The 130,531-nt window shown below is 35.2% G+C and overlaps 1 protein-coding gene across 1 annotated transcript; it reads right to left on the bottom strand.

The window, feature by feature from the left end:
* Nucleotides 1-14,898: 14,898 nt before the first annotated feature.
* On the bottom strand, nucleotides 14,899-103,858 carry KCNJ6 (potassium voltage-gated channel subfamily J member 6). The gene is made up of 3 exons (XM_027875638.1): nucleotides 103,840-103,858; nucleotides 97,414-98,334; nucleotides 14,899-15,221 (listed from the first exon to the last, which is right to left on the bottom strand). Exons 1-3 carry the CDS (start codon nucleotides 103,853-103,855, stop codon nucleotides 14,899-14,901), a joined length of 1,260 nt encoding a protein of 419 aa, XP_027731439.1. The 5' UTR covers nucleotides 103,856-103,858.
* Nucleotides 103,859-130,531: the final 26,673 nt, after the last annotated feature.

The following is a 130,531-nucleotide window of genomic DNA, read 5'->3' as shown; positions in this document are numbered from 1 at the left end:
CTTTCACAGTTGATCATTGTTAAAATATTGTTCATGTGTACAGTGTTTTCTTAGTTCTGATCACTTCATTCATCAATTCATATAGGTCTTCTCAATTTTTCTGGAACCATCCCCTTCATCTTTTTTTTTTTTAGCGCAATAATATTTCATCATAATAATATGTCACAACTTGTTCAGCCATTCCCCAGTTGATGGGTATCCCCTCAATTTCTAATTCTTTGCCATCACATAAAGAATTGCTATAAATATTTTTGTATATATAGACCCTTTTCCTTTTTCCTTGATCTCTTAGAAACAGACCTAGTAGTGGTATTGCTGGGTTAAAGTTGTATCCACAATTTTACAGTCTTTGGACATAGTTCCAAATTGTCCTTCTGAATGGTTAGACCAGTTCCCAACTCCACCAACAGTTCATTGGTGTACCTATTTTCTCACATCTCTTCTAGCATTTTTCATTGTTCATGTTAAACAATATGATGGCTGTGAGATGATACCTGAGTTATTTTGATTTACATTTCTCTAGTTAGTAGTGATTTAGAGCCTTTTTTCATATAAAAATAGCTTTGATTTCTTCTTCTGGAAATTATCTATTCATATCCTTGACCGTTTATCAATTGGAGAATGGCTCTTTTTTTTTTTTTAGGCAATTGGGGTTAAGTGACTTGCCCAGGGTCACACAGCTAGTAAGTGTCAAGTGTTTGGTCTGAGGCCGGATTTGAACTCAGGACCTCCTGACTTCAGGGCCAGTGCTCTATCCACTGCATTGTTTTTGTTTTAATAAATTTGACTTGGTTCCCTATATATATGAGAAATGAGGCCTTTATCCGAGCAACTTGCTATAAATTTTTTTCTCCCTGTTTCTTGCTTTCTTTCTAATTTTGGCTGCATTGGTTTTATTATTGCAAAAACTTTTAAAATGAAATTATTGATTGTTTCAATTAATTTGTAATTTTTTTTGTGGTTTTCTAAACATACCATCATATCATATGCAAAATGTGATAATTTTGGCTCTTCTTTACTAATGCTTATTCTCTTAATTTATTTTTCTTGTTTTATTGATGTAGCTAGGATATCTAGCACTATGTCAAATAGGAGTGGTGACAATAGACTTCCTAGCTTTACCCCTGATCTTATTAGAAAGTATTCTAGTTTATTCTTATTCTATAATGCTGACTCTTGATTTTAGATAAAATTTAGCATGTTAAGCTAAGATTCATTTATTCCTATATTTACTATTGTTATTTACAGAAATGAGTGTCAAAGCTTTTTCTGCATCTATTAATATCATCATATAGTTTTTGTTGTTCATGTTGTTAATATATACCTAATTAAACATTTATAGTTTTAATATTATAATATAATATAGTTTAATATTAAACTAACCCTGGATTCTTGTTATAAATCCAGTCTGGTCATAATTTATAAGCTTTTTCAAGTGTTGCTATAGGCTGTTTGCTAACATTTTATTTAAAAATTCTTTTTTGATAAATGTTCTTTAAGGATATTGGTCCTTGGTTTTCTTTTTCTATTTTGACTCTCTTTCTCTCTTTCTCTCTCTCAATAAGGGCAGCTACGTGGTGCAATAGATAGAGCACCGGGCCTAGAGTCAGGAGGACCTGAGTTAAAATATGGCCTCAGACATTCACTAACTGTGAGACCCTGGGCAAGTCATTTAACCCTGTTTGCCTCAGTTTCTTCATCTATAAAGTGAACTGGAAAAGCAAATGGCAAACCACTCCAGTATCTTTGCCAAGAAAACCCCCAATGGGGTCATGGAATGTCAGACATGACTGAAATGACTGAACAATAGATTCTAATAATAATTTCTCCCTACTATACTACTAGTATTATACTAATCATGTTACTATAATTATAGTATTAATCTCTCCCCATTATGTAAAACAGTAACAGTTCCTCACATATAATTTTATTTTTGGCTTCTCTTTGTAACTCATTTAGCTATTTATTTAAGTAGTTAGGTGCCATGCCATTTGGTGCCTAAATGTTTAAATATGAAGACAATATTTCTGTCATAGGAAGAACTCAGTAGGATCCCTCATTTTATTATTTTTAAATAGTTTGGACATTATTGAAATTAAGATTTTTTCTTTTTGGAATTAATCAATTATCATTTATTAACACCAATTATATGCTAAACAGGCCCAAATATATGCTAAATGGGGTAGTGAGGTGGCAGAGTGGATAGAGTACTGGGCTGGAGTCTGGAAGACCTGAGATCAAATTTGGCCTCAGACATTTACTACCCTTGTGACCCTTGCCAGTCACTTTGCTCTGCTTGCTTCAGTTTCCTCATCTGTAAAATGAGCTAGAGAAGGAAAGGGCAAACTACTCTAATATCTTTGCCAAGGAAACTCCAAATGAGATCACAAAAAGTCAGACACTTCTGAAGCAACTGAACCACAAAAACAAATATGCCAAACACTGTACTAAGTGCTGGGACTACAAAAAAAGTTTGATAGAATTCACTTGTAAATCCAACTAGCTCTGGGTTCCCCCTCCCCCTTTGGGATTTCATTGGTGGCTAGTTCAATTTCTTTTTCTAAGACTGGGTTGTTTAAATTCTCCATTTTCCATTCTCTTAATCAGGGTATTTTATATTTGTGTCAAAATTCATTTATTTCTTTTAAGTTGTCAGTTTTATTGCCATGTAGTTGAACAAAACAATTTCAAATGATATCTTTTCTTTCATTTAAAATTTTTGCAAATTCTTTTTCATTTTTGCTACTGGTAATTTGGTTTTCCTCTCCTTTTAAACATATCAGCAAATAGTTTAACTCTCATAATTTTTTTCAAATTATCACCTAGTTTGATTTGTTAATTAAATGGTTTTTTTCTTTCAATTTTGTTAATCTCTTCTTTGATTTTTAGGATTTCTGTTTTGCTATTTAATTGTTTTTAAACAAAGATTTGCAGGTTTTCTAGATTTATTTTTTGTTAGTAACATGTCCAATTCATTGATTTGTTTTCTCTCTCTCTCTCTCTCTTTCTCTCTCTCTCTCTCTCTCTCTGTTTCACTCTCTCTCTCTCTTAATGAAAGCATTTAGAGATATTAAATTTCCCCAAAGACTACTTTTTCTTAATTCCTAAAATTTTGGCATATTATCTCATTGTTATCATTATCTTTAATGTCACTGTCTATTGTTTCTATAATTTGTTCTTTGACCAAATATTCTTTAGTATTAAATTACTTAGTCTCCAATTGATTTTTAATAGTTTGCAAATGACCCTTTATTTAGCATAATTCTTAATGCATTGTTGTTAGTGAAAGATGTGCTTAGTATTACTATTTTCCTGTATTTTTGCCACAGGTTTTAAAAAACCATCATAATTGCTAGCCCCCCCCTTTTGTGAGTTCAGCAGAAGGCATAATAGATTTTACTCCAATTGCATGTTTGAAGTATGTCTGATACTTTGTTTCTTTCCTGTTTTTGATATGTCACCTCTTTTTTTAACATCTAAGAAACTGTGCAAAAAGTCATATGCATGAATTAAAAAGTGTTTAGGAAAATTTAAAAAAATATATAAAATAAATTTATGAGACAATTTGTACTTTTGTGTTGCTGAAGATGTATTTATGTAAATATACTATATAGTCTATTGATAAGGAATGTAGCACAAGACTTTCCAGGAATTACCTATCTAATTTATTAGAAGATCATTTTCGGTACCACTGAATTTAGAATGAACTTTTTTGTGACATTAACTCACCAGCCCCAGGTAAACAAATATACACATGTGGGCATGGGACAAGTTTCTGTGGGGTATTACAGTAAAGAAATTATTGATTAGCAGTTCAACAACATCAATATTTGACATTTCACTGTTAAAGCTTTCTCAGGGAAATTTCACTGTTACAGCTTTCCCTTCCTTTTGAATAGCCCTGCCACAATAAGGCTTTTCACATTTCATCAAAATAATTATAACAGTGACAGGACTTGCTTTTCACTCTCCTTCTTCAGATTCTTCATCAGAACCTGCTTTAGGTTCAGGTAAGGAATAAAACTGCCCATCTGAGAGACCACTCAGAAGCTGTATGAATGCTGCTTTCTTGCAAGCATGCTGAACTAGTAGAAATCTGTCTTCTTCTGCTGCTTCTTGCAACAACACTTTGAAATCCAGGAACCAGATATCAAACCATGCACTGATAAATGAAATGATGAAAAGCACATATCCAAAAGTCCTCTGTGAGAAGAGCTTTGAAAGGACTTTTGCTTATAAAAAGGCATTTATCACAGCTGCTATCAATGCTACTGCCCATCAGTGGTTCAACTTGCATATTGCATATATGAGGATGAAAACTTTGAATAAAGAAAACTAGAAATATACAGAAATAAGAATGGTAGTCATATTGCATCAACTCTTTCTCTAAAGTGGTTTTAATATGCTCATTTACCTCATTAGGTTGGTATCTGGCCTATCTCCCTGGAGCAAGGCCAGACCAGGGATCAGCTCAGGGTAGATGGACAGTATGAAGCCTCTCCCTTCAGTGCAGGTGGCCCCAAGTCTGGAACTCAGTCTTTACATTTGAAGTGTTTCTTGTGAACAGCATATTGTTGGATTCTGCTTTCTGTTCCATTATGGTATCCTATTCTATTTTATCAAATGAGTTCATACTATTCACTTTCACAATTATGATCATTAGCTGTGTATTTCTTTTCATTTATTCCTTATACTTTATCCTCTCTTTATTCTCTGTCCTTTCTTTACTACAAGTCCTTTCCCTTTAAATTTTTTTTCATTTAACCCTTTCTTTATGATTCAAGTTCAAGGTTTTGTTTTGTTTCTTGCTTTCTTATTTAGATAGGAATCCCTCCTTGAATCATCCTTCATTTCCCCCTCTTTCCACTCTTCCTGTTCCTTATCTGTACCATTGGTTTGAAAGTATTTCTACACCTAACTTTTTATGTATACAATTGGCTCTCTTTTGAATAATTTAGATGAAAGTGAAGTTCAAGTGATGCCTGCTCTCCACATTCTTTCCATCCTTTATAGACTTTTACTTAAACACCCTAATTATGTGAGATGTTTCCCCATTCTCCCTTCCCCCTTTCCCCCTACTGTATCCTTCCTCTCTCCCTTGTCTTCGTTCAGCATCATCAATACATAACAAAACTGTTCTGAGGCTCTCTGTTTCATTTGACTACCTATATAATACCTGATGAAAAACTGAATTGGTTTTCCTGGAACTGACACTGTACAGGGACTGTTTTGCTTTTCTATTTGTATCACCCAACACATAGCACAATGATTTGTGCATAGTAAGTGATTAATAAATGCTTTATCTATTCATTCACAGGTGGTGGGAGAAAAAATTCCCTTTGACAATATAAATGGGCTATTATTACTTTAAACTCCATGTATATATGTGTACATGCATATGCACAAGGGGTGTTGAAATGACAAGGATTTTAAGCATTGTGGTGAGTGTGGTGTGGCTGTGTAGATTCATGTTTTTAAATCTTTTTTTCTAATTAATAAAAATACATCTTCCTTCTCTCACATTTAATTGAGAAATAAAGAAAAACAAAACCCTTGTGACAAACATGTACAGGTAAGCAAAAAAAAAAATATTGATTTGGTCACATACAAGAAAAATTTTCAATTTGCACTCTGAGTCCATCATTCCTATATCAGGAGGTATGGGTTTTGACATGAATATTCTCAAACAGTGGTTAGTCATTGTATTGATCATTGTTTCTAAGTATTTCAAAATTGTTTGTCTATGATATTATTGTCACTATATAAACTATTCCTGACCACACTGCATCAATTCATCTAAATCTTCCCAGGTCTCTTAGAAATTGTTCAGAGCCCCTCATTGTTTCTTATAGCACAATATTTTCCCATCACATTTGTATACCATTCCCTAATTGGTGAGTAGCTTCTCAATTTCCATTTCTTTGCCACTGCAAAAAGAATTGCTGTAAATGTTTTTGTACATCCTTAGTTAGAGTTTATTTTGCTTCGGATCAATCCCTCCTTCCCTTCTCCCCTTTCTCTTCTTTTTATCTATTGAAGGAAATGTATGTTTGTATCCAACTGTGTGTGCACATGTCTTCCCGTACTTTACAAGTTCAGATGAAAGAGAGGTTCAAGTATCAACCACTCTCCCCACCTCTTCTTCCTTAGTTTTATAGACTTCTACTTGCATACCCTGATTATGTGAGATTACTTTCCCTATCTTTTCTCTTCCTTTTTCTCCTCTAGCATATTTCTCTTCCCTTTTCTGTTGGTTTTTTTTTTTTTAAAGATTATCAAAACCTAATGGAACCACTCTCAGGCCCTTTATCTAATTAGACAGCCTCTATAAACCCTGATGATGATATGATTCTGAGGCGACTCATGTATCATATCTCCATATTAGAATATAAATATGAATGTATCTTTTTTAGCCACTTATGATTGTTCACTCATATTTATCTTTTTTCTTTTTCTTGATTTGTGTTTATATTTCAAAAGCTTTTATTGAAATCCAGTCTTTTCATGAAGCATGTTTAGAAATTCTCCATTTCATTAAAAATCCATTTCCCCCTGTAGAATTATACTCAGTTTTTCTGGGTAAGTTATTTTTGGTTATAAGCTGTTGTAATCTTCTGCCTTTTGGAATATCATATTCCAAATTCTCCACATTTTTATATTGGAGACTGCTTAATCTTGTGAGAATTTGACTGTGGCTCCTTGTTAGATAAATTCTTTTTTCCTAGATGCTTTTCGGAAATTTTGTTCTTAGACTTGTAACTTCTAGATTTTGACTACAGTGTTCCTGGGAGTTTTCATTTTGAGTTTTCTTTCAGGAGATGACTGATGAATTCTTTCTATTTTTACTTTACTTTCTTGTTCTAAGAGATCTGGGTAGTTATCTTTTAAGATTTCTTGAAATATCATGTCTATGTCCTTTTATTTTTGTTGCAGATTTCAGATAGTCCAATGATTCTTGAATTATCTCTCTTCAGTATATTTTCAGATTAGTTTTTTTTTGGGGGGCTAGGCAATGGGGTTGAGTGACTTGCCCAGGGTCACACAGCTAGTAAGTGTTATGTGTCTGAGGCTGGATTTGAACTCAGGTCCTCCTAAATCGAGGGTCGGTACTCTATCCACTGTGCCGCCTACCTGCCCCATCAGATTAGTTTTTTTTTTAAATGAGATACCTTTTAGTTTTTCTGCCTTTTGATTTTGTTTTAATATGTCTTCTTGTCTCATGGAGTCATTATCTTGTATTTGGTCCTTTCTCATTTTCAGGGAGATTGGAGTTGGGTAAGATTTGGTACCACTTGTACAGAGCTGTTAATTCTCTTTTCAATTTTTTTTGCTTTCATTTCCATTTTTTTCTCTCTTTAATTTATAAAATAATTTTTAGCTCTTAAAAAACACTCTTCGTATTTTTTTCCAGGAATTCTAATTGAACTTGTGCCAAAGGTGTTTTTCTTTCAGGCTCTGCTTGTAAATGTTTTGGAGTTAGTTCTTCTCTTCTGGGTTTGTGTTTGGAGCATTCCTATCACCATAATAGCCTTTTATGGTGGGATTGTTATTTTTTGATAATTCATTCTTCTAGCTTACTTCCTGACTCCAGACTTTGTTGGGGTCTGCCTCTGTAGACTTCAGGAAGCAATGTCTGGGCTGGTACTGCTATCGCTTTCTTGGGATATTGAGTATTGTGTCATTCCAGGATCTCAGGAATAGGTTAAGATGGGGACATGTGATTTTTTAGTGCACCCAAACTGGTCTGACCAATAATAGCCCCAATCCAAGCCTCTGTGGCTTATTGTTTAGTTTTGATGACTTAGAATAAGTATAAATAGCACTTGTTTTCTGTTCTGGCCAGAAACTCTGAGGGTCTTCTCCTCCCAGATTGATATCTTTGTGATGGTAAATTGAGCCAACTCTTACCCAGCCCTCAGTCATTGGATAGGCATGGCCTCAGACAAAATGAGACCTGGGAAAGACCTTAATTTAGAAAGGCCAAAGTAGCCTACTGCATCCTGGACCATCAACAGTCATCTTGACCTTTGTCTTGCCACTGGAATTTGATGACTTTGGAGGAGAGAGTGAGGCTGACTGATGGCATGACTGAATCCCAGCTAAAGACCATGTCTTTGGCAGTAACCCATGAATGGGCCCCAGTGAGGAAAACTATGCCTTCCTGCTACAGTAGCTAGCTGACCCTGTAGAACTCCCTTGAAAAGACAACTATCCTGTACTGACTCCCACAGTTACTGTACACAATCCAGTGGTCAAGTTATAGACATCAAGTCTCGAGGCTATCTTGTATGAACAGGATGGCCATGACCACTAGTTGATTTACTGACATAGCAGACCTAAAAACATACCCCCTTAGAAAACACCCCCACCCTTCCAGTAGTGATTTCTGGGTATGACACATGTGCCCAAGGTACAGAAACTATATGGTCCTTTAAGAACTGATCACTCCTTGATTCTGCCCTGCAACACCTAATTAGCATAGTTGGCACACCATGCTCTGAACTTTCCCTGTAAAAGCTTTTGCTTAACCTCCACTAGGTTGTGAGCTCACTAAGGAGCTCAGCCTGCTTTATAGAATCACAATGAAGTTTTGCCATTTGACTTGAAGACAGGTTGAATCCACGAATTCTTTCCAGATGACACTGCCCCACATCCCAATATTTTCAGGGGTTCCCACACTCCAACACTGATGACTTTTATGCAGCTCTACCTCACTTATATTCAATTCATATATAAGTGAAGATGTCACCCTTGTGATGACATTGATCCTCTTCAAGAAAAGGATGAACAACAAGAACAGCTCCAGTGTTTAGAAGCTATTTTCCTGTTTTAACTGATACAGATCTTTCCCTTCTGCCATCTGTTCTTTGGATTGTAAATTGTCATCTTTGAAATTCCATTGTGCCTATTTTGTTTATGTAACCAAAAGCTATATCAGGTTGCTTAAACTGCTGCTCAGGTCTCACTGATTTTTGTTCACAATTCTTTGAGTATAGTAAACTTTTTTTTTCTTTTCAAAAATCATATCTCTGTATTGTTGATTCTACAATTGGCAGCACTACCAATCAATGGACCCCTGGACAAATTTTGTCACTCTCTTCTCAAGGATCTCAGAATTGGAAAGAGTTCTTATGAGGATGAAATGAGATCATATAAATGATTTTGTATATCATAAAGCACTATCTAAATGTCAGCTATTTATTAAAAATAAATGTAGTAATTAAGTGAAACAGTCTATATCTTCCTTTTTTTTTGCAAAAGATAAGGTATCCAGAGATTACATGATCATGTTTGTATCTTAACTGCTAATTCTTAAGTAGATTCAATTCCATCTCTCTAAATAAGTACCACAGTTCAAAACACTGCCTCAAACACTTGCTGAGTGTAACCCTGGGCAAATCACTTGCCTTTCCAGTGACTCAGTTATCTGTTAAGTGGGGATTATGACAGTATTTACTTCACAGGGCTGTTGTAAGGACTAAATGAAATGAAATGTGTAAAGGACTTTGCAAACCTTAAAGTTTTATGTGTTAGCTATTAACACATTATTGCCTCACTAAAACATGACAAAGAAATATTCTTGGTTAACTTTAAGTAACTTGTTCTCCTTTCAATTTCTTTGCATGCTTCTTGTTTCTAGGACTTTATGAGAGAAGATGAGTGATTTCAGCAACCACTTCAGGTTGCTGAAGGGAGGAAAAGACTGTAAAGAAGCTGACATGAGAGGAGCTAGCAGTGCCCGTTATATCCTTATTTTCAGCTTCCTACTCTAGAGACTTCAGGGATTTCCCTTTTGGGTGAGATTTGAAACTTTTCTTTTATTGGTTGAGCTGAGTTGTCTCACTCCTAAAGGGAGAGCTCCTTCACTCTGTATTTTTTTGGTATTTATGCTTACACATATGTTTTCTTAGATTTCTGTTTTGCTATTGACTTGGATAAGTGCATTTCTTTCCTATTTGCCATGTGTGTTCATTGTAGAATTAGTATTTGGTGGGAAGGGAATAAGGCCTTGGATATAGAGCTTGGGGTCCCTCCATCCTTAAGAAATAGTAATCAGGGGGCAGCTAGGTAGTGCAGTGGATAAAGCACTGGTCCTGAAATCAGGAGTACTTGAGTTCATATCCGGCCTCAGACCAAACACTTGACACTTACTAGCTGTGTGACCCTTGGCAAGTCACTTAACCCCAATTGCCTAAAACTATTAAAAAAAAAAGAAATAGTAAAAAGAAGTTTAGTTAACTTGAAAACTACATCCCTTAGGCTTGAATGGACAGCCTTGTTTTAGTAGTAATAGTCTCAAGGAAAGATTTATTCTTTCTACAAGTTTAAATATAAAGAAAATCTGGATCTACAAATCTGCCTAATATTTAATGTCATTTACATGAATTATACATATATATGTATATTCACATTCATATATTTGTGTGTATAAATATATAAATGTATCTGTGCTCATGTATGTGTGCATATATATATATATATTTGTATATATTTATATAAAACATGCACATTGTACTTGTCAAATGTACTAATCTACATTGTTCTGACCCCTTAGATGAAATTCTTGGTTATACCAATGTGAGGTTATATTAGGGACAAAGGAGCTTTCCTTCATTTTTCATTTAAAATGTAATTCATCAATGTATTTGGTACAATTTAGCTTCTAGGGCAACATATGGATATTCCCAATCATCAAGAAGCAGAAATGCTCCTATGTAAGGTAAGGGTGATATTCCACCTCCATCTCAATTAATATTGTTAAGTTGTTAAGTATAGAGATGGCCCTGGTGATGAAATTTTAAATGTGTGAACAAGATGATTCGTGTCCTTTGATCCCTTGATGAGAAGTGAATCTCTTTGACTGCGTCAAGCATGATTAGCTAATCAAATAGATGACCTCATGGGGTGGGCAGCTTTGAAGAGTGAAAGAATTTCTACAGTTAGTCAAGTGGTAGAGAATTCTAGTTTGAGGACCCCTACTTGATTTCTTTGCTGATAGATGGAATAACTGCTGAAAAGGAGCCCATGGGGAATAGTACTACCCCTGCTCCCTGTCCCCCACCTCTACATCCCCAAACTATGTTATGAGTAGCAGACAATGTGTCTAGAAAACATACTAAGGACAAATAAACACAGATACAAAAAGATATCCATCTAAGAGATGAAGCTACTCCAAGGAGTGACATTTCCTTACACATGAGAAGAACACGAGCTGTGGATTCAAGATAGGACTTCCAGTAACTAGGACCTATGAAGGGGTGACCCTTTGCAACATATTCTCTGTATACATGTATGCTTAAGTGTGTGTGGGAGATTGTGTCCCAGATTTTTTTGGTAGGGAGAATGTTTTATACCTACTATTTTAGTAAATATCCTTTTCTGAAAGTTTAAATGAACTGTATTTTTAATTAACAACGGGAAACATAATTGTAGGGACTCATATGATACTAGAAACCTCAGTCACTTTGGGGTTATCCCTAGATTCCAGAGAAGAGTCATAGTTCATCACCCTCTGAGGACCTGACCCACTAATTTAAGAGGGAGCTGGAGTAGCCCAGATTGGGTGCTACATTAATGCAAATGTTGAAAGCACAACTTGACTTTACAGTGATTTGAAGAATTTAAAAAATGAAACAGAGCAATTCTCTCAGAGGACAACAAAAAACATTTTTATTAGTTACATAAAGTCAATTTAAAAATGAACATATTTTGCTTCTAATTGTGAAGCATATTGTGGGGGGTATGAGAATATGAGGATTTTAGCAGGTATCTTGAGGGAAATCTAATCCAAAAACCCCTGCCCTGTTAGGATCATCAGCTTGGAAGGAGACACTCATTCAGAGCCATGTTCTGTCAGAACGTGAGCAGACACTCTGTGGTATTTTAGCCTAGTCTCCTACTTCTCCATAAATTCCTTAAAAAACTAACCTAAATGAATCAACAAAACCAAAATATTAATTTGGGAGCAACCCTTGTTTGTAGTGAAGTTACATTAAATCAAGTGTATTTTTTTATATTGGGTAAAGAATAGAATGGATAGCAATTGCAGCATAAATAGTAATGAAAAATACCATTCAATACTTGCCACTTGGAAAATTCAGTCTTATTAACATTTAGTTCTGAAATTTTGATACTGAAGTTGAAGTAATTGACACAAAATACATTGTTAAACTGCTTAATAATTGTAGAAAAATAGAGGCTGTTTGATAGGGACATTCTAGTACAAAGTTTCTGTGAAGCTTCCCCTTTTAAAGCCTAGAAAGCTCATGTTACAAAAAAAAAAAAAGAGAGATTTGGTAAACTTTCTGTCTCATACTACATTGATACCAAAGACGTTTAGAGGGAGAGACATTAAGTTTTAAGTACCACAGTCACAAAAATAGAAGTTACACATGCACATGCCCTCAATGGCATAAAGTTTTTCTCTTTTTCATTTGTGCTAAAGGGCATGTAAAAGTTTAGTAGGGCCCTGAGCTGCTCTTTCAACTCAGCCAACTAGGAAGGTGTTTGAGAATTAAAAGTTAGAGTTGGGGTGGACTCATCATCACAGCTTCCTTTGCTTTGCCCTAAAACCCAAGGCTGACGCAGAGATATTGAGCCTTATGGGCACAGTTGGTTATTTCCCTCACTATGAGGCACTCTGTTTATAAGGCTACCACTGATACAAGGTTATCATTCTCCACCCTGAAATTGGTGAGGGTGGTTTTCCCTCTGAGAAGCATATAAACTGTTTTAGCACAGGAAATAGTGAATTTTCTCTTCCCAGAAAACAGCCTTACATTTACAGTGTGAAGTATGAAGAGAAATACTCAATAGACAGATATTCAGTGCCTTGGCATTCCCACCAAAGGGAAATAGCCAACGGCAAACACAGCTTTGTTTCACTTAAGTAAAGGGCAAGAAAAAAGTTATCTTGGAGCAGACCCACCAGACAAGGTGAAGACAGACCCTAGTCTGCCTCCAGAATTGTCATTTACTTTGGGGGAACCACATCCTGCTTCTCTGTGAAGTCTTTTATAATAGACAAAACCTCCACTCCGACCCCGATATAGCAAAGAAATGTACATCTCCGCCGGGGAGGAGAGAGGAAACAGAAACAGTTTTGATCTCTTTTGACCTAGATGATACAAAATCTCAAACAGCACAGCTGTAAAAGCTGAAAATAAACATATCCACTGAATGAATAAGTATGATGGGCCACTGTGTTTAGGGACAGATAGTTTATAGATGTGAAATTAATGTGAAAGATCTGTCACAGTGCAAAATTTCCACCTGCCCACTATGTTTCTCCTGAGGTTTTTTTTTTCTTTTTGTGTGTGTCTGTATTTGTTACTTTATAATTCAAATATTCTGTACAAAAAATATTTTAAAAAAAAGTGAATCCTTCTTTTTCAGACTAGGCAGATAAGATATATACATGCAATTTTAAAAATTAAGGCTGTAGTTCTTTTGTTTTGATTGAGGGAGACTTTGGGGTCAGATTTGTAACCTTCTACCCGATTTCAGAAATATTTTCACAAAGGTGATGCAGATTGATAATCTAGGTCTTGATTTGTGAATCTTTCAGGGGAAAAAAATGTCCAGATGCAAAACCTTTGTGACTGCCATATTCTTTTATGTTGGTTCTACGTGAATAGTGATAGAAAAACATCTGGAAGTTGAAGAAGAAGTATGTGTGAGGCAAAGATACAGATTTATTTTTTTAGCATTCAAAAACCAATAAAATGATTAATGAATTTAATAAATGTCATTCATTGAATCCTTTCGTGAAATCCTATAACTTTAGGTCTGAAATGCCCACAGCTAGAATATAAATTTTCAAAATTTTCCAGTGGTTGTGATGGAACCACTTGGACACAAACAGTTTTGAAAAATTTTTTCTCCAAGCTATTATGCTTCAAAGGAAAAGGCTGATGTGACGATGTATTAATAGTTATGTGGGAGATAACCTTATTCCCAAGAAGCTACCACAGATCAGATTGGTAGATGAAGACTATCTGAGAATGATAGCTTTGTCCTAATAAAAAAGATTCATTTAGTAAACATTTCACAATATATCTGTAAATTTGTGGTGGTTTCTTCACTTCCTAATCCCAGCTCCCCTCAGACCTATGGCTTTTTAGAAAGGATCAGTAAAGAAACATTGAGGTGACCTAAATAGCTGCCAGTGTGGTACACTGAAGAGAGGGCCATGCACCAAATGGCCAGATAATAGAGAGGGATTAAAATAATTTGAGAAATACAAATGTTAGAACAGAAGTGCCAACTATACAGTAGGTTTTTTTTTCATATAGTTACTTCTAAAGTTAGGTGTCTAAATCTACATAAGTTGCACAACTATGTACATTATTTAGAAGGTCTTTACTACAGTACCTGTGTACATGCTGGGTTTTATTACTAAGTGTAAAGAGAAAAAAATTACATAAGGCATATGTACAGTGTCTTGTTAAATTGTCGGTCTTTTAACATAACAGCTTTAGAAAGGCAATGCCCATTTTGGCAAGCTTATCACCCCATCTATGAAATTTACTGGAATATATACAATTTAGAGCTACTTTCTTCTCACTAAAAGAATGATTAGGCACCAGAGATGGCTTCTCATGTTCCAGGTATTAAATATGACCCTCTTTTTTTTTTAAGCAACCTGGTATCACAGATCTCATGCACATCTCTAGCTGAAATCTATAAGAGTTTGAAAGTATGACAGTCTGAGAGGAGACCACTAACAGAGGCCATTGCCACTATGTCTTTGACTGCTTTGTGAAGCTCTATATTTGAGAATGGGCAGGCAGATATTTCACACCTTGAAGATTTCTTTTTTTAACACATTAAAATGAGGGAAAAAGAAAGAAATAAACAAAGGTTGTATGAGGACAAGGGGATGCTCCACCCAAGATTTTAAACTTTGGATTCATTCTCTAGTTTTGTCACATCACCATTCCTCTCTGTTTGGTCTTCATGGTTTTTTTCCTCTTCAGTTTCCAGTTCAGCATGATGGTTGAGTTTGCTGGACACAGACCAACTCAGAGGCAGTTCAGCCCGGTTGGACAATTCTGCCAGCTCTTTGGCACTGAGAGATGGTGTGCTGGTCTCATATGTCTCATGAAAGCTGTTGTAATCTACTTCATAGAAACCATCCTCTAGTGTCAGAACAGGAGTAAAACGATAACCCCATAGGATCTCACTGGTCACATAAGAACTCCGGGCTTGACATGTCATTCCTGTGAAGAGAAGAAGGGAAGCTTTAATGCTTGTGAATGAGGGCTTTTCAGGAGAAAGTTAATTTTGGTGAATGAAATTCTGGGTGTTTTTTTTTCAAGTAAGAAACCTCAGAAAAAGAGAAGTCTAAAAATTTTGGGACACTGTGATGCTGGCCAAATGGAATATTTCTGTTTTTGTGGGAAAATTACATTGTTCACGTTTCCTCTAAAGAGTGAACTTTATGATGTTTTTCAGAAAAGTATATATATTAATAGCAAGTTAACATCATTTGCCACTGTGTGAGAATCATGGAAAGGAGAGTGGAGGGAAAGGGGGAAAAAGAAGACACTTTTCATGCCTTAAATAAGATTGCCTTTTATAATAGTTTTAAAAAAACTAATAAAACATGACTATTTTAAAATTCATAACATGTCAGTTTTGTTTTCATAAATAGTAAGCTTTCCATTAAATGTTAAATTTAATTTCATTGTGGCCTGAGACAGAAGTATGTCCTTTTATACAAATTATATTTGGGACAAATCTTTTAATTGAATGTGTTTTTAATTAGGAAAAATGACTTGTGGTATTTCGTAGGATTTAGATGTTAGAGATAATCTTGTCCAGCTCTCTTATTTTGCAATGAGGAAATTGACCCAGTGAAGTTAAGTGATTTGACTCATGCATGCAACTAGTAAGTAGAGAGGCAGGATTAGAACTTGACCATTTAATTCTAAATCCCATTTTCTTTCAATTAACCAATTAGTATTTTTTTTTTTTAAAAAGCATCTTATGTTAGGTTACATCCCAGTGCACATTCCCTGGGTTTTGAACAGGGTTTGTGGCTCAAAATTAAATCACTAGAATGTGGAGTAGTTAGGATCATAAACTTCATGGAAATTATGTGATGTGGCTAACCAATAGCTCCTGTCACGTACACAATTAGAACAAAAATGTTTCTTTGTTTATGAATAAGAAAAGGCTTTGCAGTGGTAACTTAGTCCCTGGCACACCCTTACCCCATCAAGGCAGCTTCCTGCCTTCTTAGACCTGGCAGATTCTCCATGCTGGCTGTGTTTGCTACACTCAAGCATGGTCTCCGTGGAGAAAAAGAGAGACAAGGGAAGGTCTTGGCTCTCAATTCAACTAAACTGAACCAGAATCAGCACCACCAACAGGGCAAGAACCCCATGTCTGACAGCTGTAAAACTAAGTCAACCTATTCTTTTGCAAATCCAGTGCTTGTTTTGGGTCAGTTATTTATAAAACTTTGATATTTAAAGTTAGAATGACTGCCAGCCCATTACATTTGGCACTGTGAGGAGAAGGATGAAAATGATTTCCTGGTTCAAACAAGGACAATGGGAAGACAAGAAATTGATTCTCTGACTTAAGAGAGGGGCGATACTAGCACAAGTTCTTGTGGTGGCACAAGAACTGTGGGTAATTTGGAGAAATTCCACCAACGGGATAGTACGGGATACCTTGACAAACCTCTGAGAGCAGTGTGGAAGATGTAGAAAAAAGAGAAAGGGAAGTGGAAACGGCAAGGCAGGGTCTCTAGGAGGGAGAACAACCTTCTGCCTCTCTGAAACATGAGTTTAACCCCTTTAATCCTAGGAGAAATTCAAGCTGATGCTCTGTGTTTCTTGTAAGAAAGAAGTTTTTGATTTTATGTTTGTTCATTGTTGTGTATAGTGAACATATGTTGTCAGCAATGCCTCTATTCTGCAACTGGTTTTCTGGAAAGACTTCCTTTTCTTGTGGTTTGATCTGCCAAAGGAGAAAGGGTGGTGGAGTGAGAGTTTTTCAGCTCAAAGTTTCTAAACATTCATCCTCTCTTTGAAATCTAATTCTGATCAGTTTGGAATGCAGAGATAAAAGATAGATAAAAGTTAAGGAAAGGGAAGCACTCACCTTCCCCCACCGATGGGGATTTATGGCAGTAGAAAACTATGGCACAGAGACAATCTAGTGATTCAGGAATAATTTTTCAAATGTAGATCTCCAAACTGGGACGGAAGTGAATTTTTACTGTTTTTATATGCTAAAATATCCTAGTGAGAATTTTTAAGGTGCACCTTTCTGGGATAGTTAAAAAGTAGAGATTTTATGGAATTTATATACAATACACCTAGACTTCCCTCTTTTACTCTTCCCTGGAGATTCAGGAATGTTTATTGCTTTATTGTGTCTTGGGAAGAAAGTGATTTACAATTCTAAGTGTGTTTTTTTGAACCACCTCTCACATGGAAATTGAATACCCTAGCCCAGACCCAGACTTCAATCAGAGATTTGGGGAGTTCTATTGCTCACAGATATTGCAAAGTTTTTAACCCACTGTGGATAAAAACTTAAGGTGTTCTTTGGGAAAAGGACAAAAGACTTTGGAAAGTGTCACTATCTGGGTGAAGTTCTGTGAGAATTTGTCAGCCCCTCTGAAATTTAGGCCTTGGATGGGTCATAAAGCCTTATTAATTTTGTGAAAGGAACAACTTCAAAAATGTGTGTGGAAAGAAGGAAAGCCTTGGCGAATGTTTAACCTGGGAAATGTATACTATAATAATGAGGAAACTGGCTTTTTGATTTTTAAAGATTCATCTGTTTTTTACTTGCTCCATCTGCTGGTTATAAAATGTTGAAAAATAGGGCAAACTAATGAAACAACAGGTGGTTACCTTCAGACCAGTAGGAAGATGATGAAGGTTTTTAAGTTTCTGAGAGACAATGACATTATATGTAAAGGACTTCATTCCCAGACCTAGACTTTCTGCTTCCGCACACTGAGAAGAGAAGTAGCTCTGAAATCTGCTGAGGAAAGGAACTCAGTAGAGACCATAATTTTCCCAATATCCAGGATGAAGGATGGGAGATCAAGACCGTTTAGAATCTTAAATAAATGAGTTCTTGAGTCTATTTCTGTAATAGCAGTTTTTATAATTAGCTTTGTAGTTTGCTTTTTATAATTTGTTGTAAATGTTGTATCCAGCAACGAACCCATTAAATATTATTTTGAACTAAAATAAATTTTTAACATGGTTGGGATTATGGGATGACTGCCTATTACCCCCATTAAGGGGTGAGATGTAGTAGGCCAAAGACAGGACTGTGTATATTATCTGGTTATAAGCAAACCCTGTGACCCAGAAAGAAGTTTAAGGGGGATGCCTTTGGGTTGTGGAGCAAATAGCATTATAGACCATTTTTACAGTACATTGCTGATCACTATTCCCTATCACATAGGCAATTATAAGAGAAGGATTTCTTTGTTTTATATGTAATAGAAAGCTAATTGCCTTTTCTCAGTCCTCATCCTCCTCAACATCTGTGTAGCCTTTGACACTGTGTATCTCCCTGTTCTTCTCGATATTCTCTTCTCTACAGGTTTTTGGAATACTGTTCTCTCTTCGTTATTCTTCCTATCCGATTACTTTTTCTTAGTTTTCTTTTCTGGATACTCGTTCTAGTTACTGCAAGCGTATGCTACAAACTGTCAGAAGAAGAGCACTATCAACTGGGGTAATCAGAAAAGGCCCTTTGAGAAAGTGTCACTTGTACTGAACATTGAAGGAACATAAGAGTTCCAAGTGGTGATTCCTGACATGGAATACAGCTCGTCCAAAGGTATAGAAATCAGAGATGAAATGTCTTTAAAGGGAACAACTGGCATGTGTGTATTGTTGGGGAAGGGATAGGTAATGTATAACCATCCTGGCTGGAACCCTATTGTGAAAGATTTTAAATACCTGAGGATTATTTATTTTATTCCTTCAGCAATAAGGAGCTAGTAAAGCTTCTTGAATAAAGTTGTGCTTTAAGCATATCAATTTGATGACTATGTGGAAGACCAATGAGACAGGGGAGACATAAATGGCAGAGAAACCAGTTAGAAGGACCTATTGCAATAGACTGGGGGAGAGGTATTGATTTCTTGAGTTAAAGTGGCTATGAGGGAAAGAATGGATACAGGAGATGTGGAAACAAAAACTTGGCAACTGACTTGATTTTAGGACAGGAATGAGAAGGAAAAGCTGGGGATGTTTTCAGATTTTTTGTGACTGAAAGAATGGAGATACTGTCAATAGTGCTTGGAAAAGATTAGGGAGAATTAATAGGAGTTAGATTCATGCTGAGTTTAAGATGCCTGGAGAATATCCTTGGGGAGATGTCTAGCAAGCATTTGGAGATGTGTCTGATACTCAGGGAATATATGAGAGTTCGTTGTATATATTTGGGATATGATTAAAACCCTGGAAACCAATGAAATCAGCTGGAAAGAGAAAAGGAGAGAGCATAGGATAGCTGGGGATACACTTATGTATAAGGGAAGGAACATAGATGATCCTTCAAGGGTGACCGAGAAGGATCATTCAGGTAGATGGGAGTACAGTTCAGACAAAAAGCCCAGGAGAGGATGGTCAACGGTGTTAAATGTTGAAATATCAAGAAGAATAGGACCAAGAAAAGGCCATTTGAATTGATAATCATTGCTGGAGAATAGTTTCAGGCAAGTGATTGGAGTGGAAGACAAATTGAAGCCCAAGAATAATTGGGTGGGAGGTGACAAAGTGGCAGCAGTGATTGTCAACAACATTTTCTAGGAGTCTGTGAAAGGGATGAAAGTAACAAAGCAATAGCTTGAGGGGATGGTAAGGTTTTTAAAGATGGGGGAGATCTATTCAAGCTTCTAGGCATCAGGAAAGATGCCAGTGAATAGAGAGGTTGAAAATTAGTGAGAGAGGTGTGATTAAAGAAGCAAGTTAACAGAGGAAATGAAAACATTGGATTATTCGTAGGATCTACCTTTCCAGTTTCAAATCTACCAAATTCTCTAGCCCCATGTCTCTATGTTATTTATGAAGAATGGCACAAGAGACTTTGCAAAATATTTTGTTAACTTGTAGGTAAACTACCATATTTCCCTGATCTGCCAATCTAGTAAAAAGGAAATGAACTTAAACTGTAATGACCTGTCCTTGATCTTATCACTGCTTCTTTCCCTTTCCACTATCCCTTACCCCAACCCCTTTTCCCTTTTCCCCTTACTTATTCTTCCTTCCCCTTTCCTTCTCTTGTTCTCTTTCCTTTTCTTTTTAACTAAGTGATTTATATTTTCCATTTTATCAAACATTGTGCTATTGAATTTCATTGTTTCTCTCTATATTTTTAAACTAATACCAGATGATTTTGATGACTGCTGCTTTGTAATATACTTTGAGATCTAGAAATGCTATTCTCCCTTTATCCCTATTTCTTTTCACATATCCCTTGATATTCTGGCCATTTTGTTTTTTCAAATGAATTATTATTATTTTATCAACTTATATAAATTATCCTATTGGTAATTGATTGATATAGCATTAAAGTGCATTATCATTTTATCATATAGGCATGACCTAGCCATGAACACTGATTATTCTTCCAGCTATTTAAATTGCTCTTTATTCCTTCAAGGACCTTTATTCCTTTAGGGAGATTCAGTTCCCAAATTGAATTTATACAAGTCTGTTGTGTGCTTTGGTAACTTGACCTCCAGCTATTTTATGAATTTTATAGTTATTTGGAATGAAGTTTTCCTTTCTATTTTTGCTTCTTGAGTTTTATTATTATATATGCTAATGGTTTTGAGGACTTATTTTGTAGCCTCTAACTTTCCTGAAGCTATTAATTGTTTCAATTAGTATCTCTGCTGCTTCTCTGAGATGTTTGAGACTATGTGGGGAGTTAAGAAAATGTTTAGTCCTCTATCTTAGTGGTCATGTGACCCAGATGTTCTTCTATTTCTTTTTTTTTTCTAGTTATCACTAATTGCTTTAATACTATATTCTAGAGTTTTGCTAGTCATAGATGTCAGTCTCACTGGTCTATATTTTTCATGTGACCCAGATGTCCTTCTATTGCTTTTCTTTTTCTAGTTGTCACTAATTGCTTTAATACTATATTCTAGAGTTTTGCCAGTCATAGATGTCAGTCTCACTGGTCTATATTTTTCATATTCTACTTTTCCCCCCATTTTTTTTAATGGGGACAACATGTTCCCTTCTTTAATCCTCTGGCACCTCTCTTAGTTTCATACTTTCCAAAGATCACTGACAGTGGCTAAGCTATCATATCTGCCAATTCTTTTCATATGTAAATCATTTGGGAATACGCTGATGGAGGCTTGTGAACTACAGTGATCCACCAAAATGCCTCTAGAACCTAAGGTAGAGTATGGGGACCCAGTCTCCCAGTTCTGACTGGAATTGGGGGAATGAGGCCAGTGAGACTGACATCTATGACTGGCAAAACTCTAGAATATAGTATTAAAGTGATTAGTGACAACTAGAAAAATGTGCCTTTTCTAATAATTGATTTTTACACCAGGATATGTTTAAACTAGAAAAGAAAAGAAGAATCTTGAATGGATGTTTTTGGAAAAACTTTGTGTGTACTTAATAAGTACCAAAGGTGAATGTTTTTTTATTTATTGTTAATTGTTATTGCAAAAACAAGAAAAACAATTGTATCCTGCCTTAAGCTGTAACTAGCGAGACTTACTGTGTGAGGTGAAATGTCTTGGGATTGTAATTTTATTTTGTTCTGAGTTTTTAATTCATGTATAATTATTTTGAATTATTATGCCAGTACTCTACCATTCAAGGGACATTCCAAGAGCTACTGAAAGGAAGATCCATCTGGAATATGCTATAGGTGGATGCATATACCTGAGCAGGTTGAGAAGACAGCCTTACAAAGGTAACAGCAAGAGTCTCTTTTCTCAGTTTCCCTCCTGTGCTATTTCTATTTTGGACTGGAATATTTCCCACCTAGTAGATTCTGAGTCTAGCTATGATACCCTGTGAATAATGTAGAAATCTTTTGCATGATTGGCTCTTCCAAAAGGTATTTATGACTTTTACCTGAAATCAAACAGAGCTAAGGCAATTTTATCCTAGTATACCTATGATAGATTAGTCTGTAACTTTAAATGTAGGCCTGAGAGAATAGTCCTAATACTGTTACAGCCACATCCTTCTTCTTTTAAAATTCTAATGTTTTACAATGGATATTTAAAAAAAATAACTTATTCACTCAAAGTCATTCTTTTTTAAAAGTTTTTTTTTTCTTTTTGGTGAGGCAATCGGGGTTAAGTGACTTGCCCAGGGTCACACAGCTAGTTAAGTGTCAAGTGTCTGAGGCCAGATTTGAACTCAGGTTCTCCTGACTCCAGGGCTGGAGCTGTACGCACTGCACCACCTAGCTGCCCCAAAGTCATTATTTTTTTTCAAAAAATTTTTGGAGGCAATTGGGGTTAAGTGCCCCAGATCACACAGCTAGTTAGTGTCTGAGGCTGGATTTGAACTCAGATCCTCCTGACTCCAAGGCTGGAGCTCTATCTACTTTGTAACCTAGCTAATCCTATAATGGATATTTTTATTACAATAATGAAGCATCTCTGAAACTGCTATAATAGGATGAAAATATGAAGGACTATATTGCTCTGATTTTACTGTCCTGAAATTTATGACCAGTTAATTGTCAACTTCCTAGCCTAGGCAGCTAAGACCAATCAGTTTTTAGGTTGGTTATATCCTTGCTTATACAATTCATGTAAAAGATTATGTCTGTACAGTATTACATGTCAATTTAATGAAATGAGGATAACATATATCCTCAAAGGGATGGTAGAATAAAGATATGATATGGTATGGATGAAAAGATTTTAATTTTTAGTGAATTTGTAAATATCACTTTGACAAGATTAGACTAGTTTCACTTGAAAACTAAGAGATTTGTGACTGGCTTTCAAATGTTTCTTTTTGGGTAAAAGAATATGCCTTTAAGTATATTGTGATAGCTGTAATTGTTTCAGCAGCTTTAGCATTTCTGCTGTTGTGCCAGTTAAGTACAACAGAAAAGGCCAAGTAAAAATAATGGTATTAAATAATATATTTTAAATTTATTCCAAGGGAATAGGGTACTACCAAATTTCTTTCAAGTTTATTTGAATATTCACAAATGCTTATACATATAAATGCCTAAATAAACAGGCTTTCTATATTTTTTTATTAATTGTCTTTAGTGATTGTTTATAAGGTCTCAAGTTGGATTAAGAATTTCACATATAGAATTGTTTTAATTAGTGACCAAATAACTTTTAAGTCATGATTTTTTTCAAATAAAAAGAGAAAGAAGAAACAATTCTCCTTCACAAAACAACTTAACTACTGTACCTGTAATTGTACATATGCTACATGTATATATATTAGGAAAAAAGAAGGAAAATATTTGTGGTTTTCAGCATGACCAGAAATAGAGCCCCTTGTCAAACCACCTTCTCAAGTCTGGAAGCATTCAATGAGATTTTTAAAATATTGACTTGACACCATGGAAAACAAAAGCTATAAAATACTAAAATACATTCTCTATAAGCAATATATTTTTATGGTTTTAAAATAAAAACTAACAATCCAGTAGCTTACCAGTCCAAGCAGATACATGGACAATGATTATAGAATTCTGTATTCTCTGTTACTCCTCTAGTAGAAACTGGTGCTTGCAAATGGCCAAAGATCACTTCCTCTCTTTCCTTTGGTATATCATGCTATATACATCATAAAAAGTAGTTGGATATAGGCTCATTAAATGCATAGGTCTTTACAATCACAGAATCCTAAAGCAGTTAACTTTAGGAAAAGATTTGTCTCAGTTTGATAAAGCTCATACATTAAATTGACTGGTTGTCCAAAGCATTTCAGTATGTAAAAGTATGCTTAGGTGGATATAAAATTAAGTTTGCAGGGTGGTCTAATTACGTGGTTAAAAAGCCAGTTTTCAAATTAGGACAATACTGGATAGTTACTAAAAATAAAGAATGGGTTTTAATATTATAGCTAATTTTTTTACTAAAATACCAAAACATTAAAAAATTTTTGTATCTTGTTTCATGATTTTTTGTTTCAATATTAAATAGAAGATTGATTTTTTCCCCCTTTCTGGTTAAGCCCTCTCTATCTCTGATGTTTTTCCTTCATTTTGAAGAGGATCAATGACATCACAGGGTCATGTCTTGACTCATGCATGAGTTGGATTTAGGTGAGGCAGTTACATAAAGTTGTCAGCCTCACTCTCTCTTCCAGAGACTTCAAAGTCCAGTAGCAAGACAAAAGTCAAGATGACTGGCTGTGGCATGGGCTGCAGTGGATGACCTTGGCATCTTTGATATCTGACTAGTCTTTACGCACTCTGTAGAACCTGCTTTAGCTGCCTTCAGGGCAGTTGGAACAAATTATTCTCATCCACCCATTCTGCCAGGGGAAATCTTCATATGTTTGGGGTAGACACCCCACCAACTCACCAATGTGTTTGAGACCTGTCAATTACCTTCAACCTGGTTTAGCCTGTCTGCCGAGATAGTTTACCAGGGTGTGGCCACTGCACATGCCCCAGGTTCTTGGAGCCACAGATGACAGTTGAGTGCCAGGTAGAACCCAGAAAAAGGCTAACCCTCACACCAGAGGTGCTATCTTCCTTGAATACCCCATACACCCCTATCTCTGATAAAGGAAAGAGAAAGGAAGAATTATTTTTTACAAAGTCAGGTCTTCAGGGAGCTTTTAAAAGATTCTTCCTCTAATCTATAGATAGCTTTATCCATATCATATACACCTGAATATAGAAAGAACAAATGATATGTGCAAGCTGAAACTCTCCAAACTTTTAGATGTTATAAGCAGCTGAATTTGGTGTTCTTCTTATAGCTCTGAGGTTTATAAGGTTACAAATTAACTGGAAGACCAATGGTTTGTGGTAGAACCAGGAATAAAAGACAAGTTTTCTAACTTCCTGGTCAGCGTTTTTCTCATTATAGCAAATACCTATGTGAGTTTGCTCAGGCACACCTAGATTTTTTTTCTCCTTTAAGATCTCCCCTTCCATAATTCTTTCTATGGTTATCTCAAAAATTTGTCATTCTATGACATTATCTTTTCATCTTACCTGCAGACTAAGTGATTTTGAAAGTTTCTTCTGGTACAAAAATCTATGATGCTCTGGCTCTCACAAACCTCTACATCAACAACATAGTGATGATAATATTAACATGATTATAGGGGAAAGGGCATGCTAAATATGCTGTTCTGAAATCCACATAAAATAAATGTTTGTTGTTATTTGTTGTTGTTCAGTCATGTCCAACTCTTCATGATCCCATTTGCATTTCCTTGGCGAAGATACTGGAGTAGTTTGCCATTTCCTTTGTCAGCTCATTTTGCAGATGAGGAAACTGAGGCAAACAGGATTAACTGGACTTGCCCCAGTCACACAGCTAGCAAGTATTTGATGCTGGATTTGAACACAAGTCTTTCTTATTCCAGATCTGGCATTCTATCTGCTGTATCACCTAGCTGTCCCTAAAAATGAATATTTACTAACACTTTTAATGGAAGACTTGTTTTTCTGAACTTTTAAGAAATGATTCATAAAGATATCTGTGATTGCGTAAGAATTATTTATTTGGAGGTTTATTATAGATTTTTATGTGTGTGTCTTTATGAGTAAGGAATAATTAGAAAAGAAGAAAGACAATTATGCTTTATCTGTTAATCTTAGCAGATAAAACATAATTTGCCTAGTGAAAATTTGAGAATAAATTACCAATTAATTACTCCTTTATCTGAAAAATCCATTGTTATTTATTTATTTTTTACAAAATGCCCTTAATCCTAATCCATTTGTGATAGAAGAGAGGAAATCAGGGCAGCTAGGTGGCGCAGTAGATAGAGCACTGGCCCTGAAGTCAGAAGGACCTGAGTTCAAATATGGCCTCAGATCAAACACTTGACACTTACTAGCTGTGTGACCCTGGGCAAGTCACTTAACCTAGTTGCCTTAACAAAAAAAAAAAACCAAAAAACACAAAAACAAAAACCAAAACAAAAAACCAAAACAAAAAAAAAAAAAAAAAAAAAAGAAGAGAGGAAATCTGCGCATAGACTCACATGCACCAAATATTTTGGAAAAGCAAATTTCAAAGAGCTCAGGGGACAGGGGAAGCCAGCTCAGGAGGGATAGAAGATGCTTAAGACTGAAATTCTGAAGACATAGAAGAAACAAGTTACAATGAGGAGGAAAAATAGGATTTGTCTAAGAGACAAACATAAAAGTACTGGGAATTCACCAACCAATATTTTAACAAGGAAGTCATAGAAAATGGAAACAAGTACATCTAAGTGAAGACACCACCAAACATCAAAAATACTAATGATCAGAATGAGCTTTGTCTGGTAAAAGAAGCTAAGGACCACAAAAAGAGGAGTTCTTCCTTGCCCTCCCCCCATATTGTCAGAAAAAAGAGAATCAAAGAAGGGACAGGACTTGGGGTGGACAGGACAATGAAAATAGACAACAAATAAAAAGCAGTACTATTCAATTATTTTTTTCCTTCTTTTTCTCTGAGTATTTACTTTAAAAATGGTATGAGCTAGTATCATAAAAAATGACTACAATTTAACAGTTAGGAAAATATTTATTATTGATATGGAAATTATCCCTGAGTGGGCTGTCTGTACAGTCAGACCATCAATTTGTCAGAGCTAAGATAAGAATTTGCATGAAAAAAGAAGAGAAATGAGAAATGATAAAGAATATGACATACAATTAAGAAGATTTAACCCTGAGTTACTTAAGCTATTGAAACTTTTAAAAAATCAAAAGTGGAGAATAGAAATTATATCAATGCTGATTATAACAATTCTGTACAGAGAAGTTAAACCAATATAAATTAATTGCTACAACAAAGTGACTGGAAGAGTCCCCAAAGTATCTTAGCACATTTAATTTACTTACCAATTGGAGAGAGATAGCTGATAAAGGTAACACCATACTAGAGTGTAAACTTATCTATAAAATCTTATAAAGAAGGATGAATAACACTTATGAACAGTTTTATCCAGGGAGAAACAAATAGAGAGTAAAACCAGTTTAAAGAAAGCTTATCAAAATATCCAACTAAGCAGGGTCATTCCAAGGACATTCAAGGATAAAAATTTTAAAAGTCCTGGAAAAAAAGAAAAAAAAAGATGTGTAAAAAACATTTCTACAAACTATTTCCCCATCAAGGATAACAGAACCACTATACTTGGAATATAATGTCACAATCTCTGAAGTGCTTATAGATGAGGTAGAAATGGCATTGAGAATAAAAATGTGAAAAGCAGTCAAATTGGGTCAAATATATATAGAGTGGTGATCTATGCCAGAGACAAAATAAATGTGAAAGCACTGAGGGACTGATTCAAGGTAAAGAGAGGGAAGATATAAAAGGCATGGGAAAATTTTTTTTTTGAAACTTGTTAATACCTAAAAATGTTTGACCAAGAGAACATTAAAATCTACCAACCTATATACCTGCTCTCCCATCTATACAAAATCTTTTTGAGGGTCATCTATACACCAAGGACTGTATAAGAGAAAGATAAGATGGTGTGATCATGTAGTGAAAGTAAGAGATTATATGGGTGCCAGGCTCCTCTAGTATCCTTGCAATTTCAGGAAATAGAGAAGATGGCCTCCATCATGTTGGGTGGACCTGCCACCCCCCTCCCCCCAACCCCCAGTGAACTTTCAGAAGGATATTGATGAGTATTTCACAGGATGAGCAGGCATTGCAATCAGCATTGTTGGAGAGAATTTGTAAATTGTGGTCACAGAACCATTTGAATATTTGAGTATTCTTTTGCTTAAATGAATGAACCTTTTTTTTTTGTTACTGGAAATGATAGGACAAAAATGATTAATGTAAATAAAGAGATAGAGAGTAACTAGTTGCTCTTGATGAATTCAAAACACTTGTCCCATATGTCCCATCCTTGGATTCTGAAATACCTGACAGATTTAATTGTTGAAACACTGTCAGTGATATTTGAAACGTCATCAGAAATGTGAAAGTTCTTACAATATTAAAGAAGTGCAAATGTCCCAGTTTGTTTTAAAGGAAGAAAACATTTTGCAAACTATAATACAATAAACCTGATTTTGATTCCTGGGAAAATTTTGGAATGGATCATTAAAGAAATGGTTAATGGACATCTAGAAGGGGAAGTGGTGATCACAAGGAGTCAGTGTCAATTCATCAATTACAGGTCATTCCAGACTAACTTTCTTTCTTCTTTTTTTTTTTTTACAAGATTACTAAAGTGATAGATAAGGAGGATGCTATGGATATAATTTACCTACATTTTAGTGAAGTTTTTGATAAAGTATTTCATACTATTCTTGAAGAGAAGATGGAAAGATATAGACCAGACAATAGTATAACTAGGTTCAGAATGAAATGGATGGCTGGACTCACGGATTATAAGGATCATGGATTTAGATCTGGATAGAACTTTAGAGGTTATTGATTCTAATCCTCTCATTTTACAGATAAGGAATCAGGCTGATAGAGATTAAGTGTCTTCCCTGGGATCACGCAACTTGTGTCTATGGTAGGTTTTGTATTCCAATCTTCAGTCAGTCAGTAGCTGGTTAACTGGGTAACCAGCACTTACTAAGCACTTACTACATGCCAGGAACTGTGTTGGGGATACAAGAAAGGAAAAAAAAGAATATCTGCTCCCAAGGAACTCACAGTCTAAAGGGGAAGACAACATGCAAACATCTATATACAAACTAAATATATAAAGAATAAATTGGGGACATAGTCTCCAGAGGAAGGCACTAGGAAGACTACGAAAGGCTTCTTGCAAAAGGTGAGATTTTGCCTGAGAACTGAAGGAATACAGGGAAGCCAAGAGGCAGAGATGAGAAAGAAAGAGCTTTTTAGGCATGGACAGCCAATGAAAATAGAGTCAGGAGATGGAGTGTTATGTGTAAGGAACAGCAAAGAAACCATCTGTCACTGGATCACAGAATACGTAGAGGGGAATAAGGTGCAAGCAGACTAGAAAGGTCAGAAGGGCTTCCTGACTCCAAGTCCAGAAATATACCACCTGTCTTCCTAGGTCTTCATAGTTAATGTGGTAGAAAGTGTCCAGTGGGATACTCCAGGGGCCTGTGATTGATCCTGTGATGTTTAATTTTTTTTATCAATGACTTGGATAAAGACATGCTTATCAAGTTTGTAGATAACACAAAATTTCAAGGGATTACTAATAAGCTAGATAATAAAGTCAGGATACAAAAAGATCCTGACAGTCCAAGGCGGTGGTGTTAAACTCAAGTGGAAATTGGGCCACTAAACCATACATAAAGACCCCTGCTGGCAATATATTGACTTAGAAAATCACATTTTATTTAACATTATCTATGTTCTATTGGATTTTTATTTTCTTAAATATTTCCCAACTATGTTTTAATCTGGTTGGGCTATACTTGGAAGTATTGCCATCTTTGGTCCTTGGACTGTGGGTTTGACACTCCTGGTCTAGAGCATTGGGTGAATGTAATAAGATGCAATTAAATAGGGATTAATATAAAGACTGTCCCTTGGGTACACACAAAATCATCTTCACAAGTAAAAGCTAGAGGAAGCTTGGTTAGAAAGCACTTTGTCTAAAAAAGATGCCAGAATGTATCTGAACTAGAAAAACAAAGTAACAAGTAAATATTTTTGGAAGGACCTTGTGTGTACTCAAAAAGTACTGCCTATGAATGTTTTTTAAAAAATTAATTGTTACTTATTGTTAACCAACTGTTATTGTAACATGTAAAACAATTGTATCATGCTCTAAACTGTAAGCAATGGAACTTCTTATGTGAGATTGAATTGTAATTTAATTTGCTTTGTTTTGAAGTCAAGTATAACTGTTTTTCTTAAGTCAGTACTCTACCATTCAGAAGAAATGTTAAAAGCTGCCCAGAGAAATGCCTTCTGGAAACCACTGCTAGTGAATGTTAATGACTGGGAAGGTTGAAAAGATGGCCTTACAAAGGTAATCACAGTATACGCTTGACTCAGTTTTCATATTGTGCTGTTTCCTTTCAGGACAAGAATTTTTCCCATCTAGTTGATTCTGAGCCTGGCTAGGTACACTGTGAACCATGTAGAACTCTGTTGTATGATTGGCTGTTCCAACAGGCATTTATGACTTCTATCTGAAATAAATAGAGCTAAGGGAATTTTGTCCTGGTATACCTATGATAGATCAGTCTGTGACTTTAAGCTTAGGTCTGAAGAAAGAGTCTTGATTTAGTTATGGCAGTGTTCTTTTCATAGCACTTTCTCTGGCTGGGTCAGGGGAACTGAAAATGTTTTATAAAGAACCTTTTTGTTATAAATAGCAAGCATCTCTGACTTGGCATACTGGGGTGGAAGTGTGAAAGTCCCTGTTGCTTTGCTTGTACTCTTCTAAATTTGTGACCATTTTTTTCTCAATTTTTTACTCTGGGTGACTGTGAATAATCAATTCTTAGACTTTTTCAATTTCCTTGCTCATTGGCTTAATAATTATGTATTAATGTATAAAATTAGATCTGTAAAATATTACATCTTTTCTGTATGATGTGAAGATGGGATATATATGTATATGCGCATGTGTATGTGTGTGTCTATATCTATATCAGTCCTCAAAAGGGGATAGGATAAAGATGGGATGGGATGTAAAGATAAAGTTTTAAGAAGTTTTACTTTTAATGGAGTAGTAAACTTCTCTTTGGAGAAAGCAACATAATTAGATTGCTTCTACCTGAGAACTAGGAAATACCTGATTAGCTTTTAAATGTTTCCTTTCAACCGATTCATTATATCTATGAAAAAGTATGAAAAAGGCCAACTAATGATGATGGTCCTAGATAATATATTTTACATTTTGTCTTGGATGTAATAGGGAACTACTAAATTTCTTTGAGGTCAATTTGAGTATGCACAGATAGATGTCTATCCATACAGATGCCTAAACACACAGGCTTTGGTTGTTTTCGTAATAGTTTTTTAATATGTTCTAGTAGGATTTAGATTTTTATGGTACCTATACTTCGATATGTTTTATTGATCATTGATAAAGTCTAAGTTGGATTGAGGCTCTCACATGGAGCATTGGTTTTAATTGTCAAGAAACTTTTTCATTACTATGATTGAATGTATATACATTTAGAAAACAGAAGGAAAATACCAGGATGACTGGAAATAGGACCCCTCATCAAATCATACAATGGGTCTTCATTTTAACAAATTTCATTTTAGGAAAAAGGTTTGTCTCAATTTGTTGAAGTTCGTACATTAAATAGACTTTCATAGCATTTCAATATGTGCAAGATGGTTAAATGGATGTTAAAAAATTGAGGTCTGTAGTGTGGTCTCATTGCTTGATTAAAAGGCCAGTTTTCAAATTAGAACAACACTAGAGAGTTACTAATTATAATACTATACCTTTTTTTAAAAAAAAAACCTAAAGCTTTATATCATTAAAAACTTTTATTTTGTGAGCTATTCTTGAGTGATAGATTTTTTTCTCTTTGCAGTCTCTCACTCTGATAATATCAAGAGATAAAAAGACTTATTTTGCCAAGTCTGATTCTTCCTCTAGCCTATGGATAACATTATTCATCTCATGTACGAGGTTCATAGATAGAACAAGAGGTATGCGAAGACCAAAATTTTCTAAACTTTTAGATAAACTCTAGGTAGCCTAATTTGATGTTCTTCATATAGATATACTATTTATGACGTCAACTTTATAAGGTTTGAACTGGCTTGTATCACATGAACTAATTACTGGAAGACAAATGTGATTAAAAGGTGCTATTGAATTATACTAACCTGCTGTTACTAACAGGTTTAAGTAGCATTACTTTGGGAACCTCTACAAGTGACCTGAAACCTTGGAAAGAGATCTTCTGGGAGGAACACCTTTCCAATAAGGAATGAGGCCTATTTTAGCTATTGTTAACAATAATGTCACAATTAAGGATGTTGATTCAGAGATGCATGTCTCTCTCTGAATTAGAGTGAACTGAACTGTAAACAGTGGTCAAGGATAGACCCTTTTTGACACAGAATTTCCAAGGAAAATGTTCCCTAAAAGCAGGTGACTTTATGAGGTAGACAGCTAAACCTAAGATGACAGGATAAGAAATATGTTATTTAAATGGACATTAACTAAATGTTGCTCAGATGCGTTTGACCAAACCTATAATATTTCTTCAGCACCTCACTAGCTTTGGGGATTTAGGGAAGCGTATGGAGAATATTAAACATCAAGGGAATCTGACTGGCACATTTGGGGTCAGTTGCCAATAAAGGGCTAAATCAAAAGAAATTTTGAAAACTCTGTATACTAATAACTGTTATCATTTTGTTTTTACTTTACTGTTGACTTCTATGTTTCTTAATGTTGCCTGTGGATGTGCTTGTCATGAACTTGTATTAAGGCATTCGGAGAGGAGGTCAATAGGATGTACATGTATATGGTCAAAATGCACATATATTATGTGTGTCTATGACCACAAGCAGGAAATGTCATAAGAGAATCTTAGTATTGCCATTTGCTTGAGACCATGAGTCACATCACTAGGTACAACTTGGAATTCAAGTAATTAATTAGTTAGTGATAGAAGAATTTCTGATTTAGTTTTATTACCCCATTTACTTAAGCTGCGATATCAACTATAGTCCTGGTGCTACTTGTGTAGTTCCTGTTCTGTCTGTCTGCAAATTCCAGTTAAATCCCCTATATTTGCTGATAAGTTTATTTTATTTTACCTGATATAGCTCTTCCCCTTTTGGTATCAGTTCTTTAATGTGTAAATCTTTGCCTTCTCCTTTGCCCTCTATAAAATTCCAATATAGCTATACTGCTGATATAACTAAGGACTATTTAAAGTTGCTGAAAATGTTATTTGGGACCCTTTGGTTTTTGTGTGCCATAAGATTGTGCTCTTGAATATGTAAAAACAGGTTATTAAAATGTTTTTGCATATTCATAAGTATGATTGACAACAGTACCTAAACCAGTCAATGAATCCTTGGACAATTTTGTGTTAATTATCTATCTATCTATTTATCTATCTATCTATCATGTTTTAAGGTTTACAAAATATTTTCCTCAAAACGCTACTGTGAAATATATAGTTCAAGTATTTATGTATGTATTTATTTATTGGGGTGGAGAGGGATGTAGATCTGTGATTTCACCTACCTATTCAGAACAATAGGTTGTTTGTTCCTTTAAGTCTTACAGAGTTGTTTGGGGGACCAGAGAGTTTAGGTGATTTGTCAGGGGTCACTTAGTCCATACATGCCAGAAACAGGACGTGGTTCTGGGTATTGTTGGTTCTCTATGCACGATACCATGCTGCTTGTATTATCATCTCCACTTTATAGATAAATAAATTAAGGCACAGAGGAATTAAGCAACCTTTCTAAGGTCATACAGCTAGTAAATGGCAAAATTGAACCTTGAATTCAGGTATTCTTAACTTCAAATCCAGTGCTCTTTCCATTATACTATGCCCCTTTCTTATATTTGCTGAATAGAACCTACTTTATTTAGCTTATGATAATCTCTTATTTAGTTTATGTAATCTCCAGGAAACATGAAATAAATAGATGATCTCTCTTGTAAAATTAACATTTATAGTCAATAACAATTGCCCCAGATATTGGATGTTTTGTTATTAGCAGATTTTAAAAAATTGAATAACAACCCTTAGAGAGGTCTTGACATTGTATGTGTCTGAATTCAATCACTGGGTTTATTCCTTGCACATTTCATGTAAGATTCATAGATGAATGAAAGGCCTTAAATTACAGATGAGGAAATTTAGGTCCACTGGGATCAAGTGATTTACCCAAGGTAACACAAACCCTCTTCCCAGCACCCCCCCCCCCCTTTTTAAAGAGGATTAGTGGTCAATGAGGAAGAGTAAGATGTAAAGATTTCCAAAGAGATAGCTCGAATATATTTAAAGGAACATATGATAAAACTGTGGGAAATATCTGGAGAGGAACAAAGACTGGAGATTGTTCATTGCTTTGTTATGGCTTTGATTCAGCTTGGGTCAAATGTGATTATTTTGAATTATTCTAATATCTTAGAAGAGAAAAGATTTAAACAAACTATTGAAAACTATATGACAGTGATCTATTGTTCCCAGTTCTGCTTGTAAAGCAGTGTTGGGGGTGGTGTGTCACCCAATTGCTTTTTGTTTTACATGCTATCTCTCTTAGAGACAATTGGGGAACAGCTGAAATGCAATGGCTAATCCCCCTTTTGCTGATGTGGACCTATCCAAATTGCCTTTATCTCCTTATGAAAGTTATCAATAAAAGCTGGCTCCATCTTGAATCCTTTGCTGATCTCTAGTCAACATCCTGTCAACGTGTTGCTACCTTGAAGCTTTTTTAAAATAAATTGTTTTTCCCAAGTTTTGCCTTGTTAATCAGGGCAAAAGCCTGAACAAAGAATTTTCCTTTTAACAAATGGTAAGCCACCAGTGACTTTTGGGGCCTTTAACCCCAGATAATTACTATGGGTGGATTGGTTCCACCTCTGTAAGCTAGTGATCAAACTGGAGTGGATGGACCCCTCTCCTCTAGTGGTTAATTAAACCATGAAGTACCTGAGAATTTAGCTCCCCCAAACTCAGGATATGCCCCCAAATCCAAGTTTTGATTTTTTTTTTCATTTGTGCTTGGAGAAGGAAAGGCAAAAGTTGTGAGCAGGAGAGGCAGGTAAGGTCTAGCATGGATTTGCATGGGAATGTTGGTATATATAAAGAAAGCAGGAGGGCTGAGCCACCTGGAACCTCCCAGGTAGAAAAACTGTAATAGCTTGGGAGAAATCCTGCTGCATATGTCTACAACTGAGTGGTGAGACTCAGTAATGTTAGGACCTCCTGCCCCAATCCCACTCCTCTCCTTTTTTATTATTAGGAGACTCCTTGTTTTCCAGAGCTAAGGCCCAGAAAGCAGGTTGTGCCCTGAGCTTGGCATAACAACAGTCCTTTGCATGCACCCTCTGGATGAACTCTGCCGCAGCTAAATCACAGAATTGGCTCAAACCAGCCCCAGGTAGTCCCTCAGCTTGGGCAAAAACCTTCAGGAACCACATATTCTGATCATGAAACTCTGCTTTGAATAGACTTTTTGTCCCTAGGCAAACTTGCCACATTGTTGCTGTTGCATCTCACTGCTTCATTCTTTGTCTTGCCACATCTGTATGTAACAAGTCTTAGTCTTACTGCCTTGGATCTCCTCAGTCCTAGACCAGACCCTGGTACATGTGACGAGTGTTACCTCCTCCAATGGAATAAAGAAAACTTTTTGCATACAACTTCTGAGAATTGTCTGGTACTTTATTTTTGAGAGTTAACAGTGGGAACTGGTAAAATTATGTGAAAAAAAATATTTTAGCCAGATTAAGGATGGGACCTTAGGAATTGTACTCAGTCAGATGTACATTCTAAACATAAACAGAAGATCTATATTCTAGGCAAACTTAGGATTTTCAGTAGTGTTGAGAGAGGCTTTGAAATAGCAATTGTCCTCTATTATAAGAAAAGGGCATCTAGATGGTACAGTGGATAGAGTGTGGGGCCTAAAGTTAGGAAGACTCATATTCCAGAGTTCAAATCTGGCCTCAGCCTGGTTGTATGACCCTGGGCAAGTCACTTAACCCTGTTTGCTTCAGTTCCTCATCTATAAAATGAACTAGAGAAGGAAATGGCAAACCACTCCATTATCTTTGCTAAGAAAACCCCAAATGGAGTCATGAAGAGTCAGATATGACTGAAGAACTACTGAAAAACAAAATTATAAGAAAAAGACCAGAAAACCCTCAAAGGAAAAAGACTAAGGGAAGAGATTAAGGAATAGAAAGGAAAATTCAGAGAGGCAGAGAGGAAGCACCAACCTACCAACCCCATCCCCAGCCATCACCTGGTCTCAGACCCTATTGTGGATATATTCAAAATGACAGGAATGGTGGTGGTAGTGGTGGTGATTAGGAAGTAGGAATACCTTTTGGGAAGGCTCATAAAAAAGTCTCTTGGGGCAGGTAGGTGGCGCAGTAGATAGAGCTCCAGCTTTGGACTCAGGAGGAACTGAGTTCAAATCCAGCCTCAGACACTTAAAGCTTTTTAGCTGTGTGACCCTGGGCAAGTCATTTGACCCCGATTGCCTCACCAAAAAAAAAAAAAAGCAAAAAAAAAAAGTCTCTCTCCCTTTCTGACTATGGCCGAGTTGAAGGGTCAGACCAGAGAAAGAAAAAAAAAATCAGTGGAGTGAGGATTAGTTCTATAGATAGTTTGGGATATGATTGGTAACGGAAGTGTTGGATTAGAACATGAATAAACCAAAACAGGTGCAGTTTTGAAGGACTTTAATCTAAGTTAAAAAGAAAGGGAAAAGATGCATTTTAACCAAGTTAAGGATAAAGGAAATGGGTAGAACATTAGGAAAAGTGGTAGTATGTTTTGTGGGGCTTGAATAGAGAGGGCTTGAAAGTAAAGGGTTTTGGAGATTTGGAAAGAGAAGTGAGAGGGGTTTGATTTCATTCAGGTATGAAGGATGTGGGAAATTTTTGTGGTTATTCTTCAGAATATGCAGCTTAAAATTATTGGGCTCTGAAGGGTATGGGGATAGGAATGGGAAGATGCTATTTAAGATCACTTCTGATCTGGAAAGCCTTGAGGACAGGTAAAAGATGGTTGGGACTATTTCATGGACACAAAAGGAATTGATCAGGCTCTTTGGGTGGTTTGAAAAGAAATAGGGGAAAAGCCACAGGAGCTGGGAGTGCCACCATATGTCTTTAAAAATGAGTTTATTGGTAATAATGGGCTCTACTTTTTGAAGTGCTAATAGTAAACGGTCCTTGGATATACTGGGATTTCATTGTTGCCATTAGCTATTACAAATTGGGATTTGATTTGGTCCTGAAACTAAATCATACTGTGGTCTCATTTATAGTGAATTGCAATCTCCTATGGATAATTGTGATAAATCAGAACTTAATGCAAAATATTTTTATTGTTTGGCATTTTAGGCAGAGAAAAAAAAGAAAAAATGCTAGAAAAATACATAGATCAGGGAAACCTGAGTTACACTCTGGTCTCAGAGAATGTATTAGCTGTATGATCTTAAAACAAGTTATTTTATTTCAGTTTATTAATCTGTAAAGTGGATAAAGTTAGTGCCTACCTCAAGGATTGTTGGGACAACCAAAAGATGTAATGATTGTGAAGTGCCTAACATAAATTTGGCAATTTATTATATTAGAAACACTGTTAGAAAGGTAAATTCTCTTTTAATCTGGATTCTTTTGGGTTATAGATTCAGTTGTTAAAAGAATGATGTAAAATGTTTGGAAACTTTATTTAGAAATACAACAGATATTGAAAATATTTTTACTGTAAATTTGATATAGCAAAGATCTCTTTAATATGTCATCATCTGTGAAATGCAGTCCTAAGAACCTACTGGCCCTGTTAATTGCTTAAAGTGATTAAATTTGAGGAATAGTTCTGTACTCTTGCATTAGACTGGCAACTGGGAAAAACTTTAATACTTTACCATTTTGTTGGTTGGGTCTTTAATGAAATGTGTTTTGCATTAGTGTCTTTCAAAACTATGAGGACTGGAAATTTAAAAGCCACTTATGATAGAATGGATGCTTTTCTATGTAAGATGATTTAACTAAAATAAGATAAAAAACTAACATAATTTGTCATCTGAGTAGTAATGTTTTGTTTCTTGTTTTAAATTGATGATATTGTTAATGTCATTATTGTGTTTCTCAATTTTCTTGTATTGTAAATTCTAAGAAATCATTGTTTAGGAGATGCTATTTAGGGAATGATAAAATTGTGTCATTGGAGAATTTAACCCCTTTTGATTTAGATGTTGTAAAGTTACTAATTAAGTTATTAGAGGCTATTGTCATAATATTAGAACCTATCAAGTATTTATTTGGGTATATTTTAAAAGTGAAAATTGATAATTACTGTGTGGAAAAAGGTACAAGGAAAAGACTTTGTAAAATCTCTTTATTTGTAAGCTTACAGGGTTTCTTGAGACCATCTGCTTGGGCAAGGACATAAAGCCCTATGAAATTTCTAAACAATGAATTGGTTTACTGAGAAAATGGGATCCCCATTTCCACCTTTTGCAAATATGGGAGTGAAATTTTAAAGCCTGCTTATAGTAAAGAGTTTCATCTAAGATTATTTGCCTAATAGTAAATATTAAAGTTCTATCTTGACCCAACTTAGTTTTAACAAACTCCAGGCTTAAAAATTTATTTTTGCCTTAAGGGGGGAGTATATAATACCTTAAGAGATGGATATCTGTTAGTCTGTAGGTAGATAGCAATTGGCCAATGTTTTCCTTGGTTTTTGATTTAACTATCATATATTAACTATGTGGAATTCCAAAATGTGATTATTTTCTTGATTCCTAATGATTGATTTTTGTACCAGGATGAGTTTAACCTTGTGGAGAATAAAAAAAAGAAAAGGAAAGAAAGGATGTCGAGTCAATGTTTAAAGGCCTGGTAAATTTTTGTTATTGCAACACTGTGAGAGTTTGTATCTAGTTCTATATTGCGATTAGTGAAAATTGCTATTTGAAATAAAATCTTGTGGGACTGTAATCTGATATTATTCTAAGTAGTGATTTTAGATGTGATTGTCTACATTGTTAAAAAGCCAATAGTCCAACATTCAAAAGGAATGCCCAAAGGAAGTCTGGGAACTGCTATAGGTGGATATCTGTCTTTAGGAAAGCTTGAAGGGATAACATTGGTGTGGTTGAAGGTAGGATCTTCTTGACTCAGTTTCCCCATGGTGCATCACATACAAAGTCACTCCCTATCTTTTTGAATAGCAGTGTTTCCCACTTGGTTAATCCTGAGCCTATGATATCCTGTGAATGAGGTGGACCTTTGTTCTATAATTGACGGTTATAAAAACTTAACTATAACTTTTGCCTGAAATAAAAACAGAACTAAGGATACTTTATCCTGGTATACCTATGTTGTATCATTCTGTACCCTTAGGGTTAGGCCTGGAGGACCAGTTCTGATGCTGTTATAACCATCTCCCTCCTTATTCCTTTCACAGAAAATTTCTATTATCAGGGCCGGCAGGCAATGGAAGTTTGTCATTGCAATACTAAATCTATTCATTATTAGATTAACACAAAAATATCTGCTTTGCTGTAATAAATTGCAAGTGGGAAAGATCCCACTGTTTTCAATCTGAATTTGTAGTCATTCCATATCCTAAACAAGAATTGAATTAGTGTTTGAACTTCTCATATGTATAAGATTAAGTTTCTAAAATATCTCATTCTTTCAGAATAATATGGGAATAATTAGACAAAGATAAATATTAAATTTACATTAAATTTCTCGGGGCTACTTAGAATTTTTAGACTTTCACAAAAAGAAAGAAAAACTTTTAAACTCTCTGCATAATTTTTCCCCTTTGGTTTTGTCAAAGCAGATGGGGATCATAGCTCACTTTATAAGTGTTTGGGGGGGGCGGTGTAAAGAAAGCTCTACACATTACCTGGGACAATGTCTTTAAAAAGCCTAAAGCTGCAATTTCTCCATTTCATCTCTCAGTTGCAGTGTTAAGCTTTCATTTCCTCACTTAAGTGACTAATAGACTAATTTCTTGGACTAGGGAGGATTTACCAAAGTAGGAGTTTCTCAGAGTTACCCCATCCAAGGTGCCATAGCCCTTCCATTACTTTTCTCTCAAAAAAAGAAAAGATTCCTCTTCAGAAGTCAATCAGCACCAAATAAAACAGAACTGCAAATAAAACAGAACTTCCTTCCAACTTGGAAAGTCCCTAATTTTTCATAAAACAGAATTACATAGGAATCTCTACAAGTAAACTGGAACAAGGGAAAAAAATCCACTGGAAGGAGATCTCTTCAGAGTTATCCTAAGAATGAGGCTCATTCTGGAATATCCAGAGAAAGATGATTCCAGGGACCAGACAATTACATGGGACAGGGCAGCTAGGTGGTGCAATGGAGAGAGCGCTGGCCCTGGATTCAGGAGGACCTGAGTTCAAATCCAGCCTCAGACACATAACATTTACTAGCTGTGTGACCCTGAGCAAGTCACTTAACCCTATTGCCTAGCCAAAAACAAAAACAAAAAGCAAACAAATAAAAAAAAAAAACCCAATTACATGGGGCATCTGGGACTCAAGAGGAAATGTGCTGTTTGACTGAACACTGGTTTACTAGGTTACAAGGAGAATTGATATTATTTAATATTGATGATCATTATTGTATTACTTTGTTTTTTTGTTTCATGGTATTAATGTTTACTGAATTTTCTGATGACTTTGCTGATATGTAAATCTCCCCTCTAAAATTAGTGCATGGTGAGCCCTCTAAATGGTTTGATCTGAAATCTGCCTTAGTTCACATATAGAACTTATTTAACAAGGTTTGTCTCTTTGGGGGATATATGAGATTATGACTTTGTTTATCTATGCTTATTTGATTTTATGGCAATGATGGAAACATGGGATTATGGTTTGTGATACTTCTGGCTTCAGTATACATGTTTCCTGCTAAGTTTCCTAGCTTATAGTCACTAATGCTTGCTCAAATTGATTTGCCATGAGCAATAGAGATTAGGATGATATAGTTGAGGATAAAGGAGTGATATAAAACCGAATATGGTTCTGCACTGTATATGTTTTGTTTTTGCCATATATATGGTTAACACCAAATGGGGGAAATATGGAAAGTTATGCTGACTCAGTGACCCATTGGTTCCAGTCCTGCTTGTAAATCAGTATTAGGGGAGGCTCTGTAGCTTTTGTATTATCTGTTGTCTTCATGTACCAGGTCATGCCCTACCTGTTAAACATCACATATAGGCGATTGGGGAGGATCTGAGATTGCAATGGCTAATCCTCTTTTTCTGATATGGATCTATTCAAATTATCTTTATATCATTATGGAAGTTATCAATAAAACCTGGCTCCATCTTGAATCTCTTGCTGATCTTCAATGTGTTGCTACCTTGATGAAATTTTAAAAACTCTTTTAATTTGTTTCCCCTGAGCTTTGCCTCATTAATCAAAGTGAAAGCCAGAACAAAGAATTTTCCTTTCAACAATACCTTCAATTGGAATGCAAATACACAGAAGTTAATAATTTCTAGTATGGTAGTTTTTGCCATTGACATGGTTAGAGGATCTCCAAAATCTCTTCCATCTTCAATACTGTGATTCCATGATCCTGGGCACTTTAAATTATGTATTATCTATGGTGGCCTCTTTCTTTTACTTGTAAAGGTATGTTCAGTTCAGAAATTTTATGTTCTAGTGGTACAGAATCATATATGCATTCTCAGGACTAATGTGTTAATTTGTTTTGCTTGAGTATACATGTTTGTTTCAAGAACAGCTTTTATGGGGCAGCTAGGTGGCGCAGTGGATAGAGCACCGGCCCTGAAGTCAGGAGGACCTGAGTTCAAATCCGGCCTCAGACCAAACACTTGACACGTACTAGCTGTGTGACCTTGGCCAAGTCACTTAACCCCAATTGCCTTACCAAAAAAAAAAAAAAGAGAGAAGAACAGCTTTTACACAGGGTGGGGGAGAGGAAGAGGTGGGTTAATGTGTAGAGATAGATGTTTTAAAAAAAGAGCATAGAATTTATGGTGAAGAACCATGGACTGCTGCTTTTTAAGCTCTGGGTCCTCATTAAAGGTAATGTAAAAAAAAATCTCTATTTGGTGCATTTTAATTGGATTTGAACATGAACTCTATATGTATTTCTGAAGCATTGATTTTTCCCCAACCCCCAAAAAGAACAGCAAGAACTTATATTTCGGTTTTTATTTAATTAAGTTTTTATTTTGGCCTGGCAGTTCTGTTTTATTTGGTGCTGATTGACTTCTGAAGAGGAATCTTTTCTTTTTTTGAGAGAAAAGTAATGGAAGGGCTATGGCACCTTGGATGGGGTAACTCTGAGAAACTCCTACTTTGGTAAATCCTCCCTAGTCCAAGAAATTAGTCTATTAGTCACTTAAGTGAGGAAACGAAAGCTTAACACTGCAACTGAGAGATGAAATGGAGAAATTGCAGCTTTAGGCTTTTTAAAGACATTGTCCCAGGTAATGTGTAGAGCTTTCTTTACACCGCCCCCCCCCAAACACTTATAAAGTGAGCTATGATCCCCATCTGCTTTGACAAAACCAAAGGGGAAAAATTATGCAGAGAGTTTAAAAGTTTTTCTTTCTTTTTGTGAAAGTCTAAAAATTCTAAGTAGCCCCGAGAAAAAACGTTCCAGAGCTGATTGGATTGCATGAGGAAAGGTAGTATCTCAAAATCTGCCACAAATCCCAGGAAAAATGTTTTTCTGTGTAAATGTGACTGCCACCAGAAGTAGACATACATTTATCTCTGCCAGCAGGAGTGGGAAAAAGTGTCTAGTCCTTCAGACAGCTAGAGTGGTGCAGTGGATAGAATGCTAGCTCTGGAGTCAGGAAGACCTGAGTTCAAATCTATTCTCAGACACTTACTAGCTATGTGACCCTGGGCAAGTTAACCTGTGTTTGCTTCAGTTTCCTCAACTGTAAAATAGTGATAATAACAGTACTTGTCATGAGAAACAAATGAGATAATATCTATAAAGTACTTGGCACAGTTTCTGACACATAGTATATACAACATAAATGCTTATACCCTTCTCTTATCCCTCTACTGTGTCTGAAAACTGGACCCATACTGATTAATCAGTTATTGTTTACATGTTCCTTGGGGTGAGGGGGGAGAGGGACACCTCTTTTTCTGAAATCAAGGAATTGTATTTGCTTACTTTATTCCTTCCAACTTGGAAAGTCCCTAATTTTTCATCTAATTAGAAATCAGATCACCCAATCTTGTATTGTTTCCTTTCAATTAATTGGCATGACTTAATTAATTATTTTTAATGTATACAAGTCTGTCTTCCAATATTTTCAGGGTCCAAGACTAAGCTGAGGAAGGGATCTGGTCCTGATTTGTTGGGCAATTACCATGCACTGCTTAATAAATCTATCTGCTCAGCAGATTGAACCTTTGTTTTCTGAGTCATTTCATTTTTCATCTGCCACAGTCTTACAACCTGCAAGTTGCTGAAACAGCTATAGTCAGTTTTGAAGAATTATTTGTTTGCCTTGTAAACTGAACTTCATAATGATCTTACTATAGATTGTTAGACTAGAAATTAAGAATATGAATGCTTGTAATAGGTTCTAGAGTAATATTAACTCTGGTAAAGAAATCTTAAAAAAGGACCCTTATTATTTTATTTCTTACTGATTACTGATTACTCTCTAAGTGAAAGATCATTTTGTTTTGCTATGGTGTGTATGTTCTTTGAACTAACATTTTTCTAATGTTGCCAAAGCATGTTTTGTGTTTAGAAAAGTTATATCTTGTCGGTAAAAGATGTATGTGTAAGAAAGCAAATTGCACATGTGATTTGTCAAGCAAATTCAAGATAATATGGCTGTTCATTTCCAATAGAGAAACTTGAATGAATTGAAGGCTTCATGAAGTCCTTTCATAAGCTTTGGGAGATACCATCAAACATTGAAAATTTAGTTTCCTCAAATAATACATATATAGGGTGTCCTATATCTCTTAAGACAGCAATTGAATCAATACTTATTATCACTTTGTTTTCTATCCCAAGAGGTATTTCAGAAATAGAAACTCTGTCTTTAAGTTATGAGACAAACACTACCAGAAAATTCAGGACAGGTATGCAGTTAGATTTTTTTTGGAAATAATTGTTTAAAAAATTAAAATAAGATGAATTTGGAACATGATGTCTTCTCTGAAATTGATTGTCTAAACATTCAAATTGTATCCTAGTATGGTACAGTTAATTTAGCTGTGGGGGAAACAAGAAAGCTTTTATGAATTTTGTACTGAGGAATATAGACTATGGCAATTAGAAAATAGGTTTCAAATTATACATTTTCTATTAAATGCTACATAGCTTTTGAAAATTTATTTATTTAGATATAAGCTCGTCTGAACAATTTCTAAGTATGTATGGAAATCATAATATCTGAGCCACCATAATGTGGAGACTATTTGAAACATATTGAAAATAATATAGTTCACAAGGACCATGAATATTTTGAATAGAATTAAATTTTGAAAAGGTTGCTTATATATTATGTAGCCCAGAGGGCACAACTCTGATCAGATGATTTCTCCTCAGCCCAGCAAATGAAATTGTAGAGGAGACAGATAACAGAGGTAACATGTTTGGAATTAAAAAGTCTTAAATAAAGTATAAAAAAGAGTGTATCAGGAAGTTTTCAATCAAAATTGACGGAATCAAGGGGTAGTTAGAGAGGATTCTGGGAGGATGGCAGAGTAGGTCAGAAATTCCAAGCTCTCAAGATTTTCACCCATAAAAGAGATAAAATAGTGCCTCAGAGAAAACATAGAGCAGGTAAAAATAAACAAGAGTAGGGGAAGAACAGGGGTCCTCCTGGGACAATTGGAGAAGATTTGAAGAAAAATCCCAGGACAAAGTTTAGTCCCTGTGAAGAGTAAATACCTCCAGGCTAAGTCCACTTCAACAACAAGCAGCAAGCCCTGAGGTTAGTTGGGAGACTACTTTGGTCCCAGCCACAGGAACTTTTACCTCCAGAGGGGAGTTTGACATCTGAGCCAGGGAAGATTGAGGGATTCCAGAACCAGCTGTACTGCAGAGATGCAGCCCAGGGTGAGAAAGAACCAGCTCACAGAGGTGAGTGCAGAATGAGTGAGGCAGGGACACTGCTGGCTGTGGGCACTGACAGACCACTGGAGGTCTTGGTTTCAGTTCCAACCTGCTCTTCTGATAATTCTCAGTTCATATATTCCTGAAGCCTAGCTTGCAGAATGTTAAGCAAAACCTTGGTGGTATGTAAAATGGGAGCAATTGCTCAGTAATTTGAACATTCCTTGGCATTGCCCTTTAGCATTGGGACATAAACTAATTTTTCCAATCCAATGCACATGGTTGTGTTTTCCAAATTTTCTGGCATATTGACTATTGCACTTTAACAGCATTGGGCATATCCTAATGGATGGAGTCAGGCCATATAAGTGTCAATCTAACAGCTCAGGCCGGCAGCCACATTGTCCCAGCATAGGGCAGAAAAGCTCAGGCCACTATGCCTTTGCTACCCCCAGCTCATGGGTTAACAGTTAAGCCTGGTAAAGTGGTCAGTGGGCACACACATGGGCCCCAGTAGTTATGGCTAGGGGGATAAGAGGTCAGAAAAAAAATACCTCAGTTTGTCCTCAGAGTTTCTAAGTTCTCTCTTTGGATAGCATTTTTCATTATAATTCTTTCAGAATTGTTTTGAATAGTTGTATTGATCAGAGTAGCTAAGCCTTTAACAGTTATTTGATCATTGCTACAATATTGTTATGACTTTGCATGATATTCTCCTGGTTCTGCTCACTTCACTTTGCATCAGTTTCATATAAATCTTCTCAGGTTTTTCTGAAATCATTCCCCCCTTGCCTTTTCTTATGGTGCAATATTATTCCTTCACAATCCTATACCGTAATGTGTTCAGCCATTCCCCTATTGCTTGGCAATTCCGTAATTCTTTGTCACCACAAAAAGGATTGCTTTAAATATTTTTGTACATATAGGTCCTTTTCTTTTTCTTTGGGATGCAGGTCTGGGTCAAAGGGTATGCATAGATTTATAGCCCTTTGGGCATAATTTCAAATTGCTCTCCAGGATAGTTGGATCAGTTCATAACTCCACCAACAGTGCATTAATGTCCCTATTTTTCCATATCCCCTCCAGCATTTGTCATTTTCTTTTTCTGTCATGTTAGACAATCTGATAGGTGTAAGGTCGTAGCTCAGAATTATTTTAATTTGCATTTCTCTAATCAATAGTGATTCTTCTACAAAAAAAAAAAACTGTTTATTTATAACCCTGGACCATTTATCAAATAGGGAATGGCTCTTATTTTTATAAAGTTGACTCAGTTCCTTATATATTTCAGAAATGAGGCCTTTATGAAAGCAATGTTATAAATTTCCCCTCTATCCCAGTTCCTTGCTTTCCTTTTAATTTTGGCTGCATTCATTTTATTTGTATAAAACCTTTTTAATTTCATGTAATCAAAATTATCCATTATATTTCCCATGATCCTATCTCTTATTTGGTCATAAACTTTTTTCTGACAGGTAAAATTGACAGATATGTAAATTGACAGACAGGTAAATTTTTCCTTGTTCTCCTAATTTGTTAGTGATATTACCTTTTATGTCTAAATCATGTACCCATTTTGACCTTATCTTGGTATATAATGTGAGATGTTGGTCTATGCCTAGTTTCTGCTAAACTGATTTCTTGTTTTCCCAGCAATTTTTGCCAAATGGTGAGTTCTTGCCCCTAAAGGCTGTATCTTTGAGTTATCAAACTCTAGATTACTATGGTCATTTACCATATGTTGTGTGCCTAATCCATTCCACTAATCCTACATTCTATCTCTTAGCCAGTACCAGAATATCTTATGAATTCCACTTTATAATATAGCTTGAAATCTGTTACAGCTTGGCTGCATTCCTTTTCATTTCCCGGCCTACCCCTGTTGATTCCCTTGAAATTCTTCACCTTTTGTTCTTCAAGATGAATTTTGTTATTATTTTTTCTAGATCTGTAAAATAATTCTTTGGTAGTTTGATTGGTATGGCAATGAATAAGTAAATTAATTTAGGTAGAATTGCCATTTTTTCTTACATTGGATCAGACTACCCATGAGCAATTAAAATGTATTCAATTGTTTTAATCTGTATTTATTTGGGTAAATGTGTTTTGTAATTATGTTAATATAATTTTTGTCTTTTTCTTGGCAAGAACACTCTCAAGTATTTTATATTGTGTTCAGTTATTTTATTTTACTTTATTATTAATTTATTTATTTAATTTCTTGAATAATATTTTATTTTTTCCCAATTATGTGTAAAAACCATTTTAAACATTTTTTTTTTAAAGTTTTGAGTTCCAAATTCTATCCCTTCCTTTTTCTCTTCCTCCTTCCCTGGGACAGTAAGCAGTTTGAAATAGGTTACACATGTGCAATCACATAAAACATAATTCCATTTATTTTTAGTCATTTAGTGGTAGAAAATTTGAACCAAAAGGAAGAAAGAAAGAAAGAGAAAAATAGCATACTTTGGTTTGTATTCAAACACCATCAATTCTTTCTCTGGAGGTAGATAGCATGTTTCATTATGAGTTCTTTGGGATTGTCTTGGATCATTGTATTGCTGAGAATAGCTAAGTCATTCACAGTGGTTCATTGTATAATATTGCTATTACTGCGTACAATATTCTGGTTCTGCTCACTTCACTCTCCGCAGTTATTTTAAATGGAATTTCTCTTTCTATATCTTTCCGCTGGATTTGGTTGATATTACATAGAAATTCTGGGTTTATTTTTTATCATGTACTTTGCTAAAGTTGTTAATTTTTCTAACCAGTTTTTTTTAGTTGATTCTCTAGGGTTCTCTAAGTATATCATCATATAATCTGTGAAAGGTGATAGTTTTGTTTCCTGATTGCCTATTCTTATCTCACATAGCTCACATTTCTAGTATGATGTTGAATAATACTGGTGATAATGAACATCCTCACTTTACCCCTGATTTTATTGGGAATGCTTCCAGTTTATGCCCATTACAGATAATGCTGGCTCTTGGTTTTAGATAGATACTATGTATCATTTTTAAGAACAATCATTTATTGCTATGCTTTCCTCTCTCCCTCCCTCTCTCTCTGTCTCTCTCTCTTTCTCTGTGTTTAAAAATAGGAATGGGTATTATGTTACGTTAAAAGTTTTTACTGCATCTAATGAGATAATTATGTATTTTTTTGTAGTTTTTGTTATTTATATAGTTTTTTTATATATATATTTTTTAATATTGAACCAACCCTGCATTCCTGGTATAAATCCTACTTGGTCATAGTGTATGATCTTTGTGATATATTGGTGTAAACTCCTTCCTTGTATTTTATTTAAACATTTTTGCATCAATATTCATTAGGGAAATTGGTCTATAGTTTTTCTCTCCACCTGGTTTAATTATCAAAACCATATTTCTGTCAGATAAGGAATTTGGTGGAACTCCTTTTCCTATTTTTTCTTTTTCTTCATTTATTTTTCAAATTCTGAACTTAAGAAATAGCAAAGTGGAATAGAAAAAAAGAGAAACTTCAGATCCATTATGTACAACTTGTTATTCCTTTGAAATGCACAACAATGTTATCATTAATTTTCTTTCCCCGCCCACCCTCCACAACCCTAGAGATGGCTACCATTAGACAGAGATATATGTTAGTTATGCCTGGATGCAAACAGTATCTTCCCTCATAGGACCTTTGCAGTTAATTTGGGTATATATAACAGTCAGAATGACTTGGTCACTCTAAGTTGTTCTTAAAACAGTATTGCTCTTACTGTATACAACATTCTTTTAACTCTGCTCATTTCACTCTTTTTGTGCAAATCTTTCCATGTTTTTCTAAAATAATCAAGATAATCATTTCTTACAGCAAGTAATATTCCATCATGATCACATCCCACAATGTATTTAGCCAATCTTCAATTGACAGGCATCCCCAAAATTTCAAGTTTTTTGCCACCTCTAAGAGAGCTGATACACACACACACACACACACACACGTTCTTTTCCTTTTCCTCTAATCATTTTGGGAAACAGACCTAATAGTGGTATTGCTGGGTCAAAGTGTACTAGGGGTGGAGAACCTGCAGCCTCAAGGCCACATGTGGCCCTCTAGGTACTCAAATGCAGCCCTTTGACAAAGTTTGTTATGTGAAGTTTGGATTCAGTCAAAGAGCCACAGTTGAGGACCTAGAGTGCCACATGTGGCCATGAGGCCGCAGGTTCCCCACCCTTGGATAGGCAATTTAATAGCTCTTTGGGCATAATTCCAGATTGCTCTCCAAAATGGTTGGATCAGCTCACAGAAGCACCAACAATAAATTAAGGTCCCAATGTTTCCATATCCCTTGCAACATTTGTCACTTTTCCCTTCTATCATTTTAGCCAATCTGATAGGAGTAAAATGATATCTCAAGGTTGTTTTAATTTGCATTTCTCTAATCAATAATAAGCTAGAGCATTTTTTCATATGACTATAAATTGTTTTGATTTCTTCATTGGAAAATTGCCTGTTCACATCCTTTGACCATTTATTAATTGGTTAATGACTCATATTCTTATAGATTTGACAAAGTTCTTTATATATTTTTGATATGAGGACTTTATCTGATAAACTGTCTATAAAATCCCCCCCCCCAGTTTTCTGCTTTCCTTCTTATCTTGGCTATATTGGTTTTATTTGTACAAAGCTTTTAAATTTAATATAATCAAAATTATCCATTTTATATCTCACAATGCTCTATCTCTTGTTTGTTCATAAATTGCTCACCTATCCACAAGTCTGATAGAAATATGTTCCATGTTCTTCAAATTTTCTTGTAATATCTCCCTTTGTATCTAGGTCATGGATCTGTTTTGACCCTATCTTGGTAAATGGTGTAAAATATTGGTCTATGCCCAATTTCTGCCAGACTGCTTTTTAGCTTTCCCAACAATTTTTACCAAATAATGATTTCCTGTCCTAAAAACTTAAGTCTTTACACTTGTCAAATACTAGGTTACTATATTTGTTTGCTGCTGTAAATTATATGTTTACTCTGTTCTACTGATCTACCTTTCTATTTCTTAGCCAGTACCAGATAGATTTGGTAATTGCTGCCTTATAAATATAGTTTAAGATCTGGTACTGCTACACCACCTTCCTTTACATGTTTTCCTCATTAGTTCCTTTCGTATTCTTGACCTTTTGTTCTTCCAAATAAATTTTGTTATTTTTTTTAACTCAGTAAAATCATTTTTTGGTAATTTAATTGAGATGGCATTGAATTTATAGATTAATTTTGATACAATTGTCATTTTTATTGTGTTGGCCCTGCCACCTCATGAGCAATTAATATTTCTCCATTCATTTAAATCTTACTTTATTTGTATACAAAGATTTTTATGATTTTGTTCATATAGTTCCTGGGTTTGTTTTGGCAGGTGTACTCCCAGGTATTTTATACTGTCTAGAGTTATTTTAAATGAGGTATCTCTTACTATCTCTTCCTGTAGCTTCCTTTTGGTGATATATAGGAATGCTGATGATTTATGTGGGTTTACTTTATATCCTGTTACTTTGCTGAAATTATTAATTATTTCCATTAACTTTTTAGTTGAGTCTTTAGGATTTTTCAAGTATATCATCATGTTGTCTGCAAAAAAAGATAGTTTTACTACCTCATTCTCTATTTTGATTTCTTCTACTTTTTTTCTTCTACTGCTATTGCTAGGATTTCTTATGTAATATTGGTGACAGTGGGAATCTTTGTTTCACACCTGATCTTACTGGGAAGGCTTTTAGCTTATCCCTATTACAAATAATATTTGCTGATGGTTTTAGATAAATGCTTCTTATCAATTTAAGGAAAGGTTCATTTATAGTAATCTTTTAGGTACTATTTTATTTAAGACTTTTTATATCCATATTCATTAATGAAATTGGTTTATAATTTTCTTTCTCTGTTTTTACTCTTCCTGGCTTGGGTATCATTATCATATTTGTTTCATAAAAGGAGTTTGACAAGATCCCTTCTTTGCTTATTATTATAAATAATTTATTTAATATTGGAATTAGTTTGTTTTTAAATGTTGATAGAATTTACCTGTAAATCCATCTGGTCCTGATGATTTTTCTTAGGAAGCTCATTTATGGCCTGTTCAATTTCTTTTTCTAAAAGTCAGTTTATTTAGATATTCTATTTACTCTTCTGTTAATCTAGGCAGTTTATATTTTTGTAAATATCCTTTCATTTCACTTAAATTATTATATTTCTTGTCATATAATTGGGCAAAATAACTCCTTATAATTGCTTTGATTTCATCTTTGTTAATGTTATAGTCACTCTTTTCATTTTTAATGCTAGTAATTTGGTTTTCTTCTCTCTAAAAATCATATTAGCAAATACGTTAACTATTTTATTGCTTTTTTAATATAAAATCAACTCCTAGTTTTATTTATTAATGCAATGGTTTCTTACACTCAGTTTTATTAAATTTACCTTTAATTTTGAGTATTTCCAATTTAGTGTTTAATTGGAGATTTTTAACTTGTTCTTTTTCTAGTTTTTTTAAAAATTCCATACCCAATTCATTGGTTTGCTTTTTCTCTGTTTTATTGATATAAGGACTTAAACATATACATTTTCCTCTGATTACTACTTTGGCTGTATCCCATAAGTTTTGATATATTGTCTCATTACTGTCATTTTCTTTAATAAAATTATTATTTCTATGACTTATTATTTAACCCACTCCTTTAAGATTAGGTTATTTAATCTCCAATTATTTTTTTCTATGTTCATGGTCCCTTATCAAATATAATTTTTATTGCAGTGTGGCTTCTAAAGGAAGCATTTAATATTTCTGCTTTTAGCTATGAAATTTTTATGCCCTAATACATGGTCAATCTTTGTAAAGGTACCATGTACCACTGAGAGAAAGGTGTATTCCTTTCTATTCCCATTCAGTTCTCTCCAGATCTCTGTCATATCTAACTCATCTAAAATTCCATTCACTTTCTTGACTTCTTTCTCATTTATTCATTGGTTAGATTTATCTAATTCTGCGAGGGGAAGACTAAAGCCTCCCCCACCCCCATTATAGTACTACTATCTATTTCCACCTGTAATTCATCTAAATTTTCTTTTAAACGTTTGGATGCTATAGCATGTGGTACATATAGGTTTAGTATTGATATTGATTCATTATCTATGATACCTTTTATTATAATATAGTTTCTTTATCTCTTTTAATTAAATCTATTTTAGTTTTAACTTTGTCTAAGATCATGATTGCTACTCCTGCTTTTTTTTTTTTTTTTGCATTGGTTGAGGCATAATAATTTTTACTCCAGCCCTTTATTTTAACTGTGTGTGTAACTTTCATTTTAAAATGTGTTTCTTGTAAGCAACATATGGTTGGATTCTGATTTTAAGCCATTCTGCTATCCTTTTCCATTTTATGGGTGAGGTCATATCATTCACATTCAAAGTTATAATTACTGTTTTTCGACTTCTATCCATCCCATTTTTCTTCGTTCTTGTCCTTCTCAGCCTTTCTTTTTACCCTATCCCTCCTATACTTTACTTCTAACTACTACTTCTCTAATCCACATCCTTTTAAAGAATTTCTCCCTTAACCCTCCTAATTCTTATTCTACCCACCCCTCTAAGAGTTTCTTCCTTTTCCTCTCTCTTGATCCTTCTAAATCTTAATCTACACACCCTTCTAAAAGTCCCCCCAATCCTGTCCTTTTGCTCTCTTATTTATTTATAAATTTAGAAGACTTTTATACCCTTCTAGATATATATGTTGTTCACTCTTTAAACCCAGATCTGATGAAAGTAAGTTTTCAACACTACCAGCTTTCCACCCCACTTGTTTCCTCTGGGTAAGTTCTTCTGCTCATGCCTCATTTGTATGAGATAATTGCTCCTTTTTATCTTTTTCTACCCAATTTTGTTTTTTTTTTTAATTACCCTATCATACTCAGATCAGCCCCAGGCTTTCTTTCAAATTACCCAAGTACTGATGACAGTCTTAAGAATACTGATAACATTTTCACATATAAGAAGTAAACAGTTTGACCTTATTGAGTCCCTTATAATTGGTCTTTAATGTTTATTTTATATTTCTCCTGGATCTCATATATCAAAATTTCCATCAAGTTCTGGTCTTTTGGTGAATAATACCTGAAAGTTTTTCAATTAATTAAATATCCATTTTCCCCCATTCAGGATTATACTAAACTTTGCTGGTTAAGTTATTTTTGGTCACAACTTCAGCTCTTTTGCTCTTCAAAATATGATGTTCCAAGACCTATATTCTTTCAGGGTAGCAGGTGTTAGGTCTTGTATAATTCTGATTGTGGCTCCACAGTATTTGAATTGTTTTGTTTTGTTTTTATTGTTGCTCATAATATTTTCTTCTTAAGCTGGGAGCTTTGAAATTTGGCTGTGATATTTCTGTCAATTTTCATCCTGGGATCTCATTCAGGTGGTGATTGGTAGATTTTTTTCTATTTCTACTGTACCCTCTTATTCTAGAACTTCAGGGCAAATTTCTTCAATTATTTCTTGTAATATTGTATCAAGCTTCTTTTTTTGATCATAGCTTTCATGTAGTCCAATAATTCTTTTTTTTTAACATTTGTTTTTTATTTTTAGTTTTCAACATTTACTTCCACAAGATTTTGAGTTCCAAATTTTCACCCCATCTCACCCCTCCCCCAACCCCAAGATGGCATGCATTCTGAATACCCCTTCCCCTAGTCTGCTTTCCCTGCTGTCTCTCTCCCCCTTCCCCTCCTGTAGGGCAGGATAGATTTCTGTGCCCCATTTCCTGTATTTCTTATTTCCCAGTTGCATGTGAAAACATTTTTTTTAAACATGTGTTTTTAAAACTTTGGGTTCCAGATTTTCTCCCTTCCTCCCTCCCCACCCACCCTCATTGAAATGGCAAGCAACTCAATATAGGCTATACATCTGCAGTCATGCAAAACATTTCCATAGTAGACATGTGGTGAAAAACTAACTCGATTTCCCTTAATCCTATCCCACACCCCCTCCATTTATTCTATTCTTTCTTTTGACCCTGTCCCTCCTCAGAAGTATTTACTTCTGATTATCCCCTTTCTCCATCCGCCCTCCTGTCTATCATCCCCCTACTCTCTTGTCCCCTTCCCCTCCTATTTTCCTGTGGGGTAAGATGGCTTTCCATACCCAATTGAGTGTGTATGTTATTCTCTCCTTAGGTCAAATCCTATGAGCATAAGATTCACTCATTCCCTCTTACCTTCCCCCATTTCCCCTCCCCTGTAAGAGCCTTTTCTTTTCTGTTTTTTTGTGAGATAATTTACCCCATTCTACCTCTCCCTTTCTCCTTCTCCCAGTATAATCCTCTCTCACCCCTTAATTTTATTCTCCAGATATGACCCCTTCATCTTCAACTCACCCTGTGCCCTCTATCTATCTATCTATCTATCTATCTATCTATCTATCTATCTATCTATCTGTCTGTCTGTCTGTCTATCTATCTATCTATCTATCTATCTACCTATCTATATACATACATATAATTTTTTCCCTCCAACTACCCTAATACTGACAAAGGTCTTATGAGTTACAAATATCATCTTTCCATGCAGGAATGTAAACAGTTCAACCTTAATAAGTCTCTTATGATTTCTCTTTCCTGTTTACTTCTTCATGTTCCACTTGAGTCTTATATTGGAAAGTCAAATTTTCTATTCAGCTCTGGTCTTTTCATCAAGAATACTTGAAAGTCCTCTATTTCACTGAATGACCATTTTTTACCCTGAAGAATTATACTCAGTTTTGCTGGGTAGGTGATTCTTGGTTATAATCCTATCTCCTTTGCCCTCTGGAATATTATATTCCATGCCCTGTGGTCCCTTAATGTAGTAGCTGCTAAATCTTATGTTATCCTGATTGTGTTTCCACAATACTTGAATTGTTTCTTTCTGGCTGCTTGTAATATTTTCTCCTTGACCTGGGAACTCTGGAATTTGGCTACAATATTCCTAGAAGTTTTCCTTTGGGGATCTCTTTCAGGAGGAGATCAGTGGATTCTTTCAATTTCTATTTTGCCCTCTGGTTCTAAAATATCAGGGCAGTTTTCCTTGATCATTTCTTGAAAGATGATGTCTAGGCTCTTTTTTTGATCATGGATTTCAGATAGTCCAATAATTTTTAAATTCTCTCTCCTGGATCAATTTTCCAGGTCAGTTGTTTTTACAATGAGATATTTCACATTGTTTTCTAATTTTTCATTCTTTTGGATTTGATTTACAGTGTCTTGATTCCTCATAAAGTCACTAGCTTCCAATTGTTCTATTCTAATTTTTAAGGAAGTATTTTCTTCAGTAATCTTTTGGACTTCCTTTTCCATTTGTCCAATTTTGCTCTTTAGGGCGTTCTTCTCTTGGTTGGCTTTTTGGACCTCTTTTGCCATTTGGGTTAGGCTATTTTTTAAGGTGTTATTTTCTTCAGTATTTTTTTGGGTCTCCTTTAGCAAACTGTTAACTTGCTTTTCATGATTTTCTTGCATCACTCTCATTTCTCTTCCCAGTTTTTCCTCTATTCTCTTACTTGCTTCTCAAAATTCCAAGCTCTTCCAAGGCCTGGGACTGATTCACATTTTTCTTGGAAGTTTTGGATGTAGGAGCTTTGACTTTATTTTCTTCTTCTGGTTGTATGTTTTGATCTTCTTTGTCACCAAAGGAAGATAATATAGTCTGACTCTTTTTGCACTGCTTGTTCAGGATCCCAACCAATTACTTGAGTTTTAAGCTCTTTGTTAAGGTAAGAATCTGTTTCCAATGTGGAGAATGTACTGTCCCAAGCTTCGGGGGTTTGTACAGCTGTTTTCAGAGGTACTTCTAGGGACCTGAAAAGTGTCAGTTCTTCCAAGGTGCAATGATAAGGGGCGAGATATTTCCTCTCCACTGCCATGACAAGCTCCACCATGCCAGCGCTCCTCCTTGCCCCAGGACCGCCCCTCCGAACTGTGACCCAGATCCAAGCACTCGCAAAGCAAGAGATTCCTGCCTCAGCCCTGGAAAAGAGATCCTTGCAATCCCCCTCAGTCGGTGGGCCGGAAGCTCAGGAGGCAGCTGTGGCCCACTCTTGGGACTTACGACTGAGACCTAGCTTCTTCTCTTACCGCAGTCACAGACTTTTCCCACTGACCTTCTAAGTTGTCTTTGTTGTTCGTGGGTTGAGAGGTCTGGAAACTGCCACAGCTACCTGCGATTCAGCCCACTGAGGCCTGCTCCTGGGTTGCTGCGGCCTGCGTGCCCACACCGAACTGCGCTCCTCTCCCAGTCCAGCGCGATATACCTTTCCGATCAGCCATACAGGTTGTGTTGGGCTAGAAATTTGTTTTACTCTCTTTTTGTGGGTTCTGCTGCTTTCGAATTTGTTTAGAGCCATTTTTTATAGGTATTTGGAGGGGTTTGGGGGAGAGCTCTAGCAAGTCACTGCTTTCCCTCCGCCATCTTGGCTCCACCCCTCCTAGTCCAATAATTCTTATGTTGTCTCTTCTCTATCTGTTCTCTAGATAGTTGTTTTTCTAATTAGGTGTATCACAATCTCTTCTATTTTTTCATCCTTTTGATTTTGTTTTATTTCTTGGTGTCTTATAACATCATTCACTTCCCCTTACCCAATTCTAGTTCAAGGAGTTGTTTTCTTCCTTAAGTTTCTGGATCTCTTTTTCCAGTTGGTAGACCTTTTTTCTTGGGTAGCTCTTATTTTTTCCCCCTAATTTTCCCTCAGTCTCTCTTATTTGATTATTAAAGTCCTTTTTAAGTTCTTCCAAGAACTATTTTTGGGTTCATGACCATTTGACAGTAGTCTTTGGGATAGGAGTGACTTTTAAAAAAATTTCAGTATCTTCCTCTGAATACGAACCCAGATCTTGTCTATTCCCATAGTAGCTGTCTTTGATTGGGTTATTTTGATTTTGCTTATTCACTTCCATTTTTATTTTATTTTATTTTATTTATTTTTACTTTTGGAAGTTTATTATTATTATAATAATCAGCTCTAGTTCTGGGGTGTGGGGAATGGTGCCCCAGGCCTCAGGTCTTTCTCACAATTATTTTCTGAGCTTTGTCAAGGCTCTAACTTTGACACTCCTCTCTATTCCCAAGCCCTGCGAGGGCCCCCAGCCACTCTGTGCCAGAAATGCTCTTGCTCCTTGCAGACCTTTCAATGGCTGCAGCCTTCACGTCTCCCCTCTGGCCTGGAACTGAAACCAGGAACTCAGCTCTCCTATAACTGCCTACAGTCAGCAGCATCCTGCCTCTCTGCTAACCCATTCATCAGGCATGTGCTAGCTCCTTCTCAGCATCAGCCACAGCCGGGACTGCATCTAATAAATATGGTTGAGCCTTATGTTCCTCAACAGCAGTGGGTCCTTCGATCTTTTCCTGCTCAGGTGTCTGACCCCAACACTGTCTGTGAGGTGAAAATTCCTATGACCAAGGCTGAGGCTGCCTCCCAATCCAGCTGCCCCCAGGGTTTGTTGTTTGTTGTTTCAGGGGAGACTGCCTGGAGGTGTTTGCACTACACTTGGGCCAAACCTCCATCCCTGTGTTTTTTCCTGAGGTCTTTTCCAGTTGTCCCAGGAAGACCACTGCTTTACCCCAGCTCTTGTTTATTTTTGCTGCTCTACATTCACCTTGAAGTATTGTCCTGTCTTATTTGTGGAGAAAATCTGGAGAGTGTGGAATTTTCTGACCTACTCCACCATATTTTTTACCTATTTTTTTTTTCAAATAGCTTATATAGTATTGGAATTCATTGTTCTTTAAATGTTTGGTAGAATTAACTTGTAAGTGCATCTGTTCATGGAGATTTTTTTTGGGGGGGAGCTTATTTATGGTTTGTTTAATTTCTTTTTTCTAAGATAGGTTTACTTTAAGTATTCTAGTTCTTCTGTTAACTGAGCACTTTATATTTTTGTAAATATTTACCTATTTCACTTAGATTATGAATTTACATATACATAATCTATATCAAATTATTTACTATGTTAAGGAGGGGTTGAGAGAGAGGAAGGGAGAAAGTTTGGGAAATCAAAATGAAAAAATGAATGTTAAAAATCATCTTTACTGGTAATTAGAAATAAATAAAATACTTTAAAAAAGATCTTTCAGTTTATTGGCATATTATTGGTCAAAATACCACCTAATAATTGTTTTGATTTCATTTTCATTGGTTGTACATTCACTTCTTAAAAATTTTTGATACCACTGATTTGGTTTTCCTCTTTAAAAAATAAAATTAACTAATGATTAATTTATTTCATTATTTTTTATTAAACTAGCACCTAGTTTCATTTATTAGTTCAACTTTTTTTTTACTTTCAATTTTATTAATCTGTTCTTTGATTTTTAGGATTTTTATTTTGGTATTTAGTTGAGAATTTTTAATTTGCTCTTTTTCTAGTATTTTAAAAATTATATACCCACTCATTAATCTGCTCTCTGTCTTAATTGTTTAAAAGATATATAATATTCCCTAAGTACTGCTTTGCTTCCATCTCACAAATTTTGGAATGTCATTTCATTGTTGTCACTATCTTTACTGAAATTATTGATTGGTTCTATGATTTTTTTCTTTGTCCCATTCATTCTTTAGGATTATATTATTTAGTTTCCAATTAATTTTTCATCTATGCTTCCAGAGTCCTTCATTCAATGTGATTTTATTGCATTATGGCTCAAAAAGCATGTATTTAATATTTATGCTTTTCTGCATTTGCTTGTGAGGTTTTTATGCTCTAATCCATGGTCAATTTTTATGAAGGTGCCATGTGCAGCTGATAAAAAGGTATGCTACTTTCTATTCCCATTTAATTTTATACAGAGGTCTATCATATCTAACTTTACTAAAATTCTGTCTGTCTCCTTAACTTCTCTATAATTTATTTTATGATTAGATTTATCTAGTTCAGAGAGAGGAAAATTGATGTCATCCACTAGAATAGTTTTGTTGTGTATATTCTCCCATAATTCATCTAACTTTTCCTTTAAGAATTTGGATGCTCCGTTATTTGGTGCATATATATTTAATATTGGTATTACTGCATTGTTGATAGTATATTTTAGCAAAATGTAGTTTCCCTGATTATGTCTTTAATAATTATTTTTATTTGCTTTTGCTTCATCTGAGATCATGATTGCTACTCTTTCTTCACCCCCTCCCATTTTTTTTTTTAACCTCAGCTGAAGCATAATGGATTCTGCTCCAGGCTCTTATTTTCACTCTGTATCTTTCAGTTTCAAATATGTCAAAAATCCTTTGTCTGACTTTCTACACCCTCTAAAAATGGCAACACCTTAACCAGTTAAATGCTTTCTATTATTCCTTATAACTCCTCTTTCTTCTAGTCAGACAGGAGCTCATTAATTACCTAGACTTAATCACTGAATGGGGGTTGCCTTAGTCAAACTGATACCTGTTAAAGACCTTAGCTCAGAAAGGTCAAGCTCTCCCACTGCATCCAGGGCCATCTCCAGTCATCCTAATCACCACTGGACCCAGATGGCTCTGGAGAAGAAAGTAAGGATGATGACTTTGCATAGCCTTCTCTCACTTAAATACAATTCACTTGCATGTCATGGCATTACCTCCCTGATATCATGGTCCTTTTTGAGAATGAAGGACAAATTACAACAACAATGACAAGTCAGACAGGAGTCTTCAATTTTCCACTGTACAGTCATAGTGTTCTTTATTCCTGAAGAAAGTTCTCCATTTGTCTATATAAATACCTTTTGTTCTTGAAGTATTCATTCAGGTTCACTGCCTTTTTAAAGTCTCCCGATTTCTTCATGTATCATTGCTTTTTTTCCCTTTGAATTCTTTGGTCCTACTCATATGTACATTTTAGAATGTAATTTTATACTACCTTATGTTGTTTGCAAAATTTTTCATCTCTGTTAGTGTACCATGAGATGCTACATTACAGATTACATTACAGATTTAAAAGGCCATAGGAATTTAAACCTTTGCAGTATTTTTAAAATTTGTAATATTTCTAGCCTTTGAAGTGTAAGTATGAAATGTATGAATGACTCATGATTATGCTCCCAGTTAGAGAAGTCATGCACTAAGAACTAATACTGGAATTATGGTCTCATAGTTGTTCTGTGCCCTCATGTGTCAAAGAGACATAAAGAAGTGCAAAGGACCAGACTAACCATAAATGCTTATGAGAAATAAGATTAGATAAGTTAGATGCTGTCTTTAACAGAATAAAAAAGCCAGGATTAAAAAAGGGTACCAATAAACAAGTTATGGTATGTAAATGTGGAGTAAGAAATGTAGATGATGGGAGAGGATTCTGGGAAAATGGTAGAATACGGCAGAAATTACCTGGCTCTCCTAAATTTTCTCACAAACAATTTAAAATAATGCCTTAAAGTATCAACTTGGTAAGACATTTGCAAAGACCTGACTTCCCAGCTTGGTGGTTTGGCCTAATTAAAGTGCAGATACCTCTGGGCAGATACACTGAATCAACAAACTACAAGGCCTGGGGATAGCTGTATTGGGCCACAGCCTCTGCTTCAGGAATTTTCACCCCATAGACAGTGTGGGTGTCAAAAGGATGATTAGGGCAAGATTGTAGGACTGTCCAGTAGCTAGAACTGGATGTGGGGCCAAGGTGTACTGAATAGATGTAGTCCTGGACTGTGGCTGTGGGAGAGGAGGAGTGAGCACAAGTTGTAAGTGCTGTCATAGAAAGGCAGCAAGGGCCCTGTTGGTTATAGGCAATCACAGGAAAAGGGGGTCACTGGTTTTGGTTCCAGGACAGAAGGGTGCTGAAGCTTGCAACCATGGGAGGGATCAGTGAGTAAGAGCATTTGAAGTGATGGTGTTACTGGGGGCCCTGGTCGTGGGTTGGGGATAGAGAACAGTAACTGATATCAGGCCCATAGATGGACCTCATAAAACAACAGCATGAAAAACCTGAAGCCTGAGACATTATCCTCCCCACACCTCAGGACTAGTGCCTGACTCTAATCTAAACTTAGCAGCTAAGAAATAAGTCACTAAAAAAAAAAAAAGAGTAAGCAAAAGAAAAGGAATCCAATCATAGATAGCCAATATGGTGAGAGAGAAGATCTGGGTTTAAACTTAGAAGAAGACAGTGAAGTTAAAACAGCTACTTCTACTTCAAAGAAAAAGGCAAAATGGTCACAAGCTCAAAAAGAATTCTTGGAAGAGATTAAAAAGGACTTTAAAAATCAAATAAGAGAGGTTGAGGAAAAATTAGGAAAAAAAGTAATGTAGGAAAATTAAAAAAAAATTATGAAAAGAAAGTTAACCAATTAGAAAAAGGGATCCAAAAACTTATGGAAGAAAATAACTCCTTAAAAATTAGAATTGGGCAAGGGGAAACTAATGGCTTTATGAGACATCAAGAAATAATAAAATCAAAAGAATGAAAAAAATAGATGAGAATGTGGAACATCTCATTAGAAAGACAACTGACCTAGAGAACAGATTGAGGAGAGACAAAATAAGAATTGTTGGACCACCTGAAAGTTATGATAAAAAAAAGTCTAGACACTATATTTCAAGAAATTATTAAGGAAAATTGCTCTGAAGTTTTAGAACTAGAGAGTAAAATAAGAAATTTAAAAAAATCCAGTGATGACCACCTGAAAGAGATGCCAAGATGAAAACTCACAGGAACAGCATAGTTAAGTTTTAAAGCTCCTAGGACAAGGAGAAATACTACAAGCAACTAGAAAACATCACTTTAAATACTGTGGATCTACAGTCAGGATAACACAAGATTTAGCAACTTCTACATTAAATGACTGAAGGGCATGGAACATGATATTCTGAAGAGCAAAGAAGCTGGGTTTGTAATTAAGAATAACTTACCCAGCTGGAATCCTCCATGAAAAAAAGGATATTTAATTAATTCAAGGACTTTCAGTTATTTGTGAAGAAAAAAACCAGAACTGAATGGAATTAGATTTAGGAGAAACATAAGAAGGTAAACATTGAAGACCTATTATAAGGGATTTAATAATGCCAAAAATTTTATTTCTTATTTGGGAAAACTACTGGCAACTGTTAAGAGAGTTATCATTATTGGGTAGTTTGAAAGCACATACATAGATAGAAGACTTAGGGTTGAGCTGAGTTGAGTATGATGATCCTAAAAAATAACTGGGTAAGGAGAGGTAAAATGGAGCAATTATCTCACACAATCAAGGTGGAAGAACTGTTACAGTGGATGCAAGAGTGGGTAGAGGTTGGTAGTGCTTCTAGAAGGGCGCAAAAGTCTTCTTAACTTACAAAGAAATAAGAGTGTGAGGGGATAAGATAAGGGAGGGACTCTTAAAAGGGTGAGTAAATTAAGGGATATGAGAGAAAGGGGAGAGAATAAGGGACAGATTCTTAGAAGGAGTGAGGATTAGAGAGGCAGTAGTTAGAAGTAAAATAGACATTTGAGAAGGGATAGGGTAAAGAGAGAGAGAGAGAGAGAAGGATAACAGTAAGGAAAAATAGGGTGGAGGGAAATGCACAACCAGTAATTATAACTTTGAATGTGAATGGGATGAATTCACCCATGAAGCAGAAACAGATAGCAAAGAGTATTAAAAACCAGAATCAGACAATATGTTGTTTACAAGAAACATTTAAAAATGAATGATACACATAGAGCAAAAATGAAGGGCTAGAGTAGGATTTATTAAGTTTCAGATGATGTGAAAAAAGTAGGTATAGCAATTAGTATCTCAGACAAAGTTAAAGCTAAAATACATTTAATTAAAAGAGATAAACAGGAAAACTACATTATGGTAAAAGGTACCATAGATAATGAAGTAATAGCAATATTAAATATATATGTACCACATGCTATAGCATCCAAATTTTTAAAGGAAAAGGTAATTACAGGTGGAAATAGATAAGAAAACTATAATAGTGGGAAACTTCAACCTCCTCCTCTCAGAACTAGATAAATCTAACCAAAAAATAAATAGGAAAGAGGTTAAGGAGAAGAATAGAATCTTAGGTATGATAGATATCTGGAGTGAATTGAATGGGATTAGAAAGGAATATGCCTTTTCCTTTGTGGTACATGACACCTTTACAAAAACTGACCATGCATTAGGCCATAAAACTATAGTTAAATGGAGAAAAGTGGAAATACTAAATACTTCCTTTTCAAATCATAATGTGATAAAAAATTATATTTAATAAGGGACCATGGAAATGCAGATTAAAAATTAATTAAAGACTAAATAATCTAATTTTAAAGAATGAGTGGGTTAAAGAACAAGTCATAGAAACAATAAATAATTTTATTAAAGAGAATGATAATAATGAGACAATTAATGAAAACCTATGGGATGCCCCAAAAGTAGTAATCAGAGGAAAATTTGTATCTCTAAATGCTTACAACAATAAAATAGAGAAAGAACAGACCAAGGTGTTGGGTATATAATTAAAAAAAAAACAACAAGAAAAAGATCAAATTAAAAATCTCCAATTAAACACCAAATTGGAAATCCTAAAAATTAAAGGTGAGATTAATAAAACTGAATGTAAGAAAACCATTGAATTAATAAAGGAAACTAGAAGTTGGTTTTATGAAAAAACCCCAATAAAATAGACAAACAATTAATATGATTTAAAAGAGAGAAGAAAACCAAATTACCAGTGTTAAAAATGAAAAGGTGAATATACCACCAATGAAGATGAAATCAAAGCAATTATTAGGAGTTATTTTGCCCAATTATATGCCAGTAAATTTAACAATTTAAGTGAAATAGAAGAATACTTACAAAAATATAAATTGTCCAGATTATTAGAAGAGGACATAAAATATCTAAATAAACCTTTTTAGAAAAAGAAATTGAACAGGCCATAATGAGTTTCCTAAGAAAAAAACCATCAGCATCAGATGGATTTACAAGTGAACATTTAAAGATCAACTAATGCCAATATTAAATTAATTATTTGGAATCATAGGCAAAAAAAGAGTCCTATCAAACTTCTTTTTACAAAACAAATACTTTGCTGATATGTAAACCAGAAAGAATTAAAACTGAGAAAGAAAATTATAGACCAATTTCATTAATGAATATGGAAGCAGAAATCCTAAATAAAATACTAGCCAAGAGAATACAATAATATATCACAAAGATTGTACATTGTAACTAAATAGGAATTTATACCAAGAATTCTGAAATGTTTAAACATAAGGAAAGCTCTTAAAATAATTGATTATATCAATAATGGAGCAACAGAAATAGTGTGGTTATATCAATAGATGCAGAAAAAGCTTTTGACAAAATGCAGCACTCATTCCTAATATAAACACTTGAAAGCATAGGTATAAATGGGTTTTTCCTTAAAATGATTAGAAGCATTTACCTAAAACCACCAGCAAGCATTATTCATAATGGAGATAAACTAGAAGCATTCACAGTAAGATCAGGAATGAAACAAGGATGCCAATTATCACCAATATTATTCAGTATTGTATTAGAAATGGTAGTAATAGCAATAAGAGAAGAAAAAGAAGTTGAAGGAATCAGAAAAGGTAATGAGATAATTAAACTATATCTTTTAGCAGGTGATATGATGATATACTTGGAAAATCCTAGACATTGTACTAAACAGTTAGTTGAAATGATAAATAACTTTAGCAAAGTAGCAGGATATAAAACAAACCCATAGAAATCATCAGTGTTTCTATATATCACCAACAGAACCCTGCAAGAAGAGATAGCAAGAGACCCCATTTAAAAGAGCTGTAGATACTATAAAATACCTGGGAGTGTACCTGCCAAGACAAACCTAGAAACTACATGAACATAATTATAAAACACTATACAAATAAAGTCAGATTTAAATAGTTAGAGAAATATTAATTGTCCATGGGTAGGCAGAGCCAATATAATAAAAATGACAATTCTACCTAAACTAATTTACTTATTCAATGCCAGCCCAATTAAATTCCCCCAAATTTGTTTTATTGAGCTAGAAAAAATAATAACAAAATTCATTTGGAAGAAGAAAAGGTCAAGGATATCAAAGGAACTAATAGAAAAAAAAGTAAAGGGAGGAGGTTTAGCAGTTCCAGGTATTAAATTACATTATAAGGCAGTAATCATCAAAACTATCTGGTACTGGCTAAGAAACAGAAAGCTGGATCAGTAGAACAGAGTGGACATATAATATACAGTAGTAAATGATTATAGTACCTTGTGTTTGATGAATATAAAGATATAAGCTTTTGGGATAAGAGAACATTATTTGGTAAAAATTGTTGGGAAAACTGGAAAGCAGTTCAATAGAAGTTTGGTATAGACTAATATGTTACACTATTTACCAAGATACGGTCAAAATGGACCTTAGATATAAAGGGAGATATTACAAGAAAATTTGAAGAACATGGAACATATCAAACTTATGGATAGGAGAACTATTTATGAACAAACAAGAGTTAGAGAGCATTGTGAGATGTAAAATGGATAACTGATTATATTAAATTAAAAAGGTTTTGTACGAATAAAATCAATGAAGTAAAGATTAGAAAGAAATGAGAAAACTGGGAAAAATTTTATAGACAGTTTCTCAGATAAAGGTCTCATATCTCAAATATACATATAATGTTGTCAAGTTTTTAAGAATATGCCATTTCCCAGTTGATAAATGGTCAAAGTATATGAACAAGCAGTTTTTGGAAAAAGAAATGAACACTATATGTACTCCTCTAAAAAAGTGCTCTAAATCATTGTTGATTAGAGAAATGCAAATTAATATGACTTTGAGATGTCATCTCATACCTAACAGATTGGCTAAAATGATAGGAGAGAATGACAAATGTTGGAGAGGATGTGGAAAAATTGGGACACAAATTCACCATTGGTAGAACTGTGAACCTATCCAATCATTTCCGAGAGCAATTTGGAAGTATACCCAAAGAGTTATAAACTGCCTATATCCTTTGACCCAGTTATATCACTATTAGATCTGTTTCCCAAAGGGATCAGGGAAAAAGGAAAAGAGGCTGTATGTTCTAAAATATTTATAGCAGCTATCTCTGTGGAGCTAAAGAACTCAAAATTTAGGGGATGCCCATCAATTGGGGAATGGCTAAACAAATTATGGTATATAATTGTGATGGAATGCTATTGACATGTAAGACATGATAAGCTGGTTGTTTTTAGAAAAACGTGGAAAGACCTGTATGAAATAATGAAGAGTGAAATGAGCAGAACCAAGTGAACGTTGTATACAGTAACAGCAATAATATTCAAAAAACAACTGTAAATGACCAAGTTATTCTGAATATTATAAATACTCAAATAATCTAAAAAGAACCTATGAAGAAAGATGCTATCCACTTCCAGAGAAAGAACTGATAAATAGAAGTGTGCATAGTATACTTTTACATATATTTATAAATCTCTCAAATGGTGGCTTTCTCTAGTGCAGGGGGGGGGGAGAGAGAGTTTGGAACTTAAAATATAACCAAAAAATTAAATTAAGGAAAAAAAACAATGTAGGGGATGTCCTTTATAGAATGACTTGTATGAACTGATGCAAAGTGAAGTGAGTAGAACCAGGAGAACAATTTACATAATAACAGTACTGTTAACAGACAACTTTAAAAAGCTTAGGAACTCTGATCAATGCAACAACAAACTACAGTCCCAGAGGACTTGTTATGAAACATATTACCTACTTCCAGTTAGAGGTGATGGACTCAGAGTGTAGATTGTGGTGTGTGTATACACCACACACACACACACACACACACACACACACGTATGTATATATACTCTATCACTTCTCTCCTTTCCATACCTTTTCCTGAAGAGATCCTTAAGGAGAAAACCCCACTTTTCAGTCCTACTCTCACATTAACTTCCACTCTTCTCATGTTGGGAAGAAATGCAACTAATTCTCAGGATCTTTAGTGACTTAGTTGTTGTTGTTCAGCCATTTCAGTCGTGTCTAATTCTTTGTGATCCCCTTTGGAGTCTTCTTGGCAAAGATACTGGAGAGGTTTACCATTTCCTTGTCAAGCTCATATTACAGATGAGTAAACTAAGGTCAACCGGGTTAAGTGACTTGCCCAGGGTCACATGGCTGGTATAGTTCTGAGGTCAAATTTTAACACAGGTCTTCCTGACTCTAGGTCCAGCACTTTACCTACCTAAGGCAGTCATTTGCAGTTATATTTTATAATAATTATATTTGTATTAATCCCCCAATCAGATTTTAAATTCCTCAAGGGCAGGGAGTTTCAGTGTTTTTTTTTTTAGTGTTTCAGTTTTTATGTTTCATGTTTCAGTACTTAGTACTGAAACTGAGTACTTAGTACTTAGCTGAGCACAGAGTAGGCATTTAATAGATATTTGCTTAATTGATGTAATTATTCTTGGCTCTGCCTTAGCATAATTAAAACAATTACAGGGTTAACTATGAGATTTATTTTTGTGATCTAAGCATAAGCTCACAAAATGAGCCATATCAAGGTTCTTATTCTTGTAAACCCATGCAAATCAACTGCTTACAACTGAAAAAAATTGAATCTGCCATAATGGTAAAAGTTAATTAGTTGTAAGCAGGTGGAAGACAATTAAAGAGATTATATGGTGGTTGAAAAATTATCCTAGGAGAGTAATTGGAAAATGAAAGAGAGATAAAAGACAATATAAGCATATGGTCAAAATTAACAATAAATTGAATGGGATGGTTAAAGTATTGCCTGGAGTTGAGTGACTTTAGAATTTATGATCGAATGTATTGCATGATTGAAGTATTACTTCAAAAGATCTCTCTTTATATGCAAGTTTCTCTTTTATTTGTTTCTTTTGTGAGGCAATTGGGGTTAAGTGAACTTGTCTAGGGTCACACAGCTAGTTAGTGTCAAGTATCTGAGGCTGGGTTTGAACTCAGGTCATCCTGCTCTCCAGGGCTGGTGCTTTATCCACTGTGCCACCTAGCTGTCACTGCAAGTATCTTTGTAAAGTTCACACTGCTTTGTAAATATTTAACGATGACACCAAAATATCTGCAGTTTAGAACATTTGACAAGAGTTGTCCATTTGGTAAAATGTTAGAAATAGGAAGAAGTTTGAGATTCTGATGGATTAAACTCCCTTGAATATGGTGCTGTGATGCTTTTATTTTTTTCCAAAATTTATGAAAAAAAAAAACTTTATATCTGTGATCAGCAAGATCCGCAACACTCATTTTGGAGTTCAATTACTAGAGGAAGAACTGATAGAAGGGGAAACAATGTTGATAATATTGATTTTATTTTTCCCTACAAGGAATAATAGAATTTTAAAGCCTTGAGGTACTTTGTGTTCAGGGAATGAAACACAGCAAAAGTATCTAGGGCTTTGAGGTCCAGGTCTCACTTAGGCCTGGACCTCACTTGGGCAGGTGGCAATGTACTTGTTATGTGTGAGCAGCCACCATGATCGTGTGGTGTTTTATGGAAAGGGCAGGTAGGTGGCACGGTGGATAGAGTGCTGTACCTGGAGTCATGATGGCTCATCTTCCTGAGTTTAAATCTGGCCTCAGACACTTAATAGCAGTGTGACCCTGGGTAAGTCACTTGACTCTGTTTGCCTTAGTTTCTTCATCTGTAAAATGAACTGGAGAAGGAAACAGCAAACCATTCCAGTATTTTTGCCAAGAAAACCCCAAGTGGGATCACAAAGAGTCAACACGACTGAAATGTCTGAACAACTGCAAAAACCAACCTAAATATTTGGAATTCATCCTATAACAGTAGCATTAGGTGCCTTTAAATGACAGGTCCAATCTCTATCCCCTATGTGGGAAACACCTTGTTGGAGGAAATGCCCTTTTATAGTCAATGAACAATAAGCACAAAAACAAATCAATATTCCTAATGTACAAGCCTGATCATGACACTCAAGATCAAGAAGCTCTAGTGCCTCCCAATTCTTTCTAAAATGACATACAAATGTTCCTGTTTGTCTCTTAATTTTCTTTCATTAGACACTTATAAAACATAACAAACACAAACATTTCAATGTACAAAGAATCAAAAAGATGCCTGTATGTAAAACAGCAAACTTCTGTTAATACAACTTTAAAAAAACCTATATATTACATTTAACAAAATAATATCACATATGTCCTTTTCTGAACTTTCTTCTATTCTCAATTATATGTATATATGTATATGTATATTTACATATGTAATATAAACACACATAAAATACATACATATTATTTTAATGTTTCATTTACACTTTTCTTCCTTTTCTTCCTTTATTATCACTATCACTATCCACCAGTTCTTTCCCAAGCATATCACACTCCAAAATAGAACTGTAATTAATTGTAACTTTTGTAACTAATAAGTATAATCAAACAAACTAAATCAAAACATTGGCCATATCTGTTAATCCATCTCTCATTTTGTATCTCTAATTCATCACTTCTCACTGGATGCTGGATGGTGTGTTAGACTTGGAGTCCAGAAGAACAGAGTTCAAATCCTGCCTCATCTAGTATATAATCCTGGGAAAAATCACTTAACCTCTCTCAGCCTCAGTTTCTTCGTCTGTAAAATGGGAATAATAATAGCATCTATCTCCCAGGGGTGTTGTGAGGATAAAATGAGATAATATTTATAAAGCACTTTGCAAATCTTAAAGTTCCATATAAATGCTAGCTATTACTATCATTGTTATTATTATTACTACCATCAAGATATAAGAAGCAATCTTCTGAAATCATGATTAGTTATTGCATTGATCAGAGTTCTACAGTCCTTCAAAGTTGTTATTGTTTAGACTATTTTCCCAGTTCTGCTCATTTCACTATGCATTAGTTTATAAAGCTTTTTCATGTTTCCCCAAATCTATCCCTTTCATTGGCGCAGTATTTTTATAGTCAATAATATGTCATATTCATGTACATAGTTTGTTCAGCCAAATTGGTGGCCAATCAATTTGTTTCCAGATCTTTGCTAAAAGCAAAGTACTGCTATATATAATTTTCTACATGTGGGTCCTTTCTGTCGGTCTTTGATGTTTTGTGGGCATATTCCTTGTAGTATTATTTTTGAATCAAAGGATATGCACAGTTCAGTGATTATGGAGGTATAGTTCCAAACTATTTTCTATAATGGTTAGAAAAATTCACAGGCCCACTAAAATATATTATTATGCCTGTCTTCTGACAGCTCTTCCAACAATTGTTACTTTTTTTTTTAATTACCTTTGCCAATTCAACGAATGTGAGGTGGAACCTTAGAATGATTTTTCATTTACATTTATCTTATTAGTGATTTGGAGTATTTTTTTTTCCATTTGGTTGTTGATAGCTTGTATTTCTTCTTTTGAAAATTGCCTATCTATATTCTTTGAATATTTATCTATTGAGGGAAAACCTCTTCCTGGTGAACTTTGTTAGTAAAATTGAGGAAGTCTAATAATTTGGTGCATTAAAGTTCTATAGTATTTAAGTTACTAAATGTTTAAATTATTTTTTAGTTTAATCTCTATGATTCTCTAGGTAAATCACCATTTCTTCTACAAATAGGGATCACATTTTTCCATTTTTGACTATGATTATTACTTCAGTTTTAAAAATCTTGTCTTATTGCCATATCTAGAATTTCTAGCATTATATCCAATAATTGTGGTGACAATGGAAATTCTTGATTTACCTGAACTTATTAGAAAGGACTTTAGCATTCTGCTATATACTGCTTATTATATTAGGGAAAGATTTGTTAAGAAAAGGTCTATTTAATCCTGTGGCTTTTAGTGTTTAACAAATATTGTCAAAACATTTTTCTGCAGCTATGACTTTTATTGTTCATAGTTTACCTAATATTTAACCAGATCTTCATTCTTGGCATAAATCCAATCTGGCCAAATGTATGATTTAAAAAATATATTTCTATATCCGCTTTACTAATATTTTCTTCAATTTTTGCTATTGATATTCATTAAAGATAGTAATCATATTTTCTTTCTCTGCTTTATCTCTCCCAAGTTTAGGTATCAGGAATGATATTTGTTTCATGGAAGTTTGGACTAAGATTCCTTCTTTCCTAATTTTTTGCAAACAATTTATGTAGTATTGTCAATACACATTATTAGTTTTGTTTTCTAATCTATTTTGGTATGCTCCTCTGTTTTATGGGTGAATCCATTCCATTCATTTTCATGAATTAATTTACAACGTTCAATGTGCTTTTACCTTCACCATTTCCCATTATAATTTTTCCACTCTATTCCATTCTCTTATTATAAAGAAAAAGGATGTGGTGAAATAAATGGAATGGGATCAAAACCAGTAATCCATAATTGGAGTACTCTGATCCCACTCTCTCCTTTGGCTTTTTTTAAAACAGCATTTTATTTTTCCTAATTATTTGCAAAAAATAATTTTTAACATTCATTTTTACAAAATTTTGAATTCCAAATTTTTCCCCTCCCTCCCTCCCCAATTTGATAAAGTTTATATATGTATATATGTTATTTATGTGTAATCAAGTTCTGGCAGAGGGACCCTCTGATGTCCCCCACTAGTATAGTTTTGACTTGGTTATTCTTTAGGATTATGAGTATTTAGTTTCCAATTAATTTTAATCTATCTTTCCACTGCCTTTTGTTGAATGTAAATTTTATTGTATTATGATCTGAAAAGGATACATTGAATATTGTGCCTTTCTACATTTGATTTTGAAGTTTTTAATGTCCTAATACATGGTCAATTTTTGTGTAGGAGCCATCTACTGCTGAGGAAAAGGTATATTCTTTTCTATTCCAATTCAATTTTCTCCAGAGGCCTGTCATATTTAACTTTTATAAAATTTTATTCACCTACTTAACTTCTTGTTTATTTTGTGGTTGGATTTATCTAGTTCTGAGAGGGGACAGTTGAGGTCTCCCACTAATATAATTTTGCTGTCTGTTTCCTCCTATAACTCACTCAACTTCTCCTTTAAGAATTTGGATGCTATACCACTTGGTGCATATATATTTAGTATTGATATTACTTCATTGACTACTGTACCTTTTTAGCAAGATGTAGTTTTCTTCCTTATTTTTTAAAATTAGATCTATTTTTGCTTTTGCTTTGTCTGAGATCACGATTATTACCTCCATTTTTTTTGTTTGTTTGTTTTACTTCAGTTGAAGCACAATAGATTCTGTTCCAGTCCCTTACCTCTACTCTGTGTGTATCTCTCTGCTTCAAGTGTGTTTCTTGTAAACAACATATTGTGGGATTCTGGTTTTTGATCCATTGTGCTATCCACTTCCATTTTGTGGGAGAATTCATCCCATTCACTTTTACAATTATGATTACTAACTGTGTATTTTCCTCCATCCTATTTTTCCTCCTGTTTGTCCTTCTTTCTCTTGTTTCAGCCTTTCCCCCCCACCAGTGCTTTGCTTCTGTCCATTGCTCCCTCAAATCTGCCCTCCCTTCTGTCAGTACACCCTCTCCTACTTTGCTTAATCCCTTCCCCTCCTACCTCACTGTAGCTTAAGATAGATTTCTATACCCAACTGACTGTGTATGTTATTACCTTTTTAAGCCAATTCCTATAAAAGTAAGGTTTAAGTGATGTCCACTCTCCACTTTCCTATCTTACCCTCCACTCTAATAGATTTTTCACACCTCTTCATGTGAGATAATTTACTCCATTCTACCTCTCCCTTCCTTCTGCTCCCAGTGTAATCCTCTTCCTTACCCCATAATTAATTTTTTAATGTCATCTCCTCAAATTCACCTTACACCTACATCCTCTGTCTATGTATACTCCTTCTAACTATGCTATTAGGGATACAGTTCTTAAGAATTATAAGTTATCATCTTCCCATGTAGGGATATAAACAGTCCAGCCTTATTGAATCCCTTATGTTTTCTCTTTTTCATGCTTCTCTTGAGTCTTGATATTGAAAATGAAATTTTAGTTCAGCTCTGATCTTTTTCTCAGGGAAGCTTGAAAGCCTTCTATTTTGTTGAATAACCACTTTTCTCCCTTGAAGGATTATGTTTAATTTCTTTGGGTAGGCGATTCTTGGTTAAAGTCCTAGCTCCTTTGCCTTCTGGAATTTGCCTTTTATGATCTTCCAATCCTTTAATTTTGAAGCTGCTAAGTCCTGGGTAATCTTGACTATGGTTCCCCAATATTTGAATTGTTTCTTTCTGGTTGCTTGCAATATTTTTTCTTTTCCTAGGAGTTTTGGAATTTGACTCTAATGTTCCTGGGAATTTTCTTCTTGGGAGCTTTTTCTGGAGGTGATTGGTGGATTCATTCAGTGACTATTTCCCCTCTCTTGTTGTAAGATATCGGGGTAGTTTTCTTTGATAATTTCTTGAAGTATGATGTCAAAGTCCTCCTTTCAATCCTGACCTTCAGGTAGTCCAGTGATTCTTGAATTATCTCTCCTGAATCTCTTTTCCAGATCAGTTGTTTTTCCAATGAGGTATTTTACATTTTCTTCTAGTTTTTCATTCTTTTGATTTTGTTTGATGTCTCATAGAGTCATTAGCTTCCACTTGTCCAATTCTAGTTTCTAAGGAGTTGTTTCCTTTAGTTAGCTTTTTTATCTCCTTTTCCATTTGACTAATTCTACTTTTTAGGGAGTTGTTTTCTTCAGTAAATTTTTGTACCTGTTTTCCATTTTTTGTGCTTCTTTTATCAAGCTGTTGACTTTTTCATTATTTTCTTGCATCAGTCTCATTTCATTTCCTAATTTTTCTTCTACCCCTCTTATTTGATTTTTAAACTCCTCTTTGAGCTCTTCCATGAGTTCTTTTTGAGCTTGATTCAAATTCACATTTTTCTGTGAGGCTTTGCACAGAGGCATTTTGACATTGTTGTCCTCTTCTGAGTTTGTGTTTTGATCTTCACTGTCTCCATAATAACTTTCTATGATCAGATTGTGTTTTTGTTTTGCTCACCTTTTCTATACTTTTCCCATACTTTTAAATTTGAGCTCTGATTCTGGGGTCAAAGGGGGCAATGTCTTAAGCTTCTTGGGCTGGGACCTGCAGGCCCTGGCTGTTTGCCTGGTGCTGCACTGAGGGGGTGGAGTGGAGTGGGGATGGCTGGTGCTGCTGGAGGCTGCAGGAGTCTGACCTGGTGCTGTGCTGAGGTGCCAGTTCACCTGATGCTACACATAGGCATGTGGAGGACCCAGGTGTGGCCTTGCTGTTCACCTTTTGCTATGCAGAGGTCGGGGTGGGGATGAGAATGGGGGTGACTGGGGCTGCACAATTCCACAAAGCTTACCTGGTGTCATGCTGAGGCATGTGGGAGTCCTGACACGGGCATCTGCCTGTTCCCCCAGCACTTTGCTGAGGCATGTGGGGGATTCTTGTGTTGGCATTTGCCTTTTCATCTGGCACCTAACTTAGGGCCTTCCCCTGGCTTGCTAAGGATGAGATTAGGATGCTTCCTGTCCTGGACTGCACTCCCCTTTTACCTGAGTGAGGCAGATCTTTCTTGTTCACCTTTCAAGTTTCTTGAGTTAGAAGATTGTTTCACTTTGTCTTTCTGCTGGTTCTGCCATTTCAGAATTCAGCAACTATTTTATAGTTGCTTGGAGGTGAAAATTGGAGAGTTCAGGTGATTTCCTGCTAACTCTACCAGCTTGGCTCCTGGAAGTTCATGTCCTTTGGCTCTTCATTCAGTTCAGGGCCATAGCATTGACTCTTATACTTTTCAGTCCCCCTTATACTTTTCAGTCCTCCTTAATGGCCCACCCTTTGTAGTTCACATTTTTATAGTGTCTATTTTCTCTCCAATTCTGTTTCTTCTTGGACTTCATTTACCCCTCCTTGTTGCTGTCTATTTCATTGTCGAATTTAATGTATTTCTACATGAAACTTATTTGTGTTTGTATATGTGTGTTCAACCCTCCTTTGCTTGATTCAACATATTCCTGATTGCCATACAACAATCTCTTTCTTTATCTTTTCACTTACCTAATTTTGATAAATATAATTTCTTCTCTCTTTTTCCCTCATTTCCCCTCATGCTTTTCTTTCTTTTCTTTCCTTTTTAGTTTTCTTTTCTCCTGTGTTTGTATTTCATAGATTCTACTCATTTCTAGCCTCTTCATCCAGAATTTTGAAAAATCCTTTATTTTATTAAAGGTTCACTATTCCCCATCAAATTATACTCAGTTTTGCAGGATACGTTATTGTAGGTTGAAAACATTTTTTTCCCTTTTGCCTGTTAGTGTAATGTATTCCAAGTGTGTGTATCCTTTATCGAAATTTTAGCATGGTCATAATCTTTATGTCTGTGACTGTGGTTCCATGGTATTTATTTTCTTTTCAGTTTAGGGTTTCTTTTAGGAGTTTGCAAGTGAATTCTTCCTATATTCACTCTGGTTACAATGGCTCTGTGCAGTTTTTTTTAATGATTTCTTGAATTATTATATCTAGATTTTTTGGGTGGTCATGTTTTTTCTTAAAGTCTTTCATAGAATCACAATTTAGAGCTGGAAAGGATTTTAGAGACTTCTAAGTTCAGCCACCTCATTTTACAAGTAAGATAAGTGAGACACAGAGAGGTTAAGCAACTTCTCCAGGGAGAAAGTATTTATTAGCTGTGTGACCCTGGAAAAGTCACTTAACCCTGTTGACCTTAGTTTCTTCATCTGTAAAATGAGCTGGAAAAGGAACTGGCAAACCACTCTAGTATCTTTGCCAAGAAAACCCCAAATGGGGTAATGAAGAGTTGGGCACTAATGAAATGACTAAATGACAATGGACTTGACAGAGGAACTTAATTGTTTTTCTCTTTAGTTTAATAGAATCTTTGATTTATCCAGTACTCTTTTTCTTAATTTCTGGGATGTTTTTCAGGGACTTTGGGTCTGGACACAAATTTTTGCATCAACATCTTTGCTGGAAATCTTCTGTTTGGCTGTTAAAGCAAGCATTTCTCAATATAGATGTAGCCAGTTTTTCTAGGGTTATTACATTCTAGTCTTCATCACACACTTTATTTTCCAGTTGAATTGGCCTAAATGATGGTACCCATACATGATTTTTATCTTCCATTTCCATGCTTTTGCCTGTGCCTAGGAATGAATCCTTCCTCACTTCAACTTCCTAAGAAGAAAATTTCTTTAAGAGTGACTTTCTACAGAGAGTCTATCCCGATCCTTTCAATTGTTATTGAGTGCTCCTCCCCCCACCAAAATTACTTTGTATTTTATTTCTATATATTTAGTATTTACTTTTCTAGGTTCATATTGTTTCCTCCCTGATAGAATATAACCTTTTTGAGGGTAGATACTGTTTCATTTTTGCCTAGCAAAATGTAAATTTTGCTAGCAATTAGTGGAATGCCTAGCACATATGGTAAATTTCTTCAACTATAAAATGAGGGGGTTGGACCAGATTGGCTTTCAGATCACTTCCATCTCTAGCTATGTGGACTAGGCATTTAACAAATGCTTATTAAATGAATGAATGACAGTGAGATTTGGGGAAGTTAATCCACTCATTCTGTGAATCTTTATAGAACTTCCACCTTGGGGTTTAGCCATCTTGATTAGTGAGTGAATATAATTTAACACATTATTTTTAGTTAGTTTCAGTCTCTGGCCTGCATATTCCATCTAATTATCCCTTCCAGGCCATTAAAATTAATTTAAATTTTATTTTTCAACATTCTTTACCTCTCAACTCTCTTCCTTTCCCACAAAGAGAAAAAAAAACACTTTTTAACAAGTATGTATAGTGAAAGAAAAAAAAATTCCCACACTGACCATGCCCAAAATTGTTTGTCTCAATCTGCATATTTCGTCCTTTACCCCTCCATTAGAAGATGGGTAGCATTCTCTTTAGTAGTCCTTTGGAATCATGACTGGACATAGCTTTGATGACAGTTCTTAAATTTTTCAAATTATTCATTTTTCCAATGTTGTTGCTAATAGTACAAAATATTCTGGTTCTGCTAACTTCATAATGCATCATATCATGCAGATCTTCCCAGGTTTCTCTGAAACTAGTGATTGGAAGGATTGTTTCACATGGCTATTGATATTTTGCATTTCTTCCCTTGAAAACTGCTTATTCATATCATTTCACCATTTGTCAACTGGGGAATAGCTCTTATTTTTATAAATTTGAATAATTTCTTATATAACTTGGAGATGAGACACTGATAGGAGAAATTTGCTACAAAAATTCCCTCTCCCCAGTCAGCTGCATTCCTTTTAATTATAACTGCATTGTTTTCTCCCCTGCAAATATTATTTATTTTATGTAGTCAAAATTGTCCATTTTATCTTCTGTGATACTATCCATCCCTTGTTTGGTCAAGCACTCTTCCCCTGTCAATAAATCTGAAAGGCAATTTCTTCCTTTCTCCTGTAATTTGTTTATGATGTCTTTATGTCCAGGTTGTGCATATAATTTGAGCTTATCTTGGTATATGGTATGAAGTATAGTCTAAACCTAATATCTACCAGAATGCTTTCCCTCTTTCCCAACAATTATTGCTAAATATCGCTCAATATCACTGAGCTTTTACCTCAGTTGTTGGGATGCTTGGTTTTAACAAACATTAAGCTACTGTGTTCATCTCTATTCATTGTATATCTAATCTGTTCCATTGTTCCACCTCTCTATCTTCTAATTACTGCCAAAAGGTTTTGAAGATTACTACTTTATAGTAGAGTTTGTGAGTCCCCTATACTTCACAATTCTTTTCATTATTTCCCTTTAGATTCTTGATTTTTTTTATCCTTTAGATGAATTTCATTATTATTTCCTCCTCCCCAGTTCTATAAAGTAATCCTTTGGTAATTTGATTGGCATGGCACTGAATAAGTAAATTGATTTAGGTGGTATTTTCATTGTTTTTATATTGTCCTATTATACCCATGAGCATTTAATATTTCTCCAATTAGGTCAGTCTTTATTTGTGTAAAGAGTGTTTTGTACTTGTCTTCAAAAAGAAAGGAATGCTTTAAATTTTGTATATGCTAACAATTACTTTTCCTGTGGGAAACCACTATTTGTGTTTATGTTTTACTATTTGGAAGGTTTGTTTCATTTTTTGTTTGTTTGTTTGTTTTTTTTAAATCAATAACTAGCATTACATTTCCTAGACCTGACATTTGCATGATTCCCCTAGGGAGACTCCTAAGTATTTACATATTCTTATTTTATTTTAAGGGGAATTTCACTTTCTACATCTTTCTGCTGGGTTTTATTGGTAATATATAGAATATATATGTGTTACTATTTGTGTGGGTTTATTTTATTTACTGCATTTTGCAAAATTTATTGTTTGAACTAATTTTTAGTTGATTTTCTAAGATTCTCTAAATTGAATATCATATCCGCAAAAAGGATTAATTTTGTTTTCCCTTTTTCTAGGCTTATTCCTTCAATTTTTAATTGTATTATTGATATAGCTAAAATTTCTGATCTTTTACTTATTCATTTATTTTTTCAGCCAAAGACAAGGTTTATTAAAGAGCCACCATATTAGCCAGACTCTGAAGGAATCTCAACATCTGTGAGCTATTGGCTAGATTGTAAAAATCTGAGCAGTGGCTAGATTATAAGAATCAGAACCCTGGTCTTTTATTAAATAGTAGTATTGACAATGGACATCTATGCTTTACTTGATATCTTGCTGGAAAGAATTTTGTTTTGTTTTATTTTTCTCATTCTTAACGTCTTATTTTTCCCAATTGTATAAAAATTTTAACATTCTTTTTTTTTTAAACTTTGAATTCCAAATTCTCTCTCTCCCTATCCCACCTCTCACTGGAAGGCAAATAATTTGATATCGGCTATACATATGCAGTCATGCAAAAAGTATTTCCAGTCACGTTGCAAAAGAAAACAGAGCCAAAAAAAAACCTAAGAAAAATAAAGTAAAACAAAAGTTTGCTTCAATCTGCATTCAGACACAATCAGTTCTTTCTCTGGAGGTGGATAGCATTTTTCATCATAAATATTTCAGAATTGTCTTGGATCTTTGTGTTGCTGAGAATAGCTAAGTCATTCTCAGTTGATCATTGTACAATATTGATTACTGTGTACAATGTTCTCATGGTTCTGCTCACTTCACTTTTTATCAGTTCATGTAAGTCTTCTCAGGTTTTTCTGAAGCCATCCTGCTCATCATTTCTTAAAGCACAATAATATTCCATCACAACCATATACCACAACTTGTTTAGTCATTCCCCAGTTGATGGGCATCCCCTCAATTTCCAATTCTTTGCCACCACAAAAGAGATGTTATAAATATTTTTGTACACATGAGTCCCTTTCCTTTTTCTTTGATCTCTTTGGGATACAGACCTAGTACTGGTAAAGCTGGGTCAAAGGGTATGGGTAGTTTTATAGTTCTTTGGGCATAGTTCCAACTTGCTCTCCATAATGGTAAGACTAATTCACAACTCCACCAACTGTGTACTAGTTCCAATTTGTCCACATCCCTCCCAATATTGGTTATTTTCCTTTTCTGTCATATTAGTCAATGTGCGGTGTGAGGTCATACTTCGGAGTTGTTCTAATATGTATTTCTCTAATAGTCATTTAGAGCATTTTTAGATGACTATAGATAGATTTGCTTTCTTCATCTGAAAATTTCCTGTTCATATCATTTGATCATTTATAAATTGGGGAATGATTTATATTCTTATAAATTTAACTTAGTCCCCTATATATTTGAGAAATGAGGCATTTATCAGAAAAAACTTGCTGTAAAAATTCTTCTATGGTTATGATTACTGTGTATTTCCCTCCACCCTATTTTCCCCATTTCTCTCTCTCTCTCTCTCTCCTTTCACCCTGTCTATCCTCGAAAGTGTTTTGCTTCTAACTACTGTTTCCTCCAATCCCTTCTATATGCCCCTCCCCACCCCCTTCCTCTTCTACTTCTCTGTAGGATAAAGATAGATTTCCATACCCAACTGAGTGTCTATGTTATTCCATCTCAGAGCCAATTCTGATGAAAGTAAGATTCACACATTGCCACCCTCTCCATCTCCACTGTAAAAGCTCTTCGGTGCCTCACATAAGTGAGATAATTTATCCCATTCTACCTCTCCCTTTGCTCTTCTCCCAGTAGATCCCTCTTTCTCACCCCTTAATTTTATTTTTTTAGATATCATCCCATCATAATCAACTCATACCCGTGCCCTTTGTCTACATATATTGCTTCTAACTGCTCTAATAATATTAAAGTTCCTAGGAGTTACAAGTATCATCTTCCCATGTTGGAATGTAAACAGTTTATTTTTGTTGAATCCCTTATGATTTCTCTTTCTTCCATACCTTTTTATGCTTCCCTGGAGTCTTGTATTTGAAAGTAAAATATTCTATTCAGCCCTGGTCTTTTCATTGGAAATGCCTTAAAATCTTCTATTTAATTAAATATCCATTTCCCCTGGTTGATTACACATAGTTTTGTGGGTTAGGTGATCCTTGGTTGTAATCCTAGCTTTTTTGCCCTCTAGAATATCATATTACAAACCCTCCAATCCTTTAATGTGGAAGCAGCTAAATCTTGTGTTAACTTGATTGTGGCTCCATGATATTTTAACTGTTTCTTTCTAGCTGTTTATAATATTTTCTCCTTGACCTAGGAGCTCTAGAATTTGCTATAATATTCCTGAGAGTTTTCATTTTGAGATTCTGAGAGTTTTCATTTTGGGATCTCTTTCAGGAGTTTATCTATGGATTCTTTCAATTTCTATTTTACCTTTCAGTTCTAGGATATCATAGCAGTTTTCCTTGATAATTTCTTGAAAGATGATGTCTGGGCCCTTTTTGAAATCATGGTTTTCAGGTAGTCCAATAATTCTTACATTATCTCTCCAGGATCTGTTTTCCAGGTCAATTGTTTTTCCAATGAGATATCTCACATTTTCTTCTATTTTTTATATTCTTTTGACTTTGTCTTATTGTTTCTTAATGTTTCTTAGGGTCATTAGTTTTAACTTTACCAATTCTAATTTTTAAGGCATGACTTTCTTTAGTGAGTTTTTGCACCACCTCTTCCAGTTGGCCAATTCTACTTTTAAGGTATTATTTTATTCAGTGGATTTTTGTATCTCCTTTTCCATTTAGACAATTCTTCTGTTTAAGGCATTTTTTTATTCACTGGATTTTTGTGCTGTGGATCAGTACGACCATTTTGGAAAGCTGTTTGGAATTAATGCAAACAAAGTGACTAAAAGTAAAAAAAAAAAGTAAATCAATTAAAAAAGGAAAAACAAATCAAGAAGAAAGACTTTAGGAATTATTGGACTATTTGGGATCCATGAACTCACCAAAAGGGAAAAAAGACCCTGGACACTATCTTTCAATAAATCATGAAAAAAACAAAGCACAGATCCAAATAACAAAGTTAAAATCAGCTCCACCAGCAATACATTAGTGTTCCTGTCTTTCCATAACTCCTAAAATGACCACATTCTTTGATCCAGTTTCCAATACTATACTTTACCCCAAGGAATTCTCCACATGTGCTAAAATATTGTAGCAGCTATTTTTATGATAGTAAAGAATTTGGGGGGGGGAGGTAGATGCTGATCATTTCAAGAACAGTTAAACATTCTCTGATGGAATATTCATATAATATCACTGTTTTGTAAGAAATACAAATATGATAAATAAAGAAAAAAGGAAACTTCTACACAAACTGATGCAGATTGAATTAAGTAGAGCCAAGGAAACAATGTAAAACAATGACTACAACAATTTAAATGAAAAGAAAAATCACAAAACAATAAAAAATGATGCAAAATTGCAAAAAATAAGTCTAGCTCCAAGAGCTATGAGCAGATACTATCTCCCTACTTATTTGCAGAGGTAGAAGATCCACAAGTGTGGTCAAACTGTTTCAATGTCTTGAATATACACTTTTCCTCTCTTGTGTCTAAAAATATTGTTTGTGATATAGGAGGGAGGGAGGGAGGGAGAGAGGGGGAGAGAGAGAGAGAGAGAGAGAGAGAGAGAGAGAGAGAGAGAGAGAGAGAGAGAGAGAGAGAGAGAGATATTGGGTAAATTTATGGTTTACAAAAATTAAAAATTGTTTTAAAGATCTAGTTGTTCTTTAGGATTATACTCAGTTTTGGTGGGTAAATTATTCTTAGTTCTAAGTCTGTCTCTTTTGTCTTTTGAAATAATGTATTATAGTCTTTCTACTTCTCTGAAGTGGTAATTGCTAAATCTTTTGTAATATTGACTCTGTCTCTTTTGTACTTGAACTCTTTATTTTTAATGGCTTACAGAATTTCCTCTTTGACTTCAATCCCTGGATTTTGGCTGTAATGGTCCTGGGAATGTTCATTTTGTGATTTCAGGAGGTAACCCATGGATTCTTCTATGCAACCTTCCATTTTATAATTTAGTCCCACAAAAAACTGATTCACATGTAGGCAGGGTGTCTCAAGATTCCAAGCATAACAATGCTCCAGATGCTCCTCTCCACTTTTACCTTCACCTGACATCTTAATTAATCTCTATCTCCTTGTGTACATTTAGAAAGAAGTATCTTAGTAGTCTCTCTGGTGTCACAATATTGTTGCCTGTGGCTACTCCATTCATTCATCCTTCCTGCATTTCTATTATCGGGGGTGTTCAAGAAACAAATAATCTCTTAAATTCTGGTTTTCTTTCAAAAATATTTGAAATTCTTCCTTTTTATTTAATGTCCATTTTCTTTCCATTTATGATTAAACTCAGATTTACAGAGTACGTCATTCTGGGTTGTACTCTGAGCTCTGTTGTTCTTCTAAATAAATTAATCCATTCCTTCCAGCATTTTCTATGGGGTGGCAGAATAGTTTTGTATTATTTGAATTTTCTTTCCTTTTATTTTTGAAGGACTTTATCCTGATTGCTTGCACAGGCTATTGTTTCTGAGTTGAATTGTTAAATCCCCCTCACCTCATTTATTTACTTCATTTTTAATTTATAGAATAAAACAAGCAAATTTAACCACCATGTATCTTATATACATAGCCATATATCTTATAGCCATAGGTTTCTTCTAGAAGTGATCTTTCAAACAGAAGGATGATGTGAAATCAAACAAATTGCTGGAGAAACTAAAGCTAAATGGCATCTTCTAAATGAGGCTACTAAAGAATATACATATTTCTTAGCATCTTGTGGAACTTTTAAGAAATTGACCATGTCTAGGGCACAGAGATATTGTGAACAAATGAAAAAAGGCAAAATTAGTAAAAGCATTCTTTACAGAATATAATACAATCAAAGTAGTCATTGACTCAGAAATCACAAATAATAGACAGATACAAATGGAGAATTAACAATGAAATCCCAAATAATGAGTAGAGGCAAATAACAAGTCATAGAAACAACTAATAATTATGTGAAAGAAAATGATAATGATGAAACAATATACCAAAATTTCTGAGATAGAGCTAAATAGTTTTTAGGTGGAAAATCATATCTTTACAAACACTAACTAACAAAATAGAAAAAGACAGCATTAATAAAATGCATATGAATTTGAAAAAAATTTGAAAGCTAACAAATAATTCCAACATAAGCACAAAAGAGGAAATATTAAAATTTAGAGGAGAAATAAATTATTTAGAAACAAAAAAACATATAAATGATAAAACTAAAAGCTATTTGGTTGAAAACAACTATTAACTAATTGATTAAAATGAGGAGGGCAAAAATATAAGGTAAACAAAAGCAAATCAGCAAAGTGAAATCATAACAAAACCAGAAGAAATAAAAAAGAATAATCTGAACATATCATGCAATTATATGCTAACACATAACAAGTGTTATATTCAATGTAACATATATAATGCAGTCTTTTAAGTGTGACAACACAAAATAAACAGAGGAATGGCTTCAAATATATAAAATACTCAAACTATCAGAAGACCAGATAGGGATTTTAAATAAGACAGTCATAGAAAAAAGAAATTGAACTATCTGTAAAGTAGTTACCAAAGGAAGTTCTTAAACTTCCTGGTCTTGATGGATTCACAGGAGAAGTTTATCAGATTTTTAAAGAACAATGAATACTCATACTTCATAAATTATTTTCAAAACTTGAGAAAGAAAGCACTCTACCAGAATTCTTTTGTAAGACAAACATAGTTCTAATACTTGAACCAAGGAGGGGCAAAACACAGAAAGAAAACTATAGATCAGTATCATTAAAAAATATTGACTCAAATATTTTAAATGAAATCCTGTCAAAAAAACCACATTGATTTAAGTGGAATTTATACCAGAGATGCAAGGATGGTTCAACATTAGGAAAACACTCAGAAAATTAAATCTTAAAAACCAAAACATCCAAAACCACATGATTCTCTCAGATAGAGAAAAACCTTTGGCAAAGCATAATACTCATTTGTGCTAAAAATCCTTAAAAATATAGACATGAGAGTACTTTTTTTTAAACATCAAAAGAAGTATCTGAAACCAAAAGGAAGTATCACATATAAGGGGGCTATACAAAACCCTTTTCCAATAAATAAGGAATGGAAGTAAGAATACCCACTCTCTCCAGTATAACTTGATATAGTTCTGGAAATGTTAGCAACATCAATAAGAAAAAAGAAAGAAATTAAAGGTATAAAGATAGGTAAAGAGGAATTAAAAGATGGCATATATGGAAAATCCTAGGGAACTCCCCTACCATAAAGACAATGGCTTCCACTAAGTTGCAAGCTACAAAAGAAACTCTTGTAAATCAATTTCATTTCTATGTAATAATAACAAAACCCAAGAAACAAAAATAGAAAGAGAAATCCCATTTCAAATTAACTACAAAACGCATAGAATATCTTGATGACCTCTAAGGTTTCTTGCAGCTCTAAATCCATGATGCCATGATCCTCTTATTTTGCAAATGAAGAAACTGTTTAAGGTTATGTGAGCATTCCATGGCTACAGAGCAAGCTAATGGTCAAGTCAGTACTAGAATTCTTTCCACAATGGTTTTTATTGATTCACAAACATTTTAGAACTAATTATTCATTCCTTCAGATGCATTTATGTGATTAGCGCATAAACCCACCAATTTCTAGAATTATTAATCTTATATTGGTTAATTCTATTTTTGTACAAACACCTGGACCAATGGCTCATCCCACTGAGGTTTTGTCTTCCCAGTTTCTAATTCATGGTTTTATGAGATCTAGAAATGAATGCCACACATGATATGCACTCCTCACCTTCTCTAAATGCATTCTTGTAAAAATTCAAAGTGGGTGATACCCCCTGTGGGGTGCTGGAAAGTTCCAGGGGAGGCAGTAGTAGCCTCAGGTGCATTTGGGGGGGCATTGAATAAAAATAAGGGGGTAGTGGAAACATAAAGAAGAGAAGATAAAAATTTGAAAAAACATTTGTCCATGTTTTGTCTCTTGTATAATAAAGTCATAGTGATTACATTATTTTCAAAACAAAAATACAAAATGAAAGTTATAATGGATCAATGGTCAAGTCTGCTGACAGGTGTTAACATGCAAGTGCTGGCAGGTGAGCTTGTCCTCACATTGTTGGGAAGTCCAGCATGCATCAGTAGGAATATATGCATTAATGTAATGACTTGTTTACAATATGATATACTAAATGGTTACATGATGTAATATTGTGTCATCAAAATTTCAGTGCAGGAAAAAAACCACAAATTTACAATAAATTATTAAATTTAAGATGGGTCATTTATTTTTTTTTGTTTCCCAGTTTTATTGTTTTTTGCTCTTCATCTTTTTGTTCCCCAAAAATGAATTTGTTGTATTTTTATACCACTTTCATTTTTAAAAATAATTACTCTTGGGGGCAGCTAGATGGTGCAGTGGATAGAGCACCAGCCCTAGAGTCAGGAGGACCTGAGTTCAAATCTGGCCTCAGACCAAATACTTGACACTTACTAGCTGTGTGACCCTGGGCAAGTCAGTTAACCCCAACTGCCTAAAAAAAAAAAAATAATAATTACTCTCTCCTCCCCAGCAAGCTATTCCTTATTACAAAGAATTTTTTAAAAAAGAAAAATAAAAGCAGTTCAGCAAAAACATCCACCACGTCAATGGAATCTGACAAAATATTCAATATTCTACAGTCTTTGCAAAAAAGGGAAGGAAGTACATTTTTTCATCTCATCTCATCTCTAGGTTCCAATTTTGTCATTAAAATTATATAACACTTTCACTTTTTTCCCCCAGTTATATTGTTATGCCATCGTGTACATTACCATTCTAATTCTGCTAACTTCACTCTCCATCAGCTCATATAAGGCATTTCTCTAAGTTCTTCATATTCTTTTTTTTTAATTTTAGACAAATGCTAAAACTTAAATACATAACAAGAAAAGGAAAAGAAATATTATAAACTTAAATATAAAATAAGAAATGACAAAAATGTCATGTTCACAGCAGAGTATAGGTGAAGATTCAACATATATAGCACTAACTTTTCATTTTAAAAAGGCCTATATGTTAAATACTGTGCATTATGTTGAAAGCTGTTCATCTTTTCTTTGCTTCCTTGTAGGTTTTCTTTTGTTCTCTGCTATACACTTTTTACTTTGTTCTTTTTCCCCCCTCTCTTCTCCCTACCCACCACCCCAAGGCTACAATTGAGCATTGGATATATTTATATATAGGTATTAGTATACACATACAGATACATATATACACATACATACATACATACATACACATATAAACATACACTTTCCCTAAGAGATTCTACTCCTAATTTTTGTTTCTATGTTTCTGCATATCTTTTTTTCTATCTCTCCTAACTCCTCTACTTTACTTCTACCTGCTACCTTACCCTCTTATTACTTAACCTACCCTTACTTCAATCCCTCCCTTATCCTCCCATTCCTGTAAATCTAAACCCCCTTTTATATCCCCCTTTTAACCTATTCCCACAGCCTCCCCTCTAAAGATCCCTCCTTTATCCTCTCCCCCCCTCCTTATCCCCTTAGAGTTTTATTTCTTTCTATATTTAGGAGACTTTTATACTCTTCTGAATGGATATGTATTTTCCCCTCTTAAACCCATTCCCAATGAGAGTAGGTTTCCAGAACTAACAGCCCCCACTTACCCATCTAATTCTTCTGTATTAGTTCTTCCTCTTGCATCTGATTTGTAAAAGATAATTACTCTTTTAGCTGTACTTGAATGGTTTCACTTTTTGAAGTCATATCATACATGGGTCTACCCTAATCTTCCTTATGTTACCTAATTACTAGTAACAATCTTAGACATAGGTTTTACATTTTTCATGCATAAAAGGTAAACATTCTATTCTTATTTGGTCCCTTGTAATTGGTCATTGGCATGTACCTTATATTTCTCTTGGCTCTTGTATGTTAAATCTTCTATTGAATTCAGGTTTTGTTTTTTTTTTTTAACAAAGACCTGAAAGTCTATTAATTGATCAAATGTCTATTTTTTTTCCAACCGGAATTATGCTTAGCTTTGCTGGGCATGATATTTTCAGCTGGAAGCCCAGTTCTTTTGTTCTTTGATATACAGTGTTCCTAAGACCTACAACCTTTTAGTGTCCCCACTGCTAGGTCTTGTATGATTCTAATCATGGTATTGCCATATGTTAATTGTTTTTTGTCCTTGATCTGGGAGTTTCAAAATTTGATTATAGTATTCCTGTGAGTTTTCCTCACAGGATCTATTTCAGTTGGTGATCAGTGGATTTTTTCTATTTCTACTTTCCTCTCTTGTTCTAATGCTTCAGGACAATATTCTTCAATTATTTCTTGTATTATTGTGTCAAGATTCTTTTTTAAATCAGAACTTTCAGGTAGTTCAATTATTCTTAGGTTTTCTCTTCTTGATCTGTTCTCTTGATCCTTTGTTTTTCTTATGACACACTTCATACTCTCTTCTATTTGTTTCATTCTTTTTTTCTCCTTTTTTTGGCTAGGCAATAGCGTTAAGTGACTCACACGGCTAGTAAGTCTTATGTGTCTGAAGCTGGATTTGAAATCAGTTCTTCCTGAATCCAAGTCTGGTGCTCTGTTTTTTTCATTCTTTATATTTTGTTGTTGTTTTTGTTTATTTCTTCATCTCTTATAATTTCACTGGCTTCCCCTTGGCCAATTCTGATTTTCAAGGATTCATTCTCTTCCTTAAGATTCTGGATGTCCTTTGGTTGACTTTCTTTTCATAATCTTCTTGTTTTTTCTTGTATTATTCCTATTTTTCTTTTTAATTTTTCCTCAATATCTCTCATTTGATTTTTAAAGTCTTTTTAAAAATTCTTCAATGAGTTCTTTTTGGGCAGGTAACCGTTTGCCATTATTCTTTGGGGTACAAGAGGGTTTCTTTGCTTCAGCATCCTCCTCTGAAGACCAACCCCAGTCTTCTCTATTCTCAGAGTAGCTCTCTATCATTGGATTCTTTCTCCTTTGCCTGTGCATTTTTTTTGGGTAATAATTTAGTTTTTATAATCACCTCTAGTCCTGGGATATGGGGGATGGTGCCTCTAATCCTCTTCAATTCTCCCTTCTGACCTCAAATTCAAACCACGACCTCCAGCCTCCTGTAAGTTCCCACAGCATAGGCATCCCTACCCCACTGCATCTGCACTCACTGGGTGTGTGCTGGTTCCTTCTCACCCCCTCTGCAGCTGGGTCTGGTGTCACTGTCAGCAGAGGTTCCTTCAATGCTCCTCAGGTACTCACTCCTCTTATTGTTCCAGAGTTAAAAGATCCTGTGGCTGGGGCCAAGGCAGCCTCCCAAACCAGCCTCCCAAACCAGCTAACCCCAGGGCTTGCTGCTTATTGTTAAAGTGTACCCTAGCCTGGAGGTGTTTACTCTTCATAGAGAGGAAATCTTATCCAGGATTTTTCTTCAGATCTTTTCCAATTGTCCTAGGAGGATGCCTTTTCTGCCCCTACTCTTAATTGTTTACATGGCTCTATGTTCACCCAGAGGCACTATTTTATCTCTTTTGTGGAGGAAAATCTTGAGAGTCTGAAATTTTCTGACCTACTCTGCCATCTTCCCTAGATGGATCATTTAAAAAAGAATTTTTGTATTTTTTTTGAAACAATGCGAATTTAAAAAAATTAAAGTGTTAAAGAAAGTAGATTTACAGAGTGGTGCTGAGTAATTCTTTTTTTTTTTTTTAAAGGGGGAAGTAGGCCAAATAAGTTTGGGAACTTCTGATGTAAATGCACAAAGGTGAAGGAAGGCAGAATGAGTTTGGCGAACTGTTTGGACCATGTATGGTTTTCTAGTGGTATGGTACTTAACAGCACTTCTGAATGCTTCATGAAACGCATTGAGGGCCGAGTCTAAAATGCAACCTTTTCTTTGATGACACATCTGTTTTTCTTGCTAAAGCCTCTGCTTTAGCTGCATAGAAGACTACTGAATATATGGTGTATTTTGAAGAGTGTAGCCCCAAGGAACAATAATTTGTAATAATATTGTCATGATAGTATAACCTAATACCACAGTATCACTGGGATGTTATCTGAGCTCAGTCTTACTCTTATGGAACTAACTACTCCATTAATATTGTTTTGCCTAAGATAGTTTTTCACTTGGTATATTTGAAAACGTATACAATGGGAATGGGAAATTGCCAATGAAGAATGTGACATTTAAAGCCATTACCAGGGGCAGCTAGGTGGCACAGTGGACAGAACACAGGTCCTGGAGTCAGGAGGCATGAGTTCAAATCTGGCCTCACACACTTATAAGCTGTGTGATCTTGGGCAAGTCACTTAACCCTGTTTTCCTCCAAAAAAAAAGCCCATTGCCACCTGTGAATTTTGAGCAATTACCTTTTCTCTAGAACTGAATGAGCCCAAGTTTTCCATGTCTAGTAATTAACACAAAAGGTTTGAGAATATAGTTGAGAAGGGGAAAAGAATGGAAGGGAAGGAAATTGGAATTTATATAGTACCTACTATGTACCAAGAACTGTGCTAACTACTTTACAAATATTATTTCACTTGATCACATTTGATCAAATATTTTATTCTATGGCTCAGAAGAATATGTTGAATTGTTGATCTCTTTGGAATGCTGCACCTCTAAGAACATTAGCCCTCATGTCATTAGAAAGACATATTTCACCCTAGGAAAAATCTCCATTTATAAAAGATATACTTGTTACATAACAATTTAATTCCCTATATTTGACTCTACTCATGCAATCAGTGATCTCAGACCAGTATTGGTAACTGGGTGGGTAGAGGTGGTGGGGTGGGGTGTGTGCATGGGGCAGAACTTTCTAGTGTTTAGAAATGAGTTCAGATATGATAGTAGTAGCAAGATTTGCCATCCTTTTCTCTTCTGCTTCTAAAAAAAGAATTTTTAAATCTCTGATGTCTAAAGATTTGATTCAAATATACAAGTAACACACCCATTCCTAATTTCATAAATGTTTAAAGGTTATAAACAGATGGTAAGGAAGAAATCTAATCTATCAACAGCCTTCTGAAAAATGCTACAAATCTCCAATAATTACAGAAATATAATTTCAAACAATTTTAAGATTCTCCCCTCAGACTCATCAGATCGGCAAAGATCACAAAAAAGGATCACAAAAAAAAGATTACAGTTGTTAAGGGGATTGATTGGGAGAGAGTTCTGAATTGGTCTAACCATTCTGGAAAGCAATTTGGAACTATAATCCCAAAGTTACTAAACAGTGTGAGGTCAAAGAGAAGTAAAGTACCCATATGTACAAGAGTGTTTATAGAAGTTTTTTTGTTAAATGAAAAAAAGTGAAAACTAAGGATATGCTCATCAATTATGAAATGATTGAACTAAGTTATGGTATATGAATATGTAGAAATTGCACTAAAAGAAGTTTACAAAGCCAGAGGAAAAAGAAGGGACAAGGTCAGAGATATCTGGGTAGACTTGCATGAACTAACCCAGAGTAAAGTGAGTAGAACCAAGAGAACAGGTTATATAATAATAATAAACACATGGTAAAGAAAAACAATTTTGAAAGACTAAGAAATCTAATCAGTACAGTGATTGACTACAATTCCAGAGGACATCAATGATGGAGCATTCTATCCTTCTCTTTATAAAGAAATGATTTATTCAATATGTAGAATAAGATACATTTTGGGAGAGGTTTCCTGTGGGAATTTGTTATTTTTCTTCTTTTTTTTTCCAAGGGGGGAGGGAGTTAAAGAGGGAAAATAATTGAGAAAAAAGTTAAATTTTTAAAAGGCTTATAAACTGTGTTCAATGCAATGAATAGACATAATTCCAGAGGAATGATAAATGAGGCATGCTATGTGCCTCCTGACAGAGATGATGGAATGAAGGTGGATAGACAATGAATGAAGATGGAATGAGACATAGATTTTCAGACACAGTCAATATAGGAATTTGTTTGGCTTAGTTATGTGTGCTAAAAGGATTTTGTTTTTCTAATTTTTCCCCTTGGGGTGAGAGAGGTTGTGAAAGACAGGGAGAATAGCAATAGGGTTGACACAAATATAAAAATAAAAAGAAAAGCTTTGAAGCATTTAAAGAAGGATAGTTTTGAAAGTTACATGTTAAATTTCTTACATATTTAAAAGGAAAAAGAAGCTATACCTAATAGAGATTTTTGTATACAGGAATGCTCATTTAGTTTAAGTCCAGAATTAAAAAAAATTAAAAAGGAGAATGTATGTTGTGTCTAAGACATAAAAGACACTTTATATGACCACTTTAATCTGTAGAAGTCTGAGCTTTAGTAATTACCACTAGGGGGAACTAAAGTCATCGTACTGCTAAATAGGAAGTTTCTTCAGCTGTGCTCCAGTATGTTAAGGATTCCTGTGTTTTCCTGTTTCAGTGACTTCCTTTTGGGTGACCTAAACCTGAAGACTTCTCTTACATCTACCATTTTCAACTCCTAAAACAGCTGCAGCTGTCATTGTTCCTCCTCAAGTCCACCTCCCCTCCTTTCAGCTGAGGATGTTGGCTTATAACTTCACTGAAAAAATTGTAACTCTTCACTGAGAGTTCCCTCTTGTCTCTCCCTCATATCATTCAGATGTCTCCTCCCACTGTCTCCTCCTTCATTACTATTTCTTTCGAAAAAGTGGCCCTACTGGACGAGGCAAACTTCTACGTGCACCCTTTATCCCATCCCTTATAGTCTTCTTAAGAAGATTGCCTATCATCTCCAATCTCTTTCTATCTACTTGCTGCTTCCCTGTTGCCAACAAACACATTTATATTGCCCCCATCCTAAAAAAAAAACCCTCATTTTTTTCTGACCATCCCTGCTACATACCTTCTACCCTCTCCTCTTTTTTGTGGCTAACTTGCTTTAGGAGGCTGTCTATAATTGGTGCCTCTACTTTCTCTCATTCTTTTCTAAACCCTCTGTAGTTTAGCTTCTGACCTTATCATACAATTGAAACTGCTCTCTCCAAAATTACCTAACAGCCTCTTACTTGCTCATCTATTGTTGACTTTTTTTTAATCCTTATCCTTCTTCATCTCTCAGCAACATTTGACAGTCAATCACTCTCCTGGATAGTCTCTCCTCTCTCTAGCTTTTTTTGATACTAGTCTCTCTTGGTTTTCCTCTTCCTCAATTTTCTTTAAAACTCAACTCAAATCCCATTCTTCAAGAGGCCTTTCTGGATGTCTGTTCCCTCCTCCACACATCCCATTGCTGTCCTCTGAGACAGGAACTCATTGGAGGTAACTCCAATTTACACTGCATATATCTTGTAAGTACAGGATTATTTGCATGTTTTTTCCCCATTAGAATATAAGCTCCTTGAGGACAGAGATTATTTTTGCCTTTCTTTATATCTTTATCACTTAGCAGTTTCCAAGCTTAGCTTAGACTGGCACACAGTGAGCATTTAAAAAATGATAAAGATGATGATGAACTATGACCTTCATGATGGTATGTGATGTTGCATGTTGGTCTCTACTTGAAATTTCCTTGCTCCAGACTGTATATAAAATTCTTACAGTTCAATGCTATTTCAGTGCTTTTGTTCTACTCTTTTCTCCTTGGAACATCACTTAATTTCATTCAGTAATTCATTCACCAAAAATTTAAGCACCTACCTCATGCAAAATTTATCTTGTCCGGTGCTTGTTTATCCTTCAAAGACCAGATCAAATATCACCTTCACTCTGTTCCCCCCTTCGTCAGGGGTTCTTAACCTGGGGTCTATGGAATGGAGTCCATGGATAGATTTCAGAGGGCCCATAGATTCGGTGGAAAGAATTACATCTTTATTTCAATATGTTTCCTTTATAATATTGTGTATTTTATTTTATGCATTTCTGGGAAGGGTTCAATAATGCCAGAGCAGTCCATGATACAGAAAAAGTTAAGAACTCCTAACTCCCTGGAAATGATTTTCCTCTCTTCTGAGCCTGTATAACACCTTGCGCCTTTTTTACTGAACTTCAACATCTTGCCTAATATTATAACTATTTGTATAAGGCATAAAATAAACAGGTAGTGCAATGTATAGGCAATTGGATTTGGAGTCAGGAAGATATGAGTTCAAATCTGACCTTAGATATTTAGTGGCTGTGTGACCCTAGGCAAGTAAGTTAACCTTGAACTGCATCAGTTTTCTCTTCTACAAAATGGGGATATTAATATTACCTACCTCCTGGGGTTGTTAGAATAAAATTAATCTTTATAGAGTTTTGTAAGCCTTGAAATGCTGTATAAATGCTAGCTACTAAAAAGCCTTTCACTATACTATAATCTCCATATGGCCAGTGCCTTTGAGTTATATTTCTTTGTATAAGTGTTCAAAGCCTAGCACTATGCTGGGCATTTAGTATTTCTTTAGAAGATTCATTAAATTGAATTGTAAAGAGGGTACAGTGAAATCAGTTACCTCTGAAGGTGTTTTTTTTTCTGAAGTGATTTCTAGCCTAAGGCAAGAGAGAGAGACTAGTTGACTTCTTTAGATCTTTTGAGTCCAAGTAATTGTCCAACATTGTAGTTTATACATACTGTACAATCCTTGAGTATTTAAAGACTACTTAATTTTTTATCTTATTTCATTACTTTGACGAACCTTTGATTTCATCAGTGGGGGCATGCTCCATTTCCAAGGCAGGTTATGATACCTTATGTTTTATCATTGTGTGTGATTCTTGTCCATATTGACCCATAAATATTCTAGCTTTTTGTGCTACCTTTGTTGATTGCCAACCAACCTCAGTTGGGGGCAGCTAGGTGGTGCAGTTCAAGACACTTACTGTGTGACACTAGACAAGTCATTTACCTGGTTTGCCTCAGTTTCATTATCTGTAAATTGAGCTGGAGTAGGAAATAGCAAACTACTCCAGTATCTGTGCCAATAAATCCCCCAAAAGGACCTCAGTATGAACATAACAATAACTACAGCAGTAACAGTAAGGATTATACTTATATATTACTTCAAGATTTACAAAACTCTTTTCTCCAAACATCCTGTGAAAAATTGTGGTGCAATGGAAAGAGCATTAAACTTGAATTCATAAAACTTGAGTTTAGAGCGCATTCTGTGACTTGCTCCCTGTGTGACCTTGGGCAATCTTTTTGTTGGACTCCAAAACACCTAAGGTCTAAGGACTCTAGATCTATTACCTAATATTCTTCAGTTCTATGCAACAACCAGTCACATGATGTCATCTTGTTCCAAGATAGTGTGATGTTCTGTTCAAAAAACCATGGACATTATTTTTGTATGATGCATGCTAACTTTGAAATCTTACAACCAAGAAGGGAGAGGTTTTTTAAAAGTTAAACCTGATGTTTGGAACAGGGAAGAACAATTAGGAAATCAAAAAAATAATGAATTCTGTTTATACTTCTTCAAGAGAGGATGCCCCAGAGAAAGTAGAGCAAAACATGATGGGCTACAACAGAAAGACCTAGAAATAGAAAAGAGAAAGCCTTATGATGAAGGATAGATCTTCAGACACCCTAAAAAATGTTGGGAGTCTTTAATGTGTATGAAGAGGCCAGTTAGAGAATGAAATTGCCTCCAGGGCATAGGCTACATTCATACATTGTTTCTAGTCACTTACCCATAGGTTTCCAAAAGAGCAAGGTGTAATGGCTTACTGTGGGTTAGCTGACTTCTTGTTCAGTAGGGGAGGCAAGACTCTTTCTGTCTCCTGCCTGGAGGTGAAAAATAACCTCAAAGTTGAGGCTATCAGAGAGTCAAAAGTGGGATAGGTCCTAAATTAAAGTTACTTAGAGTGTTTGCTCTAGATGAAAGAGAGCTAGCACCCCAGCTGAAAAAAGCACGCTAACACTCACAACCTGCCCAGTCTAGCTCGGCTACAGCTGACCAGTAGCACAGCGACCTCTCTGGTTCCAAACAGCAGCCATTATCTAGTGGCAGTGTGTCCTACCCAGCCAGGAACACCAGCAGCAGGGCCTGGTAGAGAGCAGCACAGTAACCTGCTCCATCCAGCCAAGCATCGGATTGCCCCTCCTTCAAGCACTCTGCAACTTAGTCCAGCTGAGTTGCTCCTATGGAAATTCTGCCCCCTGAGAAGAGCCTAGTTGAGCAACTCTTTCATATACAGGGTGCTTTGAAGGGAAAGGAATGGTAGTTCCAGACTTTTCAGATGCCTTGGCCACATGTGTTACAGGCATGCCTCCCTAACATTGTATTTTAAATTCATGATATTTCTTAACCCCTTTAGTCACAATAGATGCATTTGTAGGAGAGTGCACTTCTAATGTTGGGCGAAATGTTTTGAAATTGCTGTACAGTTCTTTCTAAGCCATTTGAATAAACACCTTTGTTAAAGAACTGAATTTATTGGCTAATTGTTGAAGGTAAACATTTCTGTGAGGACTGTGGAAGAAATGAATAAAACCTGTGTGATGTTGGTGTTTTGGTTTTTTTTTTTGAAACATCTCCCCTGAAAAAAAAGTAACCTTAGAAGTCAAAGAAATAGAGGCACAACCTAGATTTGTACTTTATTCTATCTTGAAGGAGGCCTCCATTATCTTAGAGACCTCCAGCCCCACCAGCATATTCTGACAGGATTAACTGCAGAGAAAACATTCTCACTAGAACAAACCTGATCTTTGGCAACTCTTGAGCACCCAAAGGTTAAGCCATTGTCTCCAAAATTACCTATCCTTATTATTTAACCTCCTAAGTAAAGAAAGTGATTGAGCAACCTCACGGGATAGACTCCTTTAGCCTCCAGTAATTTTACCCCAAGGCTGTAAAATCACATGAGCTATCTTCTTGTTATCTACCTGGTAACTGCCAATCAGTTTATCCTCATGAAACCTTCTTGCCTCTTGATTTCTTTAACTCCAGGGGCACCAAGATGGGAGGAATTACTCTCTGAGAGGATCTTTGGACCTCTAGGTTGGTGAATTCCCAGGACACACGAGCTACTTTTAAAATGAAAACCACCTGCATGCTTACCCCCTCGAACCCTGAAAGTAGAAAGTGGCAGTCAATCCTCTGGGGATCTAATCTGCCAATGCTGGAGTGAGTTGATCCATTGAGTTCCAATGGAGACATTATATTCCTAATGTGAAGGACAATCATGTTGGTTCAGTAAAGATTGTATGCCTTTATTATGAGTGCCAATATGGATGAATATTGACTGAACCCTATTGGAAAGTATAAAATGTGTACAATTCATAATTCCATAATTCAAATACATTTTTGCTTTACTTGCAGATTTAATGAAAGCTTTCTTAAAACAGATAATTAATATTAATAGAAGTATAAACAGGATTCAAGACTGAACCCTATTAGAGAGTATGTTATTCTATACTTATATATGTTATACTTATATGTTATACTATAAGAGTAGAATTCATACTTAAAAAATTCAAATACATTTTGCTTACTTATGCATTTATAGCTTTAATGAAAGCCTACTTAAAATCGAAACAATATTATCACTATTTAATTTTATAATTTTTCTTTCTTACTGAGGACATTAGCCAATATTCAGTTTCATATATGCATTCCTGTTCAATGATGTTTCTTGAGAGTTCAGTGGTTAGGTTTGGGAGGGAGACAGTAGGCTACAGCTATTCTTCCATTCTCTTTGAGTAATTTGAGACAGCTATGGCACACTAAGGGGATTGTAAATATCTTTCAAAGAAAATTTAAGATTGAATTTGCCGAAGCAATTTATCTGGTTTCCTTTAAAAGATTTAACTTCTTCATAGGTCAATAATAAATCAACTAGCAACAGTTTCTAGGAAATATCTGAGAGCAGAATTTTTTGATATTTTCAAGATGACAGATTTACTTTTTGTAGGGGGAGATGATGAAATAATTTCAACTTCAAGATACATTAGTACTATTTATTTTAAAGCAATGTTTGCTTTTGTCCTCTGGTAGGTAGATGTTAGGTCCTAGGATTGTTTCTTTAAGAAAAGTATTATAAAGACTAAAAAAATTATTAGTGTTCAAGTTCAGATTTCTATGCCCAGTTTGCACTTAAATCTTGAGTTTTCTTAGGAACTAATCATGTCTGCCCATCTTAAAGAATGAACACAGATACCTCAAAAGTTCAAGAATGTAAAGAACCTTCTTACCTGTTGCCTCCACCATTCCTTCTAGGATCACAACAATTTCTAGTTCCTCTTTGGGCAGCTGGGCTTTGGAGATCTCCCAAAAAGGACTCTGTTGATTAATTTCATGGCTAATGATCAACGGTGACACGAGAAACAGACGATCATCCCCTGTGTAATACCCCACATTGATATCTGTCTGGTTCAGTGGTATGAACTCTCCTTCTGTGGTCTGTTTAGATTTGATCAACTTGGCTCTAATTGAGGCCTCAACGATGTGGGAATTCCTAAGGTCCCCCACCCGGAACATCAGGCATAGCTTCCCATCCCGCATGGAGATAACCGCATGAGTAGAAAATACCAGGGTCTCTGCCCTCTTCTTAGGCTGCGATATTTTTACAAACATGCAGCCTACCATGAATGCATTGACTATAGACCCCAACACAGACTGGACTAAAAGGAGGATAATTCCTTCAGGACACTTGTCTGTGATGACTCGGTAGCCATAACCAATGGTAGTTTCTGTCTCTATTGAGAATAAAAAAGCTGAGACAAACCCATTGAGGTTAGTGACACATGGAGTCCATGTGGGGTCCTCTATATGGTCCATATCTCCTCGGATATAAGCTATAAGCCACCAGATCATGCCGAAGAAGAGCCATGTCACTGTGTAAACCATAACAAAGATCAACAGGTTGAACCTCCATTTCAGATCAACTAAGGTTGTGAAGATATCAGTCAGGTAACGGTAGGTCTCCCTCACATTGCCGTGGTGAACATTGCACTTTCCATCTTTCCTCACGTACCTCTGGATTTTTCTCTTAGCTCGGTCTCTGCTGATGTGTTTTGGTAGATCATCTCTGGCTTGCTTAGGCAATTTTGGCTGGTGAATGGTTACTGGGCTTTCTACATCCTGTTCCATTGAGTCTCCCTCTAGGACATTAGCTGGGATTTGGAGAGAAGAAAAGAAAAACTGCTGGTTGGTTGTTTTTGGATATTGAATTAATTTTGCAGTGACCTCAAATGCTATTTACATAGTTACTAATCTAATAAAATGTAGTATTCTTAGATTAAGTTTGCCACAGGGATTGAGGTGGTTTAGCTTTAGATTAAATTTGCCCCAGGAATTGGGGTGGTTTTAGTTTTTAAGTTTTCCCCCGGGGTGGTGAAGGAAGATGGGTTGCAGTAGTAGCAAGATATTGGTGGATTCCCCTTTGAATAGACTTTTGGTAGCATGGGACCAGGGGATGCTTCTGATAATTGGAATGACTAAACAGTATCCTAGTGATTTCTGTGGCATCTGACATAAATCTGCAATGGATTCAAGTGGTAATTTGACCCTTTTCATTATTGCAAACTGAAAAAAAAATAAGGCTAGACATTTAAAAATCTTATTCTGGTCAGATGAACTTTTGGTTTTGCTGGGCAGCTTTAAGTGATGGTTTTGGCCCACCTCACCCTAAAGGGGTTTCTTCTTTGTGTCCTGTCCTTCTTGCTCCGCTTCTGTTACCTTGAATGATTTGTAAGAAGAAAGTGCAGCCCATCAGAAAAACTTCTAAAAAGCTGCAGCCAAAAAGTTTAGTAGTCTAGGAAGATGAATGAAATTTCATACTTGAAGTAATTATCCCAGTAAACAAGACTAACTCTCCCTTTAGGCTTGCAGTGGAAGATGAGGTTAAAACGACTGCTAAAACATCTCAGTAGATTAAGGAGAATTGGAGATTAATTATTAGGGAGTCTGGAGATTAAATTTATTAAGATTGTAGGGGAGAACTGCTGGGACTTTGAGTTGATTCCAGTAACTCATCCCCTTCTGAAATATTTTAGTGAGTTTTAGGTATAAGAATTAAATTCTGTAAAAGTTTTAGGGTAAATAGCACTTAGATTATTCCCCCTACCCCAACTGGTAGAGTTATTATTTTAATGTAATGAAGGAAGGTAGCTATTTTGAAAGTGATCCTAGAGTGAAGAAAAAAAAATATATAGGTATGTGGTTTGCATTTATAATTGCCTCTTGTTAGTCCTTTCTTGACCATTAAAAGATAAAAGATTGTTTAAATTAGGGACCCCCTGAGCCCTATCAACCCCAGCTCAGAGACTCTCCCCCTCTGACCCTGTTAACCCCTCTCATCTCAGATCACATCCCCAAATAAAGGTTTTGAACAACAAGAACTTTTGTTGGAAAAATGCAAGGAAACCTGAGTTACATTCTAGTCTCAGAAAATTAATTAGCTGTGTGATCTTAAGCAAGTTATCTTATCTCTGTTTACCTGAGTTTCCTGATCTGTAAAGAGAAAAATAATAATGGGTACCAGGGTTGTTGTGAGGGTCAAAATGGCATAATGATTGTGAAGTGCTTAGCACAGTGACTTGTATATGGTAAGCACTATTTAAATGTTGATTATTGTTATTATTTCTTTAATTGACTGTAATTGTATACTGGGTTTTAGATGTGGTTACTATAAAATACCAAAGATAATAAGATTAAATTTCTATGTAGGATAATTTGGAAATGCATTCTGCTGAATTGATGTCATCTGACTGGTAATAAGTTTTGTTTCAGGTTTTAAATATATGCTATTATGTATATTATTATTATTGTATTATTTTACAATATTATTGTATTTCTAAATTTTCTTATACTGTGAAATTTGAGACATCATTGTATCAGAAATGTTGTTAGACAAATAACTTATTTTTTTTTATCTGGATGCTGTTAGATTATGAATTGAACTTTTAAAAGAATGTGATAAAAAGATATTTGAAAACTGTTAAATATTTAATGGGGTATATTTTATTTTAAAACATCATCATCATCATAAGTTTACAATAATAGAGAGTGAGTTTTCATTTGAATAACTTTGGCTATCACATAAAAATTAGGAAAATATATAGGATGGTTTAAAGATATAACTTCAATATATTAATATGAGTCAATTATCAAGTATATTTGTAACCTCAGAATGTGGTTAGTTTTAATTTATAGGTAAAGGATAAAGAAAATTTAACTGTTAGGCAAGCATGGGATTAATAATATTCAAACCCTAAATAGTGATTAGTGAGATTTTGCCATGTGAGATAAAAACTTTTGGGACTATAATTTACTATTGTTCTGAGTTTTGATTATAGGGATGGTTGTCTGAATTGTCATGGAGTCAATAGTAGAAAATGGCATGAGCTATTTGCAGTCTGAGAACACTCCCTGATGAATCAGAAGTGGGAAATTGAGGGAATTTAGGGGACTGGAGTAGCAAGAAGTGGTGGAAATTGAGGGAACTACACTGACTCCATCTTGTAACTCAGTTCTGGATCTAGCTCAATACCCTTTCTATTATTATGGGTCTAGTCCAATTTCTGTCTCTTGAGAAAACTTTGTTCAATTGTGGGAATTGAGAGAAAACTTTATTCCATTGTTTCAACCTAGCCCTGCAAGGTTGGGAAGCTGGACCACCTCTACCTGCTATTTAGTGACCCTTAACTAAAGACCTAGGTTATGCTCTATATTATGGACTCCGTCTTCATACCCCATAGTTTCATCCTGAAGCCTCACTGCATGTAATTCACACATTGGAAGTACTCTTCCCCTCTTCGGCCTCTCCCTTTGATTAGAAGGCTCCTCCCAGAACCTTCATTTGAGGAGGGCTCCCAGGCCAGCCTCGTCCCATTGCTCTTCAGGCTGCACTGAGGACTTTTATCATGCTTCCTTCTTTCAGCTTCCTCCTATGTGTTGTCTTCCTCCATTAGAACGTAAGCTTCTCGAGGGCATGGATGGTTTTTCTTTCTATTTGTATTTACATTCACAATGCTTAGCAACATGCCTAGCACATTGTAATGCTTAATAAATGTTTTTGACTGGTGCCTGTACCATAACTAGATATGGCTCTAGATGTCAACTCTTGGGACCAGTAATTGGGCCCCTTGAAGAGAAATAAAAGATAATGGAAGGTATTTACTTATGAATTGAAGCCACCTATCATTTCTTATTCTGTGGGTTCATATATATACCTGTGTATCCATTACTTATGTTTACCAGGGACTTGAATTTGCATGTCTGAATAAGAATATAAATACAGGGAAACACTGTTAAATGATAAACTCCTTGAGGACAAGGACCATGTGTCCTTATGACTTTGTATCTTTCTACCTTACTTCTCTGAATACTGTGGGCATGCAATAAATATTGTTTGCTTAGAAAATTAATTGATGGATTAAGACAACAAGAAAAGGACAGTTGGTGGGTAAGATGCAAATCCATTACTATCAGATTCTGGTGATTTTTCATACTTTAAAGATAACTTCAATACTTGATCTATGATGTTGGCATGTCCTCAACATGTACTTATCACAATCCCTCCATACTTTTTTAGATTATTTTTGTATAATAATTAAAAACAAAGGTGGCCAGAGTTTTGTTTATAATATCATAATTTCAGAAATAGAGGGAGCTTAGAGGTCATCTAGCTCAATGCCATTCATTTTGCACTTGAGCAGACTAAGGCTCAGAGAGAGTAAATGATTTGCTCAAAACCGCATTGATAGTAAGCAACAGAGCCGAGATTGCACTCAGGTTATTTGATTATAAACACAGCATTTTCCCACCACATCATCTTTCTGATGAGGTTCTCCAGTTTTAGGATGATTCCTGGATCATAGATATGCATTGAGAGTCCTACGCTCAAGGTCCTTCTAAATTGTAGGACCTGACAGACTTTACACTAAACTAGGGTAGCCTTTGAGAACCCAGGGTCATCTCTATGAGATGCTGAAGAAGCAATCTTGAAATCTTTAGAAACACAGCACCTGCTGCTGAAACTGCTTTTCTTTTCTTTTGGTTTTGCATGTATCTATAAGCTACCAGACAGCTTTCCTAAAGCAGGAAAGTCGGTTAGGAAGGCTAATGAATGGCAAAAAATGCTCTTGGGTATAAGGTAGAGGGGGTTCCTGGTAGGAGCAAGTGTTGGCACAATTGGGACAATTCAGCTAATGACTGGCAAGAGATAGTGAAGAATTTCAAATCTGAAATAATTTAGTGTCATAGGGTGTTAGAGCTAGATGGAAACTAGGAGATCACCTAGTCTACTCCTTCATTTTACAGCTGAGGAAACAGACCCTGAGAATTGAAATGATTTGATAATTTCATGTAACTAGGAATTATCAGATGTAAGACTTGATTTCAGGTCTTCTGACCCTTGGTTCTTCACATGCTCTATAGTTCAGCCAAATTGGCCTTCATACTGTTATTCATCCACAACACCCTATCTTTGCTGTTGCCTTGGCAATATGGATGTACCCCATGCCTAGAACATACTCCATTTTCATTTTTGCCTTTTTGAGTCTCGTTTCCTTTAAAACTCAGTTCAAATGCCACCTTTGATATGAAGCCTTTGCTGATACACCTAGCAGCTATTACCTCCCTATCCCCAATTATCTTCTATTTGTTTTCTATGTAGTATGATGGAAAGATTGTCTTCACGCAGGAGAGGCCTGAGTTTAAGTTCAGATTCTGACACTTGGTTGTATGACCCTGGACAAGTAACAACTGTTCAGTAACTCAAGTAACTACTTCTCTTAGACGTAGCTCTCTAAGAATATTAATTTCAAAAATAAGTGCCAACTTGCATTGGTAGAGGAAATTTCCTGATCTTATAGCTTCTAATACAAAAAACCTCCCCAAAATCCAAAAAACAAAAACAAAAAAAATTATAGGCCCAGTCATTATTCCCGTATTTTGTTCATACAATTTGTATCATTTTCTGCCTAACACAAAGTAAGCTTTTTGCAACACGGACCATTTAATTTTGCATTTGTATCCCTAGTACCTGTCTAATTCCCATTATATAGGATGAATTTCACAAGTGCTTGTTTTTTTTTTTTTGTAATTGAGTTCGTCTTTTCAAGATGAAGCCTCTCCATTCTGAAATCCAGTTACCAAAGGTGGAGGTATCTAGGGAAGTGGTCTACAGATCAGTCCTTGATCTATGCCAACAGTTTCCCCCTCTTTTTAAATTAAAGAAAAACCTTTTGTAGATATATTTTATTTATATATTATTTATATACATATTTATATTATATATTATATTTTTTGTATATCTATTTTACTTTATTATTTTAATTTCCAAATATATTTCTTCATATTGATTCTTTTTCATATGTAGTAATATTGTGTAGTAATTATATTCATATATCATGATTAGATTAGCCTTCTTCCATTTGATGGGCATCTACTTTGTTTTCAATTCCTTACTACCACAAAAAATGTTGCTATGAATATTCTGGTGTATAAGGAACCTTACTTTTTGTCTTTGACCTCCTTGTTGTACATGAAAAATTTTAAGTCACTTTTTAAAGCATCATTCCAAATTATTTTTTGGAATTATTAGATCAATTCATAACATCACCAAGAATGTATTAGTGTGTCTATCTTTTTACAGTCCTCCCAACATTGACTGCTTTCAGCTTTTGTCATCTTTGCCAATTTACTGAATGTGACATGAAACCTCAGTGTTATTTTGATTTGTATTTCTCTTATTATTAGTGATTTGAAGTTATGTTTCACATCATTATTAACAGTTTGAAGTTATCCTTTTTGTAATTGGTTCTCACCACTCGTCCATAGACCCATTTAAGAGATATTCATGCAAATATTATTTCCTAAACAAAATATTGATTTTGTTTGTGTAAAGCTTATAAATTTAATATAAACAAAATTACCATATCTTTTGTGATTGCATTAATCACTTGTTTGGTGAAGAGTTCTCCCCTTAACCATATCTGTAAAAGGGTATCTTGATAATATTCTCTTTTAATTTTTTATGATGTGTCCTTGAATATTCAGATTTATTCAATTTGTGCATACCATAGCATATAGTATAAAATTTTGATATAACCCAAATTTCTGCAAATTGCTTTCTAGTTTAATTGGCCAGTTCTCTCTAGCAGTTCTTTCTCAAGTAATTTAAGCTCCTATGTTTACTGATACTGAGTTATTGAGTTTAGTTGTTTCTTATTCATTCTTATGTGGCTTATTCTACTAATCTTATTTTTATTTGTTAAACAATATCAAATCACCTTTAGGACTATAGCTTCACAATTTAGTGCCAGCAGATGTCATTCTCCCTACATTCTTATTTTTGTTTCATTATTTATGTTGGGACTTTAGACCTTTTTCCCCCTCCAAATAATTTGTTATTATTTTATCTAGCTCTATAAAGTATTTCTTTGGTAATTAGTATAGTTTGTTGAGTCATTTCAGTTGTGTTTGACTCTTTGTGACCCTATTTGGAATTTTCTTGACAAAGATACTAGAGTGATTTGCCATTTCCTTCTCCAGCTCATTTTACAGATGAGGATTTTAAGGCAAACCTGGTTAACTGAATTGCTGTGGGTCACACAGCTAGTGACTGTCTGAGGCCAGATTTAAACTCAGGAACATGAGTCTGCCTCACTCCAGAGAGAGCACAGTATTCACTGTGCCATCTAGCAACCTCAGTTAGTGTAGCACTAATCTGTATTTTGGTATTTTTTCAACATTTTTATCAATGGCTTGGATAAAGGGATATATTGTATATTCATCAAATTTTCAGATGCCTGAAAGCTATTTCATTTGTCTGACACTAAGCATTCAAAAACAAATATCTTTGCAGACTAAAATGTGAGACAGTCTAATAAAATTACAATTAATAGAGAAAATTTAAAATCTTACACTTGTAGACAAAAAATAACTTAAAGAACATAACAAAATGTAACTAAAATAACAACAAACATAACAGAACAAGATGGAGGAGTTGTGGCTAGAAAACAATTTGTCTGAAAAAGATCTACTAGTTTTAGTATAATGTAAAGTCAGTTTCAGTCAACAATAGGATGTGGCAGCCAGAAAAAAAAAAAAACTTAGGTTCCTTTTAGAGAGTCATGAAGTAAGGAGTCAAGATGGTAGAGAATGTATTCATAGCTCAGCTCTTCCATCACACCTCCTCCACAAAGATCTAGAAAATGTATCCAGACTGAATCCTGATAAGAAAAAGGTATAAGTGAGTTGTCTTTCCAGGCCAGGTTGGAACTGAGAGATGTAGAAATTTATAGATACTGGGGACAGGATCTGGCCAATAGTGAGCTGCCCAGATTATTTCAGTGCCCAAGTCCTGAAAGAAGACTGAGTCTGTGCACTGTGGCAGGAAGCTCTCGTGTAGAAAAAGGTCTTGGGGGCCCCTGAACTAGTGCAGGGTATGGGAACAAGTGCCATCTGGCAGTTCTGTTGCTCGCTATCTATTTCTGTGACACAGATCCAGGGCAAATTGAAGATTAAACCTTTGTCTAGGGGTGGTGGAGATGAGCAGTCAGGCCACCGCTACAGGTTCAGAAGCAAACAGTAGCTATGAGGCTCTGACCCCCCAGCAGAGCAGAGACTCAGTTCTAGACTCCAGCCAGGTTGAAGTCCATAGTGATTTCAAGAAAGGGATTTCAGACCAAAGTTGAGTCTACAGTTCTGTAACTCTGAGCATAAAGAGCCTCACAGTGGGCTGATAGTGGTGGAGTCTAATAGCAGTCTAGTGGGACTTCTAAGCAGGAAAAACCAGATGGATATTTTGCTCAGACCCACATTTCTCACTGAGGAACTTGAAGAGCTGAACCCAGAAGGGCAGTCAACTGATTTTGCCTTAGATCGTGTCACTTTCATAACACTGAACACTCACAGGTCTTCAGCCTAAGCTGTTCATGAGTTCATGGAATGACATGACCTTTAATACTCCAAGAAAGTTGTAGAAAGAATCCAAGGGAAAAAAAGTGCAGCTTAGACATTCCTCCCAGAAGTGTGCAGACCCTGATCCTAACACAAAATCCAAAGTTAGTAAATAGGCTGGAATAATGAGCAAGCAAATAACAGAACAGAATCAGTGTTAGTGCCTTGAGACTTGAGTTAGAATCTATACTTGTTATTTCAAATTTTGAACTTAATCTGAATTTTTTATTTTAGAAACCTTCTGTTTTTAAGAATATTTTTCAATATACTATATTCTCCTCTATGGTCTATGATACAGCCAAATTGACCTAATAGCAGTTCCTGATACATGACATTTTATCTACTACCTCTGTGCCTTTGCACTGTCCCATGCCTGAGACCCACTCTCACGCTTCAACCTCATAGTATCTCAATTTATTTCAAAGCCCTGTACAAACATAATTTTCTATATGAGGCTTTTCCTGATCCCTTCCGCTGCCAGTACACCCCTTCTACAAAACCACAGAAAACTACTTACTTTGTATATATTTTGTATTTAATTATAGGCTTGTATGTTGTTCCCCTTGGTAGTGAGCAGGAACTTTTCAATTTTGTCTTCATATCTCCAAAGTCTAGCACATGATGTGCTTTTTTGATGGAGTGGATGGTTGACCTCACTAAGATGTGAAGACCTCAGCCCTGGACTTCCCTGAACAAAAAGCTCATAAATACTTGCTGATTGATTGAATAGGCCTTAGTTTCCTCATCTGTAAAGTGAGGGGATTTAACTAAAGGACTTCTAAGGTCCCCTTAAGCTCTAAATCTATGATCTTATGAGCCTATGATTTTAGAGCTAATAGAACTTTAGTAGCTGTTACTGATAAAGAGTGAATATAGACCACCATGGAAATCCTTTGATTGTACTTCTGATTACAGCTTTATTATAAGTAAGGTGGAGGTAGTGACATTAATCAGTGTTGAAGTCTCATTACTCACAATATTTTGAATTTTGAACATAATCTGAATTTTTTTGGGTTAGAAATCTGTTTTTAAAAAAATGTTCAACACAGATGAGAAATTTGGTCCTTATTGAACCTGATTTTTAGGGAGTTTAACGTATAAAAATGTACTAAAATGTCTTGATATGCATTAAATGTAGAGTGAATATGATAATTTCCAATGGTATCATGTCTCATGTATTAAGTCAGGTGCAAAGGTGTTTAGTTTCAACCTTTACAATATCTTGTATCTGCCCTCTTCCCATCACTCACAAGTGTATCACCTTGGTTCAAATCCTTATCATTTCTGGACTATTGCAGGAGCTTCCTAATATGTTCTTCTGTCTCAAGTCTCTCCCTTCTTCAATCTATCCTACCACCAAAATGATTTTCCATTAGCAAAGTTCTATCTATGTAACTCCCCTACTCAACAAAATGTAGGGACTTTGAGATAAGATACTGTTTGTCCTGTAAAGTCCTTCACAGCCTGGTGTCAACTGACCTTTCCAACTTTGTTATATATTATTCCAACACTCTACTGACTGTAGAGAAGCTTTGTACTAGACTGAAGGATGAGAAAAGAGGGAGGGAGCAAGGCAGAGAGTAAAGCAGCAGTAGTCAGGAGCAGAGTGGCAGCAGTGCTAGTTATGGTGTCATGATCTCCCATACACAAGGAGGAGGAGGGAGAGGAAGGGAGTGGTGGTGAGAAATATATAGCTACTGTGATATATAGCCTTTGGGGCTAAACCTCTGATCACATGGAGATGCCTGTGTGAAGGATGGCTCAACTATTCTGTCTCTGACAAATGTAAGGAAGTTCCAGAAAAGATTGTTTAACCTCTATCCTTCCCATGCTTGATTTTCACCTGACTTTTTATATGCTTTGTTTCTCTGCATTTCCTTAAATTATGCCTTATTCTCATTTTGGATTTTCCCTGTGACATAAAGATTTATGAGTGATTATGAATGCTGTACACTTTACCTTGTTGAAATAGCAAGGAGGTAGATACAACAGTAAATTGGAATATGCACAGATTTTAAGATAGGTCAGAGATTCCAGCTTCTGGTCAACTGATAGGGAATTATGTCTCCAGGGGACATAAGCTATTATAATTTTATTGAAAAATACTATTACTAATTCGTATTTTTTCAAAGGGTAGCCAGATGGCATAGAGGATAGAGCACTGGGCCTAGAGTCAGGAAGATTCATCTTCATGAGTTCAAATCCAGCCTTAGATACTTACTAGCTGAATGACCCTGGGCAAGTCAACCTTGTTTGCCTCAATTTCCTCATGAGCTGGAGAAAGAAATGGTAAAACACTCATCTTTGGCAAGAAAACCCCAAAAGGGGTCACAAAGAATTGGACACGAATGAACAATAACCTTTTGTAAACTCTCTAAATTAACAAAGGAAAGAAAACATTCACATCCAGACATCAGCCTGAACTGTGTCATTGACCAGTGTGGGTAAAGGGGATGAACTCTCCCTATGCACTTTCATTTGTTTAGGTCAATCAATCAATCAGTCAATTACTATTACTAAGACCCCATTATCTGGTCTGACTTGTGATTTATTTGGTGTAGGGAATTGGAATAAGGAAGGAAACTTCAAACTAATGCATATCTTCAAATATGTTTCAGTTTGCAGTCTTAGAAAGTTGCTTAGAGCACTGAAAGTTTAAAAGCTTTGCCTAGAATCACAGAGCCAATATGTGTCAGAGGCAGGACTTTAACCCAGATCTTTCTGGTTCTAAGGCCAATTCTTTGTCTAAAAGACAGACCTCTCAAGTCCTTGCCCTCAAGAAGCTTGCATTCCATTAAAAGGAGTGTATCAAACCAATCGGTCTAGCTATCATAATTAGCAATAACCCCAATTCTTTTTTGCCACTTTTTTATTGTAAAAGGAGGTGGTGTGTGGGAAAACAAAAGCAATGTAGAATACGATACAAGAAAAATGTAATTGAAAATCATAGCCATTAATATGAAAAGGATGAATTCACCCATAAAGCAGAGGAGAGTTGAAGAATAGATTAGAAAGAATACAAAAATATATTATTAAGAAGAAACACATTTGAAGCGTAATAATTCACCCAGAGTTAAGCTAAGGGGCTAGAGTAGAATTTTTTATGCCTCAAGTGAATGAAAAACACCTGAGGTGACATTATGATTTTAGTCAGGACCATAACAACATTGACATAGCTAAAAGACATAAGCAGGCAACCTGAATAATGCTTAAAGACACTTTAGATAATGAAATAGTATCCATACTAGATATAAAGGCACCACATTGTTGTAGCATCTAAACGCCTAACAGAAAAACCAAGTTGAATCACAGAGAAAAATAGATAGCAAAATGATAATTGCTAGGAACTTATACATTCCTCTTTCAGACTTAGACAAATCTATCCAAAATAGAAAGCATTTAAATGTCTAAATAGAATTTTTAAAAAGTTAGATGTGCTAGATCTCTGGCAATTATTAAAAAGGAATTGAAAGAAATATACTTGTTTCTAAGTGGTTAAAATTGGTAATGTATAAGGGAATGAAAAATTCATAAATAAATGCAGAAAAATCAGAAATATTAAACAAATTCTTTAAAGACCACAATACAATTAGACCCCCCCAATCTTGTTTCAAAAAAAGGTTTGCATTTAAATGTAGATTAAATAAGATAATCCTAAAGTATATATAAATCATAGAACAAATCATAGAAACAATTTTATCAAATAAAATAATAATGAGAAAACAGACTAAAACTTTTGAAATGAAGTCAAAGCAGATCATGTGAGAAAATATTTATGTCTAAACACCTTCATTAACTCCTTAAAAGAGAGAGGCAAAAGATAAATGAAGTGAGAATACAACTAAAAAAATAAACAATAGCCTAGAAAGACAACAAATAAGAAAGCACAAAGAAGCACAAAAATATAAAATCTGAAAATAAAAGAAGAGATGGGGCATCTAGGTGATGCAGTGGATAGAGCACTGGTCCTGGAGTCAGAAGGACCTAAGTTCAAATGTGGCTTCAGACACATAACACTTACTAGCTGTGTGACTCTGAGCAAGTCACTTAACCCCAATTGCTTCACCAAAAAAAAAAAATAAAAATAAAAGAAGAGATAAAAGAAATGGAAACAAATCCTAAAATATTAAATTAGTAAATAAAGCTAGGAATTAAAGACTAACAAAATAGACAAATAGCTAATTTGACAAAATAGATAATATCTAATTTGATAAAAAGAGGAAAACCAAATTACCATTATAAAAATGTAAAAGAAAGAAAATCAGAGCAGATAAGGAGAGAATAAAAGAAAATATTTCTAATACTGGTTATGCTTAATTATATGCGATGCAATTCATGACTTAAAAGAAATAGATGAATACTTACAAAAAATGGAAAATATCCAGAATAAAATGGAGAAATTAGAAATTCATTGTCAGAACAAGAAATTGAACAAGTCTTAAGTAAAGAAATGCAATTAAAAAACAAAAATGAGACAAAATAAAATAAAATAAGAAACCAGGTATTCTAATGGAGCTCACAGTCAATTAGAGGAGACAAATAACTATGTATAAACAAGACATATATTATAAATAAACACGTGCATATAATATATAACATATATTAATAAAATGAAGCTAATCTTAGAGGAAATACACTAGCATTAAGGGGGAATGGGAAAAGCTTCTTCCAAAGTTGATTTACTTTCAATATGCTATTGTGGTTTGTTCATTTCACTCCGCATCAATTTTTTAGTCTGCTCTGAAATCTCCTCTTTTGTCATTTCTTTAAGTACTTAAGTATATTAAAGTACTTAAGTATTAAGTACTTAAAGTATTCCATTAAAGTATTCACATTTCATAAGACATCAACAAGCATTTATTAGGCATCTATTATGTGCCAGGCACTGTATTAAGTTCTGGAGAGACAAAGAAAATTGAAAAAAAAAAAAACCAACCCTGCAATCAAAGAGCTCACAGTATAATGGTGGAAACAGGAAGAAAGATACGAGATGTATACAAGATAAATGGGAGACTATCTCAGGGGGAACACACTTACGTTGGGGGGGGGACCAGTTAAGGTTCTTTGCAGAAGGTGAGACTTTTGTTGAGACTTGAAGGAAGTCAGGAAAGCCAGGAGACAGAGGTGATGAGGCAATGCATTTCAGGCATGAGGGAGAGTCAGTGAAAATGCATAGTGTTGGGAGATGAAGTGTCATATGCAAGGAACAGAAAGGAGTCTAATGTCCTTGGATCATAGAATTCCTGGAGGGGAGTAATGTGTTAGAAGGCTGGAAAGGTGAGAAGGGTCCCGGTTAATGAAATGCTGACAAATCCCTACTATGAAACAAATATGGTCCATGGGCCAAAAGAAATTCAGGGAAACTATAGACCAATATATCCAAAGCAAATATCAAGTAAAACACTAGCAAAGAGACTATAGCAACATGGTCAAAAAGATCAAAATATCAAAATCATCCTTTAAATTTATAATAGTAATCCTGGTGTGGGGCAAAACCAGAAAAACTACAAATTATAAAAATTTAAAAAAACATATGATTATATTAGTACATACAGGAAAAAAAACTTTGGTTAAAATCCAACATTGATTTATGGCAAAATATTCAAAAACATAGGAAAATGTAAATCTACATTCTGTAATATGTGAATAATAAAAGCAGATTATAGTAAGGCTCATATATGATATTATGTATAGAGTGCTTTGCAAAACTTAAAGTGCTATATAAGTGCTATTGTTGTTGTTGTTGTTGTTGTATAGACCTTTCCTCAAAGTTATAAACAGTATCTTTCAAAACTCAAGGACTAGCATGAGTTGAATGAAGAAACACTTGAAATGCTATCTGCATCCAGAGAAAGAAATGATAGAAATATATATAGAATTATTTAAATATACATACATACATACATACATGCACACATACATACATACATACATATGTGTGTATGTGTGGGTCTAATAGTAGTCATCTCTAGGGCAGGGTGGGAAGGGAAGAAATAAAGGGAAAAAAGGAATTTACATGACAATTTTATCATATATGTAACAGGAATAGCAGTTGTACATAATAAAATTGCAATTTCATGTGCAATCATCTTTTTAAAAATTCTTCTGTGTTATGGAGATGTTTATGTCTTAAATTAAAATAAAATAAATAAAATAAAAAGAATGTATTTATAATCAGATATTGGTTAAATACAATTATCTTTGTTGTTTTAAAAAGAATCACTTGAGTTACTTCCATTTTAATGAGGAATAAAGTAAGAATGTCATTGTCACTACTAGTACTTAATATAGTTTAAGAAATGGTAGGTGTAGAAATAAGATGAAAAGATGAAATTTAGGAAATATGCTTAGGCAAAGAGAAAAAATGATTGCTACTTGCAATGATTGTTTTCTAGAGCACCCTAGAAATCCATCAAAATAATTAGTTAAATAACAAAATCAGTGAAATAGCAAGCTATAAAATAAATCCACAAAAATGTTTATATAAATTTATATAGATAGGCTTTCCATATATTACTGGAAAAAATAACCCAACAGGAAAATATAGAAAAAGGAATTCCATTAAAAGAAAATACAGAATGAATAGAGTATTTGGGAATGCTCTTACCATGATATACCCAGGAGTTAGATGAATACATTTGGCTAAGAGCCCATAAGCATTTATTAAACTCTTACTATATGCCAGAAATTGTGCTTAGCACTGGGGATACCAAGAATGGCAACATAAGGTCCCTGCCCTCAAGAGTGCCTTCCATTTTAATGGAGGAGGCAACCTGCAAAACAAAACAAAACAAAACCTTGTACATACAAGATATATATAGTGTAAACAGAAAGTAGTCTCATAGGGAACTCCACTAGCAGTGGGTGGTTGAAGGAGAATGTTAGTGGGGCCAAAGATGGACAGAACTGGGACAAGTCTTCTGCAGAAGGTGAAGTGTGAGAGTAGTCTTGAAAGAAGTTCAAATTAGGTAACAAGACCTAGAAACAATTGAACATAGTATTGTAGTGTTTAATTAACCCAGATATATTAACTACTGTGATAAGGATTCTCTATTTGATAAAAATTTCTGGGAAAACTTTAAAGCACTCTGGCATTGGTTGAGGCTATACATTACCATGAACTCCAAATGGATGTATGACAAATATATTAGAAAATGAAGGATGAATGAAAGACTTTTCACAACTATGGTTGTGAGAGAATTCTTACTAAACAAGGAACAGAAATGGTCATAAAAGATAAAATGAATAATTTTGGTTACTTAAAATTGAAAAACTTCTGCATAAGCAAAATAAATCTAGTGAGAATCAGAAGGGAAATAATTTGGCAAAATCTTCACTGGAAATTATTTGACAAAAGTCTATATATTAACACCAGTTTTTCATATCTCTTTCATTATGAGAACCAAATGTGTTTGGAGACTGGAAATGGTGGTGGAGTAAGGAAGCAGTATAGCCTAGCTCAATCCAACAACTACTCTAACAAAGATGAAGGACACAAGATTAATGAATGGGAAATAGAAGAAGAAGCCAAGGTGATTCATTTTTCTAGGCCAAGATCAACTCAAAGGTAAGACATCAAGGGTGGGCTTGAAGTTCTGTCACTCTGACCTCACAACATTATCTAGAATCTTGGATTCAGCATGTAGGCACACATTGGATATGGGCCTGCAGTTCTATTGATCTGAAGCCAGAGAAGGATCTAGGACTTTCCCTGGGGCAAGAGACCAGGGTAGGGGCAAGTGACTAAGGGCTGGTATATGGATCTGTCTCTTTGAACTTAAAGTCTTCTAGCTAGATGACAGGGGCTGTCAATAGCAACTGTCTACTAGAGCTCCAACAAGGGACAAACATGCTATTACATTGTCCAGATCTAAATTAGGGTCAAGAACTTACAAAACTTAGACCAGAATGGCAGCAATCAGATTATTCCTTGAATCAGATTGCCTAGGACCCACGAAAATTTGTAGCTCCCTGGCCTGACATTTTGGAAGAAAATAGGAGAAAGACCCTAGCTGCTACAGATCAGAATCATAGAAGGTCCCAAAGCCCCTTCTAGAAGATTTGTAAACCTCACCCTGAAACAAAGTCCCAATTCAGGAAGTAAAGCTAGAAGAACAAATAAACAAAAGTAGAAATCAAAAATAAAAAGCTATTATGGAAGGAGAGATGCCCAAGACACAATCCCAAAAGATAATATGACTCCAAAATATTCACAAGCAAAGCACCAAAGAAAAACATTGTGCAGTCAAAGATCAATTAAAATTCCTTGAAGAGAAAAAAGCAGATTTTTTTAAAAAAGTTTAAAAGTGTTATAAATAAAATGAAAGCTCTAAAGGAAAGAAATGAAAAAAATGAGAGTTATGGAGGCAAGACTTGAAAGGATAAGTAACAGCTTAGTACAAGAGGTGCCAAACCGTACTCTCATAGCAGAATTTCTGAAAATTAGGCTACATCAAATAAAAGTTAACCATTCCAGAGACAATATGAAATAATAAAATGAAGTCAAAAGACTGAAAAAAAGAAAATGTAAGTTTTGTTGTATTTCAATCTTCTGCCACGTCTCACTCTTCATGAATCCCTTTTAGGGTTTTCTTGGCAACGATGCTGGAGTGGTTTGCATTTTTTCCTCCAGTTCATTTTAAAGATGAAGAACTGAGGCAAACTGGATTAAATGGCTTTCCCAGGGTCACACAGCTATTAAGTGTCTGAAACCAAATTAGAACTCAGATCTTCCAGACTCGTGGCCTGGTGCTGTATCCATTAAATCACACAGATGCCTTACATGTAAGGTTTTTCTTATCAAAAAGAGGTCAAATAGAAATAATTTAAGAATCACTGGATTAACTGAAAGCTATGACCAAAAAAACAAAATCCTGCACATCATATTTTAAGAAACTATGAATGGAAATTGCCTATATCTATTATAATGAGAGGCAAAGAGACACCAAAATGAGAACTTCCAAACTTGGAACTTCCAGATCAAAGAAAAAAAATTTTTATAGCCAGAAAGAAAGAGTACAAGTACTGAGGAGACACATTGTGGTGTACCAGTACCACACAGTATTTGGTAGAGTGCACTTTAAAGGCAAAAGGAACCAAGAATGTGATATTATAAAACATTTAAAACCAACAATGAGCTTACTCAGAAAAATTGAGAATAAACCTATAGGAAGAAAATAGATTTTCAGTGAAAAGCAGAACTAATAATACTAGAGGACTAATAATATAATAGGAGGTGTAGGGAGTGGTGGCTGATGCAGTCTGTCCACGTGGAAGAGACTAAGGAGCTCACTTCCAGAAAAGCATTTATGATGTACAATGAAAGTTCCCTACTCTCCAATTAGAAGCATATTCACAGATTATGTAATTGATTCTGCTTTGCTAATCAGGTAATGTGGAGACAAACTGTTGACGGACTGCAAAACCAGAACTCGGGCACAATCCAAAGACACTAGTCTGCTAGGACCAATCTTTGGTCTCTGAATCTTCCAAGATTGGCTGGCATTGTAGAAAGCATGGTCTAAACCCTTGGTGTCAGGTCTTTAACTCTCCATCAGAGCCAGGAAATAAAGCTCTGTTGTTATTTCTGTCTCAATTATGTCTGTTCTTTCCTTCTATTAAATGAAGGAAATTGGACCTGGCTACAACCTTTGAAAGTCAGAAGAGTAAGCGATGAGAACAGGGAGTGCAATAAATGCCAGGATTTGCTGGAAGCCAGATGATGGAGTGAATCCTAAGTGATCTGCTTGGTCCAATAGTAGCACAGATGTGAACTATCCATCCATCAGCTATGATTCTTTTAGAAGTAAATTTCCTAGTGAGAATGCTATATAGAAACTCTGCTAAGTTTGAGGCCACTCTCTCCAGGGACCAAGATGGTAAGGGGGTCCCTAGGTGGTAGGGAAAATGTACTTGTATTGTTAGTAAATATCCCTTTCTGATTTTAATATGAACTGGTCAAAGAACTGTAGAACACATGTGCAAACATACATTGATGTAGAAATACTCATAAATACTCATAAAAGACAAAAGAATAGCAGAATACACTTGAAAGTAAATATGCACATATTTAAAATAAGAAGTTGTAGCAAAATTCATTATACGTCAACTGAATTTTAAAAAAGCCAGAAGAGCAATCATGATCTCAGAAAAGACAAAAGCAAAAATCAGCTAGATCAAAAGAGATAATCAGAAAAACTACATTACGCTAAAATGAAAATAAGTAATTTATTTTAAATAAATCAATATAATTTATTTCAATATTTAATATATTCACTGAATGATAGTCTAAGTATTTAAAGTAAAATTTTAATGACTACAGGGAAAAGTAGTAAAAGCATACTAGAGAGGTACCTCAATGTATTCCTCTCAGATCTAGATAAATTTAACAAACAAACAAACAAACAAAAAATCCCCAAAATAAGAAAGAAGTTAAGGACCTGAACAGAATGGGGTTAAGTGACTTGCCCAGGGTCACACATCTAGTAAGTGTCAAGTGTTTAGTCTGAGGCCAGATTTAAAGTCAGGTCCTCCTGACTTCAGGGCCAGTGCTCTATCCACTGTGCCACCTACCTGCCCCGCAGCTGTTCTTTAAAAACAACAATAAAACGGATAAACCATTAGATAATGTGATTTAAAAAAGAAAGAAGAAAACCAAATTACCAGTATCAAAAATAAAAAGAATTCCCAACAAATTAGGAAGAAATAAAGGAAATAATTTAGAATCATTTTGACCAACTACATAGCAATGAAATTAATAACTTAAATGACATGGATAAATATTTACAAATATTTACAAAAATATAATATCATATATTCTATCACCTATTCAGCTGAAAAGAACAGAGGATTTAAATAATATACTCAGGAAAAGAAATTGAACAAGCCACAGATGAACTTTAAAAGAAAAAATATTTACAATTTCAAAGAATAACTATAATAGAACATAAACTGTTTGCAAAAAGATGGGAGCGATCTTACTAAATTGCTCCTATGATGCAAATATGGTTTTAATACCTAAACCAGAGTCAAACCAGAGAAAAGGAACAACAGACCAATATTACTAATGAAGATTGATGCAAATTTAAAACATAAAGCATTGGCAAAGTGACTACAACAACATTTTAAAAAGATGATACGTTATTACCAAGTTGTATTTATACTAGGAATTTAGAAGTAGTTCTAAATGTGAAAACTATAACACATAAACACCATATCAATAAATACAGAAAAGGCTTTTGAAAACTATGATATACATTAATATTAAAAACACTAAAGTATAGGAATAAAGGAACTTTTCCTTTATATGGTAAGTAGTATATAATATGAGATCCATAATTATATGTAATGGGGACAGGCTAGAGACCTTTCTAATAAAATCATATGTGAAGCAAGCCTATCCATTATTACTTCTACTATTTGATATAGTACCAGAAATACTTTTGTAACAAGATAAGAAAATAAATTGAGGGAATAAGTATAAGAAAACTAGAAACAAAATTATCACTTTTTAGTTTAAATAGACAATTCTGAAAAGTCAACTAAAATTAAAATTTAAAATTAGTGACTTCACCAAAATTGCAGGATATAAAATAAATCCACACAAATCATTAGCCTTTTAACATATTAACAAATAATACCCCATGGGAAGGAATATAAAAATTCCATTTAGAAATAACAAAAGAATGTAATGAGGCAGTTAGGTTGCTCAGTGGGTAGAGCACTGAGCTTGGAGCCAGAAAGATCTGAGTTCAAAACTCTCCTCAGACACTTACTAACTGTGCGACCCTGGAAAAGTCATTTAATCTCTGTTTTCTTTAATCTACTAGAGAAGGAAATGTAAACCACTCCAGTATCTTTGCCAAGAAAACCCTGTAGACAGTATGGTCCATACGATCATGAAGAGTTGGATGAGGCTGACTGAATGAACAAGAACAACAAAGAATGTAAAAAAACCAACCAAACAAACAAACCAAAAAACACTTGGGAGTCAACCTACCAAGACATAATACAATCATACAGTTATATATAGTACCACAAACCACTCTATGGAATTAGAGAACTAAGTCACTGGAGAGGCATTAATTACTCATAGGTTATCTAAGACAGCATAATAAAAATGACAATTCTGCTAAAATTAATTTCACATTCAGTGCTATACCACCCAAATTGAGGCAGCTTGTAGCTCAGCGCATTGAGTGTGACTTGGAGTCAGAGAGATCTGAATTCCGATTCAGCCTCAGACACTTTCTAGCTGTGGGACCCATGGCAATTCATTTCACCTCTGTTAGCTGTCTCAATATCCTCAAGTGTAAAATGGCATTAATAACAACACCTGCCTCCTAGGGTTGTTGTGAGGATCAAATGATATAATACTTGTAGAGTGCCTAACATAGTGCCTGGCACATAGTAGGTGCTATGTAAATGTTTATTCCTTTCTCCTTCTTCCCTTCCAAAACTACCAAAGTATTACTTTATAAAACTAGAGAAAAAAAATAGCAAAATTCTTCTGGAGAAACAAACTATTAAGAAAAAAAGAAAAAAATTAGGAAGGAAAGGGGTAGAACTAGTAGTACCATATATAAAATGATACTATGTTCTAGTATGGTATTTAGAGTATAGCATAGTAACCATCAAATTGATTTGGTACTGGTTAAAAAATAGTGGGGTCCGTCTGCAGAAGAGATTAGATTTATAGTACATAGAATCAAATGACTATAGTTAGACCCACCTATTTGGATAAGGCATCATTATCTGACCAAAGCTGCCACAAAAACTGGAAAGCAATCTGGCGGAAATTAGGTTTAGACCAATAATTGCTTCAATATACCAAGAATAGTTCCAGTAGCTACAGGACTTTGATATAAAATATTATCTCATAAAGAAATTAGAGGAGTGAGGGAGAATTACCTTTTGTATCTATTGATAGGAGGAGAGCCTGTGAATAATACATTTTACCCAGGAAAAATGGACAATTTTGATTATATAAAATTTAAAAGATTTTACACAAATCAATGATGCTTAAGTTAGAAGGAAATGTTTAACTGGAAAAAAATCTTGGCAGGAAATTTCTCTGATAAAGATGTCATATCTCTCACACACAAGAACATACATATACATATATGTATACATATACATATATGTATAATAACTTCCTTTGAGAACTGCCTATTTGACTATTACTTTACTCTTGTTCTTATGTATTTGAATCAGTTCCACATATAATCATATATATTTATGTATGAACACATTTATATATGTATACACACATGCTTATAAACTCCTTACTCTTCTTCACTCCACATATCCAATGAGTTGTCAGATCTCATCCTTTACTTCCATAATCCCTCTCTGATATTGCCCCTTCTCACTATTCAGAGAAAAACCACTTAGTTTAGGACATTTATCACCTGTGGTATTACAGTAGCCTCCTAAATGGTCTCCTTGACTCAAGTCTTCTTTCCAATCCGTCTTCTACACACTGCTAAGGTAATTTTCCTCAAGTGTTAGTCTACATCACTCCCCAATTTGCTAAATTCCAATGATTACCTGGAGAGCTGGTTCCCTGAGCAAGGGAATGAACACCATCTTTTGGTAGGTCAAGGAAAACTATAGAACAATTGCAGAGTTATAACAGATTCTGTGATGAATAACCTCCTGTGACCTGAGGAGACCTTCAGGGGCCTATAAATGAGAGTGACAGGGAGCAGCTATATGGCAACAAGCTAGTGTGTCTGCTGAGAATACTGGAAGCAAAAGTTACCAAAAAGAACAACATTTTGTAAAGAGATATCGGAACAATGGAGGAAAGCACCAATGTGGGGAAGACTTTTCTAGGAATAGCTTCTGAGGCCCTAAAAATTGCTAGGATAATTGCTAGGATAATAGCTAGTGTTCATCATTACTATAATTCATACAGTGCTTTAAGTTTTGTAGTGTCCTTTACATATGTTAATTCATTTGATCCTCACAACAATCTTATGCCCTGTTTTATAGATTAGGAAACTGAGACACAGAAGGGTTAAGTGATTTGCCCAAAGTCATACAGCTAGTAAGTGTCTAAGGCAGGATTTGAACTCAGGTCTTCCTGACTCCAAGTTTTGAACTGTATTCATTGCATTATTTAGCTTCCCTACTTAAGAATAGGTTTATGAGTGAGGCTATCAGTTCTTTGGTAAAAGGATTGCTTAATGGTGGATGTTTTTTCTTCTCCTATGGGCTTTTTGATTCTCTTAATGTATAAGTAAAATTGTTCATGATTGTGCTTTATGAGCTTGTGTAATTTTGTGTAGAATTGGGGGATATGTCCTGGGGGTGAAGTTCCCGAATCATCTATGTGGGAACAATGAGCTAGAGAAGTAAGAACTCTCAAAAAGTATGACTCTCATTCTCCTCAAATTACCTTGTATTTACTTATCTGTATACATGTTCTATCCATACCAGAAGAATAAAAGTTCCTTGAAGTTTCTTATTCCTCTTTTTATTAAATAATGAGCACTTGTTGAATTGAATTAAATCTATCTCTTCAGCCCTGATGTCTCTCCTGTGCTCCAGTACCACATATTCAGATTCCTGTTGGACATCTATCTCCACTCAGATCTTCTATTGGTCCCTCAAACTCAATATCTCTAAAACTGATTTCATGATCTTCCTGCCCAACCTGCCCTTTCTCCTAACCTCTCTATTTGAATGAATGCCAGCCACTAGGGACACAGAATAGAAAGTGAGGTACAAGGAGTTAACATTCTACTATAGGGAGATAGCACAGAGAGAAGAATGGTATCCAGTAATGACTTTTTAATTGGCAAGACAGAGGAATGGTGAAAAATTCTCCAGAGATTCCTGATTATTTCTATCCTGGCATTTAAGGCCATTTACAATAAGGTTCCGACCTACCCTTCCAGCTTTATGTCATATAACTCCATTTCTTATGTATTATTGTCTAGCCAAATTCTAATACTATCATTCCCCAAACTTGTGTGATGTTCCTGTGCACTCTCACAGGTTATCCTTTAATTCCTAGAATGTGCTTCTGCCTTAGTGTCCTATTTTGGATTTCTTATCTTACTTCAAAGATGAGAAAAGGTTCCACTTCCTTCGTGTTTTCGTTGATTCCCCAAGCTGTTACTATTCTCTTCTTTGACACCATCAAACCCTTTGTTAAAACTATTTGTCCATATGCCTTATCTATAATCCTCACCCTTCAGTAGAATGTTGGTTTTTAAGGACAATTCTTAAGGACTTGAGAGTAAAAAAAAATCCAGCCAGTAGACTTGCTGGGTACATACATTTACATACATATGCGTTAGGGTAAGATGCTCTGTAACAAATGAGAGTCTTCTTTTAGCATCCACTGTCTTTTGGCACCAGCTCTTGAACTATTTTTTTAATTTAATTTTTATCATCTAAAATTATCAATAATTTATTTTCCCTTCCTCTCCTCCCCCCAAATAAACAAAAGAAGAAAAACAAAACAAAACAAAACAAAAAGCCCTGATAACAGTCAAGCAAAGTGAATTCCTGCATTGGTCATGTCTCATTGTACATCCTGAATTCTCAGGCTAACTTCATGTTTACATTGATTAGAAGACTAAAAAGCCTATCACAAATTATTTTAATTATTTTTTGATGATGATGATGATAACAATATCTACCATCTATGTAGCACATTTACTATGAGCTAAGTGTTTTATAAATACCGTCTTAGAGAGAGGATTCTGGGAAGAAGAGGGAGTAGGTCAGAAAATTTCAAGCTTTCAAGATTTTCCTCCACAAAAGAGATAAAATAGCACCTCTGGGCAAACATAGAGCCATGAAAACAAATAAGAGTAGGGGCAGAAGAGGCATCCTCATAGGACAAATGTAGAAGATCTGAAGAAAAATCCTGTACAAGATTTCCTCCCTGTAAAAAGTAAACACCTCCAGGCTCTAGGCCAGTTCAACAACAAGCAGTAAGCTGCTTAAACAATAAGCAGCAAGCCCTGGCTTTAGCTGGTTTGGGACAGCTGCCTCACCCACAGCCACAGGAACTTTAACCCCCAGGACAATGAGGGGAGTACGGTGTATGACCTGGGGAAGATCAAAGGAACCTCTGCTGACAAGGAACACCAGACCCAGCTGTGCTGCGGAGATGCAGAGGGGGCAAGAAGGAACCAGCACATGCCCAGTCAGTGCAGAAGCAGGGGGCACTTACAGGAGGCTGGAGGTCTTGGTTTGAGTTCAAGGTCAGAAGGGAGAACTGAAGAGGATTAGAGGCACCATTCCCTATACCCCAAGACTGGAGGTGATTATAAAAACTAAATTATTACAAAAGAAATGCACAGACAAAGGAGAAAGAATCCAACCATAGTGAGTTATTATGGGAATAGAGAAGATTGGAGTTGGTCTTCAGAGGAGGATACTGAAGCAAAGAAACCCTCTTCTACCCCAAAGAATAATGTCAAATGGTCACTTGCTCAAAAAGAACTCATTGAAGAACTTAAAAAAGGACTTTAAAAATCAAATGAGATAGACTGAGGAAAAGCTAAAAAGGAAAATAAGAATAATATAAGAAAAACAAGAAGATTATGAAAAGAAAGTCAAGCAATTAGAAAAGGAGATCCAGAATCTTAAGGGAGAAAATGACTCCTTGGAAATCAGAATTGGTGAGAGGAAGCCAGCAAAATTATAAGAGATGAAGAAATTAAAAAAAAAAACCTAACAAAATATAAAGAATGAGAAAATAGAAGAGAATGTGAAACATCTCATAAGAAAAACAAAGGATCTAGAGAACAGATCAAAAAGAGAAAACATAAGAATAATTGGACTACCTGAAAGTTCTGGTCAAAAAAAGAATCTTGATACAATAATGCAAGAAATAATTAAAGAAAATTGTCCTGAAGCATTAAAACGAGAGAGGAAAGTAGAAATAGAAAGAATCCACTGATTACCACCTGAAAGAGATCCTATGAGGAAAACTCACAGGAATATTGTAGTCAAATTTTGAAACCCCCAGATCAAGGACAAAATATTAAGAGCAACAAGAAAAAAACAATTTACATATGGTGGTACCACAATTAGAATTACATAAGACCTAGAAGTGGTGACACTAAAAGATTTCAGGTCTTGGAACACTGTATATTGAGGAGCAAAAGAACTGGGCTTCCAGACAAAAATATCATACCCAGCAAAGCTAAGTATAATTCTGAATGAAAAAAAAATGGACATTTGATCAATTGTCAGACTTTCAGGTCTTTGTTAAAAAAACAAACAAACCCTGAATTTAGTAGAAAATTTAACGTACAAGAGCCAAGAGAAATATAAGGTACATACCAATGATCAATTACAGTGGACTAAATAAGGATAGAATGTTTACCTTTTATATATGAAAAATGTAAAACCTATGTCTAAGATCATTACTAGTAATTAGGTAACTTATAAGGAAGATTGGGGTAGACTTGACTATGATATGACTTCAAAAAGTAAAACCATTCAAGTACAGCTAAAACAGTAATTATCTTTTACAAATGAGGTGCAAGAAGAAGAACTAATGCAGAAGAATTAGATGGGGAGGTAGGGGCTGTTAGTTCTGGAAACCTCTCATCGAGAATGGGTTTAAGAGGAGAAAATACATATACATTTAGAAGAGTATAAAAGTCTTCTGAATTTAGAAAGAAATAAAATTCTAAGGGGATGGAGGGGGAGAGGATAAAGGAGGGATCTTTAGAGGGGAGGGTGTGGGAATAGGTTAAAAGGGGCATATAGAAAGGAGTTTAGATTTAGGGGAATGGGAGGATAAGGGAGGGATTGCTGGAGTGGAGGTAAGTTAAGTAATAGGAGGGTAAAGTAGCAGGTAGAAGTAAAGTAGAGGAGTTAGGAGACATAGGAAAAAAAGAGTAGAATCTCTTAGGGAAAGTATATGTATATATGTATATATATGTATGTGTATAAATGTATAAGTATATGTATATATCAATACCTATATATAAATATATCCAATGCTCAACTGTAGCCTTGGGTGATGGGTAGGAGGGGGAGAGGGGGAAAAAGGATAAAGTAAAAAGTGCATAGTAGAGAACAAAAGAAAACCTACAAGGAAGCAAGAAAAAGATGGACAGCTTTCAACATAATGAACAGTATTTAATATATAGGCTTCCTTGAAATGAAAATTTATCACTATATAATTTGAATCCTTTCCTATGTTCTACTGTGAACATGACATTTTTTCTTATTTTATATTTAAGTTTACAATGTTTATTTTCTTATTATGTACTTAAGTTTTAGAATTTGTCTAAAATAAAAAAAAGAAAAAATAATAAATACTACCTCATTTGATTCTCACAGCAACCCTGGAAAGTAGGTGCTATTATGATTTTCACTTTACAAATGAGGAAACTGAGCATTTATTATGTGAATCCTATGTGTGAGGTATTGTACTAAGTGTTAGAATACAAAGAAAAAGAGAAAATGTGTTTATATTTGGGGAAACACTTGACAAAATCAATTATGTTACTTTATCAATTATGTCATTTCTCCTTCGACATGTACCCTTGATCCCACCCTCTTCTAAATTCTTCAGAATATTGTTTCCTTTCTATTACTAATCTTCAACTTTCCCCTATCCATGGATTCTTTCCTGCTCTCTACAAATGCATTCATGTCTCCTTCATCTTTAAAAAAGTCTCACTTGATCCATCTAGCCTGGTTGGATATAACTACCTATATCTCTGCTTTCTCTTCACTTTTTTGTGGCTAAACTCCTTGAGAAGGTCATCTACAATTGTTTCCTCTAATTCCTTTCTGTCTCTCCTTTAAACCCTCTGCAGTCTGACTTCCAACTTCATAATTGAACTGAAATTGTTCTCTTTAAAGTTATTTAATGGATAAGTACGATGGCCTTTTGTCAATCCTCATCCTTTTTTGGCCTTTTCAGCATTTGACAACATTGATCACCTTCTTCTCCTGGATAATCTATCTTTTCTATGTATTTGTGACACTAATCTCTCCTAGCTCTCACTTATCTGGCCTCTTTTCTCAGTCTCCTTTTCTGGATCTTCATCTAGGTCTTGCCCAGTAATAGCTGGTATCCCCCATGGTATCCTGGGCCCTCTTCTCTTCTGCCTCTGTGTTCTTACATTTGGTGATTTCATTACCTCCCATCAATTCAATTATTCCTATGCAGATCATTCTTAGATTTATTTTTCCTGGCCTAACCTTTATCCTAACCTCAATTTCCCACTCTCAATTGCTTATTGGAATTTTCAAATTGGATATCTCATAAATATCTTAAATTCAACATGTCCAAAAAAGATCTCATTATTTTCCTTCTAAATCCTCCTCTCTTCCCAACCTCCCTATTATTGTCAAGGGTAATATCACCGTTCCAGTCACCTAGGTTCACAAACTCAGTGTTATCCTTGATTTCTCACTCTCACCTGGCCTATCCAATCTGTTGACAAGTCTTTAGTCATTTCTACCATCACAACATCTCTTGTATACTTTCCCTTCACTCCAATCACACAGCCACTACCTTGGCTTTAGTCCTTATCACTTCATATCTAGACTACTGAAATAGCTGGCTGGGTAGTCTTCTTGAATTAAACCTCTCCCTATTCCAGTCCATCTACCACTCAGCTGCTAAAACAATCTTCCATAAGGGTAGATGTCATATATCACCCAATCCCTCACTTACTAAACTGCAGCGGCTCATTATTGCCTTCAGTATTAAATATAAAGTCCCTTGTTTGGCATTTAAAACCCTTTACAACTAGGCCTTCCCCAGTCTTTTTATTCTTTACTCCTCTTCAGGCATGCTACAATATGACTCTAGTTTTCTTGCTTCACACATGATCTCTATCTACTGACTGCATTTTCACTGTGTGTCTGCTATGCTTATGTGACATCATAATCCCTGAGGATAATGATATCGATGAGATCGTGAATTCCCAGTCTATGTTCATCAATCAGTTAACAAGTTTTTATTAAGTGCTTAGAAGGAAACGTCAAGATTTCAGAGTAAGAGAAGGCAGTACAGCTTAGCTTCCCACCAGTGCTCTTTCACAAAAATCTAGAATGCATCAAAATCTGATCACATGGCATGTAGAATATTCTGGAGCCCAGAGCCTGAAAGAGGGTAAAGACTGGCATGAGAGCAAGAAGTATCAGGGCAGAAGGAGATCCAAGGGGAATCCTTGAACTGCTCTGTCACCCACCACCCAGTTTTGGGTCACATCTTCAGGGCAGTAGTCATGAAGATGGGCTTTAGCTGTATACTGAGCAAAGACCAAGTTCCAGAAGTAAAAAGGAGTTGTGTGGCTCTGGTTCAAGTGTCAGAGCTGGGACTCAGTGTCTATCTTACCATGAAAGCCGCTAGTGGAATAAAACAAGGCAGGGGTGTCAGACCAAAGGGGAGCCTTTGGTTCAATTGTTCTGAACCTGCAGAGCATCACAGTGGACTAATAGTGGCTGAGTCCAGCTTCAGTCTACTGAAACTTCCAAACAAGGACAAGCTGACTGAACCAAATCTGGTTCCAGAGCTTAGACCAAGTCAATGATCAGACCTCATCCAGGATCACACTATTTTGTGTACTGAGAACTAACAGCCTGGAGGGCAGAGCCAAGATGGTGGTGTAAAAGCAGTGACTTGCTTGAGCTGTCCCCCAAACCCCTCCAAATACCTATAAAAATGGGTCTAAACAAATGCTAAACCACAGAAGCAGAACCCACAAAAAGACAGAATGAAACAAATTTCCAGCCCAAGACAACCTGGATGGTTGATCAGAAAGGTGTATTGCACCAAGCAGGGAGAGGAGCGCAATTTGGCGTGGCTGCCCAGGCCTGAGCGAACCTGGAGCAGGCCTCAGAGGACTGAATCACAGGCAACTGTGGTGATTTCCAGACTTCTCAACCCATGCACGCCAAAGACAACTTAGAAGGTCAGTGGGAAAAGTCTGTGTCTGCTGTGAGAGAGAGAAGTGCTCGGTCCCAGCCCCAGTCCCCAAGCTCGCCCCGGGGTGATGGCTGCCTCCAGAGCTTCTGGCCCACAGACTGAGGGGGAATCAAGTGGCTGATCAGATGGGGATTGCAGAGATCTCTTTGCTGGTGCTTGATTCTCTTGCTTTGCCCATGCTTGGATCTGGGTCACAGTTCTGGGTGGTGGTCCTGGGGCAAGGAGGAATGCTGGTGTGGTGGAGCTTATAGTGGCTGTGGAGAGAGAATCCTCCTCACAGTTCCAAGACAGAAAAGAGTGCTTGTGGTCCAGACCACAGCACAGGCCAGGAAAGGAGTAAACACCTCACCCTTGATCATAGCACCTTGGACAACTGAAAATTTACAGGTCCCTAGAAGTATCTCTGAAAACAGCTGCACAAAACCCCTGAAGCTTGGGACAGTACATGCTCCACACTGGAAACAGATCCCTACCTTAACAAAGAGTTTATAATTCAAGTAATTGGCTGGGATCATGAGCAAGCAGCACAAAAAGAGTCAGACTATAGAATCTTACTTTGGTGACAAAGATGATCAAAACATACAACCAGAAGAAGACAATGCAGTCAAAGCTCCAACATCCAAAACCTCTAAGAAAAATATGAATTGGTCCCAGGCCATGGAAGAGCTCAAAAAGGATTTTGAGAAGCAAGTAAGAGAATAGAGGAAAAACTGAGAGTGATGCAAGAAAATCATGAAAAACAAGCCTACAGCTTGCTAAAGGAGACCCCAAAAAATACTGAAGAATATAACACCTTAAAAAATAGCCTAACCCAAATGGCAAAAGAGGCCCCTAAAAAGCAAAATTGGCCAAATGGAAAGGAAGTCCAAAAGCTTACTGAAGAAAATACTTCTTTTAAAATTAGAATGGAGTAATTGGAATCTAGTGACTTTATGAGAAATCAAGACACTGTAAAATAAATTCAAAAGAATGAAAAAATAGAAAACAATATGAAATACCTCACTGGAAAAACAACTGACCTGGAAAATAGATCCAGGAGAGATAATTTAAAAATTATTGGACTATCTGAAAGCCATGATCAAAAAAAGAACCTAGACATCATATTTCAAGAAATTATCAAGGAAAACTGCCCTGATATTTTAGAACCAGAGGGTAAAATAGAGATGGAAAGAATCCACCAATTACCTCCTGAAAGAGATCCCCAAAGGAAAACTCCTAGGAATATTGTAGCCAAATTCCAGAGTTGCCAGGTCAAGGAGAAGATATTGCAAGCAGCCAGAAAGAAACAACTCAAGTATTGTGGAATCACAATCAGGATAACACAAGATTTAGCAGTTTCTACATTAAGGAACCAGAGGGCATGGAATATAATATTTCAGAGGGCCAAGGAGATAGGATTACAACCCAGAATCACCTACCCAGCAAAACTGAGTATAATCCTTCAGGGGAAAAAATGGTCATTCAGTGAAATAGGGGACTTTCAAGCATTCTTGATGAAAAGACCAGAGCTGAATAGAAAATTTGACTTTCCAATACACGACTCAAATGGAACATGAAGAGGTAAACAGGAAAGAGAAATCATAAGAGACTTATTAAGGTTGAACTGTTTACATTCCTGCATGGAAAGATGATATTTGTAACTCATGAGTCCTTTGTCAGTATTAGGGTAGTGGGAGGGGAAAAATTATATGTATATATATATAGATATAGATATAGATATAGATAGATAGACAGATAGATAGATAGATAGATAGATAGATAGATAGAGGGCACAGGGTGAGTTGAAGATGAAGGGGTGATATCTGGAAAATAAAATTAAGTGGTGAGAGAGGATTATACTGGGAGAAGGAGAAAGGGAGAGGTAAATTGTCTTACATGAATTATTTCACATGAAACAGACAAAAAAGGCTTTTACAGTGGAGGGGAAACGGGGGAAGGTGAGAGGGAATGCATGAATCTTATTCTCATAGGATTTGGCTTAAGGAGGGAATAACATACACAATTGGGTATGGAAATCTATCTTACCCTACAGGAAAATAAAGGAGAAGGGGACAAGACAGCAGGGGGATGATAGAGGGGAGGGCAGATTGGGGGAGGGGATAATCAGAAGCAACTACTTCTGAGGAGAGACAGGGTCAAAAGAGAGAATGGAATAAATGGGGGACAGGATAGGATGAAGGGAAATATACTTAGTTTTTCATAACATGGTTACTATGGAAGTGTTTTGCATGATTACACATGTATAACCTGTATCAAGTTGTTTGCCCTTTCAATGAGGGTGGGTGGGGAGAGAGTAAGGGAGAAAATTTGTAACCCAAAGTTTTAAAAACACATGTTGAAAAATTTTGTTTTCACACGTAACTGGGAAATAAGAAATATAGGAAATGGGGTATAGACATCTATCCTGCTTTACAGGAAAATAGAAGGGGAAGGGAATAAGAGAAGGGGGGGGAGAGATAGAAGGAGGGCAGATTAGGGGAAGGGGTATATAGAATGCATGCCATCTTGGGGTGGGGGGAGGGATGAGATGGGGAGAAAATTTGGAATTCAAAATCTTGTGGAAGTCAATGTTGAAAACTAAAAATAAATAAATTAAAAAAAATTAACAGCCCCCAATCTGAGCTGTGAAATCAGCAGAAGGTTTTAAGGGGTCAGAAACTGAAGCCAGAATCCCAACCCCTTCACTTCTACCCCCAAAATGCACATAGCTCAACACTCCAAATTCCAAAGTCAGGAAGTAGGATAGAAGAATGAGCAAACAAAAGAATCCTATTATAAAAAACTATTATGGTGAGAGGGAAACTCAACACACAAATTCAGAATGAGAGAATTACTCAAAACCATGTACGAGGAGAGCCTCAAAGAATTAAACTAGAACACAAGTCCAAGAGGAATTCTGAGAAGAGTAAAAGCAAGAATTTAAACAGAGCTAAAATGATTTTAAAAATAAATGAGAGCAGTAGAAAAAATGTGAAAAGAAATGAGAGCTAGGGAGGAAAGCTATGAAAAAATAATTAACAGCTTGGAATTAGAGATGCAAAATTTTACAAAAGAAAATAACTCCTTGAAAAATCAGAACTGACTAAATAGAAACTAATAATTCCATGAGACTTCAAGAAATAATAGAACAGTCAAATAGAACTGAAAAAAAATAGATGAAAACATTCCAATAAGGGAGCCAATCATGAAAATAACTAGAAACATGTACATATGTGTACATATTAGATAGAAAATAATCTCACTTTATAATATATATATATACATTTGTGGGTGTATATGTATATGTATTATACATACTCTCTATAATATGTACATATGTGTACATATTAGATAGAAAATAATCTCACTTTATAATATATATATATATATACATATGTGGGTGTATATGTATATGTATTATACATACTCTCTATATAAATACTCATTTATGGAGTATGCCAGAAATGGTAATCTTGATGGAAAATGAGCTGTTTTCT

Source organism: Vombatus ursinus, unplaced genomic scaffold (assembly GCF_900497805.2).
Source record: "Vombatus ursinus unplaced genomic scaffold, bare-nosed wombat genome assembly UNPS02014809.1, whole genome shotgun sequence".
NCBI lineage: Eukaryota > Metazoa > Chordata > Mammalia > Diprotodontia > Vombatidae > Vombatus > Vombatus ursinus.
Note: the sequence above shows the minus strand (reverse complement) of the source record. Positions and strands in the feature narration are given on the sequence as shown.

Coding starts and splice junctions, on each gene's coding strand:
- KCNJ6 (XM_027875638.1), bottom strand. Junction 15,222..97,413: donor AGGAATGGTGGAGGCAACAG/GTAAGAAGGTTC, acceptor TTCTCTTCACAG/GAATGACATGTCAAGCCCGG.